General features: G+C 42.5%; 2 protein-coding genes and 1 long non-coding RNA gene across 5 annotated transcripts; 1 reads left to right on the top strand and 2 right to left on the bottom strand.

Annotated features, from left to right (window-relative positions):
* Positions 1-3,997: 3,997 nt before the first annotated feature.
* LOC132571513 (uncharacterized) lies at positions 3,998-15,189 on the bottom strand. Its single transcript, XR_009555397.1, has 4 exons — positions 15,001-15,189; positions 14,304-14,398; positions 10,376-10,438; positions 3,998-4,220 (listed from the first exon to the last, which is right to left on the bottom strand). It is a non-coding gene; the product is annotated as an uncharacterized LOC132571513 (long non-coding RNA).
* An 8,776-nt stretch (positions 15,190-23,965) lies between these two features.
* Positions 23,966-49,824, bottom strand: FAM114A2 (family with sequence similarity 114 member A2). Of its 2 annotated transcripts, none has more exons than XM_060240268.1 (14): positions 49,587-49,824; positions 45,459-45,667; positions 43,175-43,274; positions 42,485-42,580; positions 39,791-39,906; positions 35,322-35,456; positions 35,001-35,159; positions 34,427-34,550; positions 31,798-31,877; positions 29,358-29,486; positions 28,917-29,056; positions 28,660-28,732; positions 27,631-27,684; positions 23,966-25,888 (listed from the first exon to the last, which is right to left on the bottom strand). In XM_060240268.1, the coding sequence occupies exons 2-14, from the start codon at positions 45,651-45,653 to the stop codon at positions 25,787-25,789; spliced, it is 1,503 nt and encodes a 500-aa protein (XP_060096251.1). In that variant the 5' UTR covers positions 45,654-45,667; positions 49,587-49,824; the 3' UTR covers positions 23,966-25,786. The 2 variants fall into 2 exon arrangements, with proteins under 2 accessions (XP_060096251.1, XP_060096252.1); XM_060240269.1 differs by having other exon boundaries at positions 31,798-31,874; positions 49,587-49,751.
* MFAP3 (microfibril associated protein 3) lies at positions 49,728-71,293 on the top strand. Of its 2 annotated transcripts, XM_060240270.1 has the most exons (4): positions 49,728-49,859; positions 62,385-62,430; positions 63,087-63,533; positions 66,321-71,293. In XM_060240270.1, exons 3-4 carry the CDS (start codon positions 63,251-63,253, stop codon positions 67,076-67,078), a joined length of 1,041 nt encoding a protein of 346 aa, XP_060096253.1. In that variant the 5' UTR covers positions 49,728-49,859; positions 62,385-62,430; positions 63,087-63,250; the 3' UTR covers positions 67,079-71,293. The 2 variants fall into 2 exon arrangements, with proteins under 2 accessions (XP_060096253.1, XP_060096254.1); XM_060240271.1 differs by lacking the exon at positions 62,385-62,430 and having other exon boundaries at positions 49,783-49,859.
* The last annotated feature ends 49,881 nt before the right edge of the window (positions 71,294-121,174 follow it).

Genomic DNA, 121,174 nt, shown 5'->3' with positions numbered 1-121,174 from the left:
CACTTCTACATGATGTTGTCATGTTGGGGACATTGTGTGCAACAACATTGCCCCCCCTACACTTCCAGAAAGCCCACCACCACCAGCTCAAGGTAAAGACCTGGCAACCCTACTTGCTGCCACTCAACGGAGCAGCAGGAGCAAAAATGGTGGGGGAGGCAATCACATTGTATAACACTGTGATATTACTTCTGGTTACATACCTGAAAGTGATGTCACAGGAATGAGTGACACTCTAAGAATTTACCATAGAGGTTTTGGAAATTGGAAGAGTTGCGGAGGCTGTGCCCATGGTGCCCTAGGCCAACTCGCTGCCTGGCGCCCCATCCCCCAACTCCACAGCCCCCCTCCTCCCTCTCTTCCCCACAGCATGTTAATTTCAAAGGTGGAATGGACTCTAGTGCCGCATTCTGACTATCTAAATCCTCCCCGCCTCATCCTCCTTCCTCCCTTCCCCACTGGTGGGCCACCGCATGTTAATTTTAAGCCCACCCCCCCACCACCACCCCGCGATCAGAAAAACCGGGCCGCGGGGCTGCGCTCCCAGTCTGTCAGGAGCAGCGTCCTGAAAGGGTGGTCCCGCTGCTGCTGAGCTGACTTCTCTTGATCCAGGAAGTGGGAAGGGGAGGAGTCAACAATAGCGGGACCGCCCTTTCAGGACGCTGCTCCTGACAGGCTGGGAGTGCAGACCTGCGGCACGGTTTTTCCGATCAGGGGGGGGGGGCTTTGAAATTAACATGCAGTGGGGAAGGGAGAAAGAGGAGGTGCGGGGAGGCAAACTAGGTGGTTGTCTGGGAGGGAGGCCGATTTTGTTGCCCCTGCCCTGCCAGCACCCTAGGCAACCACCTAGTTTGCCTTGCGGGAGGGCCTGCCCTGCCTGTGCCACCATTTCCAGGCACACAACTGGAAATGGGGTCACACTATGCTAGTTTTCCACATTCTCTGCTTTCTGAATGCTTCAGGGGTTGCCAGCACAGGGTTGTTTAATGACAGAAGCTTCTAATTTGAAGCTCCCATACTGACCCATACTGACAATACTACCCTGGCTTGTTGTCTAAATGGACTGCTAATATGGAGTCTATGGGAAAATGAAAGGACAAAGGAACTCATTTGCTGCCTGTCCTAAAGAGAAAAGACTGATGAAAGTGGGTACTCCCATGTAAGTGTTCATTGGAATTTCTGATAGTTCAATAGTTTGATATCAAACTGGATATTTTATCCAGGCCTCTGGCAGTCAAGTCAAATCTTTCATGGAGATCAAATATACAGGTCCTTGAGGAGGTCAGCTGCATTCATAACACTGCTGGATCAGAGCTTGCCCAGTCCAGCATCCTTTTCCTATAGTGGTCTCTGAGGTGGCCCCAAGCCCAGCATAAAGGCAACACAAAGTCAAATGCTCCTTCCCAATATAGGGTGCACTCTGGAGGAGATTTCATTTCACTGTCATACCTAATAGTTCTTGTGTCTCAACGTGCAGATCATTCATCTCTCAAGAGAGATGTGGGGGAGAAATACACAGTTTATGAACTTTTAAACATTTTTTGAGAATGTTGTTTCCACACAGAGGTTCTGGAACTCTGTCCCACCATGTTCCCCAGGAAAAAAGAGAAAAAAGCCCTGATTGCAACATTTAAAAAACAACTTAGCCAATGCCAGAAGCTCACCTAGTAAGTGTTCATTTTCCATCAGGGAATTTGCAATCATGGTTTTCTGCTAAAAGCTTTACAAGCCAGCCATGAAATGTGCATTGGTTATAGAATAGTTAGATTAACTATTGTAGATTAGTGGTGCCAACAGATGGCACTGCTCCCTTATTTTTAAATAGCAGGTTTAGCTGTTTTGTAGTCATTATATGCTAAAAGTGTCCTTTGATTGGAGGAAGATTTCTCCTTCAGGCAACTCTGTATTTTATGTAAATCCTCCCAGGGCATTGTTTTCTGGATATGAATTAACAACTTTCCGAAAGGCTCCATGGCAACTTATCTACAGTCATTCTCACTATACCACTCTGAGGTAAGTCAATATAGTCTCTGCAATACAAGTGGGAAACCAAGACAGACATTGAGACAGGGGCTTGTCTCAGTCAATAGAACAGGTGGGAATGGAAAAGAGATTCAGCTCCAACACTTTACAAGCTCACAGTAAAAATATATAGGTATAGGTAAGTACAATAATTTTCTATAGGTGTGTCAAAGGGCCTAGTCACACAAAGATTAAGCTGGATGTAACAACTTGAAATGCTTGCATGTTTTACTTCCTGTTCACCATAGAGTTACAGGATTATTCTCACTACATATAACAGCAAAATAAAAAAGCAAAACAAAAATCATCTTAATTTTGCATATGCCCATGGGAGTAGTAGCAGATGTGGCCATCACAGGAAAATAAATTTGTACAAGGATGTCAAGTAGCTTCTGGATACCCAGTTTTTGTTCTTAACCATAGGCATACCACGCATGAAGATGCATATTCGACTGAAGACCTGCAAAAGACTGTGCCCCATTTCTCTACTCTTTGTTCCACCAAATAGTCCTGGCGCATGTTCTCTAATTAGACTGTGCCAAGACTTCAAGCTATGTTTGAACTGGGGATGCTGGTGAGAATGGCATCCTCTTGTCAGAGTCTCCCAAGTTTAGGAAAAATTAATACTGTGGTGTCATGTTACATCTTTCTGCACATACACACTGCATCATTGGCCAAGGCTGGAAGAGATAGGAAAATGCAGACTGGGAGTATGTCTTCTGCACATTAGAGAAGAGAAGAGCGGGAGTGAGCATGGGGATGTTCCTTGTTGAATATAATGTTTAGTTCTGTCCTTGGAGCCAATAAAATTTACCTACTTATGATTCTGTCCGCAGTGTAGAAGGAAGCCTGGTCTTTCCCCCTTGCTATTTGACCCCACTGTTGTTCAAAACAGGAGGTATAAGAGCCCAGAGTGAGTTAAGCATAGAGAAGCAGGTACAAAAACAGTCATATCTTCGCATGCCTTCTCTACATTGTCATGACAAGATGCCTACTGTTCTACACCAGTCAGTATCAACATAGATAGGACCCTAGAACCTGTCCTGGTTTAGTACACCCATGTGGTATAGTGGTTCGAGTGTCAGACTAGGATATGGGAGACCCAGCTTCAAATTGCCACTCTAACAAGGGCTCTTGCTAGATAACCTTGGGCCAGTCCCACATGCAGCCTAATCCACATCATAAGGTTGATGGAAGAAAAAAATGGAGGAGAGGAGAATATAAGCCATTTTGGGTCCCACATTGGAGAGAGAGAAGGGTAAAAATGAAGTCAACAAAGTAAATAAATTCAAGAATATGAGTATAAAATGGAATGAAAGTACATGGGAATCAAATTCATATTGCAATGGGAAATTCCTCTCATCCATTTAAAAATGAACCTTTAAAAACTAGATTAATAAAAAGGATATCTCCTGGACATTGTGGATGTATTGCACACAAATGAGAATGAACATTCTAAGTATTCCTGTTCCTCCTCCCCCACCAATATGGACCCTCTGTACCCCACCCCAAACTAAGCAAATGATGCAAGGCTAGTATGAATTGCACAACATCCATGAAGGACTCGAGACATATGAAACACATACACATCAAGCTGCCAAGTTAGATCATTGGAGATGCCAGGGATTAAATGTGGGACCTTTACATAAAGCAGTTGCTTTACTTCTAAACCATGAACTCTTTCCAACTGCTGAAAATCTTTGGGGTTGGTAATGGAGCAGAAATATATATAGGCAAAAAGAGAAGGGAATCTGTGTATTTTCATGTCCTTTCATTGGATAGGAGAAGATAGGAGACAGCATATACAGGCCATGGGCTCAAGATGCCAGATTGTCTACAACCAACTATGATTGAGAGTGCTGCCATTAAAACCTCAAATTCTTGTAATTGGGTAATACCTGGTCTGTTCATGAACTTCCACATGGAAAATAGATTAAGCTGAACACAAAATATTAGAAAATAAAATAAACAAGACTGATAGCCAATTTTTATGAAGGAAGTTAAATCACTAAAGAGAGCATGGATACTTTAATGTAAAATACAACAAAGTTACTTTATTTTGGATTAACAGCCAGATACATCTTGTTCTTCTTCCAGGTAGAATGTTATCAAATGCCCTGAAGCAAGCTCTGCTGATGTTGCTGAGTTAGTTATAGATAATCACAACATCAGTCTTTTTCTGTCTTTTTCTTGTGACCCTGTATGATGAGAGGACAGAAAATGTAATCCTTGAATCCAGTTTATTTTCTGATGCCCTCTTATCTGCTATATGGTAGCCATATTCCAAAATGAAAGGGTTACTGCCCTAGCATCCATCAGGTCCAGTTCCCACCCCATCCCCAATCAATGCATCATCTCTATTTTCATAGTTCTCAGAGGACCAACCTGTTTATAACCATGAATGGGAGGCTTTTGTACTCAGCAGCTGCACATCAAGAAAAGGTCTTGTGGACTCCTGTAACAAGGTAACTGTGTGAAGGACCAAATATCAATATATCCCTTCAAACTTCTCCACATCAAGGGCAGAAGTCTGCCAGGCAGGGCTAGCTTCTTTCTGATAAGGAGCACTCCAGTGACCCTTGCGAGGGAAGGTTGGAAGATTAACAAGTCGTCTGACTTCTATTAACCTGGATAAGACCAAGGCTGCTGTGGAGAATGGCCAGCAAAATGCTGCATAAGTCTGCCTAATATTATTTACTGTACTGCTCTGTATTGTCAACCGAACTTTACTTGCACAGTTAGTTTGAAACTCCAACTAATAACGCTAGATACAAACAACTGTGTTTACTTTTTCTATCTCTCTGGCAGCAGCATAGAACTGATGGAGAAAAAACTGCCAGCTCTCTTTCCTTGTTGCTTTTTTATTTGTTTAAGAATACGTCCTGGTGATATATCAATTTTTGATATCAGCTAATTGGCAAGATCATAATATAATGATCTGAGCCCTCCAGAACTTGTAACAAAATATTTTCAAATGTAAAGAACTACGTGTTGATTTATGTCTTAATCAGACTACAAAAGGGACTCAGATAAGCACCCATTTTCTTTTTTCCATTTGCTGGCTAATTGCTAATTAACAACTTTGAAGAAGAACTCAAAAAATGTGAGAAAATAGCAAGGCAGATTGCCAAACTATCCACCTGTTCTGACCTCTTTTAATTTCTTATCTTTTTGTTGTTGTTGTTGTAATTTTTAAAGCAAAGAAAGAGACAGTTATTTTTGCAGTGACCTTGGGTTTTTTCTCTGTTTTCTTTTCTTGTATATAATATCTCAGTGGATTATAATTATATTGGATTTTAAATATTATGTGAAACTGGGTTATAATTACATTGGACTGTAAATATTATATGAAACTGGAATACAAATATATCTTTTTGAATTATAAAATAAAAAATATAAAGAACCAAAGTGGAATATAAAAAAGTGTGCTATTCTATGAAGAATCCAAAACTGATGAAAGTTAACTCCATGAAAAAGATTTTGAAATCTCCTTGCATTTTTTCTTTTACTTTTATTGTGACCAAGGAAAAATAGATTTGTCATAGAAGCTTTGATTGCTTTTCAGATGTACAGGAAAGATACTTTCAAGAAGCCAAATGACTGGCAAAAGTAATCCTTTGCTGCCATCTACTGCTTTCTTTGGTTAATAAACTTTGAAAACTCCTCAAACTAGCCATAATACCTACTTACTCTTGCCTCTTTTTGTTATACATGCAGTTTTCCTACATTACTTGCCTTTGCTTCCTTTTCTTATACATGCAGTTTTCTAAGTGGACTATTTTGGAGATTTGATGGTTTAACAACAAAATATAGTAACAGTGAATATTAATTTTAGCACTTATAGTAAATATTAACAATCAACCATTAGTTGTGATTGCTTAGAAAATTAACTTTCAGACAGTTTAAATAAATTACCAATCTATATAGTTACAAGGTTATATTGTTTAAGACTCTATGTTTTTGATTATGTGGACATACAGAAAAGTGTTTCAACTCAGAAGAAAACTGGTGAAATTGAGAAAGATGACAGTGGGAACAAGATCAACCAAGAAAGATACCAGAAGAGCATATAGACTTGGTTATGGAGAAGTTAGAGAAATCTCTTTCTCAACAAATCAAAACTCTCACAACAGTTAAAACAAGAGAAACAGAGGTTTATTAACTCAGCCGCAACAAGATATCAAAGAAGACATACAAAAGCTAAAGACTGAGATATCATATGAACTGCAAGAAATAAGCTAAAAAATTCAATAGAACAAATAAGACATTCAAGAATTGACATAGCAAAAAGAATTTGAAGGTAAACAAGACAAAATTGAAATAAGCAAACTTCTTAAAAGAAGCACATCAAAGAATGGAATTTGAAAACAAAACTTAGAAGTAATAATCCGCGATTCTGCAGTATCCCAGAATCTTTTCATCACCTTGACTTAGAGAATGGATTTCAAAAAGTAATACAAGACTATCTGAATATGCAAGGTGATTTCCCAGAAATGAAACAAATATTTAGAATTAATTCAAAGTACACAAGTAAAAATAAACTACCACAAGATATATTGGTCCATTTTAACTATAAAAAAATCAAGAGAGACATTTCTATCACAATGTAGGAAAGAACTACTCATAATCAAAAGACAAGAAATACAAATATTTCAAAACCTTCTGCTAGACACAATCAAGAAAAAGAAAGAAATTGGAAATCTGAAACAAGTGCTACAACAGAAAAATATGATACCACTGGAAAATTCCGATTTTTTTTACAAAAGGCAAGAAAATAATAACAATAGTGGAACAAGCTAATGAACTTTTGCAAGAATTGATGAGTGACAGTGATTAAAACTCAGGATCAGTGCTGGACCTTCATCCAGAGATGATGGTACAATAGAGAAAAGAAACAAGAAAAAAAGAAAGAGAAGGGGGGGAAATCAATGAATTCAAAATAATTTCTGTGAGTTTGAATTGACTAAATTCAACCCTCCAAATGATCAAAAACTTTTAACCAATTGAAGAAATTCAAAGCTGACAGACTATGCATCCAAGAAACCAACATTTAAAAAGATCAAGAACATATATTAAATTGTAGAAGATGTGGTAGAGTATATATTGCTTCTGCACAGACTAAGAAAAAAGTCACCACCATATATATTAACAACCAAAGTTTGGAATTCCTTGAAGAATTAAAGGACCAGAATGGAAGATATCTGATTTTGAAGATCAAACTACCAGAAGGACAAATTTGGACACTGGCATGAATATATTCACCAAATGATAACATTAATTATTTGAAAATTTTTATCAAACACTATTAGATTTTCAAGAAGGTGAAATTCTAATCTTCAGAGACATGAATGGGGTCTTAGATCTTTAAAAAAAGATAGAAGTAAATACCCCAAAATGTATTTAAATATATGGCAATTTTAGAAATGGAAGATATTTGGCAAATACTTCATTCAGTTGAAAGAGACTTTACATACTTTTCTGACAGACATCAATCATAATCAAGAAGAGAGATGTGTTGGACATAAAAAACTTTAACTACAAAAGTAGGAAGAGCAGAGATTCTGCTCAGGTTTTAGCAGACCACAATCCAATAGAATTAACTTGGAAAAAGGGCAGTAAGAAAGAAGATGGCGATGAAAAGATACATTCTTATGACAAGATGAAGTAAAACAAAAATGTAAGAAAGATTCAAGACTTTTTTTAGCAGGAACGCAGTTCTGGCTGATTTGGCATGAGGGGTGTGGCCTAATATGCAAATGAGTCCTTCCTGAGCTTTTTCTACAAGAAAAGCCCTGGAAAGATTTGATAGAATACTTCAATATCAACAATACCAATGAAATCACTGTGTCAACAACACCAGTAGCACCTACATTAGAGGAACCCCTTTGGCAATGACTGCAAGAAAGAAAAAAGAAAAACAACACTCTATAAAGAAAATAGCAGACAAAGGTTACAAAAACATAAACCCACTGGTATAAGAGCAAGCTGAAGGAGATGAAAGAATTAAAGAATCAACTAGATTTACTGGAAGTAGAATAAATGCAGAAAAATGAAATATATAAAATAAAGACATTTTGAATTTGCAAACATACCAGGAAGATATCTAGCACAATGTCTAAGAAAAGAAAGAGAAAAAATGGATCCTGGGGATTAGGAAAGGAAATCTGTTCAGAAAAAGAAATGTTGGAACAAATAGTTTTTTTTCAAATCTATACAAAGAAGAATCTATTAATGAAGAATAAATGGAAAAAATAAACATTTTACCAAGTAATATTACAAACATACACAATGAATTATTTAAATATGTGGTAATAGTGGCAAGGGTTATATTAGCAACAAAATGGAAGGCAGGAAAATGTCCCGAACTGATGGAATGGAAGAATAAACTAATTGTGTATATGGTAATGGCAAAACTAACATCTCATTTACATAACAAACCGATTTCAGAATTCCAAGAAAAATGGAATGTATTAAGTTATATAGCTAAAAATTAGGACTGGAGAATGATTAAGAGACATAGTCAGACAAAATATGTTTTTAATAATGAAACTGTAAATCTTTTAACAAACTTTAAAGTGGCTTTTTAAATAGTAAAGGATTATATCATAATACCTTTTATTCTTTTTTTACTGTCATAACCCTTAAGTTACCAAATCTTAACATGCAGATTCTTTGTGGAACTTTTTATAAGGTACTTTTAAGGTTGCTCTAAAAGATTAAAATATTCTGGTCAATGACTAATAAACAACTAGGTAAAAATTAGGACTGGAGAATGATTAAGATACAAATGAAAAATATGTTTTTAATAATGAAATGCTAGATATGAAGTAATGAGGAAAAATGAATAAATAGAAGTAAAAGAGCACATATAAATGAGTCTTATGCAATCAAGTAAGCTCTGATTGACAATTGTAATAAATAGATTATTGTAGCACGGTAGTATTGTACAGTATTGCAGAGCATGTATGAATAAGATATGGTAGGTGAAGTGGGTGGTCATATAGGATTGTCGACATTCATGCAAGAAGACTGTGTTATATGTATAGTAGTGTATTGTAGTACTGTATATTTTTGTGTTTATAAAATAATAAAACTTCATTTTAAAAAATAAAATAAAGGGTTTTGTAGATTCAGCTTCTTATACAGCGGTATTGTGCATGGGAAGATCACCTGCCTCAAATTTATTTGCTAGGCAGCTATTTAAAAGACATGCTAAGCAGCTAATTATTCTTACTGGGCACTAAAGGCCACTTGTATCTTCTCTTTTTTGAGGCATTTGAAGTATGAAGTGTGGGAGGAGAGGGGATCAAGAAGATCTAAGCCAGCTGAAGTGTGGACTGAGTTTCTGCCTTGCTTGCATGTATTTGAAGTTTGGCTTTAGCCAAAGGCAGGAGCTAAAGGGCTCCTACCCTGAGGCCACCAGCCTGTGGTCTTTTAGCAGCTGTGTAAGCAAAACTAGCAGCAGCCAAGGATGACATGGCCTGCTTTAAGATTGGGTATACTGCTGGGCTGTATATTTACATTTAAATGTTACTTTGAGTCCCCATTGAACAAAGTTCAAGTCCAGTGGCATTTTTAAGACCAACAAAATTTAATTCGAGATACAAGCTTATGTGCACATGTGCAGTTTATGAGATACAACAGAATCCCATTGTGGGGAAAAAACTGGATCAAAATATTTAGGTCATTTTCGCACTCACCTTCCGCCGGCGCGACCCTCCTCTTCACCGCGCAGGATCTGCGCGGATTTCGCACTAAACGCTGCGGAGCAGCCAGAAAAGCCGGAAGCTCCCGTCGCAAAAGCCGCGCAAACGCCAAACTGCTTTTTGGCGGTTTCAGTTTGAGCGGCTTTTGCACCGGGAGCTTCCGGCTTTTCTGGCTGCTCCGCAGCGTTTAGTGCGAAATCCGCGCAGATCCTGCGCGGTGAAGAGGGGGGTCGCGCCAGCGGAAGGTGAGTGCAAAAACGACCTTAGTTAAATAAACAAAAACAAACAAACCTGATATCATGTTTGCAATAATCGGAATCATTAATCCAGGGACCCTCCAATAAACAAACATCCACAGCTACTCTTTGCATAGAATTTAATTTCTTCATATTCCAAATTTCTAACGTTTACCAAAACACAATAGGCAGGATCTGGTGCAGTGTTTCCATCCCCCACCCCCAGGAACAATATTTTGAGGGACGTTTCAAGCTCCCATTGGAGGTGCAAACCTGCAAAACTCATGCCATAGGCATAAATTGTTGTGCCTAAGAAAATGATGTAGTGGATCCAACCCAATACATTGTACAAGGTGCTTCCTTTTCCTCAAGGGAGACCACTGAGTCATGCCTGACCCATTAACTTATTACCTTCTCAGAATCACTGTCCAAGCTGCTGCTGCTGCTGCTGCTGTCATCATCATGTCCATCCTGCTAGAGAGCAAAAAGCAAAATATTATTCCACAGTGATGGCGCAGAATGGATCTCAATTAAGGGGCAATCCTCTCTCCTCTTTTTCAGGGCTAACTCTTGTCAGTGGTCTTCCAGTTGACCCTGTCAAAAGAAGGTTCAGGACAAGAGATCATCTCAGCAGGGCTAGAATGAATTATTGTCCCCAGCCCTAATCTATCTGAGCTTCATGTATCTTCCCCCCCCCCCTCCCAAAATTCTCTTTTATTCTGTCTTTGGCATCATGTATATATTTGATTGTGCAACACTCAGTTAAATGTTCAGTACACTAGTATGAAAATACTTATAAACATTATTTTTAATAATTCATAGCAGGAAGGGCCATGAGGCAAGCCCTTGTTTTTCTCATTGTTAGTTCTCAAACATATCCTGTTTCTAGATCCTGACTCCATACTCTTCTGAACAAGTAAGAATTACATATCATCTTCACATGTGGCAGATGGTGAGCGTTTGCTTATGCAATGGAGAGATGAAGGATAAGAACCATTAAAGACTTTAAATCCTCAGCATTTGCCATAGCTTACATAAATTAACTGACCATACCTTAAAGCAGAGAAAATAATAAAAGTGGCCAGCTGGGCCCAATTGCTTATCCTCTCTTCACACCTTCAATGGACACCAACACAATTTGTGTCGGTAACAGGGCTGCTATACTGTGATGTGGGAACATGAACATAAACTCCACATGCAGCTTGGAGGCTTTTTTATAAGATGCTAATCACAATGCTTTATTACCAGAAGGCAGTTCTGCATTTCTAAGAGAGGCTGCCTCTCAGTTACATGCCTAGTTTTTGTATCCCTTTTTCTTATTAATCTTTCCCTGTCAGCTAGCCAAATTGGGCCCAGGTTGATTCATACATGCAAAGCAAAGAAGCAGGGGACTGAACTCAGTAATTTGTAATATTCTTAAGAACACAAATGTTGAGTCACACTTAGCTAGTGGATGTGGCATGTGATATCTTTAAACCCATTAGGTGTATCCCTCAGTGTATAAAGAGGACTCATGATTAGGTAAACATATAGCACCTTTCCACCCAAACCATGGTGCAAACAAGTGCCTCTTTTCTGCCTCACCAAACTTCTGTTGAAATTAGAAGCTTTTATTGTTTTGATGTTTCCCGACATGTCTCTCCTATGAACATTTTCACCACATAATGGGACTTTGAAGGATTTTATTTTCCTGCAGGCTGTTGCTCCAAGGCATGTATTTTTAATGCAGGAGATAACAAGAGTCACAATCTCTATTTTGTATACCATCCTGCTGATCTGTACAGGTGTAATATCTGCCCCATGTGTAAGCAGGTTCAATCTGTATTGTTAGCACTGTCTGAGGATGGAAAATATGGGGAAAGGTCACCAGAGGCTAGTGGCTAGCTGCTGTATGTGACAAAGAGAACTTTGACTCTCAAAAGCTTATACCCTGGAAATCTTGCTGGTCTTTAACCAGGTTCTAAAGGGCTCAAATCTTGCTCTTCTACTGCAGGCCAACATGGCTACCCACCTGAAAGCAGAGGTTGGTAAACAATCCCCCCACCAGTGGCGTCACTGGGGTGGGTTGCACCCTGGGGCCAAGTGCGTGGGTTGCACCCTGGGGCCAAGTCGGTTGCACCCTGGGGCCAAGTGTGCCGGACTCGGAGGGAAGAGCAGCAGTCCTCGTGCGCTGCCCAGAGGTGCTAAATCCCTCGCGTTCGAACAAAGGAAGCCTCCGCCTGGAGAAGCCGAAAGATTTGGGGACGGTAACCGTCCCGAAACTTGAGGAGAGGCGCTGCTCGTCCTGCAAACTACTTCTTCCATCAGTCCGTCCCTCCCAAGGCGCTGGCGGCGGCGCGGGCTTGTGCAAGACCAGTTGCTAGCCGAGAGCGGCGGCTGGGGGAGCTCAGCGCACCTGGCGAGAACCAGCGAGAAAGAAGCCCGCTTCGGGTCCTCGTCGCCTGCCCCCTCCTCCCCCGCCGCCAGCAGCAGCGCCTGCGGTGCGGAGTCTTCAGCACTGGCGCTCATGCGCACTGCCGGCAATGCTCCTGCGCTACCCCTCACCCGCTCCTCCTCTTGCTGCTGCGAGCGCGGCCGATGCCGCCTGTTTTCCTCCTGCGTGAGGGACTCCCTCGCTCTCTGCCTGCCTGCCCCCTTCCCTTCCCTCCTGCGCCCCGCGCGTCTAAAGCCTCCTTTCCCTCGCTGGTTGGCTCGCAACGTCCTCCCTTCCCTGGTTTGCCTGCTCGCCCTCTGATGCCTGCCTGCGGAGAGCTGCGCTTTCCTCTTCCCTCCCGGCCTTCTCTCGCTTCGCCACTGCCTTGAAAGAGCCTCCCCGCGTCTCCCGCCAATAAAGACTGTGATTGCTTGCCGCCTGCTGCCTTCAAAGAGCCCTAGGGGGCCAATGAGAATGCTCTAGGGGGGGGGCCAATGGCCCCCTTGGCCCTGCCCTAGTGACGCCTCTGCCCCCCACCCAGGTCCCTGGCAATGCTTCCTCTTTGCAGGCAGAAAGGAGAAAGAGGAAATCCTCTCTTCCACAGTGGCAGAGGTTTGAAGTTGGGTCCTCTCTGTAAGTAATATTGGTAGGTTGATATTTTACTTGTAGGAATCTGCTTGAAAATGAAGATCAGAGGCCCCGCTGAATGTGCTTTCATTCAGAAGAGATCCAAGTAGCCACAAAAAACATGGGCATGACTTTCTCTGTGATGTCACATTTGCAGAATGCAGTCTCTGCCACCATACACTTGGACCTGCCTTTGTTAATGTTTCCAGGCAAAATTCTCTAAGGCTTTTAATACTTAGTTCTTACTTGGGACTTGTTTTTGATTCCTCATTTTAATGTCTCTTAATTGTTTTTAAACTTTGCTCATCGGATTTTTATCTGCCACGAAATTGAATTATATTTTAATTGCTATGCCATTTTTGTTCACTCATTTGATTGTTTTTGTTGCTTTTTCAGGAGTTCAGTTTGCATAAAGGAAACTAGGCAGTTTTTATGCATTATACTGGTTTATTTCATTAACATTGTTTTGTTTCTATATATTAAACTACCTTTTTAAAAAGTTGTTTTCTAATTCTGAAATCCACCTTGAGAAAAGGAGACTATATGTGAAGTAAATAAAAACGTACTATCATTAGGGTTTGTAGAATCTTTCGGGCTCAAGTGCCGTGTTCTACTGGAGAAAGTTTTTCTTCCAGACGTTTCGTTCTCGGCTGCGGAGAACATCCTCAGTGGCGTTGCATCCGGAGCAGGTGCTCTGACCTTCTTAGCTGCTGTGCATTGAGTGAGGCCAGGGCTTCTGGAGAGCTGCTATTTCTAGGCTGGAGGGGGTGTGGTGAAAGGGCAATAGGTTTGTGGATGTGCCCATTGTTTGGTGGGGCTTCCTGGAAGGGTAGTGATAAGGAAACTGGCTGTTGAATGTGACCATTGTTCTGTGTTAATTGCTGGGAGGGTTGGAAGGGGTGTGAAGATAAGGAAGATGGTTGTAGACTGTGCTGATTGTTCTGTGGAATGTACTGGTTGTTCTGTGAATTTCTGCAATTTACCCTACAGACTATAAATTTGCTCTTTTGCCTCTTGCAGAGATTGCAGCTATTAAAGGATATCTATCTAAAAGTCTCATAACCACCTCTCTGTTCCTCATGAAATTGTTGCTGTTCAGTCGCACAGTCGATTCTGACTCTTTGCGACCCCAAGGAACAAGTCACGCCAGGCCCTCCTGTCTTCCAACATCCTCTGACGTCTGCTCAAATTTGTGTTAGTTACATCAGTAATGCTGTCCACCCATCTCATCTTTTGCCGTCCCCTTCTTCTTTTGCCTTCTGTGAAAAGGCTAGCCCTAATTCTCCAGCCTTTCCTTACCTTTTTCTCTTTCTTCTTCTTTTTGTGTTTGTCTCCATTCTTCTTCTTCTCTTTTTCCTTTTCCTTCTCTTTCTCTTTGTCTTCTCTCCCAAATACTAACAAAGATAACAAGTTAAAAGACAAGTAGTACTACCTGTATGTTTACACAGCTGGGTCAGGGAAATGGATTGTCTTCGTCAACTATGAAACCTTTTGAACTTTATTATAAAATTGGTTAAACTTTAGGAGAAGTCACCAAAATATGAGTGCCATTCTAAAACACATGACATAATGTGCAACCTTCCCTTCATTTTCTTTCCATGACTTGTGGTTTTGCCCCTAATCTACTAACCCAAGACATGGGCAAGCTGCACAACATTGTAGAGAAATATGCCACAGCTGTTCCTCAGGTCCTTATCCCAGGCTAGGAGTGCTATAAACACTTACATTGACTACTCATGTTGTTGGCCATGTTGCCAATCTCCAGCTGGAGCCTGGAGAGCTCCTGAAATTAGAACTGATCTCCAGACAATAGAGATCCTTTCCACTGGATAAAATGGCTGCTTTGGAGAGTGGACTCTATGGTATTACATGCTGTTGATGTCTCTCTCCTCCTCTAACCCCATCCTCCCAAGGCACCACCTTCCCAAACTGTAGGAAGAGAACTTACATTAATAAAACCTAGGAACAGGTTTCAGTAAACATACTACGTTCTCACCTTTTAAGATTGAAGACATCCTTCAGTTGCCACACACCTCTTGCCACTTCTTGATATTTTAATATGTGATTCTTAGGATAATATAATCCAAGTTGCCTGTATGTGAGCAGAATGCAGGATACCAGGGGGTGAGGAGACAGAAGAACTCAAGAAAAGGAGGAAGAAGAGTTCCTTGTGGAAGAGTTAAAGATAGAAGATGCTTGATTTGAATCTTACCTGGTTTATTTGGAGCCATAAAACAACTGGAAAGATTAGGCATTACTAACAGATTTCCAAATTAACAGAGAAGGAACCAAGTTTTGCATGTTAATCTGGCTTCATCTGCAACCTCACCCATCCTCAATTTAACACTACAATAATTAACGCTGATAGTATACACAGCTTTGGGCAAGTGAATTATAACATACAGTTTGAGTTTGATTAATAGGCTTTACTAATTATCCTATTTTAACTGGAAGATTTGGGAAGGATTTTTTTCCTTTTCAGGCTGAATGATGTTATTCTACATATTTCCTTATCCAATTTGGCAACATTGAGACTTCCTGTAGGTTTGTCTCCGGCGATGTCTCAGTCCTTTGCTACCTTTGCCTCTTTTGCTGTCAAGAGCTTTATAGTAACAGAATATTTGGACTCAGAGGAAAGGCTAACCTACTAAAATCCAGGTTCAATAGGCAATACTCCAAAATGTAACTAAAGTACTTTCCTCTATAAGCAAAGACTATGTAGTATATTTTCTAAAAAGAGAGGATAATAAAAGAAAACTTACCTATGGGAAAGCAAAGAAGTCTTTCAAGTGCTGTATGGGCTAACAGAAACACAGTTTCTATCTTGTCAGTTGTTCTCTCCCTCTCCTCCCTTTTTATTTGCTTGGAAGACAAGAAAAACTGGTTCTAGCACCTTGTTTGGGCACAATGCACAACCAGGAAGACTATCCTTTCTATGTATGCAACTTTCACTCAAGCAAGCCCCATTCTTATACTGTGACTAATGTTAACAGAAATGTGATTCAAGCCATTTAGCCCAGGCCTGTATGTCTAGGGTCATCTCCCTTTGCTTTCATCCTAAAACTGGGTGCCAAAAGCCATTGGAGCACAGAAGCCAACTGAACAAACAGCAGTGTGTTACAGAGCTGTACTGCCTGACAGATGCTTCACACATTACATCAGGAAAATCTGAGGCATGAGGGCTACACTACAGGGTTCTTATGGCACCATGTTCAGGGGTTGTTTTGCAGAAAAAAGGTGAAGGAGCTCAGTAGCATAACTCATTTGCATATGCAACATATGTGACGTATGCAAATAAACTGTGCTAACAAGAGAATCAAAGAGAAAATTATAAATTATGATAATAAGAGGAGGGAGGGAGGAGCCCTGAAAGAGAAGCTGGGACCAAGATCTCCATGGAGCAGGGAGGTCTTCCCACTGCACACAGTCCCCAGCTGGAGGCTTCTCTTGCTAGGTGGCTGAAACTGCCTGGGAACAGAAACCAGCCCTGGGTTCTGTGTGCAGCAGGGAGGTCTCTCCCTGACCCCTGGCTGAGTGGGGAGGAGGTGGGGGGTGCGCTGAAGGTTCAGGAGCTGTGCTCCAGTGTGTAGAAGATGATGATGATATTGGATTTATACCCTGCCCTTCACTGAATCCCAGAGTCTCAGAGCAGTTTATAATCTCCTTTACCTTCCTCCCCCACAACAGACACGCTTGTGAGGTCGGTGGGGCTGAGAGAGCTCTCACAGAAGCTGCCCTTTCAATGACTCCTCTGCTGCAAGAGCTATGGCTGACCCAGCAGCTGCATGTGGAGAGTGGGGAATCAACCCAAGTTCTTCCAAGTAAGAGTCCACGAACTTAACCACTACACCAAACTGGTGTACAAAAGGGAGATCGTGATGTATGTTCTTCTGACATTTGAAGATGGTGGACTCTATGGCATTATACCCTGCTGAGGCTTCTCCCTTTCCAGGGTTGCCAGGTCCCAACTCCTCCCCAGCGAGGGGATTTGGGGGCTTTCCAGGAGGGAGAGGAGCTGTCCTCAATATGATGATGTCACACAGAGGACATAGCACCAAGCACACATGCCTCCTGCTTTTGCCGAACCATTTTAAGGGACCTTCCCTTAAAATGGCTGGAGAAGAAGGTGCCACATGCTCCTGCCCTTCAAACTGTGAGATCATGGTTTGCAAGGCAAGAGCAGGTGCCCCCCCCACTCAGAAAGAGGAAGCACCACAAGGTCCTATCCTCAAAGTGCTGAGATCACAGCTTGCAGGGCAAGAGTAGGCAACCTTTGCTCAGAAAGTGGGTGCCGTGCACACTTGCAGGGGGATAGGTGTACATGGCCCCATGGGGCCCCAGAGAACTGTTGGGATGGGACTTCCCCCCACCAGCCAACTGGCTGGCATCAGGGGAAGCTCCAAAAACTGGGGGATCCCCCCACTACCTGGGGACTGGTATCCCCCTCCCCAAATCCTGTCCTCAGACTATACCACAAAATCTCCAGGAATTTCCCAACTGGGAGTTGGCAGCCGTAGGACTCAGGCTTGGCCCCAGTGATTCCTTCTTCAAAGGCCAAAACAGGCCTGGAAAGTTGCATGCCCCCCCAAGACTTTTACTCACAGAAACGGAAGCATAGAATGCTATGGATGCCTAGCAACAGCCATTGAGGAAATCTGTTCTTTTTTTAAAAGTTGCAGACACTCCTTTTATCGTTTTTGGCTTTTTAAAACTCCCTTGTGTATTTTTTTTTTTGGCTTTCAGATTTTTCTGCAAACCTGGGGCCCTTTTCAGGTTTGTAGCAAGATCTATCTTGACCATTCACAGCTCCAGACACTGGACTGAAGTATCCAAAGATTTGGCCAGTTTGCTGCTAGTACGTAGACAAGAAGGAACTTGCACGGACTTGTGGGTGGCAGCACATTTCTCCCCTCCCCATTTTCTCTTTCCCTTTCTTGAAGGCCCTCATGTATTCTCCCCTTTTCCTGCTTCCAAGTGTTTTCTTTTCCATCAAAGAATCCACACAGGGAAGAGACTGTATAAAAGCTCAATGTGTGGAACAAGCCAGGGACAACCCTGCTGCTTGGCAAACTAGGTGATTGCCTAAGGCATCAGCCTTCTGAGGGCACCAAACTGAGTGCCCCCCCTGTGACTCAGTGATATTATCAATGCAGGGTGGGATGGCACCAGAAGTTAGCCTTGCCTAGGGTGCCAGACAGTCTAGAGCCAGCCCTGGAAAGAGCTTCAGCCAGTGCACCACCCATGCTTCCAGTGAAAGAATCCCCAGAGACCATATGGCCGCGGTCACACTCACTATTAAATCCATCCCTAACCCGTCGCTATTATACCCCGCAGCTTTTTTACAATGAATTTCCTGATCAGACATCCCTCCATCCTTCAGTTCTAAGCAGTGTTGTACTCAGAGCGGAAAGAGCTTCCCCAAAGCTGAACCTTTTCTTCTCATCGAAGAATTTGTGTGTGCGTGCGTGCGTGGGTGTTCTAAGTGTGGGGAAAACTTCAGGAGGAAAGATAGCCTTATTCAGCATCAATGAGTGTGCAGTGGTGAAAAACTACAGACATGCTCTGAGTGTGAAAAGAACTTAAGGCAAAACAGAAGCATTACTTCCCAACAAAAGATTTACAGAGGGCACAATTTGTATAAATAACTAGAGTGTGGAATAAGCTTTCCTTGGAAATCAAAACTTAATAGTCTTCCAACTAACCATACAGAAGAAAACGCAGTGTGAAGTGACATCAAAGAATCCACAAAGCAATTAAACACAATAGGAGTGATAATTGCAGTTGTCCCAAATAAGGGGTTTTAAGGTGTACTTCTGAACAGAGATCTTTGTTGTATGGCCCTGCTGGTTGCAACATCAGAGAAAAGCCTCAGCATCTGTGCCTTGTTGTTGGCCCTCCAGAGGAAGTGGTTGTCCACAATGTGAGACAGGATGCTGCACTAGATGGATCCTTTGTCTGATCCAGCAGGGCTCTTATATCAGATTGCTGGTGCCTCTTACTTGGCACTGTCTATTCTGTTTGGCAGCAGCTCCCCAGAGTGTCATGCAGAGGAAGAACTTCCCCTCCTCGCCTGAGCTCCTTTAAGGGGACATGCTGGCACTAAGCCTAAAACTTTCAGCATGCCAAGCATGTGCTCTAGCAGTGAGTCCCACCCCCTTTTATGAACATTATATGGTTTTGTATGGACTCTTCATTCTCAGTGGCAATTTCTGGTCCTAGATATCTATACTATGCAAATTTTGTCATTTGTTTTAGGAAACATTGGTAGAAGCTTGTGTAGTTCCAATCCAATTCAATAACATTTTTATTGGCATAACGAAAAGAGATATACAGACTTGTCAACCAAACAACAATCGGATATGTCTGTTCAAAGCAAAAAAGGCTAAACTAAGATTAAGATCACAATAAAACCTGCTCAGAATAATTTTTAACAATTTCAGCCAAGAATTTGGCAACAGCTTTTGTGATACCAATTATGTTGTCATTTAATAGGAAATGGCAATCAATCCTATTTTCTTGAATGTAGGACAGTAAGGAAAGACTATCTAATGGAACCTTCCGGAGATTAGTATACAGTTGGCAGTTCAATAAAATATACTGGATGGAATCCGGCGAGCTTGACCTGCATAGACTGTCTCTCGCTAAAGGGGACTTGAAGAAATCTCCCATAGAGAACATTGGAGGGAAATGCATTTATCCTAGTGTAGTTTGCTCCTTTTACTGCATCCCATGATGATTGATACTTTACTTAGCAATCGTACAAACCAAGTATGAACTTAACCATGCTATCATTTGTTATGAATAGCTTTTCCTTCCTCTGCACATTTCCAACTTTCATGGCACCTACGTTACAATCTCATAGATACCCTCCTCCACATTCTTCACACTTTAAAAGGGCTTAATACTAGCATTTTAATTAATGAAAAGGATTCAAGAGTTAATGACAAAATGGAATTGAGTTCTGTGTGTGCACAGGACAGAAGATTGGTCCATTTTGTCATTTATTGCATTCTGTACGTGAGAGGTTTTGTCTCATTTTACCCATTAGCTTACATATCAGAACCCTGAGATTTTTGCTGCATGGAAAACAAGAGGAGCTACACATAAGCTTGCCTCCTCGGTTGTAGCTGCAGCACAACAGGGAAATTTATTGAAGCCAATAGTGTTGCCGATTTGGTGGAGTCTTAGAGATAATTGCACTGCTATATTATCTCTACACTTTGTATGTAGTTATATAACTATGTGACTAAGCGTTACTGGCTGCTGCCGAGACAATATGGTATATATTAAGAACTCTAAATCTTGTAGGGTTTCTCTTGAACTGTACACAAACCTGATTGGTAATAGGCCAAATCCATTAAAACAGCTGTTGCACAAGAAAAGAAACACGGAATTTTCTATATTGAGGCTTTATCTAAACAGAATGTATATAGTTTTTTTTAAAGCCTCCCTTCTTTAAGGTTCTGTTCAGAATGCAAATCTGTCAGTTGGAAAGCCATGAGTTTGTAGTTACTCTTGCACTAGAATTTCAGCTTCAAATCCCTAACTCTTCCAGGAAATGGCCAAGAGACCAATCGATCCAACCTACCTTACAGGGTTGTTGTGAGGATAAGTTGGGAGAGAAGCAAATTGTGTAGAACACCCAGAGCTGCTTGGAAGGAGAATAGGATAAAATGTTTGGGGGGAGGGGAGAGAAAACAGTGCTGTTTCAGCTTGATTCCAGTCACCAATGATGGAAGCATGGATGAAAATATATAGCTCTAAGAAACAGTTTGCAGAAGTTGCAAATCAGAAATGTGACAGTTATGCTGAAAAATTTACTCCAGATCAACTAAAAGTCAAATTATTTTCATGCAGCTGGCATAAATACAACCTCTACATTCTTACATCATAATAGTTATGTGCTATTTGTAATCTCCAAGAATAATATTACAGGGCAGGAGTCAAAGGTAATATGGGTTTCTGTCTGCAAACCAAGCTTTCAAAACTTCACATGCTGCCCATCTGTTAGGAGGAAGGAACCTGTGGAGAAACCACCAGATGCAGCAACAGTAGGGAAGAGCTGGATGAGGAAACTAATCACAGCTCCTACAACAAACAATGCACTAGAAATACCCATAGGATCATGACCCTGGGGTTCACAGGCCAGCTTTTCTAACATTGTGCAAAATATTTCCTATCTATTGTTACTTTTCTAAAGACTGGAATTGAAATCCTAACAAATGACTGAGCAACATTTCTACTAATAACCAATTTTCCAAGTTGCCACTTCTTAAATCTTTGCACTGCTGGTCTGAAAATCACTCAGCTGTGCTCTTAATATGAACAAAACATGAGGTGTGCTGATGGCACCTATATGGAAGTTGACCTGTCAATCATCCTAGCAGCTTTACAGCCCATTATTATACATTATTTTCTAAAGTTAGAGCTTGTTTTCTGAAAAGTAGACTGAACTGATAATGCAACGCAAAAGTTCAGAATGTTTATTTCCAGGTTTTAAAACCCAGCATGTTACCTGGGATGTCATGAAATCTATTAAGCAACATTTCACAAAGACAATCCAGTTCACTTTTTATTGGTCAAGTCCTGTTATGTAAGATGCAAGCTTAAAAGTGCTTCTATACATCAGTTAACTACTTGTGTCCTCAAAAATCCACAGGCCGCAAACCAGCGTAGATTGAATGCACAGAAACACTGAATACAGTGGAGTTAAGTATGCTCAATTTAATGTTAAAATTATGACTGTAAAGTAAAAGCAGACATGGATAGCTTCTGTACTGTGGCTATGCTCAGATGGGAAACAGAAAAACTACTGGATTTCAGGGGAGAGGTTGCCAGACATAAGGTTAGCCTTTTCTGTATCAGGGTACAACTCAGCAGAAGCCACTCTTGACTAAACATCAGAACTGGTCTTTGTTAAATACTTTTCTGAGTGCCCTGTCAAGATGCTGATATGCAGTTACTTTGAGTATTTCCCTTACGAGAAAAAAATCTTCTGATCACTTCCCCCATTATCTTAACTTTTTTGGGGGGGGAGGGGTTCCATCAGAAAATGAGATAATCCATTGCTTCCCACTCCTACCTTTTCATCCACACCATTTTTCATCTACTGATTTGGCTAGCACACACATTTTCCAACGTACATTTCCCTCTTCCTGTCTTTTCATTGTCTCCTACAGCCAGCTGGAGACTGACCACTCTCCCTTGGGATGCAAAGTATTTTCTAGTGGGCTTTATCTTTGTTGAACCAGATTGAACAAGGGAAAGAGTTGGAAAAAAGCATACTATTATTCCATTTAAATAAATATCTATTTTCTCTCTTTAAAAGAGCACATCAGCAGGGGGGATTAAGCTTTCTAAGCCAATGCATAAAACAATTTCACACAGGGAAGGAAAATAATTTGATCCCACTCATTGTATATTCACCAGTGCTACTACCACCTTCATCTCAGCATCAATTCACAGCAGGTTCCCCCCCACACACATGGAAGAATAAATAGGACAAATATTATGCAGCAGTGAGGACTGAAAATGATTCTGCAGGAAATATTCAGTCTATATGGCTACTGCATGGTTGTTGAAATTGTTCTCTGCAAAATGCATGAGTATCTTAAAATGGATTTTAAAAAGGGATTTTACATGGAAGAATTAAAAAAATTGGCATTTATCTAGGTCAAAATATCTCTTGCTTCTATATAATAGGGGGATTCACCTTTGGGTGAAAAGGTAGCATAGAAAGCTTCTAAATAAGCAAAAAGCAGCCAATAGTTGGATCAGGAAAGTTTCATCTATTCAGATAGGAATCTTTCAACAAACATTAAACATTACTAAATTCAGACTCCTTGCCAAATAACTGAAAGTTTCCTAATATAGCATCAATTTAAAAGAAGGTCCAGGGTAGTAACAAGAACTTACAGAGTTGTCACTCTGATTTATGTAATAGTTTAATTGACGGAAACTAATAGGGCTACCTGAACAACTAGGAAGTTTAACAAGTTGAAGTATAAGACTGGTTTCTGTCATGGGGAGCCTTTTCTCATTGATTTTTAGAATTCTTTGACAGACTACAAACCAAGTGAAAACAGTGAATAACACTCTATAGTTCAATTCCCATACAAAAAGCTCCCAAGAAAATGGTAAATCATGTGATAATTCTCCTATAGAAGGGTAACAAATTAGAAACCAGGAAGTGGTAAGATTAAATGGGCAGTTTTCACAAGCAGTCTTGGGTGAGGGATGAAGCAGTCAAATTTGCAAAAGACATTATGTTACTCAGGACTGAAATCCCAAACAGGCCATAAAGAACTCTGAAGACATCACTCTAAACTGAATGACTGGTCAAAAGAAAGGCAGATGAGATTTAGTAAAAAAAGAAAAATTAGATAAAGAGGGACAAACATATACATTGAGGTTGTCCAAATTGGTTGTTATCCTCGAAAGATATTATAGCAGAAAACTTAACACAGATATCTACACAATAGATAAAAAGGCAAATTCAATACTAAGCATATTTGGGAAATGGATGGAAATAGAACAGTAAGTTAACAGATCTCCACTTTGAAACTGCATGGCATGACCAGAGTTATAGTAAGCTCTCATTTTAAAGTAAGCTTCTCATTTATAGTAAGCTTGTAGCATCTCATTTTAAATACTGAAATGGACTCAATCTTTGGTTCCCTTATCTCCATGATGAACTATCACTGCCTTCTCTGCTCCTTTAAATACAACAGAAGACATTTATATTAAACAACTGTTATTGAAACAAGCAGCCTTCCCTGCTTTTTCAAATACCATGTCAAACCTGAGAAATTTTGCAATTCTTCTGTCATTAGATGACTTTGGTCCATAGAAAGTAAGAATTCTAAGGAAAAGATGGGGGAATTCTAAGGATGAGATGGGGGCAATAAAGATGTCCCAGAGACAGTGGTTGGACAATTTAGCAGTTAACAGGAAACATCACCTTTATACCATCATAGAATAACATTTATTCTCATTTTAAAATACAGTGCAGATTTCACAAATATCATACATATTCAAAATATAATTTTTTAGAAACAGAATCTGCTTAAAATAATAAACTATCTAAAGATAGAGGAAGTTTTTTTTTTTGTCCTGATGTATAAAATTGAACACATTTCTTATACTATAGAATACCTCAGTAAAAAGATTTAGCAATGAAAGGCTTTAAATGAAGATTCTGGATTATGGAATAAATGCTAAAATCATGATAATGAACTCATCCTGAAGACAGTGGAACATTCTCTCCTGTTCTTGCAAGCTGCCATCTGACTCCATTTAAACTTTTCTCTCTGCTTTGGAAGAAGAACCTTCATTTTCCAGTTTAAAAATATGTCCCTCTACTCCACAAAAAATGAACACATTGGAAAGGATCACTATGACCCTAATAAATGCTTGGTCATAAATAAAATACTAATATTCCCTTCCAGAACAAAATAGGATATAAAGCACAAGCAAACACAACCTCTCACAGTGGTACAAGATAAAACAGTGCAAATGGTCAGCTCTGTTAAAAGGAAAGAATAAATCTATTAAAGGTCTTGGGCTTGTTATTATGAGGAAGTGAGTCTATATTGAGGGAGTCTAGATATTTAAGGAGTCCTAAACAGGTCTGCCAACAGCACACAACCACTTGTATAAAGAACAAAATAACGTATCAACTTTATGAATTTACCATTGTTGTTATTTTCCCTCTTGTATCAAATAGCCCTGAATTTGACTTGAATGAAACCATTTTGAGCTACTTTTTACTTATCACTAGAGAGCAAGGCATTTAAAATTTGTTGATCATCGTATCTTAGAGTCTGCCCTCCCCACATGAAGCATGCCTACAGAGATTTTGTTTCTTCTATCTGGAAATAGCATCATTCAAAAGAAACAGTTTTATCCTGCCCAATTAATCTCCAATCTTTTCTTTAAAAACAGACAAAGCTAGAACTGTACCAGGTCAGCTGCACTTGAAAGTGTTTGTGGCATAATCCTCAGTGTCTTTATCTCAAAGTGTCACATCAAGTTCCCTGAAATTTATTCTCATGTAACTCTGTATAGGGACTGCAATCTTAGCAATTTTGTTGCTGATTAATTTCATATGCTTTCCAAGTCAGAGAAGGGCAAATTATAAAATTGCTCCCAAGAGATTGGTGTGTATCTAATGATCCATGAATGCAAGGATCACAGAGCTTTCCCATGTTCCCCTCCTTCCCTCTCTGTATGCATTCTCCACAAACACCCCTGGGTTGCTATTAGCTCATGTAATTTCCATAGCTCATGGAATTGAGCTTCCCAGGTCAGTTGGGACCACAGGAAAGATCCATGACTATTAGTGACTTTCACTGATGGATCACTTGGTCCAACACTGTTTGTGTAATACCTTCACTTTGGATTGGTTAACATTTATCTTCGGAAATCTGTTCCAAATATATATGTAAAAGTTTGATATTTTACTTCAAGAATTCTTCTAGGGTCCTTCATCCATGTAGTTATACCACTCTGCCTTTCTCTAGATTTAACAATCTCATTAACAAGAATAACGGAAACTAAGAACAACAGACACCCAGATACAGCCGCCCATTCTTTGAACTTTGCTAAGTTGTTTCTCATACTTTTTCATTAACTTACATTCCCCAATCAGGGCCACATAGCACATTATCACTGGCTGGTGAAATACTAGATACCAAAGCTTTTGTCTTTTATTGCACATGCCTATCCCATTGCTGAATCAGGCAGGTAGATCGGGATTCTGCTCAAGTAGTGTCTGATTCATGTTACTGCTGTGTTAATTCTGCCTGGGCTTGGATGTGAGAGAGCTGCAGAACGGGCAAGAGCAGCTGGAAGGCATCTTGGATATATGAAGCGCTGTTGGAAGCCTGTAAACAAAAAGGACAATCATATTGAGCTTCCCTTTCTACACAGAAAACCTATTGTTAGAAAGGTTAGTATTTACTTTCCGTCCCATCACCTCTTTCCTAATTTGTCATTTGAGTGCACATTATGATTACTATTATTACTATTAGTTTATTTCTATTCTGCCCCTTCCACCTTTTGGGGGCTCAGAGTGAGTACAACAATTTAAATTAAAATCACAATAAAATCATAATAAAAAACAAATTCAACATTCAGTAAGTGCAGTAAGTTAGTTCAGCAAGGTGATATAAGCAAGATGGTATAGCTCCACAATATAGTGATGCAGTGGGCCGTAAAGGCGTAGGGGGAGGCCAACCAATCTAATAGATGGATGCCCGCTGCCTCATCCAAAGACCTAGCGGAACAGCTCCGTTTTACAGGCCCTATGAAAGGCCAGTAGGCCAGGTAGGGCCCGGATCTCTATTGGGAGCTGATTCCACCAGGTCGGGGCCAGGACCGAGAAAGTCCTGGCCCTGGTAGAGGCAAGACGGGCATCCCTTGGGCCGGGGACTATCAGAAGATCCTGGGAGGCTGAACGAAGCGACCTCCGGGGTGTATATGGAAGGAGACGGTCCCATAGGTATATTGGTCCCAAGCCGCGTAAGGCTTCAAAAGTCAAAACTAACACCTTGAAACGGATCCAGTACTCTATAAGCAGCCAGTGCAGGTCACGGAGTGCTGGCCGTATGCTCACCCGTATAGGTGATGCAGTCAGCCGGCGAGCTACCGCATTCTGCACCCGCTGCAGTTTCTGGATCAGTTTCAAGAGCAAGCCAGCGTAGAGTGAGTTACAATAATCCAGCCTGGAAGATCCATTGCATGGATCACTGTAGCCAAATCTTGGGAGGATAGGTATGGTGCTAGTTGCCTGATCTGCCATAGGTGGAAGAAGGCAGACCGCACAGCTGTTGTGATCTGCACCTCCATGGAAAGGGAGGCCACCAGAATCACTCCCAGACTCTTCACCAGGGCTGGGAGCTGGATGCACGAACTTACCTCCCCTCAATTCAGGTACATGACCTCCATCTTAGTTGGATTTAACTTCAGTCGACTCTGCTGTAGCCATCCAGCCATGGCTCATTATGCAGCAATTCATAGCATAGGAAAATTGAGAAACCACCACACAGCTTGCAGAAACTCCCATCCCCTGTCTATTGAAAGCTGCACCATTTCCCACTCCTGCTTCATTTAAAAAAAATTACTCAGATGCTCTTAACGTTCTTCTACAATCCACAAGAGCTATGATCTTGCTAACTTTAAGGGGGGTGAGGAGCTGAAAATATTAATGACTGTGCCAAGAACTCATGTTAAAGCTTTACAGCATAACCACAGTCTGTCTAAAACAAGCAGTTATAAAGAGTTCCTAACCTCCCACTCTTCACCATCCATCCTGCCAATAGACTCTGTTGTAATGAAATTTCATTAATAAGGTTTCAGGAGGAGGGTGCATGATGCATCAACTTTACTGAAGCTAGGAAATTCTGGTCATGCCTAGATAGAAGGCCTCCTAGGAATCCTGTGTAGGCTGCCTGGAGTTAGATGAAAGGCAGGATATTAAGAAACTCAATAAAATACCCAATCTCACTAGTCATGTCTACATAAAATTCTCTTACCACATGCACTCATCAACCAATCACTTCAGATAAATGCAAAACCAGCAACAGGCACAAAGATCCACATTACAACATTAATCTTTGAAACTGACCTCTAAAAACACTCCAGTGATTAAAGGGTTAAGGACATCTCCCTTCTCTTCCACCTGAAAAGATTGAATATATTACTGCATTTTAAAAATTAAGTACAGCCTCTTGAAAGTTCATTTGCACAACTGATTTAATAAGGCTTTATTGACTTCTTTTTTAAAAAAAATAAATTTAAACTTTTCTCAGTTAAGAATAATTCTGTTGAAATATGCAGTTACAAAAAGTTACTCTGTGGCAAAAGTATGCTTAGCTACAGGTAGAATCTTCGCTACAAATACTGGAATGGCAAGTTTCTTGAGAGAAAACAAAGAGGTCAGTAAGAATAAATACCACAGAAAGTATGTGTGTGAGAGAGAGGGAGGGAGCAAGCCAGACATTTTCCCCTAAGCCAATCTGAGCTTTCCAGAGAATAAAATAATGGGGAATCTTTAACAGACAAAATTCTTCATTAAGATGTCTGTAAGATGACAGTTCAGCCTGAAGAAGACATATCCTTCCTCATTCTTTCATATATGAAGAGTGATAAGAAAAGTCTGGCATTCTACTGATTTAGTTACAACTATCAGTGACAACAGCATGCCATTTACCAACATGCCAAGTAGCCCCTTCATTGTTGGCATTCTGAAGGTCAGATACAACACTTGCTTTCTTGGGGGGGTGGGGGACGGTGGAGCTAATTAAACTACTTCCCCCCCCAAAGTAGGTAATTTTTCTGCCAAGTTGTTTTTGAGATTTTTACATTCAGTTTATTGCTTATAAATTGTGGCTGTTCCTAAAATTATAAGTTAGATCTGGCAAATTAGATTTTAACTGCTGCTTTCTACTTAACTTCTTTGTGTTTCACATTTTTTAAAAAAGGTTATATTACTGTGCTACCTTCTATTTTTCTAAGATGCCTGAAGTGCTTTTTAAACAAAAGGGTGCGTGTAAATCTTACAAATAAAGAATGGGCAAGATACATTTTTAAGTTCACTGCATAACTGTGGCAGCACTGCTCATCTGTTTTCATACAGCCAGCCTTTCAAACTTACCCCTGCAGCTGTTAAGCATGCAGCAAAGCTTTTAGACAGGGATGAGAGTTCTTTACACAGCACAATGGTCATTCTAGGGAAAAAATGCACAGTAATTAAAGTGTAAAGAACACAGTGTGCTTTCATAGAGTTCTTTTCAATAGTTGCTTATATTTTCTCTTTTTAAAATTCCTTGTAGAAAAGTTCTTTCTTTGTAAAAAGAAATTAAGAGATGAGTCTTCAACAAAACTGAAAAAAAAAAGTCTGGCCATTCTTACTGTGAGAGAGCTTTGGCTCGGTCTGCAGCTAACACTTCTTGTTCCTGGTCGTGCAGAACCAGTGCAGCGGTTTTGTGGAATACTTCAACAGAGTAGGCTGTCAGTTCAGCCAGGCTTTTGATCGCAGATGCATGAATGTCCTGCAAAAGTGAGAAAAAGACATTAGTCTACGAATTTGTATATCTCTTCATCAAGAAAAAATTTAAGGAGCCTCTTGAGAGACCTGCTCCAAGGTAACAACCAAAGCAAAACCAATGCAATAATAAAACTATTCTTGAAAATATTTTAAAAATGCCACCCAAATATGCTAATGTCCATTCCAGCTCTTCCCCAATGCCATCCTGCAAAAATGATAACTAAGTTGGCTGTGAATTCCCAGTATAGACTACAGAAGCACATCCGCAGTCAGATTACTTTGAAACCTAATTTTGATTGCGTTACCTCTACTGATTTTTTCTCCTCTTGCTCAGCATTCCCCAAGCCCACACGCTGGTCTTCTTCCTTTGGTTTTTCTTCTTTTGCAATTTGCATGCTGAGGCCGTGGGCTAATTCACAAGCAGAGCTCCTTGCCTGCCCAGGAGGGAACAAATGCCCACATGCACATTATTTAACAAGAAAGAGGTCAATTCTACATATGTGCAGGTGGAAGAAGCAGCTCCACACACACACACACATCCAGTCTGGTGAAAAGAATCAGAATGAGGAAGTTGGAAACCTACTGAACTTTACCCCTAATAATGCTTTCCGAAAGAATATGAGAGGTGTCAGATTTTATCATGTTTCAAAAGTATGCTGAGACTATTATTCTAGCAAAATGTTTACCACGCTTGTGTGTGGGTGTGCACGTGTATGCATGAATGAATGCATGAAGGCAGAAGGATTCTTTGCTCCCAGCAGAATTCTTTGTCATGAGGGCAAGGCCGTAGGCTTTTATAGTAACTGTGGTTTTGCTTTTATAGTAACCGTGTCTTTCCATCAGAGTAATTGGCAATTTTAAATGGATACCACTGGGGTGGGTTAAACCTTCTCCTGCCCTTCATGATTCCAGCTACTAAGAATCAAGCCTGCTTCTATTTGTATGTCTCAGACATGGGATCTTCTTCCAAGTGTGCCATCTAGCAGGACCAGAACAGTTGGGAATAAAGCATTGCAACCTATCTGAAGGTTCTTTCTCTTCAATGGGACAAAGTAATCCAGATTGGTTAGATTACACTTCCACTAGCCCCAAAGCAGGCCTATGCAAATTTTCTTGTAAATCTCACCTGGTTGGATTGGCTGACCCACCAGTCTTAGAACAGCCCAACTCCACATTATCCTCAATCTGTTCAATATCTTCCATTTGTCTTCCTTTTCCTGGGCAGGACATGGATGACTTTGCCTCACTGAAGAGAAGAAACCTTCAGGTATGTTCCAATGCTTTATTCTTCTTCAAAGAGGAAAGTCATCTAGATTGCTTATATGCCCAAGATGTCATTCGTGGGGGAGGGATTCTTTCTACCTTCTTATTACTCCACAGCCTGTTGCAGCATCCACCTGCCGAAGGACACCTCTGAGTTTATCTGATCAATTCTATAATGCTTGACAAAGGTGGAGAAGGTTGACCACATGGCTGCCCTGTAGACCCTCGTGGTGACTTGATGCCACCTGACTGGCATGACTTAGCTAGGCCTGGCTGCTTGCTCTTGTTTAACAGCAGCCCCCCTATGATAGCCAATGTGACTTAGCAGTTGCCAATTCGAGGTTGGCAAATTCCTGAAGATTTGAGGGGTATAGTCTGGAGAGGGTAGGGTTTAAGGAGGGGTGGGACCTCAGATAGGTACACTCCACCCTCCAAACCAGTCATTCCCTCCTGGGGAATCACTGTTGCCAATCTCCAGATGAGGGCTGGAGATCACTCAGAACTACAACTGCTCTCCAGACAGAAGATCAGCTCCCTTTGAGGTGTGGGGGAGAGTGAAAGCCTTCACTTGGGTGAGTGGAAAGATAGCAAGGGTGGAGGTGCACTCACCCAGAGCCTCTTTCTAGAGCCCATTGTATTTTTCTTCAAAATGGGCCTTATTCCTAGTCTTTCATAAAGTTTATATCTCTGCTACCTTGCATTACATTTTATGACACACATGACCCGGTTCCACAAAGTCCCTATGTCAAATCTGGCCCTTGTAACAAATGAGTTCGACACCCTTGTAACAAATGAGTTCGACACCAATTATTTCCCCTTTACATCAAATGACAGGTTATGTTGCTCTAAAGTCAGACCTAGAAAATAGGTCTCTCTTCTGGAGTACAGTACCACTCAGTGGCTCTGCACAGTACTACAAGCTACTGTGAAAAGTGTGCTGCTAGTCTATGGCTAGTAGAAAGCAAAATAAACTGCCTCTAACTAGCAAGTGCATTAACTGTAGTTGAAGTAAAGACATACTTTTGAGGTTTCATAAAATTGTGAACATGAGAACAAAGTCTGAGTCCAGTGCAGCTCTAAGACCAACAAAGTTTTACCCAGAATAAAACTTTATTGGTCTTAAAGGTGCCACTGGACTCAAACTTTGTTCTGCTGCTTCAGACCAACACAGCTACCAATCTGAATCAATATCCCATGAGAACAACCTAAAATTCATGGACCCAACACCCTCAAAAAACAGTAACTAAACAGAGCTATAACACAAGAATAGCTTCAAAAAGATATGCCAATTATAATCTGCAAGGTTCACAATATCTGGTGTTCACCTTGCAAAATACCTCTTATTGCTTTAAAAAAACTCAAGTAGCCTGGGAAATGTCATTGCCCAGGCTATTGCCCTTAGGCTCCAAAGAATTTTCAGGCCCACAAAAAGCCCTAGATAGCCTTTGTATTGTCATCTTCTGGTTGTTGGAGTTAACTTACTTGGGTCAGTTTGTCTGGCTTTGTTGAAACATGGAGTTGTGAAAAAAGACCCCTTATCTCCTGTGTGAAGTCTTCACCTTCTGAAAAAGGAAACAGCAGCTGAATGTTACACCTCCGATAGGAAAGCTTGCTATGCATATACATCCTTGTTCTCCAGAAGGTGTGTACTCTCTAAAGGGCCCAGAATGGCTAAGAGAAAGCATTTCCAGAGCCTTCTCTGTTGTCACTGTCTTAATTGCAGCACTGCCAAAGCTACAATGCAGCAAAGGCCCTTGCTACACAGTGCTACCACCATTATCACAGAGCAAATGAAGGCTACCAAGGTCTTTTCTGACTCTTGAATGTTCTGCCAGAGGCAGCACTCACATTGGGAAGCACTCAACACAACAGTGAAGACTCAGTCCTCCACACTCTCCCCATGGACCAAAATGGTACTGGACAGAAGGTTTATTCAGTGGCACTGGGGGAGGTGGGGCAGGAGGAACATGACCCTAAAGCCCCCAGGGTTGTATGTGGAATGAGTTCTATAAATCTCACCCCATGTATTGTCATGTGGAACTGGCCAAACAGAAAAAAACACACAGCATTGAAAGAGCTACTCTCACAACTAGCTATAAACATCTGCCTGCAGTGAAGCCTCAGAGAATTTAAAATGATGTTAAGAGCCAACTGTTTGTTCATTATGCATGCAGCACCATATGTTCACACAACAGAAAAAGCTGCTACATGCTCATAAATTTCTACACTTGTACAACAAAGGCTAGAAGCCAGATTTAGTACAAGTGAAAAGCATTTGTACAAGCAGATACACCCCCTCCCCAAAAAATGTTTGATGTAAGGAAAGCTTTGGTAGAAGAGTGCTTTCCTACTAAGCTGATACATAAACACTTTACAATATGGACTGCTAAACTGGCAGCCTATAGGTTGGATTCTCTAGGAGAGGATGCCAACTGGCTATGGGGGATGAATCTTGAAAGAGAGAGTAGATCTCTTTCACCTTCCTGGCACTACTGCTGCTTTTAATTAATTAAAGGATGCAACAAATACATAATGCTTCCCAGCTGTACTTAGTTTGACTGGTCTGTATAAGGAGTATAAAACAGAGACTTCTACATATATATCATATGTATGGTTGCTGAGCAGTCAATCCTTACTAGCCCAGTAGAAAGGAGTTCAGTAGCATCTTAAAGACTAACATTTCTGATAGGGAATAAGCTCCCTATGAATACGCCTGAGGGCAAGGAAAGCATGTGGCTCATAGTTTAGTGTTTGGAACTTGACTGGTCAGCTGCTCATTCTACTTGCTGACCACTATGAAGTCCCTTCCAAGCACGGTAAGCACAGTCACCTTTCTTTCACATACATCCTTTGTTACATCTAACTAAGCTGTCTTTCAAAGAGAGATGGATCTCCTACAGGGTAAGTGTTTCAAAGGCAGGCATGCTGGATGACATTCCCCTGGGGCACTAACCAGTATTTCTAGCACTGGTCAACTAAGCCCCTAACAGTGGTCCTCAGACTCAGTGGTCCTCAGACTCAGATTGGGCAACACATATTTGAGGCTTAAGAATCAGATTCACAGGCACTCTCTGCCGAAGACTTGTGAAATTAGTGAACAAGCACAAGGCACTGTGTAAAGCAGCTTCTCAAGATGGAGAGCACAATAGCTGTTGGAAGATGGAGAGTTAAGCACTGGATGTAATCATTGGAAATGCGTTCTGAATGAAAAAGCTGTGCTTTAACAAAGCTTTGAGCTAAACAGGAAAATAGACCAGTTTTGCCTGTCGCTTTGTTGATTTTTTGCTGGTGCTGTTTTATATTGGAGTGCCTCCACAAACAGTTAACCTTAGTGAAACTGAAATGTGTTTAGTGAACTAATTTTTCCACACGTCCTGTCTTGAACAAGATTCATGCAGCAAATAAATTGAGACATTTACTAATTTGGAATTTTTATTGAACTATACACTTTTAAATACTGTAGCTGCTTGAGAAGCCACTTTAACATAGTGCCTTGTGCTTGTTCGCTAGTTCCATTTGCTGAGAGACTTGCGAAATGGCAGCTATATAAGAGAAAACCATGTAAGAGTTTATATGAAAACCAAGATGGTCATGGGAACCAGTGTGGCCACAATGTGTTGGACTTGGGATCAAGAGCACTCAAAATCAAAGCCACAAAATGCACTCAGTTTACCAGTCATTACTATTCAACATAACCTACTCACAGGTTTGCCTTCAGGAAAAAAAAATACAACCAATATTATCATCTTGAGGTCATCAGAGGAAACATGGGGTACAAATGTAACAACTAAATGAGTGATACAAACAGCAGTGACTAATGAGATTTTTCCAAGGGCATCCATAAAATGTCCTGCAAAAGGTGAGGTGCATGGAGTATATACTCAATTAATGCCCTGTGCTTTCTCTAAAATTCCAGACATGACCACTGTGAGAAATTGAATAATGGCACAATGGACCCTTAATCTGACTGACTCGGTCTTTTCCTCTGATGTTGTCTGAGCTGCTCATGTATTACTGCTGCACACTTACTAACCACTGAACAAATTATCTCACCATTCAATTAATTTGAAAGAGTGCTGTCAACTCTTACAGTCAGAATTCTCACAATTACCTTCCTTTTCTTCCTTTTCGTCATCATAAAATTCAGCTAATGAAAACGCTTCTTTGAGCTGTTCCAACTCTGTCTTTAACGCATCTAACTCTGCTCCAGACAGTGTGCCAATAACAGACTTCACCTGAGCAAGGAAAAGAAAGCCACAAAAAGAACTATAACTGCTTCAGCAGAAATGCTTCACACTGGGCATGAAAAGTAAGGCTGCCGTAGTGATTTCAGACTGACTGATAAAAGCAATTTCCACTTTGAGAAAGGGGGCACAACATTTGCATGCTCTCCCCTGTCCCCTTAGGTAATATGAGTATGAAACTTTTCATATATCACAACTCCACTGACTACGCAGGATCAATAGCTTTGCCAGCCAGTGCAACAAGGACAGAGCAACCTCTTATTTAAGCACACACTACACAAAAGGGATGGGAAGCAATTTTTCTGGCTTCTTCCTCATTATTATTTCCAGTGTGTGATGCTTTGTGCACCTGACATAAAGGTTCCATCCCTCAAGCATTTACAAAGGTATATATCTTTATTCCTCCTCAACTGTAAAAAATAAAATGCTCAGTGCTATTACCTTTGATTCACTTTCTCTGGAAAGCATCTCCAAAGCTTCCAAATGAGCAAGACCCTGAAACTCATCAAAGAGTAGACCATAATGGGCTTTCTTCTCTGTAGCCATGGAAACCTCAGTAGCTGTCCTCTGTTCTTCTTTCTCTTTTGCCTCTCTCAAGATCTGCAAATGGAAAAACTGGAGTGTTAACAAGTGCTGAATGAAAAGCGAATGGCCAAAAGAAAGGTTTATGCCTGGAGTATCTGGTGTTCTGAAACAACAGGGATCCTTCCCAAGAAAATGACATTCTCTGGTGTAATGTGGGAGCCTGGAGGAAGCTATTACCTGAGATAGTGTGGAATTCCTGTTCATCAAGCCTTTTGTCTTCTTAAATCCAGGGTCGCCTTCAGCTATCACATCCATAGTCTTCTTACCAATGAACTCTAATGCATCCAGACTCCCACTGATAACGGTCTTTCCCTAGAAAATGCAAGTTCACATTTGAGAAAGAATGTAACTCAGAATTAGCCTCTGAGGAAAACACAAACACATATCCCTAAATTTATGAGAAGTACCACACATATTGGAATCTAGTGACCAAGTGCTTCAACTTTAGGATGTCCTTTCTTCACTAACTCACAGATTATAATAAATAATGAGTATGGTATGCTATTACTTTATGTTATAAATTAAAAACCCAAAGCAAGAGAAAATATTTGTCGTGGTGAAACTCAGTCAGGACTCCACTAGAAGACCCCCTGTGAGCCACCCGAGAGCCCACGGAGCCTTGACAAGGCCCTGTGGAGAAACGCCATTTTAGGCAGTGGTTATCTGGGAGTTGGCAGGAAGAGGCCATCAAACTGGAGTCAGGCTTCGGCCTAGACTCTTCCTCCCCCCCACTCCCCTCCGATCTGGAAGCAGCAATTCTGAGGAGCCCTCTTAGAGAGGCAGGAAGTCTTTTAGGCTGGTCTCCCAGAAGGCTGCAGGAGGGAAAACCAGTTCCTGGGTGGGAACTGGGTTTTATATTAGAGGTTTTTGGAGGGAAATGGGCAGTTAAAAGTTGTCAGGGGAAGCTGACAGTCAGTTTGAGTTTTTATTTGAGTCTTGGAGGCTGGTGAGACGGTTCTGGATAGTATGGTCAGGGCCAGTTGTATATCAGGGAGAGAATGAGCGTTTTTTCCTACTTTAATTTATGTCTTCTGCTCACTATTTTATAATGCCTGTATATAGTTATAAATTTTAAATAAATATTTTGTCTGTTTAAAAAGGTAGTCCCTTTGTACCACATAGGTTCCCCAACCATCTTAGACCATGCTACTGAAAGAGGGGAGTCCAGGGAAGGCGGAAGACAGTTGGTAAAGTGCCAATCCTCCAAGGATCTCCCAAAGAAGGAATTTGGTCTCTTGAGTTAACTGGGTGCTGGGTTGGCAGAGGACCTTGAGGTCACAGAACTGGCAAGGGGGATTGGGAGTGCTGTTCCTCTCGATCAGGAAACCCTAAACTGAACAGGTGGTGGCAGCATGCCCTAGTGGTGGGAAGAGGATAAGCTCCCTTCAGGAGTTGGCAACTCAAAAGGGAGTTGACAGGACTGGGTCTGAAGGCAGAATTGGGCCGGTTCTGCCACAGGCCCCATGGCACAAACCCTGGCAGGCTTACCTGGGAGTCAGGGAGGGTATGCTGGGGACCACTGGGCTGAGTGACGGTCAAGCAGGGGCCCAGCAGATCATGGAGGATCTTGGCCGAGCTATCTGGCGCCCACAGGGGCACACCTAGGGGGCATGCAAGAAGGGAAGCCGGCTCTCACTGCTCAGCCGAGGGTGGCTCCGCTGGGGGAGTAGTGGAGGTAAGAGGGCAGAGCAGAGCCAGAGAGGAGGAGGGATGGGGGAGGAGATGACAACACCTGATGACTGGATGTCTCGGGTTATAAAGGGGGACAGAGTTTGAGCATGGGAGGAGGGCAGATGGATGGGAAGGGGATAAAAGGTGACAACTGGGAGGGGGTTGAGGAGGAAGAACGCTTGTGGATTGGGCCACCCAGAGAGAAGAGAGCCAGTCTCAGTGGGGATGTGGGGGTCAAAAGGGTGATATTAACCCCACCCAGTTCTGAGACCCCAGCCAAAGGACTAGGTTCTGGGATGGCAATGGCTACTAGGGGCAGCAACACGGGGCGCGACATTTAATTATAAAGGATACCACGTTTTTATCAAGCAAGTGGAAGGATTGAAGGTGAATAAAAATGACATATTAGTAATGCTTGATGTCAAAGCTTTGTACACTAATATACCACAGGGGGAGCTCAGATCAGTAACTGAGGATATGTTGGCAAGCAGAATAAATGAAGAACCCATCCACACATTTGAGCTCTTGGATATTCTCCTGGAACAAAATTACTTCAGGTTTGACAAAACTTTTCATATGCAAAGACATGGAATGGTGATGGGGAAATCGGCGGCCCCGAACCTTGCAAATTTGTTTATGCATCAATTTGAAAATAGGATTATCCTAAATGTATCAACAAATCCTTTTGCTAAACACATCAGGATCTTCAAAAGATTTTTGGACGACATCTTTATTTTATATAACAAAAAGGAAAAATCACAGGAATTTTTTGAATGGCTAAACAGTAGACACAACACCATCAAGTTTGAAATGACAGCCAATGAAAAAATGGTTATTTTTTTTAGACACAACTGTATTCATAGATGAAAGGGGGAACTTAGCAGTATAATCCTTTCACAAAGAGACAGACAAAAATTCATTTTTAGAATATACCTCATTCCATCCATGGCATCTGAAATATAACCTTCCCTATGAGCAGTTTCTGCGCTTAAAGTGAAATGTGACCTATGAATCAGACTATAAAAGGGAATCACAAGCTTTAGCTTGCCATCTCAAAGAAAGAGGTTGCACTTCTGCATTATAAAGGCAAAAAATAGGGCAGACATTCTAAACAGACAACAACTTTTGGAATATAAACAGAAGGAGAAAAAGAAAAAATTAACTTGTGCTTTTCAATACTCTCTTTTTTCTAACAAAATTAGTGGAATAATTAGAAAACATTGGCAAATTGTGGTACATTTGCCAGGATGCAATGAACCACCAGAGATAGGTTGGAGAAGGAAGAGAAACCTTAAAAATCAGCTGGTCAGGGCTGATATTCTTAGACCATTACAGCCAGCTAATAGACTAAAAGGTTTTTTTCAATGCAGAAATTGCATGGCCTGTAAATACATTCTGGAGGGGACAGCATTTTTGAATAAAATGAAGGAACTTCATATTCAATGTGATTTCTTTGCAGGATTTGAAACATGGAACATTATATATCAGGCTTTTTGCAAATGTGGGATGCAATACACAGGCATGTCCACACGTGCAGTAAATATACAGGTGCTGGAACATCGGGCCAGAATTTCCAGGGGTGTGGAAAATGCCCCAATGAAAGATCATTGCATCAGCATGCGACATAACCCAGAGGACATGGGATTCTGTGTAATTTATGTGTATAAAAACAAAGAATACAAAAAAGAGGATGTGAAAAAGATTTTATTACAGATGGAGGTAAAATTTATATTTAGACTTAAAACATATGAACCATATGGTCTTAACAAGGAGATGGAATACACAGCATTTATCTAAATTTCATTGGCTACACCTGGTAAGCAGCAGCAAATATCCCTTTAAAACTAAGGTAGGATAGGCTCCATAATGAAAGAGCCTGATGTTCACACAGAAATGAGAAGCTTAATGCTATGATCAGAGAATGCAGAACAGGGGTAAGCTTTTGCATATAATTACTGTTCTGATATGTTAAAGTATAATTTATATTTTTTTTGTTTAAGCCCTGGTTGGTAATTATTATTACCATTGTCGTTCCTAAATAATTAAGCCGTCAAACTGAAGAAAGAATTGAAACATCATCAAAATCTAGAGATACGTCTTTTTAAGAAAGCGGCTGCGTTGACGCTACACTCCTCAGGAGCACCCACCTTGTGAATTTCAGTTGGACTGTTTCCAAGTTTGCACTTCTATCTTTTCATTTGGAGATGGGGTTTTTTGGCCCCTTGGGGTTTTCTGTTACTTTAAAACACCCTAGTACCGCCAGTCTCTATCACTGTTGTATTGTCTATTATGTGTTGTAAAAATTGTAAAGGTAGTCTTCTGTGCAAGCACCAGTCATTTTCGACTCTGGGGTGACGTTGCTTTCACGACGTTTTTACGGTAGACTTTTATGGGGTGGTTTGCCATTTCCTTCCCCAGTCATCTACACTTTACCCCCAGCAAGCTGGGCACTCATTTTACCGACCTTGGAAGGATGGAAGGCTGAGTCAACCTGGAGCCGGCTACCTGAACCAGCTTCCGCTGGGATCGAACTCAGGTCTTGAGCAGAGGGTTCAGACTGCAGTACTGCAGCTTTTACCACTCTGCACCACAGGGCTCTTATTATGTGTTGTACACAATCCTTACATTTTTGCAAACTGAAAGACGCTGTAATACTTGGTGGCTTTGATGAGTTGACAGGCCCTAAACACAGCAGGAAAGCCACCTTCAGGAAAAAATGCCAAAAGCCATTTAAAAGCCACTCTGCAGTTGAGAGTTTCCACCATAACATATTAGGCTAAGAATCTTTTTTCTTAATATACATGCAGAATCACAGACTTAATGATCACAAATAAATCAGTAAATAAAAACATAAACAACACAAAAGGCCTGACTGATCACTCAATGGAACATAATATACCACCTTCAATTTGAAGACTGGAACAAAGGCTTAATGATAAAGTGCAAAAAAGAGTCAAAATGTATTCCTGTCTTACTGTGTTCTGAACAGCAGCAGAGATGGTAGAAAACATTCCAAAAGCACCACTAATGGATAGTGAAGGATTTTCTGGGTCTCCTTTGCAGTCACTGATTATTGCAGAATTGTGGCATTCTGAAATGAAAAATGTGATGAGATTTAAAGGGTTAGAAATGTTGGTATCCCAACAGAAAAGCATGCACTGCGAGCAGATACTGGCTGTCGTGTGGTTCAAAATATGCAGTTTAGTTTCAAAAGGAGAATGTGTAAAATGCCCATACTAAATCTCAGCTTTATGTTGTGCAAATAATGTCAAAGACCCTAATCATGTTTTCCATTCCTGGAATGCACTTCAACCACTTGAAGAGGAGAGCCATTTTTGCCAACTTCCCTCCTCCCACTGCAAATCCCCACTTTGCTACCACCCCAAGATTTTACCTAAGGGTCTGATCTCTTTGCATTGTTTAAAATTTATTTATGCCCCACTGTTTTTTTCCCCAGTGGTGAACCCAAATATTCTTATATCATTCTCCTCTGCTTCATTTAACACTATAAACTTGTGAGACAGTTTAAGCTAACAGTATATGACTAGCCTAAGTTCACTCAGACAGCTTCCATTGCACATTTAGTATCTGAAGCAGGATTTCCCAAGACCCTAGTCCTGACACTGGTCAACCAGGCTCCTTCTAACTATTGCATCAGCTGACTCTCAGTCTGTATTTGACTAGCTGGATTTAGCCTGAGAACTGTTAAGAGGAACATTTTAAGCTTCTAGATCTTCTGGGTCCACGTGCTTTTATGCTTTGGAGTTCTATTACCTGGGGTTTTTTAATAGTTTGATTTTATCTTGTTTTATTTTGTAAGGCATCTGAAGGATGGAAGGCTGAGTCAAATAAGTAAGAAAGCCGATCAATAAATTAACATTTTAAAAATAGAACTGGGAATTCATTTAAAAATTATTATCTAGCCTCCACCATCCCCATAGCAAGCTATCATACACCTCTTTATTGATTTTTTTTTTACGAAGATAGGACAATGTTTTCATTATTGTACAAAATTTAAGGCAATTTTTTTTCCTTTTAAAAATAATCTCATATTGCAGATAATAAAACAGCAAAGCATAAAAATAATACATAAAATAATCATTATGAGAACAAACCATAATTACTGTAAGACTTGTCTTTGGTTTTACTTTACCTTTGACTTTTAGATGAAAAAAGAAGTTCTTAATAAACTCTTTTGTTTCTCAACAGTTTTCTGCACTGCATCCACAAGTCTTTTTTTTTCTTGAACTCTTCTTCCATTGCTTCCTCTTCTTAGGGTTGCCAAACTCCTGGCTGAAGCAGGGGCTCTCCCGATTATAGGAGCTCCACTCCATCGCCAGCAAACTGGCTGGTGGGGGAAGCTCCACGCCCATACAGCCCCCTCCTGCATCACCTTTGGTAAGATGACATCAGCTGGCATTTGGGCTGAAACTCTATGGTTACCATAGAGCTTTTGAGCAAAATGCTACAACACTGATGTGCCCAGTGCACTAAGTCTTTTAAGACCTGGCAACCCTATCTCTACTCCTTCTAGCATGAGCTCTGTCAAGCTGAATCCCACCATATATTTTGTCTCTGCAGCTTCCCTTACACATTTGGTTGCATCACTTAGTAACATTTAAGCAATCATTCTCATCTCATTCTGTTCTTGTCTCAGCTTTTTCAGTTTGTTTCCTTCTCTTATATACTATTCTTTTCATGGTATCTTCTTAAACCTTTCTAACTCCTCTGTCTTTTCCCTTTCTTTTCTTTTTGCTCCTTCTCTTTAATGGCATGCTGTTCATCGCAATATTGCTTGTAATTAACATGAGCTGCTCTTGCTATCTGTAAAAGTTCCTGTGTGGTATTAATACAGTATACCTTGTTTTTATATACATTATATAAAGTTTCTTTGACCATCAATGGGCATTCAGAGTTCAGAAAGGACATGCTGGCCCTTTCATCAGTCAAAATATCTCCAGATTTCAAAAACCATAAAAAGCATCTGTCTTCATACTGGGAAATCATGTTTTCCCCAAGATGCAGTAACAAAAATTTTAAAACCCCACAAATTGCATTCACAAAAACAAGGAAACACTGATTTTACTGACCTATTTTAAAAAAAAAAAACCCTGACAAATTAATTACCAAGATGAAAAAAACTGATTTACTGATTTTACTGTCCATTTTCTACCCCTGTGATGGTAAAGATTTCTATCCAAGAACCATAATATTTGGGCATATAGAACTAGTTATGTGGTTCTTTGTATTCTAGACATCTTGTATCATTAGTACCAAATGCAACAATTTGATAAGACATCTAGATCAGGCACAAGATGCCATTTGCATTATAAAACACAGGCATAGTGTTCTACACCCTCATCTGCACTGTTTCCTCTTATTTGCCTATAATCCTTGCATGCAAAACCTTTAACCTCATTATTGGATCAGTTGAGAGTATTAATTGCAGCTGCCATCCCTCCCAGAGAATGTATACATATTAATCTCAGATAACAGAACGAGGAGGCAAAAGCAAGTGTTATGGAGAGCCCATAGGTAAACCACACACAATAGACTACTACATCATCTTTTCTAGCAAGACTGAACAGAATCCTTTGAATAAGAAATAACAGTGTTAAAATAACACCATCAATCACAGGGCCACAAGCAGAAAACTTTGAAAAACAGACCTTCTGTAACATCTTTGGCCTCAGATGACAATTCATTAGGGCTGGGGATCCCAAGGGACGTCTCTGCTTTTTCAATGACATTTGAGATTCCATGACCTAAAGAATGCAGAAATATTATTTTAGTCCTAGTTGAAAACAAAATACTTTGCCAAGTAAACTGAGAACAAGACAGGGAAGCATAGTTAAGTTGAAAAAGTAAAGAGAAACCTATAAAGGCATTGTCCAAGCTAGCCATCACTGCTACAGCTGAAAGCACTGGTGTTCTGGGATCTTCCCTGTGTTCTACTGAAGCCCTTTCTACAGACTTCTGTTCATGGCAGAGAAAGAAGGGAGTGATTTTGCCCCCTTCTCCCTCCATAATGTAGCTGCTTAACTCATTTGGCTACTAGTGCATATCCTTGACCCAAGAATAAAGTTTACAAGGGTCAGAAGAGCTCCAGTGGGAAGGGGGGAAAGTCTAGAATTCTTGCACTCACAGGATCAAACTCTTTATTTTTGAGTTGGTTCTTTAATTTATAACCTTATTGATCCCACTGTCCTGATTATTTTGCTTTTACATTTCCCATACAACAATTTGCATTTGCTACAGCTAACTTCTAAAAGCTGAAGGGAAAAAGAAACTTTAAATGAGAAAGAACATTTGACTTGGTTTTTAAGGTACATTGTTATCAAAATTTTAGCAGGATTTACCTACTGTAGCCGCTGTAGCAGAAGCAGTTGACAGTAAATTCTTTCCCCAGTTCCCCCAGGACCCCCATCCTGTCTGTGACTGATTGATAGAACTAGAGTCCTTTAAGAAAAAGAAAATGAGATGCTTGACCTATCAACAATATCTATGAAATTCAAAAAATATTTACAGTTAGGATAACATGCAAACAAAAATGTAAATTTGTATCTAACCCACTCCATCCACAAGACTTGGTGCAAATAGGAGTTTCATCTCAATAAATCAGCAGGAGAGAAGACCTAATAACAAATTTCTATAAACAGTTTTGTTTTGGTTTTAGATCACACTTAGCCTCCAACAAGGTCATTTACTTCTACTAGAAAATACTAACACTTTGATGAGTCTCAAGGGAGAATTGGAGAGGCCTTGCTATTTCAGCTTATTTACTCATTCACTGTACACGTAAGTAATTATTTCTGCTAGCAGTTGCTGAAAGTGGCATATCATTTGAAAACATAAAACTGATTGAAATATCAATTAACTCAGCACAGAGGTAACCAAGAGTGCCTGCCTAACTTGGCTATCATTTAAAGATCACAATGAATATACATGACTAGGTTGTAGGGTTGCCAAGTCCAATTCAAGAAATATCTGGGGACTTTGGGGTGGAGCCAGGAGACTTTGGGGGTGGAGCCAGGAACAAGGGTGTGACAAGCATAATTGAACTCCAAGGGAGATCTGGCCATCACATTTAAAGGGACAGCACACCTTTTAAAATGTCTTCCTTCCATAGGTAATAATGAAGGATAGGGGCACCTTCTTTTGGGGCTCATAGAATTGGACCCCCTGGTCCAATAGTTTTGAAACTTGGGGGGTACTTCGGGGAGAGGCACTAGATACTATACTGAAAATATGGTGCCTCTACCTCAAAAAACAGCTCCACCAGAGCCCCCGAAACCTCCAGATCAATTCCCCATTATACCCTTTGAGAATTGATCTCCATAGGGAATAATGAAGTGCTCAGTAGACGTTTCCTCCCCCTCCCCTTTTCTGGTGACTCTGAAGCGAGGGATTGGCCTCACTACTCACGAGTTGCTGCCAACTTCTTTAAAGTAACACAGACACACCATCCCAAGAGGAAGCCTTTCAATCGGAGACTGAAGCCTCCGGAGGTGGAAAGGCACATGGTCCTCTGGGGGTGGGGCTTCCCCCCGCCAGCCAGCTGACTGGGGGCAGGAAGGAGCCTGGGAAAGCGGAAGAAACCCTGCTGGGACCTGGGGATTGGCAAGCCTACTAGGTTGGCAAATTAGAGATTTACAATCTCAGGCATCTAAGCTGTACAAAGTTCAAGCTGTTCAAGGCCTTGTAGGACAAAACATGCATATTGAATTGTGTAAGGAAGGTAAGTAGTAAATCACTAATATTACACACTTTCAGAACTCAGTTTCCAACAGGGTCACATATATGCCATTTCATTCATCTGGTGGGTCATTAAGATAACCCCATACAGAGTATGTTATAGTAGTAACAGTCCTTTGTCCCATCCCCAAACTTCTACCTAAATACAGAAGCTAACGTCTGCCCAAAAGCAAGTGGACCACCACAGAAATTATGGTACTGGTTCCCATATACTTACCTGGAGATAATGACCACTCTTCGGTCTGGAGAGAAAAGTTCTTCCCCTCCAAAATGGTTCATCAGCCATTGCTATCTCATATATGAGCACAGAAAATCTCCCAGTGATGTGGGATTCAGAAACCTAGATACAGCCAAGCAGCCATTCCTCTACCACATCAGAAGTGGTTTATTTATTTAAAAAAACATATAGTCTGCCTTTCAAAATAAAGTCCTGAAAGAAGCAGGTGCAGTAGTGCCTGACATCATTCTTCAGCAGGTTTTTCTCTCAATACCTTTTCCAGAGCACTCCACTAGCATGTCACTGTTTAGAAACATGCATGGTTCTCCAAAAAGCAAAAAAAAAAAATAGATTTTTGTTTCCTACACAAGAATAACAGCAGCAGCCTGCAACAATGCCCTCCGCTGTGGTGTCAACATTAAACTATTTTAGAACAAACTCAACTGAAAATCTGACTCTTGCTTCCATTGTAACCAAAACTCAAAACTGTGAATATTAGCAATGCACTGTAAGGATGGATGGAATGAATGGAAAATTAAAAAGAAAGACTTAACAGATCCACAAAGATAATGTTGCAAAGCACCCCAAACGATTGCTATGAAGGGAATAAGATTCAAAATATGAACATTATAAGAGTCAGAATTTAGTAACAGCAGGTTAAACACAAATACCGGCACTTTCTGGGCTAATGACTCTTGCATAGTAGGAGGCTCAGATGTTTTGGATTCAGGCCTTTTCCGTGTCATAGCTGCTGGTTCTGCTTCCACACCATCAGTCTCAGTGGGTCCAACATCCTCCACCTTCTGATCATTTTTAGCAAGTGCATATGTATCTTCCTCCAATGACGTGTTATCCTTCTGAGACATGTTTATATCCCATGCTAGAGTTAAAAATGGTTATAATTTATAAGAGCATTTCAGTGTAGCATATAGTCTACCTTACTTATCCACACAATAACCATATGCAAAAAGGCTTCCTTTTTGAAATGGGGTGTCTGTGAAACCAATAATCATATATAGCTATGTAGTTAACGATTTCTAAATCAAATCAAACCGGTTCTGTCCCTAAAAGCCAAAATGACTAAACTGAGTCTATCACACTGGTCACATTAGGAGAAGACAATGGAAAAGACAATAATGCTAGGAAGATGCAACATGAGATGGACTGATTCAGTCAAAGAAGCCACAGCCTGCAGTTTGAAAGATCTGAGCAAGGCTGTTAATGATAGGACATTTTGGAGCGCTGCCATGAGTTGGGAGTGACTTGAAGGCACAACACAGAGAACCAATTATTTGAATAATAAAAGATTCACCTCTGTTTACCCTTTCATCTCTAGCGATGAATGAGCATGAAAAGATGTCTGAGAGAAAGGTGTAAGGAAGCCTGAAGAACATTAGATCAGGGGTATCGAACTTATTTGTTATGAGGGCCAGATTTGACATAAATAAGACTTTGTCGGGCCAGGCCATGTGTGTCATAAGATGTAATGTAAAGTAGCGTACATATAAACTGTATAAAGGGGGTGCAGACAAACAATATTTCTTTTACTTAAAACATGAGCACTCTTGCAATATTTTGTTTTAACAGTCTGATGTCATCTCTTGCTATGAATTATTGCATCAAAAACTGCAGACAATATCTGTGCTGTACCAATCTTGAATATGTTGTTCAAGTGCTGTTCAAGTGTGCACATCTATAAGTTGCAAACCAACTTTTGATTTATTGACATTCATTACAAAGATCTCATAGTCAATGCTTTGAGCCTGAGACCTAGAGAAAAACATGAAGCATCTGGGCATTGTGCACTTTTGTACATAAGTTGCTTCATGTGCTGGTCAAGACTACGTGAAGGCACCATGGCACAGACTGAGGGCTATGTGCTTGTCTGCAAAACTAGTCTTCTCCAGAAAAATAACTACAACCCCTGTGTGGCAGTACAAGAACAGAGACAGCCATGTACAATGATTAGTATCATCCTACTATCTGGGAAGTCTAAATTCAAGATCCCCAATCAAAGGAAAATGTGAAAGAAAAATCAATGGAAATTTCCTGGGTAAACCTGGGCTAGACCTGTGCAAAACATACACAGAGCCAAATGCTAGCTTGTTGTTATTTCTCTTCTAAATAGTTCACATACTTTCCTATTGAGAAAGACTGGAGGGCATGAATACAATGAAAAAGATGATGGGAACCCAGCTGCACCCATAACAAACCCAACAAATCTCCTCCCCCCCTCTGTGACAAGGCAGAAAGCTCATACCTTCAATAAAACCCCACTAGTCTTAAAAGTGCTCTTCGTATTTCTCCCGATGGTGAGAACTGGGCAAAGGAAGCTCTGTCTCTTTCCTTCCTTCCCTCAGGGCACAAGGAGAGGGAGGAGCCTCAGCCAGGAAGGAAGAGAGGCTGGGCTCAGTAGCTCTGCAGGGTGATTAATTGAGTCTGGCAAACTTAAATCACCTAGCAGAGCTATAGAGCTAGGCTCTTATTGGCTGAGGTTCCTCCTCTTTCCTCCTCCCTTTGGGGGAGAGGGAAGGAGCCAAGAAAGGCTGCTTTGCTGGCAGGCTGTTCGCTGGGGAGAAACACAAAATGGCAACCAAGCACAGCAGGCAAGGGAGAATGAAGCAGACAACAGCCTGATTGGAGCCCTCTGCGGGCCGGATCCAGCCCGTGGGCTGCATGTTTGACACCCCTGCATTAGATAGTCAGGTAAGGTACACTAACAAGTTACAGCTGTTGATGAAAAATAAGGAGGAGACTCTCTAAGACAAGGAAACCAAAAGTGAGGAAGAAAGAAAAAATAATGAAGCAAATTTTGGGCTGAAAAATGGGGAAATTCTGAACACATGTAAGAGGTTGTTCCAAGCAAGAACTAAAACCACAGAACTGTATAAAGATTCTAAGAAGGTACAGTTGGACTTCACCCACTGCATCCTGAGACTGTGCATGGCACCAACTCCGAAGTTGTCAATTCATATTTCATCCTCCTTTTTTGGCCTCCCAAAAAACATGAACATGTGAGTAAATGAGATATGAATGAGTGATACTCCCTTGCTTTAAAAAATCTGGTAATGTTCTGTGCAAAACTTTATAAGTACAGTCCTGCAGAAATCAATTAAAAGTTACATTCACAGTGAAAAAAAAATCAAATAACAAGTCTCCTTGTTCATTTATTTGCCTATTAGATCCCAACATTGTTATGGGGTTTTGGGGGGCAAAATGTGAAAGTGGGAATGAATAAAAAGATATATGTGGGTGATTAAAGGGCTGGAGCACTTTCCCTATGAAGAAAGGTTGAAACGCTTGGGACTCTTTAGCTTGGAGAAACGTCGACTGCGGGGTGACATGATAGAGGTTTACAAGATAATGCATGGAATGGAGAAAGTAGAGAAAGAAGTACTTTTCTCCCTTTCTCACAATACAAGAACTCGTGGGCATTCGATGAAATTGCTGAGTAGACAGGTTAAAACGGATAAAAGGAAGTACTTCTTCACCCAAAGGGTGATTAACATGTGGAATTCACTGCCACAGGAGGTGGTGGCGGCCACAAGTATAGCCACCTTCAAGAGGGGTTTAGATAAAAATATGGAGCACAGGTCCATCGGTGGCTATTAGCCACAGTGTATGTGTGTATATAACATTTTTTGCCACTGTGTGACACAGAGTGTTGGACTTGATGGGCCGTTGGCCTGATCCAACATGGCTTCTCTTATGTTCTTATGATTGTCTCTATGGGGTGAATTCCAGGACTAGGGTCTTGTTTTCTGCATGGCCAGTGCTCCTGTTGGATTGCACGAGCATGAAGCTTCTTTTGGGGTTCATAGAATTGGACCCCTGGTCCAATCATTTTGAACCTTGAGGAAGAGGGTTGAGGAGAAGCACCAGATGTTATGCTGAAAATTTGGTACCTCTACCTGAAAAAACAGCCCCCCCCCCAGCCCCGGATACATATGAATTGATTCTCCATTATACCCTATGAGAACCAGTCTCCATAGGGTATAATGGAGTGCACAGTGAACATTCAGCTCACACACTCTGCTTTCTGATAACGCTGAAAGGGGGGAGGGCCTCAGGGGATCCCCTACCCTCAACTGCGGATGGCAACCCTAAACCCAGGCTAGGTGTGACAAGGGCTATCAAAAGATGTTATTCCTCTCTCCACCCCATCCATTAATAAGTATCTACATTTACAGAATGAGATTAATTCCCTAGCACCTGATGCGTTACTATGTAACTCAAAGTCATGTCGGGGGAGGGGGAAACTCAGGTACAATACGCTTAAAAATCGCCGCACGTAGTGTACCACCCATAAACCAGCAAGCAGACTAGGGCATCATGGCGAATAACAGCATACACAGACACAAAATTTGAGTCCAGTGGCATCTTTAATTTTATTCAAGGTATAAGCTTCGGTGTACACGCACACTTTTTCGAATATCTGCATCTGAAGAAGTGTGCGTGCACATGAAAGCTTATACCCAGAATTGAACTTTATTGGTATTAAAGGTGCCACTCGACTCAAACTTTGTTCTGCTGCTTCAGAATCTACCCAAACACGGGGACTTGGCTGCTTGTACATGGAGCGAGGGTGGGATGAGGTACAATCTTCATTTGACATTATTTCAGCGTGGTGGGGAAACAGGTTGTATTCCCTCTCCCCACTCACCAAAAGGTAGCATGTTGAAGCTTTTGAGTCTCTGTTTATAACCCGAACATGAAAACTGCATATGCAAATAAGAAACATTTAACAGATGTTAACACGGACAACAAGCCTCCTCCCGCCCCGCTCTCTGTAGTCTTACCGGCGAGGCAAGTTCCAGACAGGCCCGCTTTCTCGCCAATGACAGCCTCGGCCACGTCTCAGCCGCACGCGCAAGCCTCTCGCGCATGCATACTCAGCTGTTCCTCCGCACCACAAAAGCAACCGGAAAGAGAGGAACCAAGCCGGAAGAACGCCATCATGGCATTACCCGCGTCGCCCTTCCGTTCCCTTCCCGAGAAGTAAATAGCGCATGCGCAGCGAATTGTAACGGAAGGGTAATCGAGGCGAGGTCGGCGAGGTAAACTAAGCGGCGGTAAGACCCCGGGGGGGGGGTGCATTGTTAAGTGAAGAGGCCAGAATAACCTATGTTATGTGCGCAACGACAAGTTGCCATAACGGAAGGGAAATCGAGGTGAGCTCGGCGATGAGTTCAGGGTTCAAAGCCGTGACGTTACGTTATGGGAGGGAGGACTTTTTTTTTAAATCATGTGGGTGCTTTTTGTATCTTCCCGGGTAAACAGAAAACTGTGTTAGATGTGATTAAGGGTTTAAACTTGCAAAGTTGTCTGTTTTGTAGTGACAGATGAGATGCAAGGCTGCTAGTTGTCTGATGCACGGCTTCTGATCCTTAAGAACATAAGAAAAGCCACGTTGGATCAGGCCAATGGGCCAACACTGTGTCACACAGAGGCCAAAAAACCAGGTGCTATCAGGAGGTCCATCAGTGGGGCCAGGACTAGAAGCCCTCCCACTGTTGCCCCCTCCCAAACACCAAGAATACAGAGCATCACTTGCCCCAGACAGAGACTTCCATCTACCCTGTGGCTAATAGCCACTGATAGACCTCTGCTCAGACCCATAGCCACGGGGGGGGGGCATGGCCCCTCCATTAAATCCCCCCTTCCCACTGTAGGGCAGGGAGAAAGCACGCCGCCCCCTCCACAGCCGGCGCTTGCGAAGCGCTGGGTTTGCGGAGGGGGGGGCGGTGCTTCCTCTGTGCCTGTCTGCCTGGCTTCAGCTGCTGCTTATAGCAAGGGCTGGGATCGGAGGCTTGGCTGCCTCCGATCCCAGCCCTTGCTATAAGCAGCAGCTGAAGCCAAGCACAGAGGAAGCACCCCCCCCCCTCCCGCAAACCCAGCGCTTCGTGAAGCACTGGGTTTGCGGAGGGGGCGGCATACTTTTTCCGTGTCTGCGTGCCTGGCTGGGAGACAAGCGGTGAGATCACTCCCTCCGCCCCCACCGCAAACCCAGCACTTCGCAGGGAGCGATCTCGCTGCTTGTCTCCCAGCCAGGCACGCAGGCGCGGGGGAAGCACGCCAGCGCCTGCATGCCTGGCTGGGAGACAAGCGGCGAGATCGCTCCCTGCGAAGTGCTGGGTTTGCGCTGGGGGCGGAGGGAGCGATCTTGCCCTTGTCACCTGTGTCTTATGGTCCGGAGCGTCCAATGGGCCGAAAAATACGGTACTTTTCTCCCTTTCTCACAATACAAGAACTCGTGGGCATTCGATGAAATTGCTGAGCAGACAGGTTAAAACGGATAAAAGGAAGTACTTCTTCACCCAAAGGGTGATTAACATGTGGAATTCACTGCCACAGGAGGTGGTGGCGGCCACAAGCATAGCCACCTTCAAGAGGGGGTTAGATAAAAATATGGAGCAGAGGTCCATCAGTGGCTATTAGCCACAGTGTGTGTGTGTGTGTGTGTATATATAATTTTTTTTTTGCCACTGTGTGCCATTGGGCTGATCTAACATGGCTTCTCTTATGTTCTTAACCATAAATATAAATCAGAGACCCAAAATGAAACTGCATTCATCAATAGAAAATCTACTCCTGACCAGCTATGCTTTGCAGACTTCATTCAACATGAGAAAGGATGATAAAGTTCCTACTCCACTGGGTAGCCAATTACACAAGAAAAGAGCTGCTCCAGGAAAGGCCCTTGTTTGGGCTGGTACAGACCTATCCATCCTCAGGGAAAGGAAGGAAGGCATATCCTGCTGGGAGGAACAAAGCAAGTGTGTAGGCTGTTACAAATCAAAGAGAGTCTAGATCAGGGGTGTCAAATATGCAGTTCGGGGGCCAAATCAGGCCAAAGCCCTCAAGCAACTGGATATCATCTGCTTCCTTCTTACATCTTGCTTCCTTCTGCATAACAGCTTGGTTTGCAAGGTTTGCTCAATTGCACAGAAGCTACAGAGCAAAACCTCTGTTTTCTCCTTTGGCTGCAGCTCCTCCCTTGGGGTGAAAGGGGAGGATGGAGATCTTGCTTTGCCAGGCTCTCTCAATTGCACAGCAAAGCTACTGAGCCAAGCCTCTCTTCCTTCTATTGGCTGAGGCTCCTCCCCCTCCTGGTCCCCTTGGGAATGAAGGAAAGAGCCACAGCTTCCTTTTCCCAGTTCTCTGGTTCCCATGGGAAACATACAAAGAAAGCACCTTTAAGACCAACAAGTGCTAAGGTTTTAAGTTTTTAAACATATGCTTTGCAGACTATATATGACACTTACAACTGAACTTACACACACACACATATATATATATATATATATATATATATATATATATGACACTTACAACTGGAATATTAGGATTCAGAGGTACAACTTATTTAAAAGGGGCAGGCAAATGAGAAAGGGTGGAGGCATAGCAGTATATGTGAAGGAGGTATATACTTGTGAGGAAATATGTGAGTCTGAGCATGGCGGCCCAGTTGAGAGTCTCTGGGTAAAAATAAAAGAAGTAAGAAATAACAGTGATATTATTGTGGGGGTCTGGTATAGACCACCAAGTCAGGCAGAGGACTTGGGATGAGATACTTCTACAGCAGACTGCAAAGTTCTCCAAGAGAAGGGATACAGTGATAATGGGAGATTTCAATTACCCAGACATCTGTTGGAAGTCCAACTCTGCTAAAATTGAAAAGTCAAATAGATTCCTGACTTGTCTTGGTGACAACTTCTTTTTCCAGAAAGTGAAGAAGGAAACAAGGGAATCTGCTATCTTGGATTTGATTCTCACCAACAAGGAAGAATTGATTGAAGAAGTGGAAATAGTGGGCACCCTGGGCAGTAGTGACCATGTGATTTTGGAATTTACAGTCTTAGGGAAGGAAAAAGCTATATGTAGTCAGACTTATAGGTTGGACTTCAGAAAGGCAAACTTCGATAGAACTATGCTGGGTATAATTGCATGGTCAGAAATACTTAGAAGGAAGGGGGTTCAGGAGGGGTGGGAGTTTCTTAAAAGCAAAATACTGAAAGCGCAATCACAGACAATTCCTATGAGAAGAAAAAATGGAAAAAGTCTAAAGAAGCCGAAGTGGCTCCATGGACAGCTCTCTAAAGACTTGAGAAATAAAAAAGACTCCTTTAGAAATTGGAAGCAGGGCCTTATAACCAAGGATGAATATAAACAAATCACCAGTGCTTATAGAGAAAAAGTTAGGAAAGCTAAAGCTCAAAATGAGCTTAGGGTGGCCAAAGATGCTCAAAACAACAAAAACGGGTTCTTCTCTTATGTTCAGAGTAAGAAAAAGAGCAAGGACATGGTAGGCCCATTGTGAGGGCAAGAAAGTGAAATTGTAACAGGTAATTAAGAGAGGGTGGAACTGCTCAATTCCTACTTTTCCTCAGTCTTCTCTTCTGAGGGAAACGGTGCTCAACATGGCAAAAACAGAACATATAAGGAGGGTATGAATTTCCAACCTAGGATCAGCATAGGGGTAGTACATAAACACCTGTTTTTTAAAAAATAATTAAGGCATCAGGGCCAGATGAATTGCATCCAAGGGTTCTAAAAGAGCTTGCAGATGTAATTTCTGAGCCTCTGTCTATTATTTTTAAGAATTCTTGGAGAACAGGAGAGGTGCCGGAAGATTGGAAGTGGGCGAATGTTGTCCCCATCTTCAAGAAGGGGAAAAAAGACGATCTGGATAACTACCGACCCATCACCTTGATGTCTATACCTGGAAAAGTTTTAGAACAAATCATCAGTCGGTCCTGGAACATTTAGAAAGAATGGATGTGATTACTAAGATCTAGCATGGTTTTTCTCAAGAACAAGTCATGTCAGACTAACCTGATCTCTTATTTTGAGAAAGTGACTACCTTGCTGGATCAGGGGAATGCTGTAGACATTGCTTATTTTGATTTCAGTAAGGCTTTTGATAAAGTGCCACATACTATCCTTGTTGACAAGTTGGTAAAATGTGGTTTGGATCCTGTTACCATTAGGTGGATCTGTAACTGGTTGACAGATCACACCCAAAGAGTGCATGTGAATGGTTCCCCATCCTCTTGGAGAGGAGTGACAAGTGGAGTGCCTCAAGGATCTGACCTGAGACCTGTTTTGTTCAACATCTTTATCAATGATTTGGATGAAGGAATAGAGGGAACGCTTATTAAATTTGCAGATGATACTTAATTGGGAGGGGTTGTAAACACAGAAGAAGACAGAAACAGGATACAGGATGACCTTGACAGGCTGGAAAACTGGGCTAAAATCAATTAAAATTAATTGTAACAGGGAGAAAAGTAAAGTTCTGCATTTAGATAGGAAAAATCCAATGCATGGTTATAGGATGGGGGAGACTTGTCTTAGCAGTAGCATGTGCAAAAAGGATCTAGGGGTCTTAGTGGATCATATGCTGAACATGAGTCAACAGTGTGATGCGGTGGCTAAAAAGGCAAATGCAAATTTTGGGCTGTATTGACAGAAGTATAGTGTCCAGATCACGTGATGTGATCGTATCGCTTTGCTCTGGTAAGACCTCACCTGGAGTATTGTGTTCAGTTTTGGGCACCACATTTTAAGAAGGATATAGATAAGCTGGAACGGGTCCAGAAGAGGGAGACGAACATGGTGAGGGGTCTGGAGACCAAGTCCTATGAGGAAAGGTTGAAGGAGCTGGGCATGTTTAGCCTGGAGAGGAGGCGGCTGAGAAGTGATATGATCACCATCTTCAAGTACTGGAAGGGCTGTCATATAGAGGATGGTGTGGAATTGTTTTATGTGGCCCCAGAAGGTAGGACCAGAACCAATGGGTTGAAATTAAAAGAGTTTATGGCTCAACATTAGGAAGAACTTCCTGACTGTTAGAGCGATTCCTCCGTGGAACAGGCTTCCTCGGGTGGGCTCTCCTTCCTTGGAGGTTTTTAAACAGAGGCTAGATGGCCATCTGATAGCAATGAAGATCCTGTGAATTTAGGGGGAAATGTTCCTAAGTTTCCTGCATTGTGCAGGCGGTTGGACTAGATGACCCTAAAGGTCTCTTCCAACTCTATGATTCTATGATATATGCCTCCGGGCTTAGTAACAAGTAGCTTATTACTCTTCCTTCCTGGAGGGAAGAAAGATCAGAAGGCAGTAGGGCATAAGCTGCACCAAATACTCAGTGGAAAATTCTGGAAGTTCTTTTAAGAACTGAGCTTTCTCTAACCAGATAGCAAAATTTAAGCTTCATGTGCTAAAATAGCATAGGGTGCATCAGCTTGTAATTTTCTCATAAGTATGGGTTGTAATTGCAGTTTTGCTTATAGCAAACTAGTGTAATTATAACTTGTAAAGTTCATAAATATGTGAATTGTCACAATTGCATATGCTTAGTAAGTTATAAATGATGCATATGATGTTGTTAAAGTAATAAAATTAGTTTAGGGTTGATAGGACTATAAGCATTGAATGTATTTTAGTTTCTCCAAAAAAAATTCCATCCTCCCCCCCCCCAAAAAAAAAAAAATTGAGGAAAAGCCCAATTTATGTGGCTTCAGAATTTCTGGAAATTTTACCATACTATATGGGATCAGCTGGGTTTTGGCTTTCTCATGATCTCTTTATGCAGCAAGATTGCAAATATGGCTAATATGCTGCTGAAGGGACAATCTTTGCTCCAAAAGTCCTGATGTTTTTGCACTACATAAAACTCAGCATAAATCACTGTAATGGAGGCAAGATTAAAAAAAAAGTCTCATGTCTGAATGTGTATGTCATGAATTGTTCTGTAAGTATAGTTGAGTAAAGATTTAAATATATTGTTGCTGTGCTGCTATTCAGTATAACAGCTTCTAAAAGCAGTGCATTATTTTATTGAATTTAGCACATGATGTTTTATTTTCTTTGTGTCTTATCAGCTGCTGCAGCTGTTTTTATGTAATGGTTTTGTAATAAAAATATACCATCTCCTCCACCACCACCAAAGAAAACAAACTCAGCAATGAGGGATCTTCATTTAACAGCAGTGGGTTTGAACAAAAGAAAACAGGATAAACAATTTCATAAATCAAACACTGAAGGATTTCACAGCAACATTCAATGACCCATCTCCACTCCCATTGTGCCACAGTATCTTAGGGAGCTCATGCAGTTACTGTAGATAATTAATTCAGAATTTGAAGGAAGTAACTGGATATTTCTGAAGTTACAAACAACAAATCTTGTCCCTTCAGAAATGTACCAGGTCAAGTTTGATGAATAAAATTCATTAATTAAAATAATATAAATTCAAGAGGGAAAGAGTAATACAAATGGAAGTGTAGGAATGTTATTTCTTGCTTAGCAGTTTAGCAGCAGGAACAGCCTTTTGTTACTTGTTAAATCTTCTAAAGTATACAGGCTAGGCGCTGTACACCAACAAGTTGGACTGATCCCTGCTAGGAGGCTTACAGTGTAAGGCTATGATCTTATGCATGCTTAACCAGAAGTCAATATCATTGAATTTTGTGGAGCTTCTGAATAAACATGCGTAGGACTGGTCTGTCAAAGATAAAGGGAACTTTGAGAGAGGAAGAGGATTGCTGAATGTGGTTTAAAGGAACCTTTTAAAATGAGATGGAGTTAAAAGCCTAACTGGAATTCAACATCATTAAGATGAGACTGCAAGAGAAAAAAGGTGCAGAATAGTTTCTTAAGATAGAGACCAGACTAAGTTAAATGTCTAACGAAAGAGAGTTCCACATGGGAAAAAGCTACAAGGGAGAAGAGAATTACAATAGTGTCTTCTGAAGGAAGGGGAAAGGAGGAGAACAGAAAGAAAGCAAAGACCATGAAGAAGAACGTTGGCAGAGATTTCAGGTTAAGAAATTCAGGATTGCCTAGAGCAGGGCTGGGGAACGTCAGACCCGAGAGCCATTTATAGATTTCTGGCCTGAGCCGAGCCACATGGTGGCCTCCTTTTGGCCTGGCTGACTGGCGAGGATTGTGGGGACCAGCTGTGCTGTGCAGTGGCTTCCCCAGGGTCTGGCCAGCCAGCAGGGATTGCAGGGCCCAGCCATGCTGCGCAGCAGCCTCCCTGGGGCATGACTGGCTGGCCAAGATCTCTGTGGGGCCTGGAAAAGTCACTGTCACAGTTCAGGTAAGTTTCCCTCTCATTTCTTTATTTCCCTTTCTTCCCCCCCCCCCCATTTCATTATTTCTCTTTATTCCCCCTTTCTTCCCCCATTTCTTTAGCTCCCTTTATTCCGCTTTCTTCCTCCCATTATTTCTCTTTCTACCCCCATTTCTTTATTTTTGTTTATTTCTCTTTCTTTCCATTTATTCTCCCTTTCTCCCCCCCCATTTGTTTATTTTTGTTTATTTCTCTTTCTTTCCATTTATTCTCCCTTTCTCCCCCCCCCCCATTTGTTTATTTCCCTTTCTTTCTCTTTCTCCCTCCCTCCCCCTCTCCCTGGAGTCTGAGTGGTGGGCACTGTGAAGGACTGCTGCTAGGGTATATGGGTGCCTTTAAAGGTCTGCTGGGAGCAGCTGCAGTTTCTGCGTGAAGGGAGGGAGGGATGGCAGGGGTGGGGGGTGGGAGCCAGCTACCACCACTTCAATTTGCACTTGATTATCCCAGATGGTGTGGCCTAATATTAGGGGATGTGGTCTAATATGCTAATGAATTCCTGCTGGGCTTTTTCTACAAAAAAGAAAGCCCTGGACCTAGGCATTTGCAGGGCAGCAGGTCGGGGGAGGAGTGCCAAATTAGACTCTCCCCACATGACTTCAAATAGAAAAACAATTATTTACATTAATTTTGCCAGCCTGAATCATTCTCCCTTGGCAGAGCCCTGTTTTTAAGTTGCTAATTTTGTATGGCCCACAAATGATGTTATAAATATCCAAATGGCTCTTAGCAGAAAAAAGGCTCACCACCCCTGGTCTAGAGTCTTGATTGTTACCAGAATGAATATTGTATACTAGGAATAAAGCCCATTGTGGAAAAAAAATACAGTGGGCTCTAGAAACAAGGTGTGGGCGAGTGCCCCCCTTGCTGTCTTCCCACCTACCCAAATGAAGGCACTCACTTCCACTCACTTCAAAGGGATTGATCTCTGCCATCTGGAGAGCAGTTGTAATTCTGAGTGATCTCCAGCCCTCACCTGGGAATTGGCAAAAGTGGCTCCCCAGGAGGAAATGGCTGGTTTGGAGGGTGGAGTCTATGGCATTGTACCTGTCTGAGGTCCCACCCTCCTCAAACCATACTCTCTCCAGGCTGCAGCCCTCAAATCTCCAGGAATTTCCCAACCTGGAATTGGCAACTGCTAAGCAATGGCAAACCACCCTGTAAAAAGTCTGCCATGAAAGCGTCATGATGCGACCTCACCTCAGAGTCAGAAACAACTGGTGCTTGCACAGGGGACTACCTTTACCTTTTAAGTCACACTGGTTGTCAGAGGGGGGCTGCTGCTGAACAGGAGCCAGGCCTATTTAAGTCATACCAATCATATGGCATCAAGTCACCCAGAGGGCACTGCAGGTCTAGGGTAGCCAACCTCAAAGAGGAGCCTGAAGATCTCCTGTGATCACAACTGAACTCTGAACAACAGATTGCTCTCCCCATCCTGGAGAAAGTAACTGTTTTGGAGGGTGGACTATATGCCATTCTATTCACCTGCGTTGGTTGTCTAGCAACAGCCTCTGGCTAGGGGCGAGGCTGAGGGGAGAGAGGGAGTGACAGGAAGGAGCCATGGCTTGTGAGGAAATGTTTCCAGTGGGGCCAGGCCTTGCTGTCTAGTTGTATTATGGCAGCAGCAGCTCCCTGTCTGTATCTGCAGCCTTCAGAGGCTGCCTGTGCTGGGAGGCCGTCTGTGTGGGCCATTGATGGGGTAGCAGAGGTCGGTTGCTGGTGATGCGTTTCGTGAGGCCAGTTGACAGAGAGGACACAGAGAAGAGATGCGTCTGTCTGAGGTAAGATTGCTTTGGTGGTTTGTTCAATATTTCTGGGTCTACAGTAGGCAGGGGCAGGGGAGTCAGCCAATGGGAGGCCAGAGATACTGAGTGAGCCATGATGGGTTAATTATTTGTCAAGTACATGGAATGCACCTATTAGCAAATGGGAGAGCTCCATCTGGCCACCACCTTAGAGGAAGTATATATAATGATTATAGATCTCTTAAGACTGTTAAGAAAATATGGAGTCTTAAGTATAGGTTACATGTTATGCAGCTGATATGTGTATTGAAGCAGCATAATAAGGTAGAACTAAAAGGAACTTTGGAGGTCATGGAATTCAAGCCCCAGCTTGGAGCAGCTTCTAGTCATTGACCAGACTTTTATCTGCTTAGCTTTTACCTGGGAAAAATATGAAGATGAATAATGCAACAAAAAGAAAAAAGACTGGAGAAGTGCATAAGTCCTCCAAGATTCTATTATTTCCATGGATGATATTTTCCTTTTATTCAAAAATATCAGTGAAACGTTAGTAGGCAATTTAGGAGCCTTCAAGCTGGGGTGGAACTCAGGTGGTTATTGTGTACCACTAACCATTAATGGACTATCATCCAGGGATAAGGAATCAGCCATTGTAACAGTGTTATTAGTAGCCAACCAAAGATTTTCAGAGTCTATCCTTCCCACACAGATATACTTATCTGCCAGCTCACTCAACACTTCATGGTCATAGAGAGAATCTCCATCACAGTCATCATTATTATCAGACCCAGTGTTAGAAATTTGATCAGGAGTTTCAGTTTTCAGTAATTAAGCAAAGGATCTGGGGCATCAAACTTTAACACTATCTATGATCTACTGCAAAATACCATCATTTTAGAAACAAGAAATCTGTGCTGTCCAATTACTTAGCTAATGGAATCTATGCTACTTAACAAGAGTAGGATAAATTCAACTTCGGCTTGTTTTAATGCTTTTACCATCTGCATTACTAAAAGGGAGATATCGTGCTGTCCCATGAGCGTCAATTTCCTTGTGCCTCTGATGAAATCGAAACAGTTGGTCATGCATTGCTCTTTGTATGATGACCTCAGAAGCATATTTATCCAAGGGATTCCAGGAAGATCATAGGAATAGTATATCTCCTTTCTGCTACCCAACCTTGAGCCTGGAATCTTGAATACAGTTGCAAGATTCTGTGCTGCTGCCAGAACCTACAAGGCCACAGTGCTGACATAATGGTTTAAAAAAAAATTGGGGAGGTAAATATTTTATTGTACCCTTTCACTTTATTTTGGCCAGTTATTTCAGAGCACTTTTCTAGGCACACATAACGATGGATTATATTAGATCAGGGGTGTCAAATGTCCATCCCGTAGGCCACAACCAGCCCACTCAGAGCTTTAATCAGGCCCACGGGGCTCTTTTCTTCCCCTTTCCCCTGCTGTCCTCACCCTTTGAAGCTCCAGGGCTGCCAAAGTTCCCAGCTCCTTCTGCCTTGTCTTTGTTGGCTATAGCAGGAAGCAATGCTGCAAGGAGAACATGAAATGGATTTTCTATTAAGGTATCTGTGCCCAGATAGATAGGGCCCAGAGACCTTAACAGGTGACTGCTCTCCACATATCAGCTGTTCCCTCCTTTTCATCTACAGTCCATTTAAACCAGGCTGCTTTAAAGGGACTACAGAAGAGATTATGAAACTGCTCCCTGCATATCAGCTGTCCTCCCCCCACCGTCTGCAGTCCATTTAAACCAAGCTGGTGTAAATGGACTGTAGAAGAGATTGAGAAAACTCTTTCCTGCCTATAAGCTGCCCCCCCCCCTTTCTTCTGCAGTCCATTTAAACCAGGCTGATTTAAAGGAACTACGGAAAAGATCAGGAAGCATTAGGGAGGTGAGAGCCCCAGCTCAGCTGTGTTTTGTGACTGCAGCTCCCAGGGTGGGTTCTTCTTTTTTTTCCATCTTAGGTCTATTGGACCTGGGGGGAAAATGGGATTTCTAAAAAATTTGAATGCTGATATTTGCATCCAGGATTTTCCAGAACTCCTAAATTTGGGGGGAGGGAGTCCAATAAACCTGAACCAGGAAAATAAATGGGAAATTGCACATCCCTAGTTTTTTATATTGCCAGCTATGGTATTCTTCTCAAGATGCAGGCTAGGTTAGGAGTAATGGGTACCACTTTAATGGTTCCAGTCTTACTTGCCTGGACAGTTCCCAGAAGTGGTGCTGGGGGACTTCTGCTTGTTCCCATGGTGTTTGTGTTCTGGGGCCTCACAAGGATCCCACTTGCTGTTAAATATTTACATGAAACCACTGGAAGAGATCATTAGATGACTTGGAGTAAGGTATCTCTGGTATGTAGATGATATTCAGTTTTGTTTCTCCTTAACAGCTGAGCCAGGTGGATCTGTGGAAATCATTAAGAGGTACCTGGAGATTGTAATAAGATGGATGACAGCCAATAAACTGAAGTGAGGTGGTGTTGGTTAATGACAAACGTCTTCAATGAGTCAGCCTGTCTGGAAGGGGGTTGTGCTTTCACTGAAGGAGCAATTTAGGGATGCTGCTGAATCCTGGCCAGTGACTGAAGGCTCAGGTCTCTTTCGTGGCACGTAGTGCTTTTTGCCAGCTTCAGTCAGTCCTCGAAAAGTGTTATCTGGCCATGTTGATCTATGTTCTAATTACATCTGGGTTAGATTATTGTAAGGCAATCTACATGAAACTTCCTTTGAAAACTGTCCAGAAACTTCAGCTGGTCCAAAATGCAGCAGCCATGTGACTGTCAGGGGCTGGATATAGGTGTATTACCATGTTCTGAAAGATATGTACTGGTTACCCAGTGCTGGTTCTTATCTTTAAATTTCTAAAGGACTTGGGGCCAGGATACTTGTAGGACTGGCCCTTCCCTTTGAAGCCTTGCATTGTGCTTAGTCTACTCTCTCTCTTTTTTTTTAATTTTGGCATCAATTGCACTATAGATCTGAGCCCTTTAGCTATTGTGCCCAATTCTTGACAGAATCTAATATTTCCCCATGGCTCGTCAATATTGAAAACAAACCAAGAACACTGAATATTTCCTTTGAATCTCTTCTCTCCCTTTCAGAGTTAGAGGCATGGGATCTTGCCCACTGTGGGCCTTCCTGCTAGCTACTTTTACCAACTTCAGATTCCAGCAATACGCAGAATCTTTTCTCTTGCTAGGTTCAATGCCCTCCCTTCAGCGATTTTAACTGAGAGATTTAATAGTACACCTTTTGCTAACAGACTACACCCTTGTGCAAGTGGGCCCATTGAGACTGTGTCTCATGTGTTATTAGAATGCTGTTACAGGATTTTATGTCTCATGTGTTATTAGAATTCAGTACAGGATTTTATCGTTAATTCTTGATAGTATCTTAGAGCTTCCGAATTTATATGAACTGCTGTATCAAACAACAAAGATGGGAACACAACTGATGCTGTGGCAAAGTTTTTGCAAGCTGCTCTTCTTATATGCAGTAATGTATTGTAATTTAAATTTGTATTAGACTGATTGACTTTTGACTTCTTTTTGTACAAATTTTAGACCCTCTTAGAATGTTCTGTTGGCATGTTTTATCTATTTGTATGCATATGTGTATACATCTGCCCCCCCTCTTTTATCTCTCCTATAATGCCAATAAAGGTAACTGAACTGAACTACTCTCTTTTAGGGGCCAAGCTGAAACCTTTCTGTCTAACCAGGCTTTTAATTAAAAGGTAGATATTTAACACAATTTTATAGTCTACTTTAACCCTGAAAACTGTAAAACTCACGTTAAGCTGCTTAATGTTTTATGGTTTTTTGCCATGGCGAGTTATTAATGCTGAATTTTAAGAACTTTTAAGGTTTGATGTTTTTATAAGATTTTTAAGGCAGTTCAGGCAGATTCTCTCGAAAAGTTGTGTAGAAATTTGTGGAATAAATAAATAATTAAACCTTTAAATAACCCCAATATCAGCTAGATTGGATTGCCTTTTTTTTGTGCCTGTGTATCTATTTAAGAAGCAGTTGCAAAGAAATGATTGCAAGATTAGCTGGAGAGAAGAACTGTGAGTGACACATACTGCTTCCCTGTCCTTTATGAGCCTGACATGGGAAGTAGGACTGGGAGACTTATTTGCTGGTGATACTGACGAGCTGTGTTTACCATTTTACAATAGAAGTCAGGGGAAAGAAGCGCAAGATGCTTGAGTTTCTTTTCCACTTACACATAGCCTTACTTTAAGTTGTTGATTGTACTTTATGCCTACTCACATCAAACTGCACTTTATTTAAGGCTACAGTCTGATTGCTAGGCATTTAAGGTTGAGAGCTGTAAAACTTTGCCTTGTTAATAATTTTTACTCATGGTTGTTGTTTTTTTAATTTTCAGTTGGATTTTCTTTTTTACTGGTTCACATTTAAAAAAATTGAAAATCTCTGCTAATGACTCGATCAACATTTTCACTGGTGACCAGCATAATGCAGATGACTTCACTTAAATAGCCTGTCTCAGCTGTAAAATTCAATGAGAGAAACACTTTCCTTTAAGCTTCCATGAAGCTCAGTTGCTACTTGTGGCTTCTGATTCTTGGGACTCAGGTTCTTGCTTTAGAAAATGTGGCCTCCAACCTGACAGTTACATCTGGATCAAAGACTCTGCCTCTCAATGCATCACTTCTTTTGGTCTCTAAAGCCTTGGCAAAATCAGCCGTACCTCAGGATATCATAGTCAAGGAGGGGAACTATGCTTCCATTGAATGTAAGCTGAACGTTAGTCAGTACGATTCCATCCATTGGTACAACTCAAAAGGATATCTGCTGAAACAAGATGGACAAGGTAAGAGATACCTGTGGGGAAAATTCCTTGGAGTTGGTCTGGTGGTCACCACACCTTGAAAGGAGGCATGAAAGGAATCACCTGTTCCCCAAACTCTAGCTGATAACAGTGCTGCTGTTTACTGCTTTTGTAACAGTGCAAGGTAATGGCTGCCTTTGCTTTCTTAACTGCATATCATCAGCACTGTTGCTTGGGAAATTGTGTGAGAGATTTTACAGCTATCCAAAGGTCAGTTTCCTTTTACATAACTATTTTTGTTTCTAGCAATTCAAGGCAAATAAAACTACCAAAAGTGGGGAACATTAGGAAACAGACTCCTTATGTCATGTATAAGTACATGAATAAATTTGTGTTGCTGCCAGCTCTTAAATTAAGCACTGCTAAACTAAAGAGGCTTCACGGTTATGTGCAAGAAAAATATTAAAAACTTTGGAACAGAGTCTGATGTACTGGAAAGAAAATCCAGTCCATTTCAGTAGAACTTGCTTCCGTGCAAGTGTGCTGCAGTGTTAGTTAACACTCAGTCAAAAAAGTTCATAATAAGAAACAGACATGTCAGAGCTTACCCATGCATCTCTGTAAAAGCGGATGATGGGAGTTTGTGTTAATTAAGAAGAAGGTGATACTGGATTTATATCCCACTCTCCACTCCGAATCTCAGGGTCTCAGAGTGGCTCACAATCTCCTTATCTTCCTCCCTCACAACAGACATCCTGTGAGGTGGGTAGGGCTGAGAGGGCTCTCACAGCAGCTGCCCTTTCAAGGACAACCTCTGCCACAGCTATGGCTGACCCAAGGCCATTCCAGCAGGTGCAAGTAGTGGAGTGGGGAATCAAACCCAGTTCTCCCAGATAAAGAGTCTGCACACTTAACCACTACACCAAACTGGCTCTCTGTTTTCGAATTTATGTTGCCATTAGGATCAGGAATAAGCTTAAACTTAAGCTGTAGTTGTGATCTGACATATTCCTTCATAATCAGAGGCATCAAGTTGTTGCTGTACACTGAATGCTATGTGCAGACCTCTGTATAGCAATATTTGTAGGGAAGTCTCCGTTTGTGTGTTGTTGTTGTTGTTTAACCCAATTACAGTTAGTACAGTTGTCTGAATGCTGGCCACTCCTCTAACTATTACTTGTATCTGTCAAACCATGGTGTTGGATCCAGTGATCCATCAGTGAAAGGAACAGATGGTCATGTGGGTCTTTCCCAGACTGCCCTTCCCATAATAGCCCTTTCCAACCAAAGAAGGTTTATTGCTGGGCTTGTGGGATGTGTGTGGAGTCACACAGGTTGGGAGGCTGCAGTGGGGAAGTGGAAGGAGAAAAGGTTTCTCTTTCTGTCTCTTCTGTCAGCATAGCTCTGCAGATGGAAAAGATATTTTTCCTCCTTTTCCCTCTGCAACCTTCAGACATGCATGGCTGTTAGTCCACATATTTCCCTCAAGCCCAGAAACAAATTTTTCCAGTTCTGAAGGGACTGCTGGGGGAGAGGAATGCCAGAAGGATTCACAGTCCTTGTGTCCATTGATCACAGGATCTCAAAACATGGTTGGAAGCTGGTTTATTAAGCATACCCAGTCTTAACAATGCTTTTGTGTGTTGTGTGTATGCAGACATCCTGGCTTCTTTCCGAATGACAGCCAGCCAGAGTGAAAGTGATGAAACCAGCATTTGTCACAACAAACCAGGATATGAGTGATTGTCTGCAAGCAGAATCCTGATTTCACAATAAGCACAGTTAATGATTTCCAGTTATGTCTGAACAGTCTTTAAAATAAGGGTTTTGTCTGAATGCTATTTTTGTACAATCCAACTTTTAAATAACACAGTTGCCTGCTTTTGCCACTGTGCAGTATTTAGCTACATTTGATGATGAAAATATTAGTTGTCTGTTGCTTTCATCCTTTTAATAAGTGTTGTTGGCTTAAGTGCTGTCTTCATTTTGAGATATTAGAGAAAGGGAAGTACCATGAGTTTCTAGAACAGGGGTGTCAAACATGCAGCCTATGGGCCTGATCTGTCCTGCCAAAGGGCTCCAATTAGGCTCACCAGCAAGAAGCTATCATCTGCTCCCTTCTCCCTTGCTTGCTTCTTTTGATCACCATTTTTTCTTGCTCTCCTGTGACGAAGCAGCCAAGCAAAGCAGCCTCTCACTCAGCCAGTGGAGGAGCTTGGCTCTGTAGCTCTGCTGTGTGATTAAGTTTGCCAGGCTCAATCAATCACACTGCAGAGCTACTGAGCCTCTCTTCCTTCTAGTGGCTTAGGCTCCTCCCCCTCCTCATCTCCTAGGGAAGGAGAAAAAGAGAGAGAACTTCTTTTGTCCAGTTCCCTTGATCCCACTGGAGAGATACAAAGCAAGCAGCTTTAAGACCAGCAACGTTTTAGTCAAGATACGAATTTTGGCCTTGCTACAGAGCAATAGAGAGAGAGTGTGTGTGTTTTGTTGGGCTTATTATGGGTGCAGCTGAGTTTGCCTCCCCCTTTATTCATGCTGTCATGATTTAGTGTCAGGATTAGACTGAGAGTGTGTGTCCAGGCCAAGTTTACCCAGCACATTTCCTTTTATTTTTCTTTCACACTTTCAGTCAGTTATCAGAGATTAAATAAAGATACTTGGCCCTGGCTAACTAATAAGCCATCAAATTTCCAAATACTGCTAACTGGCAATTTTTTTCAGTCCTTTGTGTTCTGCTTAAGGTGTTAATTGTAGGAATACCAATGTCTCTCTGTAAAGGAACTGCATAATTTGTAACTATAACATTACTATTTATTTTTGTGTCTTTAGGTGGAAGATGGGTGATCTCAGACAGTGTCCTTAATATCACAAGTGTAAGCTTTGGTGACCGGGGACGATACACTTGTGTTGCCATTCATGAAAATGGCACTTCATATTATTCAGTCACCCTCAGGGTGGTTTCCACATCTGGGGATATGGGGATCTATTACATGATCGTCTGCCTGGTTGCCTTTACTATCACCTTGATCTTAAATATAACACGTCTGTGCATGATGAGCAGCCACCTCCGCAAGACAGAGAAGGCCATCAATGAGTTCTTCAGGACAGAGGGAGCTGAGAAACTGCAGAAAGCCTTTGAAATTGCCAAACGCATTCCTATCATTACATCTGCCAAAACCCTAGAGCTAGCCAAAGTTACTCAATTTAAGACAATGGAATTTGCTCGATACATTGAAGAGCTTGCCAGAAGTATACCTCTTCCCCCATTAATCCTTAACTGTAGGGCCTTTATGGAAGAAATCTTTGAGGCGGTGCGAGTTGATGACCCCGATGAAGTAGGAGATGTGGTCAAACAGACCCAGGCCCTGAGTGCCCAAGAGGGGCTCTACCCCTTAAACCCAGAAATCAAGCGCAGCAATTCACCAGCAGGGGATTCAGATGATGGTTCTGTAAACGATCATGGCAAAGAAATAGCTGTTGAGGTGTCTGTCCATCTTCAGTCTGAAGCACAAAGCATTGACACTGTTTCTCGTGACAGTGTCCCTTCCATTCCTTCTGAAGATGATGCATGTGCTGAATCCAAGTAGAACAGCAAAAGGCAGATGTATGAAATCCACATTTGATTGCTTGAACACTTTGAGGATAAAGGGAAATCAGAAAGAAGCCACAGTCACAGATGCACAAAAATATTATTTTTAAACTTCCTAAGGGACTGTAAGGTGCCAAAACAGTTAGCAAACATGGCGGGGTTCATCCTGTACTGTATGTGTTCTCCTAATTTGAAAAACAGGTTATATGAGGCTGTTTAAAGATAATCTTTAGCAGGAATTGTATTATAGGTATTGCTAGGGTGATTTTATGCAGCCTTTGTCTTGATCTCTGAAAATCTTAAGTACCATCTCAGAAGAAACAAACAGACAAAAAGTTAATGTGAACTGTTTTTCTCATTGTCACAAAAAACTTAATAGCCTAAACATACCTACACATTGATAATTTCAAGTTATTGCTTGCCCATGGGAGACCTTAGCACAACTGAATTACATGATATGTGCTACAGGGAGAATATGAGGTTTTGAAACTATGCTAGACCTGTCAGTTTTCTGTGATTGTGTATGTTGCATTCAGCTGTAATGCAAGAACAAGAGAATGGAAGCCTGAATGCAGATTTTGGCTGCAAAACCTCATTGCAGCCAACAATTTAAATGCGGTGCTGATTGCCAAGCACTTTAACAAAAAAGTAGGTTTTTGTCGCATTGTTTTTTGGAGGCAGTTCAGCTTGTTTGCATTACAGACATTCTCTCTCCTCTGGAATTGCAGTGGGTGAGATGCCAAATTTGTCTTGAGTTATGTGAGGAAGGCAACAGCTTCTGAATTCAAGCATTCTGATCTTGTTGGTGGGTTTGCAATACTCCTAAATGTTGGGAGGAAAAATCAATCCTCTCTCAGCTTTCTGAAGAAGTGAATAAAAGAGGGAAATCTCTAGTGTTGTAGCCTCAGGGTCCACCTAGATATTATACAGCAGACATGTACTAGTCTCCTACCAGTCTAAAAAAAATTAAAGGCAGCCCTTGACTGCAAAAATTGGCCTTCAGCTGCATAGGAATGGTGATTTTAAGCAGAAAAATTGATGTAGAGGAAAAGGTTAAGCTGTGCCTTCCTCCCCACCACTACTTGCTGATACCTGAAGTATTTTACAGATAAACTTTCATTAACCAAAAACAACTCTATCCAAGACTGTTTTACATGTCTGCTTGTAACCTAGTTTGGTCCAAGCTAAATTCTTGAATGCCACAAAGAGCAAGAGGCTACCACACCACTCTGATGCTGATGCTTCGCTGAACCTGCCCGTTCTGCAGAATGAGATGATAAAGGAGGTGTACCACTTCAGATTATGTGAATGGGGAACAGAAGTTTTGAACACCTTCTGCACATTAACAAAAAAAAAATTCTAGGCACAAAACTAGCACACTGAAGAGAGATTCAAACTCAGCCCTTGGGATACAGTTCTTTTCAGACTGCAGAAGTTTCTGCCATAGGGGAAAATTCTCTTACTTGTAGCCAATGAGATTCAGTTGCTTTCTGTCACCTCATCCTACATTTGTAGTCCAAGACTCGGTCTTCCTGTTACTAACATGCAGAGCACAGGAGTTGTCTCCCATTGGCTTGGCCTGAAATGGGGATTCCTGAAATCAAAATGGGAAATAGAATATGAAGATGACACAGTGGACTCAAGTTTTGTATGGTTCCTTAATGAAAGAACTTTGATTATTAACCATCTACCTGATCATTGTCATGCTGGCTCATGTTTCATTTTGTATCCTGTATCAAAGGATTAGAATTGTTTAGGTCTACTTTTCTAGCTCTTAAATGCATACATCCTTGATAGCTGCTGTTTTTGCTCTCAGAGACATGGAAATCAATGCAAACTCCTGCTTTCACTATTTGGTGCTTTCTCATTCCCTTTACATTACAAAATGTATTACTAATACCATTTTGTATTCATTGTAGGTTTAGTTTATGTAAAAGTTTTCTGTGCTCCCCAAATTAATTTCTTTAAAGTGCTAGAAATATATTGCCATATATAATTTTAATAACTTGGCAACAGGAGTAGCATTTAATTTCCCACAACTCTTTCTGTGCCATTTTATTCTTGAAATACCATTTGAACTATCATTCAGCAAACGGGAATAAGATTTTGAAGAGGATTTAATGTTACACTTACAGCAATAGGTGACAAACATAACTTATAACGATATCTTAGAAACGGATCATTGGCGGCAATACATGTGGAACACATGTGAGTAAATAGTCACCTGGCAGTATTTATCTTGGATCTGTTTACGTAAACATTTCTTAAGCAGACATGGTGCAAGCATCAACTTGGCAGAGAGAGATTCTGTCATGCACTACAGATTGTAAGAAATAGAAGTTTGCCCTTCTGTAGGCTCTCTGCACAGCAGGGTTGCCAGCTCATGACCTAGCAGCCTTGCCTATTACTTTAACAGCTCCCACTGGAAAGAACGTAGTTAGCAGGGACTGGTGGCCACATGTCCCAATGGCCCATTCTCTTGCACACCAATGCTGCTTGGAGAATGGCAGGAGTCTTGCTCATGTTACTGTATTTTGTTGGTCCACCTATCTTGTTCCCTACACCTCTGAACTTCTCACAGCCTTCATGGCACTGCCTGCTTCTGCTCTTGACTATAGAGAATGCATAACTTCTTTCACATAAGCTGATCTGGTTACATAGGCTTCATGAATGGGAAACTGTTTTATAGAGGGGCTTGAGTGATCAGGTTCTTTTGTGAGAAGGAAACTGCTTCCGGCCTCTGAACAGGAGGCCAGGCACAGGGCATTCATTTGCTGGTCTGTGATAGTGCAGCGTTAGTCATGTAACCATGTATTGTGCCTAATGCTGTAATCTAGGTAGAGCACTGTGTACTTCCCTTACTAGTTGTACTGAGTTAATTGCTTGAATGTTTAATTATGTGCTTTGCTTAAGTATTAAGAGGAATTGTATTTAGTATGTTCTGCTCTAGAAGAGCAGGTTAAACATTTTGAATCCCACTAAAGTGCCCACAATTACCTTTGCAACTGTGAATTTCATAGACCATGCATTCCATTAAAAAAAAACACAGTTCTTTTGCACTGAATGTTTTGAGTACCTTTGTTCAGAGCCTGGTTCAGAATAATTCTATTCTGTCTCTTAACCTTGTAATGCTTGGCCTGGCAACAATGACAATGAATGGATGCCAAGTGGATTCCTAGGCCAAAAAATCAGACTAGAGTGTTATAATTGTTCCTTCTAGCATTAACATCTGTGAATCTAGGCCAATATTGAGTTCCATATATACTTTGGTGACATAATTAGCCACCAAGTTTTCTTGTATAGTATTCTTAATAGCAGGTCAGTGACATCAGAATGGTGTGTGAGATCTCTGCAAGACAGTGCTACAAGTTCTTTTTCATACTTGTAATGTCTATGTGATTTCTTTAATATAGAATTCCACTTTTTTGCCCTTCTGAAACATTTTGGCAAAGGGGAGTATAAAAGAGACAATATTAGCCAGAAATAAGCCCTAGAAATAGATGCAGCATTCTCCATTGTTTTTCAGTGAGGCCTTTCCCCCACCTCGGTTCCAGTCAGCCATCATACATTAATTTAATTCCAGGGTAAGAACTTTTTTTTTTTTTTTGGGGGGGGGGGGGGATTACAATTTTTCTGCAAATAATTTTCATTGATGATATGATAAGATACAGGACTCCACCCTGTCTTTGGGCAATGCATCAAAGGCAGGACTGATGTGTATAGTTTCAGATAGCTTTTTAAAGTAAAAATTATTAGAACCAGATGCATGAGGAATGTGTTGTGGAGTATGGACTTCCTAACGGAAACTACAAAATGATGATATACATAGAGATGATTGATGGTGTTTGAATTTATGTGATGCAGTTAACCGATGTAATATTATTCAGATGATCAACATGTTTTGTGAACAACAGGCATGAGTCCATCTATAGAGATTGCTGCTGCCCAGTAGCAGTAGTAATTTACCTGTATACTTTTCTTGCTTTAACTAATGTCTGTTGACAATCATGAGATTGTTGTGTTTCCTTGGTCTTCAGTTTTCACAGATCACATCAAAAGCTACTTAAACTGAAGTATTGTCTAAAATGACAAATAATTTGTATTCTGGAGACTGCAATGTCAATATTCTCTGTAACAGCATAGTATTTTGTACTTTCATATAAAAATAAGATGTGTGTTTTCCCCCCAGAATAAAACTAATTTAAAAAGCTTGGAGTGTTGTTCTGATCTGACATTTCTTCCTATCAGAAACTGGCACAAAAATGAGCTGTTCAGCAGCATGCTTATGAAAAGCTAGCTTTATTCATTGCCAGGAAACCCACCATGCAAGCATGGAGAGTCTATTATATTTGATTATCTGAGAGTCTGTCCATGTCGTAACATCTTTATTGTGTCATTTTAATCCCCAGTGCACCATGGCTATTGCTAATAATTCATGCCAAGTTCAGAGACAAGAGACTGTAGAACTGTTATGGCAAATATACCCCAACTATAAAATGCCATTTTACTTGCTTTGCCAAGCCTATCAATATGTAGAAAAGAACAAATTCTGAGATATATATACACACACACACACCATACATTTTTGAGAAACAAAGGTGTTTATTTAAAAAAAAAACCTCCAGTTAACCCTAAGTTTTCATAGTTATTAGAACAATATAAAAGCTAGGAGAACAATTTCAAAGATGGCCAGATCGCCAGAACTCCTGTGGAATGTGTTAGAGGGGCTGTGAATAGGCCAAATCATCGCTATCACTACTTTAATTACAAAAAAGGGGGCAGGGAGAATAACTCCTAAAAAATAGCAGTAGAAGAGTCCAGTGGCACCTTAAAGACTTATCAAAAATTGTGGTACGGTATGAGCTTTTGTGAATCACTGCTCACTTCTTTAGATGCTAAAAAATAAGTGAGTAGTGGCTCATGAAAACTCACATGTCACAAATTTTGTTAGTCTTTAAGGTGCTACCGAATTTTTACTCTCTTCTGCTGCTAAGAACAGATTAACATGCCTACTAATCTTGATCTATCTCCTGAAAAGTAGATGGGAGTTCTTTGGATTAAATAGAGCTCATAGTACTGGATGAGATATTCCATGTTAAATGGAATTCTTCCAGAAATTGGATATTGTTGGAGGAGGGGGGACTTAATGTTGTTTTTCAAATTAGTCAGTCATAGGAGTTTTAGATAATTATATTTGCCTTGACCTGGATGGCCCAGGTTAAATAACAGATCACAGAAGCTCAAGCAACTACCTCTTGTTGTCTTAGGAGTTTTCTCTGGGTGGCATGTATAAAAACATTGCACATCTCACCCTGTCCTGAATGACCTAGACTAGCCTGATCTTAGCAGATCTTGGATGGTAAGCAGGGTTGATCCTTGTTAGTATTTGGTTGGGACACCACCAAGGAAGCCATGAGTCACAACACATTGCCAAGAAATTGTAAATCACCTATGAATGTCTTGATTTCGAAACCCCAACTACAGGGTTTCTGTAAGTTGGCTGTGACTTGAGAACACTTTCCACCACCATCATATTTGAATAGAAGAACCATGGAATATTGCCACAAGTGGAGGGATATGCGCACACAGAATGCAATTTTTGTGCTTCCCTTCTGGAGCAACCTGATGTGTGCCCAGCTTCCCAATCGGCATTTCTGGCTGCTGGGGAGGTTTCTGTGAGCTATCCCTCTGTGGGAAAACTCCATTAGCCAAAGAAAAGCTGTATTAAAATAAATGCTGTTTTTAGATGATGTCCATATTTGTTGCAGCAGGCATCATTTCAGCCAACATGCAGGAAGGGACATCTCTTGTAAGGTGGTGTTCACCATGTATAATTTCATAAACTCTTGTATTAAAATAGATTTAAAAGTACAGTATCTGCTGCCTGCATAACCAGGGTACAATTAAAATAATTAAAGACCTTGGTTTATAGTCCTAGATGCTTTGGTGCCAGGAATACTGTTCTTGGCTTGCCCTCATTAGATAGACTTTCCTCCAGTTAGGATGTATGAAGGAAGAGGCTGATGTTTCATTACCTAGCCTCTTTGTAATATAATTCTTGAATAACATGAAGACGTTTCCCCAGACACATTAGTAAATTTGGAAACAGACAGCTATAAGATGATAAGTAAATCACTACACTTGTTTGGAATTAAATGTCATTGTTCCATAGTGACAAGTGAAAAGTAGCATCTCTATTATAGCAAATTGAAGCTTTAAAGCAAGATTTGACTGACCCAATTTGACTAAGCATTGTTACAAAAGATCAAATTTTAATCATATCCTATCAAACAACGAGGCAGGGAAAAATGCATCTGCATTTCTGGAACCCTTGATTTCCCTTGGTTACAGAATTGTGGTTTACCAGGATCTTCCATGACCCCCACATTCATTTCTGCAGTTTCTTTGTGGTTTTGCATTCAGAATCAGACCTGCAAGTACTTCTTTTCTTGCAAAATATAAATGCATTGATACTTATCTTTTCACTCTATTCTTAAACATAGAGGGAAATCCAAATCCCACTCCATGCATGACAAGAGGGGCAAAAAATTCCTGGCAGTTGTAGACCCTCATGCCGTGGAGCCCCTGAATTTGAACAGCTGAGGGCAAAGGTAAAGATTTAAACAGTTTGTTGTTTCTTTGAACACACTGGCAGGGAAGGGAATCAATATTTACATAGGATTTTGGTATGTGGACTAGGTAGACAGAAATTTAAATCTTAACTCAGAACGGCATCTGAGGTTGCTGACTTCACAAGAGACAAAGCACGAGTCAAGTATCACCTTTAAGACCAACAAAGTTTTATTCCGAATCTAAGCTTTTGTGTGCTCTAAGCACACTTCATCAGACAATTTATTTATTTATTTATTTTATTTGGTGACTTCTATCCCGCCCTTCCCACAAGTGGCTCAGGGCGGCTTACAACAACAATAAAACAGTAAAATCAGAGCAAGTTATTACCTCTAAAATCAGACAATTAAAACCTAAAAACCTTAAAATTAAACATTAAACTATACAGTATAAACACAAAAATCTGGTAGCTACATTATCTCATCAGGCATAGGCTAACCGGAAGAGGGCTGTCTTACAGGCCCTGCGGAACTGAGCAAGGTCCCGCAGGGCCCTCGCCTCTTCCGGTAGCTGGTTCCACCACATAGGGGCCATTGTGGAAAAGGCCCTGTCTCTAGTTGCCTTGAGACGCACTTCCTTGGGCCCGGGGATGATGAGCAGATTTTGAGTGCCAGACCTCAGTGCTCTCTGGGGAACGTGTGGGGAGAGACGGTCCCTCAGGTAGGCAGGTCCCAGGCCATATAGGGCTTTAAAGGTGATGACCAGCACCTTGTACCGGACTCGGTATATTATTGGAAGCCAGTGCAGAGCCCGAAGGCCCGGCCGGATGTGCCCCCACCTTGGGAGGCCCAGTAACAGCCGGGCCGCGGCATTCTGCACTAGCTGCAATTTCCGGGTCCGGCACAGGGGCAGCCCCATGTAGAGGGCATTGCAGTAATCCAACCTCGAGGTGACCGTGGCATGGATCACTGTTGCTAGGTCGTCGGGGGCCAGGAAGGGGGCCAACTGCCTTGCCCGTCTAAGATGAAAAAACGTGGACTTGGCAGTGGCCGCTATCTGAGCCTCCATCTTTAGGGACGGCTCCAATAGCACCCCCAGGCTCCTGACCCTGTCCGCTGGCCTCAGCGGTACACCGTCAAAAGCTGGCAGAGGGATTTCCCCTCCCGGTCCCCGACGGCCCAAACAAAGGACCTCTGTCTTCGCAGGATTCAATGTCAGTCCACTCAGTCTGAGCCACTCAGCCACGGCCTGTAGTGCCCGGTCCAGGTTTTCTGGGGCGCAGACCGGTCGGCCGTCCATAAGTAGATAGAGCTGGGTGTCATCAGCATACTGGTGACACTCCAGCCCATACCTTCGGGCAATCTGGGCAAGAGGTCGCATATAGATGTTAAACAACATCGGGGAGAGAACCGCTCCCTGGGGCACCCCACAGTTAAGTGAGCGCCTCTGGGACAGCTCCCCCCCAATCGCGACCCTTTGTCCCCGACCTTCAAGGAAGGAGGAAAGCCACTGCAAGGCCAACCCCTGAATCCCCGCGTCGGCAAGGCGGCAAGTCAGCAGCCGATGGTCGACCGTATCGAACGCCGCCGATAGGTCCAACAACATCAGTACTGCCGAGCCACCCCGATCCAGATGCCGTTGAAGATCATCCACCAGGGCAACCAACACCGTCTCCGTCCCGTGACCTGGGCGGAAGCCGGACTGAAGTGGGTCAAGGACGGAAGCGTCCTCCAGGAAAGTTGTAAGGAATGAAGGAAAATAGGAAATGTAAGGAATGAAGGAATGTAAGGAAAATAGTAAGGAATGTTGAGCATGGACACTGGTACCAGAGCTTGCAATAAACCCAAGTGCCAACTTTGCTGCCACATACACCCAGACAACACAATCACAGGACCCAACAGCATTGACTACACCATCTCAGACTCATTCACTTGTTCATCTTCCAACATTAGATATGCCAGTAAATGCCAACAATGCCCTTCAGTTCTCTACATTGGGCAAACAGGACAAACCCTACACCAAAGGATAAATGGACACAAATCTGACATCAGGAATCACAAAACTGAGAAACCCATAGGAGAACATTTTAACCTTCCAAAACATTCAACAAGTGACCTCCACGTCGCTGTTTTGCTGCCAAGGAACTTTGAGAACAGAATGGAGAGGGAAATTACTGAATTACAAATTATTATGAAACTTGGCATAAACACCTCCGCAGGACTGAACAGAGATGTTGGGTTTTTTTATCTCATTACGTATACTAAACCCACTTTCACAAAGTATAGCATGGTGAAAGTCCACAGTATTCAATGTATTTCTCTTTTAGAATAGTGCATCAGAATAATGTTTTTTTTAATTGACATACTCAAATAAGAGATATTGGCTGTTTATCTCATTACATATACTAACCCATCTTCCACTATATTCTAATGTATTCTGCTTTTTTTCTAATGGCAAACTAGAGTAATGTTTATATGAGGCCGTTTTCGCACTAGCGTTTACTCCGGCGTAGCACCCCATTTACCTCCGGATCTTTTCCTGGTTTTCCCACCTGTTGCTCTGGCGCTGCGGTTTGCTCCGGCGCTGCAGGGGTTTCACGCCGGAGTATCTAGATCCACCTCCTTCCGGAGTTTTTGAAAACCGCCGGATCCACTCCGGATCCACTCCGCGGAGTTTTCTGTGGGAAATCCATCCACGCCGGATCGACTGCTGTGTGGGCGGCACCCTCTCCCTTTCCGTCCTCCCACCCCATCCACCCCCTTGGCCAATCATCAGCCTTTCGCGGCGCTTCCCCAAAGTGCCGGCATGGCCATTTTTTTTTAAACTTCACAGTTTTGCGTAATAGCGATATTTCGAAATTAACAAATAGAAAAAAAAAACCCTCCTGGAATAGCCTCAATTGCCACTTCAATTGGTTTCGTTAGAATTTTTTATTATTATTATTGACTTTAGTTGCGTTATTTCGCTGTTGCGTTATCTCGATAATGCAAAAACGACCATTGTTGGGGGGGGGGGAATCTAGTGCCGGTGCGGGCCAAAGCGTTCATGTGTGTGTGTTTTAAAAAGGGAATGCCTCCCTCAGCTGTGCCACCAGGATTTCTGGACCTGCACAAAATCGCCATGTATAAAATGGGAAGTTGGAGTCCTGCATTCTTCTCCCTGGCTACATTCCGCTCGGTTAGAAAATAGACGCGAGCTCGCTCTTCACATGCGCCACAGAAGGGGAAGGAGAGAATGGAGCGGGGGGGGGGGAGCTCTGGCAGCAGGAATCAGTCAGGTCCCCGTTGCAAGCGCCAGCCGGGGAGGGGAAAGAGAGCGGAGGAAATTTGGGGGGGGGGGGGAATCTAGTGCTTCAGAATTTGGGGGGGGGGGAATCTAGTGCTAGGATTCTCCACTATGAATGCTTCCGTTAATACATAAAGGGCTGTGGAGGATTCTACAGCTGCAGCCAATCCATAAGCAGCAGCAGCACACGTGATGCGGTTTGTCCAAGAAAAGAAGGGGAGGGAACAGCTCGATGTTACGTTAGTACGTCATTACGCAACCAGACTTGCGCTTAAAAAAAGAATGATTGACAGGGCATTGAACTCAAGTCGATGCCAGTGGGAAAACGATTTGAGCCGGGGCTTCAGGGAAGGCGACTCCGCAAAGAGTCACTAGTGGGAAAACGAGAAAAATGATCCGGACATAATTGCTCCGCGGAATAAGGGGAGCAAACGCTAAGTGCGAAAACGACTTGTGTGTTACATTACTGAACAGGGATATTCGTTTTTTATCTCATTACATATACTAAACCCACTTTCACCAGATATAGCTATATATCCACAATATTTCAATATATTTCACTTTTAGAATAGTGTATCATTATAATGTTCCTTGTATTAACATACTCAAATAGGGATGTTTATCTCATTACATATAGTAACCCATCTTCCACTGTATTTTAATGTATTCTTTTTTCAAAGGGCAAACTAGAATTACATTTATATGTGTGTTACATGTTTAAATCAAACCTCTAAGTAACCCATGCCCTCATTTTAACCCAGAGACTGAACAACAACGTTACAACAGACTCTCTTTTATTGCACTTCACTTCAGGATAACTAATGGGTTTAGTACATAGACATCAATCTGCTTTATATCACCTTTTGTTGTTGTTTCAGCCCAGTTAACATAACTAACAAACAACTCATGATTCTTTTAATCTGCTAAAAAAACATTTCCATGACTCTGCATTCTAACTCACAGCCACTTTGTCTATATTTAGGACTGCTCGCCATTCCTTACTATTGTCTGATGAAGTGTGCTTAGAGCACACTACTACAGCTTACATTCTGAATAAAACTTTGTTAGACTTAAAGGTGATACTTGACTCCTGCTTTGTTCTACTGCTTCAGACCAACATGGCTGCCCACCTGGATCTATTCACAAGAGACAATTCTAGGTTTCAAGCTGTTTGGCTTTCACTAAAGTTAAAAGACTTATTCTTTGAGGATACTTGTTCTAGATTTCTTTTAACTTCACACTTTATAAATGCATAGTCTTGAGAATGTCTTCTGCTTTGTCCCTTTGTTACAGGCTAAGGTCTCTCCACTAGACTACTTTCCATGGTAAGATCGTCATTATCTCCTCTTTAAGATAAATAACCTGGACCTTTGGCTTGTTTAGGGCCTTTCACTTCCACCTCTAAACCATGTGCCAAATCCTTATCTCCTATACTGTCAGTCCCATTGGTGAGGGAACATCAAGAACGTATTTTGTTGAATGTCTAAATATGACATCAATCTTGACATGTCTAAGCTTACATTGGGTACTATTTCCCTTTCAAGATGTGTTTGTTTTTCATACAGAGAGACTGTTTAACTGATTTTGGAACAGTCTCCTGCAGAGCCTTTCTGTTCTTCAAGGCCACACCACACTGGCTCTGAAACAGACTCTGCTTTTTGGGACTCTTCTCATGTCAAAGAGTCTAAAGCAACCACTTTCTGCTTTCTGACTACTTAACTCTCCAACCCCTTCTCCAACTGCGTGTCACCCTCTTCTCCACAATTAGCTGCAATTCCCCAATCAGAGTGAGTTCCATTAGCTGTCAATCATGTCAGGTAACTCTCTCTTCCTAGCAGCACTGCCTTGAAGTATGCCTGCTGTCCATCACAGAGTATCAGTAGTTTGCATCCTATCAGCTGTGTGGAAGCCCTTTAAAACAGATCTTAAAGCACTTTAGACTGAACTAGTTTATGCAGATCTGAGGGGAGTTTACTATATACCATAGCAGTTGTGGTTGCTTTAGCACAGGGGTGGTCAAACTGGCTTGGAAGCCTCATGTGGCTCTTTCACACATATTGTGTGGCTCTTGAAGCCCCTACTGCCTTGTGGGAAGGCTTAGAGAAGGTATCTAAAGTTCAAGTTGCTTTCTTTCCATCTCTCCCTCCTCCATCTATTTGCCTGCCTGCCTGCCTTCCCTCAAATACCTGACATTCATATCTTGTGGCTCTCAAACAACTGATGTTTATTCTACATGGCTCTTATGTTAAACAAGTTTGGCCACCCCTGCTTTTGCATGTACCCAACTTTTTAAAAAATGCTTATGACCATTACTATATCTGCTGCGTAGCACTGATCTAGATTACTGGAATGTGCTGTCTGTGGGGCTGCCCTTGAGAAGTGTTTGGAAATTTCAATTGGTGCAAAATGCTGCAGCCAGTTTGTAGGACTGGAGTGAGTTGTAGGGATCAAATTTCTCCAGTCTTTGCTCATCTACAATCGCTCCAATTCAAGATTCCAGTGCTGATGTTTAAAGCCCTATATGGCTTGGAGCTAGCATACATGAAGAACCAGGGCTTTTTTGGTAGAAAAAGCCCAGCAGGAACTAATTTGCATATTATGCCACACCCGCTGACATCACCATTGTTTTGCACAGGGCCCAGCAAGAACTCATCTGCATATTAGATCACACCCCCTGACACCAAGCCAGCTGGAACTGCATTCCTGTGTTTTCCTGCGCAAAAAAAGAAAAAAAGCCCTGTGAAGGACTTTATGAACCTCCACAACCACTACAGTAATCTTTGAAGGAAGGCCTGGCTTCTGGTGACCCTGCTTCCTGATATTAGGTGGGTGGCAGCTTGAGAGACTGCCTTCTTGGTTGTGGCACCAAAATTCTCTCCCCATGGAGCTTTGCCTGTCCCCTTCTGTTGCCATCTTCAGCCAGAGAGAGAAGACTTTTTTGCTTTGTTTGGCATGCCCTCAATGATCCCTCCTTCCTGCCCTGGAATTGTTGTTTTTATGAATTTGAATGTATTTTAGCTCTGGTTCTAATTGTTTTAATGTGTTCTTACTGGTTTTAATGGTTTTTTAAGATGCGATTGTTACATTAGTTTTAATTCATTCACTGTCTCAGTGGCCCTTACAAGGCAGAAAGGTAGGGTATAAATTCTGTAATATAAAGAAAGCAAATACGTATTGCTCAGAAACAATGAAAAAATTCCCTATCTACATACCAAATCCATGTCATGGAAAGTATGTTTTTAAATATGTTCACTTTGACTCTTAATCCTGTGCCTAGTTAATGAATAAATAAGCGTGAATGAAAGGAATTGTGCATATGCAACTATGTAGGATCACAGCCTTTGGTTTTATGCTTTTCTAAAGAGCATATGATGAGAGAAAAGTAAGCTATGTGTGCCTTCTGAGGTTCAAGTAACCGTAGAAACTAATTGGATTGTTTGAAACTGCTTCATTTTCTTTGTTTAGAACATTATTTGTTTTTAGATTAGAATGTGTTTTACGGCCCTATCATATAGAACAAAACTTAGATCAACTCACTCAAACTGATTTTAAGGACATTTAAATTACCAAGATACAGATGAAGATTATACACATGCCCACCCATCTGCCTGCACACTTCATATGGTAGTCAAAGAGGTTCTTAAGTGTCAATTAATCCACAAGGAATAAGTTTACAAAAGGAAAGAACGAGTAGTCTGTCCAGTGTTTCAGCAAACATGAAATTTAAAGGAATGGACTACCCTTAAGAATATTGCTGTAGGATACTATTTTGACTCAGAGGTATGTCATAGCTATTTTGTATTCATAATTCATGCAGGACTGCTTACTAGAAGCAACATTAAAACATGTAACCAATATATTTGGATAATATTGGATAACGGATTAAAAATATTACTATTATTCAACATGCTGAGTATTACAAAATGTGCCAAAATACTGTATTTCAAAAATTTGATCACAGTAACATTAAACCAGGAAAGACACGAGCAATTAAGATCCTAGCAATCTTTGCTCAGCTTTCCAGGAGCCACACAGATTGATCTAGAGAACAATTCTGTATCTGGAATTGGCTCTCTTTTGCACATACATTTGAAGGTCAGCTGGAAGTAGTGGTTAAAATGTCAGCGTAGGGTCATGGAGACTTGGAGCAAAATGATGAGAAGACTACAATGCAGGGCATTTTTTGAGCAGGAACGCAGTTCCGGCTGGCTTGGTATCAGGGGGTGTGGCCTAATATGCAAATGAGTTCCTGTTGGGCTTTTTTTGTAGAATGTATACTTTATTATTTATACTGCTATAATGTATACTTTATTATTAACAAATAAGTGAAAAGCCCTATTGAAACAGAAGGGAAAGGATATCTTCTTTGTAATAATAATCGCTTGCACTGCTGTCATGTTTAACTTCTTTTGTAATTGTCATGATAGGTCGTTTCATGTATCATATTGAAATATGCAGCGGAATTTCAATGCTGTTGGCAGTTTCTTTATCACAAACACCAGTGAACCTATTTGAGTCTCAGTATAGCCTACAAATTGTAATTACACATATTGAACACTAGAGGCAGCTGTTGTTTTGAACATGAAGAGGACACAGCTTTCCTTCCTAGCTAGTTGATGTAGCACAGAGGATGGGGTATAGGTTCTTAAGGGTAAGTCTTGGTTCTCAGTGCTTTGCTGAGGGTGCTATTTTATATTTCTGGTAGTATTTCTCTGAGTGGGATCCATTGCTGTCCTTTTCTTAATAGAGGAATTTTCCATAAGCAAAAGAAGTCTTCCACTACCAGCAAATGTCTCCATAGGAAGAAAGGCACCTCAAAATCCAACCTCAGGTCTTTAACAAGCATTTGACAAGGCTAAGGTTCAAAAAGTGAAGCTTTTTTTCATCACTGCAGTGCTGTACAGGAAAAACTGCCAGCAGAATTTCTGGCTTTTTGAAAGGGCATAGGTGGAAACCAGTGTCCTTAGCAGATGAACAAAAAGTAGAAATTGGCAAGCAGGTGGCACCCTTAGCCTTGGGCAAGTTTCTTCAGTTATTACGCCTATATTGTAGATTTCTAGAGAATGTAGTTAATATATCCAGGATAATGGTCTAGGTTTAAGATCAAACTACAGATGATACAGAAGATCTGCGATCAGTGTCATCTATGGGCTTTTTTAAGGCAAAGTGTTGGTGGGAACTCAGTTTGGATTAGCTCACAGTGTGGAAGGCGGGGGGGGGGGGGGGCAATCCTCTATCTTCCCGGTGAAAGTAGTCACCCTTCCCAGAGCTCTGCTCTTATGGGGGAAATCCGAGGTTTCAGATGGGAACTGGTATGTTTTCCCACTCCACAAAACAAAGCACTACACGGAATGATTTGCATTGAGAAATCTGTGAGTGGAAACAGCTTAACCCTCTTCCCTCTGATACATGATCCCAGTCTGAACTGGGATTCACTGTGGCTATATTTGCCTTTAATTACTGGGACAGGGGGTAATGGTTTGCTTGTTTTTGCCCACAGGAGATCTTGATCATGGATCTCCCACATCAAATATATTTTGGCCTTTATAGAATTTGTTCTATTTGTTTTATTTATTTAATTAATCTATTATATTTTAGAATGGAAGTGTCATGATCCTAGGCCTAGTGAGGCCTACAGGCTCCAGGGAAGGTAGTATCAGAGTAGCTACATGGCCTACATCTCACAGATCCCTTCTGTGCTTCTGATTGAAAGCAGTTTTGGAGGGAAAACTTGCCCAGAGAGGTGGAACCTGGGAGAAAAGCATAAAAAGGCCAAGCTACATACAGGGTTGTTCTGAAAAGGCTGAGCTGGAAACAGGTTGCCGCTGGAGAGGGATCCCTCATCCAAGCAGAGTGAGTTGGTTTGAAATTCAAAGAAGGGAATGTCTAGTTTGTTACTTCAGGGGTTTTTTTCTTTGTACCAAACTATACTGTTTTTCTATATTCACTGTTGCACTAAAAACTTACTTCCAAAGCATTCAATGGGTGATCTCAAAGTAGCTGTTTTTCTGCAAAGGATCTTCAAAAACAGAATGGAGAGAGAAACTGCTGAATTACAAATTATTATGAAACTTGGAACAATGGGTACATAAGAATATAAGAGAAGCCATGTTGGATCAGGCCAATGGCCCATCCAGTCCAACACTCTGTGTCACAGTCACACAGTGGCCCAAAAAATTATATATAATTTATATAATTTATATATATAATTTTTTTGGCCACTGTGTGACTGTGACACAGAGTGTTGGACTGGATGGGCCATTGGCCTGATCCAACATGGCTTCTCTTATGTTCTTATGTACCCATTGTTCCAAGTTTCATAACTTGGAACACACACACACACACACACACTGTGGCTAATAGCCACTGATGGCCCTCTGCTCCATATTTTTATCTAACCCCCTCTTGAAGCTGGCTATGCTTGTAGCCACCACCACCTCCTGTGGCAGTGAATTCCATGTTAATCACCCTTTGGGTGAAGAAGTACTTCCTTTTATCCGTTTTAACCCAACTGCTCAGCAATTTCATCAAATGCCCACAAGTTCTTGTATTGTGAGAAAGGGAGAAAAGTACTTCTTTCTCTACTTTCTCCATCCCATGCATAATCTTGTAAACCTCTATCATGTCACCCCGCAGTCGACGTTTCTCCAAGCTAAAGAGCCCCAAGCGTTTTAGCCTTTCTTCATAGGGAAAGTGTTCCAACCCTTTAATCATTCTAGTTGCCCTTTTCTGCACTTTTTCCAATGCTATAATATCCTTTTTGAGGTGCGGTGACCAGAATTGTACACAATATTTCAAATGAGACCGCACATCGATTTATACAGGGGCATTATGATACTGGCTGATTTGTTTTCAATTCCCTTCCTAATAATTCCCAGCATGGTGTTGGCCTTTTTTAATGCAATTGCACACTGTCTTGACATTTTCAGTGAGTTATCTACCACGACCCCAAGATCTCTCTCTTGGTCAGTCTCTGCCAGTTCACACCCCATGCACTTGTATTTGTAGCTGGGATTTTTGGCCCCAATGTGCATTACTTTGCACTTGGCCATATTGAACCTCATCTGCCACGTTGACGCCCACTCACCCAGCCTCAACAGATCCCTTTGGAGTGCCTCACAATCTTCTCTGGTTCTCACCACCCTGAACAATTTAGTGTCATCTGCAAACTTGGCCACTTCACTGCTTACTCCCAACTCCAAATCATTTATGAACAAGTTACCTCAAAGTGGCTGTTTTACTGCAAAGGAACTTCAAGAACAGAATGGGGAGAGAAATTGCTGAATTAAAAATTATTATGAAACTTGGAACAAACACTTCCTCAGGACTGAACAGGGATGTTGTTTTTTTTATCTCATTACAGATGCTAAACCCACTCACACTGAGTAAGTTATACATCCACGGTATTCCAATGTATTTCTCTTTTAGAATAGTGTATCAGAATGATTTTTTGTATTGACATACTCAAAATAGGGCTGTTTATCTCATTGCATATATTTAACCCATTTTCACTATATTTTATTGTATTCTTTTTTTCCTATGGCAAACTAGAATGATGTTTACATCTTAAAAAGTAAATTAGGTGGACAAGAACATCACTATCCAATGTATTTCTCTTTTAGCTGTATTGACATACTCAAACAGGGATATTGGTTGCTTATCCCATTACATATACTGAACCCATCTCCCACTAATTTTAATGTATTTTTCTCCTAATGGCAAACTATATGTGTATTACAAGTTAAAAGGTAAATTAGTTGAATGGGAAATCTTCTGAGATATAAATACTTTCCTTTTGACCCAGGCTTAATACAACATAATCATTAACAGACATTCTTACATTTTGACATATTACTGTTTTATTGCTTTTGCATGCTCATGCTACTCAGATCAAAGTTTTGCTCAATTTGTTAATTTTACTATTCTGTCATTGAATCTTAAGTTTGCATTCTAAACTACTCCCTACTAGATAATTTTACTATACCATGATTGGATCTTAAATTTGTACCAGTTTTCATTCTTAGCCACTGATTACCAGTTATTTGTGGCTTTGCTCACTGTACCGGATTCCTCGTCTGATGAAGTGTGCTTAGAGAGCACACGAAAGCTTACATTCTGAATAAAACTAAGTTGGTCTTAAAGGTGCAGCTTGACTCCTATTTCGTTCTACTACTTTAGACCAACACAGCTGACTACTTGGATCTAATGAACCATTTTGTAATGAACCTATCTGGGCCCTCATGTCTGTTCAGTCACAGATAGGAGTTTGCTAATAAGGAAGACAGGTGGGGATGGGTGCTCTGGGTCCTCCCATACAGACCCTTACCAGAGTGGTAGCCAGTAGAAGGTCCTTCCTGGTCCCCTGCTGTGTGACAGGGAGTTTGGAGAAAATTGCTTGGTAACGGTTGCCCACTTTTCTTTGGAAAGGCTCCCGTGGTTTCAGCAGATGCAACCAGCAGAAATTCGGAAACTGATTTCCTTTTCCTGTAATAAGATTAGTTTTGCAGGTCCTACAATTGTTAAAAATCATAGGAACTTTGCCAGTAAAAGCTGACAACACGAGTAGAAGCCTTTGATCAGCTGAGTTTTGTGCAGTAAGCTAACAGTGGAAATTAGCATCTTGTTATGTAAACATCACCTTATACCACTGCCTGCTACATCATTATCTATATCCTTCCAGCTACAGCCTAGCACATATAATCTACCATCTGCAACCAATATTTATTACTGTTCCTTGAATGGGGACTCATGACACATGTGAGACATTCCTAAAACTGTAATATCCATTGAAGTGAGGAATCCAATTGACATGGGAAAATGGATCCCCAGGAGTGACCCAACAGAAAAAGAGATAGATCACTGCTTGTTGCCCTAACTGCTCACAGCTAAAACCACACCAGTGTATCATCCATATCAACATGAATGATAGTATTTTTCTCACACAAAGCCCTGGGTGAGGGGAGGGGAGCAGAGGGGCCTCAGCATGGTACCATGACATAGAGTCCACCCTTTAAAGCAGTCATTTTCTCCAGGGGACCTGATCTCTGCCAGCTGGAGATCAGTTGTAAAAGTGTGAGATCTACAGGCCCCGCCTGGAGACTAGCAACCCTACAATCCACCAGCAATAACAGACTATCCAATGGAAACCAAGGTACTAGGGCCTGTAATGAATGTCATAAACAAGACTCAAACAGAAGCTATTAATATGAATAATACCATCAAGGACTCATTCACCTGTACATCCTCCAGTGAGATGTATGCCATCACTGGGCAAGAATAGCCTTCTGTTGTTTTTATAGCACAAATCTTTCTTTCTCTTTTTTTAGGCAAGAGAAGAAATGGAAATAAATCTGCAATAAAAATGGCAACATTCAGAGCTCAAGAAGAGAATGTTTGAGTGACTAATGGAAACCTCAAAGTCACCAATAAGACATCAAATGTGCTCCAGCAAGAAAGTGCTAAACTAGAATTTATCAGTATATTTTATTCCATACACAATTATTTCTATTCTAAGTTTAATTGTGTTGGCAGAGTTCAGGAAATAATCCAATTCACACTTTGGGGTTTGCTTTCAATTAATTTACTGCAGCAGGATTTTGCAAAAAACAAAAACAATAACTGACTGCAGGCCACTGATACAACAGAGAGGTTCTCAGCAAAAGCACTAGTGCATACTAAAACGCCAGAAAGCAAAACAACAAGAGGTAGGCTAAATTCCAAGAGAAAACATTCAATAAATCCTAGACACTAGAGTGTCCCACAGTCCCCCTAGGGTACAAGTGGACTAAACCACTCTTTCAACAGTATCCAGAGAGAGAGAGGAAAGAAAGAAACCCTTCCATCAACTGGCTGAGGAAGGGAGGAGGAGAGAAATAGGTGAAGAAAGCCTTCTCTTGATTGGCTGAGAGCTCCTCCCTTTCCTCCTCTGGAAGGGAAACAGCCAGAGATGGGGGGAAATGGTTTCCCCTGGCAGCAGACCAGATACAGAGAGACAGGGAGGGGAAGCAAGACAGAGAGAGAGAGAGAGATTGAAGTCTTGTGCTTAAGACCAACATCATCAGAGAGAGACTGTTGGTCCAAAAGGTATCACTAAAGATTCCTGAGAGAGAACTTATTGGGGCCAGTCCTGACTAGGGATCCCAGTTCCAGTTGGTGGGAAATATTTGAAGATTTTATGGTGGAGTTTGAGGAGGGCATAGGAGTTAGGGCTTCAGAGCGGGGTCTGTCAGACCCAGGTTCTTGCTGTGAAAGCTGACTGGATGATTTCAGACAAGTCACAGACTTTCAACCTAACCTACCTCACAGAGTTGTTGTGCAGATCACAGGGGGGAGAGGAGAATGATGTAAGCTGCTTTGGCCCCTCCCACTGTGGAGAAAGACTGTCCTTTTTCTGCAGGGAGGGGAGAGGCAGTGGAAAGCTGAAGTCAGAGGGGCAGATAAAGGGAAGGAGATAGAGTTGCCAACTCCAGGTTAGTAAATTCCTGGAGATTTAAGGGGTGGAGTCTAGAGAGGGTGGGTTTGATGAGGGGTGGGACCTCATACAGGTACAATGCCATACACTCCACCTCCAAAGCAGCCATTTCCTCCTGGGGAACCACTGTTGCCAATCTCCAGGTGACAGCTGGGATCACTCAGAATTACAGCTGTTCTTCAGATGGCAGAGATCAGCTCCCCTTGAGGTGTGTGGAGGGGGAGAGAATGCCTTCACTTGGGTGGGTGGGAAGACAGCAAGGGTGGGGGGGTCATTCCTTCAGAGCCTCTTTCTAGAGTCTTATTCCTGATTTACAATAACTAGACTTTTAGTAGACTGTTGCCTCTGGGACTGTGAATTTCTGTTGCACTACAATGATAACATTCTCACAAACATCTGTTGTGAGTATTCCATTCACTGTTTGTCTTGTAGACACTTGGGCTTTGTATTGAAATTTCATAACTTATTGTTAACCTTTGCATGTTATGGCCTTTTGTTCTCCCCTTCTAACGTCTTTTTCTCTGTCCCTTGCATGAGTATGTGTGCCTGCAGACAACTCTTCAGATATCTGGCAATATGGCCTCTAGTCTCGAGGCAAGCAACTGCTAGCAATGTGGCAAACAGTGGAATGCCAGGCTGTTTTGCTCATCTTCTGTAACTGGTTCTCTGCCCCAGGACTGAGGTAAGATCTGGCAGCACTGCTGTGCCAGCAGAATGGAAGAAGACAACAGGAATGGTTTTGGGAGGGACTATGGCTCAGTAGTAGAACCTCTGCTTTGTATGCAGAAGGTCCCAGGTTCAAGCGTTGGCATTTCCAGGTTATGGGAAAGACCATCAACCCTGGAGAGCTGCTGCCAGTCTGAGAAGTCAATACTGACCTTGATGACCAATGGTCTGATTCATTTATGAGTTCATGTGAGCTAGCAAACTCTGAACCATATGCTGTACTTGACACCAGGGTTCCCTCTAAGCTGAGTTAGCATGAGCTAGCTCACAGTTTTTAACCTCTGGCTCACACATTTTTGTCTTACTTCAGGAAGGACGGCCCCAGAGCAAACTAATTTATACAGTAGCCAAATCACACACTCACAACTTTAATGCCAATAGCTCACAAAGTAGAATTTTTGCTCACAAGACTCCACAGCTTAGAGGGAGCATCCCTTGACATCTGGACCTACGCTGCCCCTAGGTGCAAGTGAAACCCCTCAATCACTGGCAGCTCTATGGAGGCTCAGCTTCCTTTGTGAATCCAATTACCATCTCATTTACCCTTCCCTTTTTTTGTTTGCCAGCACACCAACATCTTTACAGAAGTAGGCTTACAATTTGCTCTCCAACAGTGGCTAAAGGCTCACTCTGTTCCCCAGCCCCTGACCCTCAAGAGACTGAAAAGCAGGAGGAGAAAAAAAAAAGACTTCCTAGTAAATCTGTACAAATTTCCCCATATATCTATGGTCCTTTTCATAAAGATTAGGGGAAATTCCTATAGCATCACTTGAATGTGATGCCAGTCCTCCCCAAACTCTGCACTGCCAAAGCATGGCCCTCAAAAACTCCCCGCATTTGATGAAGCAGTGCTGGCAACCCTATAGGCATTTTCTTCTTCAACATTTTCTTCAAAGCTCAGGCCAAAAAAGTTGCCTATCCCTGCTCTCCCATCCTTAAAACTGTATGGGACAATAAATCTGTTTGAAGTTAGTTTACACAGGGATCAGCTAGTTGTAAAGAAGACATTCTGGTTTGAATTGCCCTCGGACAATGTTCATTTTCTAAAAGCAGTATAGAGTTACTTTCTGGTTTTTCTGGCAGTACTTCTTTCTTTAGTAGCTGCCTAAGAAGCAGAAATTCACTGAGACACTGAATCCTAAGGTTGAAATCTATGCAACCTCTCTTAGGAGGCCAACTATTTGCTTAGGTAAAGGGCTATGCAGGAGCTGAGATAGTGGAATGGCTGTGAGAAGGAAATCATAGGTGCATACAGACACAGAGAGGAAAGAGGAATTCAAAGGATTTATTACAAAGTGTGACACACCATTCCGCTCCCCTATATATACATTTCTTTGTCAGGCTTATTTTGAGAAAAAAGTTAAATAAAATATAACTTGTTCTTCTACATCTAGGGCTGTTCATTTCATTAATCTAGCAACATTCAGGACAAAAGTAGTCTCTGTCAGGGTGCATTAGATTATAGTGCATTTGCCTTTGACCAGAAATAAATGGCTTCTTACAGCAATTTCAACATCTCAGAATAATGCACAGAAGGAAAAACCCCCTGGAATTATACATGACTCCCAGAGAGTTTGTTTCAAGTTAGACAAAATCTTCTATACAGTGGAGACGAGAAGAAATGGATGGGAGCCATTTTATTAGAAAACATTGGATTTAATTAGGTGAGGCATTGCATTTAACTTGTCCGATCAAATTTACTTGTGGTGGAAGGGACATGGGGCACAGCTCTGACCATCTCTTACAGTTGTGCATTGATTAGTTTGCTCTCTTCTTGTGTATGTTTTTCTACTGCCTTGGCTTCTTCTGATTCCTTTACTACTCATTTCACCCATAAGAACATAAGAGAAGCCATGTTGGATCAGGCCAACGGCCCATCAAGTCCAACCCTCTGTGTCACACAGTGGCAAAAAATGTTATATACACACATACACTGTGGCTAATAGCCACTGATGGACCTGTGCTCCATATTTTTATCTAAACCCCACTTGAAGGTGGCTATACTTGTGGCCGCCACCATCTCCTGTGGCAGTGAATTCCACATGTTAATCACCCTTTGGGTGAAGAAGTACTTCCTTTTATCCATTTTAACCTGTCTGCTCAGCAATTTCATCGAATGCCCACGAGTTCTTGTATTGTGAGAAAGGGAGAAAAATACTTCTTTCTCTACTTTCTCCATTCCATGCATTATCTTGTAAACCTCTATCATGTCACCCCGCAGTCGACGTTTCTCCAAGCTAAAGAGTCCCAAGCGTTTCAACCTTTCTTCATAGGGAAAGTGCTCCAGCCCTTTAATCATTCTAGTTGCCCTTCTCTGCACCTTCTCTAATGCTATAATATCCTTTTTGAGGTGCGGCGACCAGAACTGCACACAGTACTCCAAATGAGACCGCACCATCGATTTATACAGGGGCATTATGATACGGGCTGATTTGTTTTCAATTCCCTTCCTAATAATTCCCAGCATGGCGTTGGCCTTTTTTATTGCAAACGCACACTGTCTTGACACTTTCAGTGAGTTATCTATCATGACCCCAAGATCTCTCTCTTGGTCAGTCTCTGCCAGTTCACACCCCATCAACTTGTATTTGTAGCTGGGATTCTTAGCCCCAATGTGCATTACTTTGCACTTGGCCACATTGAACCGCATCTGCCATGTTGACGCCCACTCACCCAGCCTCAACAGATCCCTTTGGAGTTCCTCACAATCCTCTCTGGTCATCCGCAAACTTGGCCACTTCACTGCTCACTCCCAACTCTAAATCATTTATGAACAAGTTAAAGAGCATGGGACCCAGTACCGAGCCCTGCGGCACCCCACTGCTTACCGTCCTCCACTGCGAAGACTGCCCATTTATACTCACTCTCTGCTTCCTATTACTCAGCCAGTTTTTGATCCACAAGAGGACCTGTCCTTTTACTCCATGATTCTCAAGCTTTCTAAGGAGCCTTTGATGAGGAACTTTATCAAAAGCTTTCTGGAAGTCAAGGTAAACAACATCTATCGGGTCTCCTTTGTCCACATGTTTGTTCACCCCCTCAAAGAAATGCAACAGGTTAGTGAGGCAAGATCTTCCCTTGCAGAACCCATGCTGAGTCTTCCTCAATAACCCGTGTTCATCAATGTGCCTACTCATTCTGTCCTTGATAATGGTTTCTACCAACTTTCCCGGTATTGAAGTCAGACTGACTGGCCTGTAATTTCCCGGATCTCCTCTGGAACCCTTTTTAAAGATGGGGGTGACATTTGCTACCTTCCAGTCCTCAGGAACAGAGGCAGATTTCAATGAAAAATTACAGATTTTTGTTAGAAGATCCACAAGTTCAACTTTGAGTTCTTTCAGAACTCTCGGATGTATGCCATCCGGACCCGGTGACTTATTAGTTTTTAATTTGTCTATCAGTTGTAGGACCTCCTCATTTGTCACCTCAATCTGACTCAGGTCTTTCAACACCCCTTCCAAAATTAGTGGTTCTGGGGCGGGCAAAAAGTTCTCGTCTTCCACAGTGAAGACGGAGGCAAAAAATTCATTTAGCTTCTCAGCCATTTCCCTATCCTCCTTCAATAATCCTTTTACCCCATGGTCATCCAAGGGCCCCACTGCCTCCCTGGCTGGTTTCCTACTTCTAATATATTTGAAGAAAGTTTTATTGTTGGTCTTTATGTTTTTTGCAATATGCTCCTCATAGTCCCTTTTTGCCTGCCTGATCACAGTCTTGCATTTGATTTGCCACAGCCTGTGTTCCCTTTTACTAATCTCACTTGGACTGGTTTTCCACCGCTTAAAGGAGTCCTTCTTACCTTTTACAGCTTCCATTACTTTGTTTGTTAACCACGCAGGCCTTTTCTTATGCCTGTTTGTGCCTTTCCTAACTTGTGGTATGTATTTTATCTGAGCTTCTAGGATTATAGTTTTAAATAGCGTCCAAGCTTCCCCAAGGGTTTTGACCGTATGTACCTTTCCTTTCAGTTTCCTCCTCACATGCCTCCTCATCTCAGTGTATTTACCCCTTTTAAAGTTAAATGTGGTTGTGGCGGTCTTTTTGGACAACTCCCTATTTATACAAACGGTGAAATCAATAACATTATGGTCACTGCTCCCAAGCGGCGCAATCACTTTTACATCTCTCACCAAGTCTTGGGCATTACTTAGGACCAAATCCAGGATCGCCCCACCTCTGGTAGGTTCTGAGACCATCTGCTCCATAGCACAGTCATTGAGAGCATCAAGAAACTCAATCTCTTTCTCTCGACCAGAACACATATTGACCCAATCAATCTGCGGGTAGTTAAAATCACCTATTACGACACAGTTTTTACGTTTAGCCGCTATCTTTAAGCCTTCCATCATATTATAATCGTCCTCTCTCTTTTGATTTGGTGGGCGATAACAAACTCCCATAGTTAAATTTCCTTTTGGGCCCTCTATTTCAACCCAAAGCATTTCTAAAAGTGAATCTAATTCTCTGATCTCAGTCTTACTGGACCGTATATCCTCTCTGACATACAGAGCCACCCCACCTCCAACCCTTCCCTCCCTATCCTTCCGATATAGCTTATATCCAGGAATCACCGTGTCCCACTGATTCTCCTCATTCCACCAAGTTTCTGAAATTCCCACAATGTCTATGTTTTCTCCCAACACTAAACATTCCAATTCACCAATTTTACTTTGAACACTTCTAGCATTTGCATACAAACATCTATAATTTCCCAGGCGAGCTAGGCCCGCCACCTTCCTCATGCCGCCTCGAGACTCTGGCAGACAGTCCATATTGTTTGTCACCTTCACAGTGGACAACTCCGGTCCATTACCCGGTAGAAAAATAGCAGCTAACCCTTCATCTCTTTGAGACGAGTCCTCCCGAACCAGAGACATTTCATCTCCTGTCGGCTTTCCCCCAAGATTTAGTTTAAAAACTGCTCTGCCACCTTTTTGATTTTAAGCGCCAGCAGCCTGGTTCCATCCGGGGACAAGTGGAGACCGTCTCTTTTGTACAGCTCCCGCTTGTTCCAGAAAGCATCCCAGTGCCTAACAAACTTAAACCCTTCCTCCTTACACCATCGTCTCATCCACACATTGAGACTTCTAATTTGTGCCTGTCTCTCCTGCCCTGCACGTGGAACAGGTAGCACTTCCGAGAAGGCTACCTTGGAGGTCCTGGCCTTAAGTCTCCCGCCTAGCAGCCTAAATTTTTCCTCCAGGACCTCACGACTGCATTTCCCCACATCGTTGGTGCCAACATGCACCACGACCACAGGCTCCTCCCCAGCACTGTCTATCAGTCTATCTACTACACGCGTAATGTCCGCTACCTTCGCACCAGGCAGGCAAGTCACCATACGGTCAGTACGCGGTTTCGCCACCCGGCTGTCTACTTGCCTAATGATCGAATCACCAACTACCAATACCCCCCCTCTCCCCCTGCTCAGGGATGGTTCCTTGGCGCGAAAGGATTCCCGCTCACCAACCGAAGAAGAGGTCCCTTCTGAGGGCGCATTCCCCTTATCCTCAGCACGGTGCCCTGTTCCCTCTCGACCCTCACGCTCTCTGGCAGCAACGGGGCTGCTACGTTCAGAGCGGGGCTCATCTAATACGCCCCCGAGAGTCTTCCCCAAGTGCCTAACTGACCGTCTCTGCTTCTCCAGGGCAGTCACCTCGGCCTCAAGGGTACGAACTCGTTCCCTGAGGACCAGGAGCTCCTTGCATCGAGCACACACCCAAGACTTCTGTCCTTTGGGCAGATAGTCATACATGTGACACTCAGTGCAAAACACTGGAAAGCCCCCAACCCCCTGCTGGCATTCTATCTTCATTGTATATATATATATATATATATATATATATATATATATTAAAATATACAGTCCTCTTTAAATGCTGTTTAAGTGGCTCCCCTTCTGGCGGGTCAACTTACCTTACCTAAACTTACCTTATTGGGAACTTACCTTATTTGGAGAACAAGGAAGCCAGGGATCTGGGTTCCTGCTCCGTAGGGAGCCCCTAGGCGAAGAGCCACAGGCCAAGAGCCCTTTAGCTCTCGCCCTTCGGCTCGCGCCTTTGGCAAGGCGCAGCTTAAAATGCAAAGAGGTGCTCATGCTCCTTTTCATACCTCATGAATTCATACCTGCTCAGGCAATGAATACTGCCCAGTTCTTCTCTTTCTCCATCTTCATCCAACAGCTTCCTTAAATTCTGATCTCTTGAGGGTTATTTTCTCTCTTGACTTCCGGCAAGAAATAAGCTGGGAGGAAAGCATGCATGCTGAGAAGTAGAAGGCCAGCTCAGAAAACCTGGCGATGGCCAGGTATCACTAAATTATTGGATTCAGGGGAGGTTTTTTCCCTCATGAGAGTTTTGTGTATTGAATGTCATTCACTTTGGCTTGATTTAAACAAGAATCTGGGTGAGGGCAATAATTCTAGTGGGAAGCCATTTTAGCTTTTGCTGCAAAAATAAACAAGAGTTTTGTGTCTTGTGGCACCTTAAAAGACTAACAACATAGTCTACTGACAGTCAATAAAATCTTATGTCAGCACAAAAATGTACTAGTCTTTAAAATGATATGTAACACTTGTTTATATGTTTTCCTTCACTGAGGGAGCAATCCTAGGCTATGTCTATGCTGAAGGAAGTCCCACTTTATGTAATTAATAACAATAATAATACTTTTTATTTATATCCCGCCCTCCCCGCACAAGCAGGCTCAGGGCGGCTCACAACATATAAATGCAATACAATAAAATCATACATAGCAATAAAATCATCATAAATCAGTTTACAGATTATATTAAAATTAACATTATGGTGCCATAATAGGTCTTTCATAAGTTCAGTGGCAAAAAACATATCCAGCGGCACTATCTTAACTCGGTACAGGTGAAGGCTATTTTGAAGAGGTAGGTCTTACAGGCCCTGCGGAATTGGTCTAAACATCGCAGGGCCCGTACCTCCTCCGGGAGTTGATTCCACAGCAGTGGAGCCGCAATGGAGAAGGCCTGATCCCGAGTGGTCTTCAATCTGGCCTCCCTTGGCCCAGGGATATTCAGCTGGTTCTTTCCAGCTGACCTCAGCGCTCTCTGGGGCTCATATGGGGAGAGACGGTCCCTCAGGTAGGCGGGCCCTCGGCCATATAGGGCTTTAAAGGTAATGACCAGCACCTTGTAACGGACTCGGTACACCACTGGCAGCCAGTGCAGTCCGCGCAGCCCTGGCTGCATGTGCTCCCATCTTGGGAGCCCCAATAGCAACCTAGCCGCCGCGTTCTGCACCAGCTGCAACCGCCGAGTTTAGCACAAGGGCAGCCCCATGTAGAGGGTGTTGCAGTAATCCAGTCTCGAGGTGACCGTAGCATGGATCACCGTTGCCAGGTCCCGGCGCTCCAGGAAGGGGGCCAGCTGCTTTGCCCGCCGGAGATGAAAAAATGCGGACTTGGCAGTGGCCGCTATCTGTGCCTCCATAATGAAGGCTCCAGAAGAAACCCCAAGCTCTTGACCCTGTGGGCCGCTTTCAGCAGCAAACCGTCAAGAGCTGACAAGGGGATTTCCCTTCCCGGGGCACCGCAACCCATGCAAAGGACCTCCGTCTTCGTTGAGATTACTCTGGGAAAAAGTGTTCTTTGGATTATAGCCAGAATGTGGTTGTTTTTCAGCATTGCTCTTTCCTTCTGTTGAAATAGAAATGCAGAACATTTGTTTTTAAAATGATGCATTAGAGAATTAATAACAAATGAAAACCTCAGCTGGGATCACCTTGAATGGGAACTGGTGTATTCAATCACATAATTTGGGGTGCTGAATAGTGTCTTTTGTGAGAAATAGCAATCTTGCCCCAATTGCAAAGAGGGATATCACAGTATGTAGCTTGTCTGTTTCCCATGAAAAATTCATATATAATACTGCTTACAGAGTGATGGAATGATAGTATAATTTACTTCCCATGAAACATTAATTCTCACAGCACTGTATTTAGAGAGGGGGGAAATTGGGGGAACAACTGCATTTGAACTGCCTTGCTCAGGTTTGGTCTAAACCAATTCAAATGGGATTTTAAATCTGTCACATGAGCTGTTACAGAAGGATCTCTTTCAAATTTTTGTCCTTCTTTCAACAAGCGCATTACCATTCAAAATACATGGTTCTGTCTGCCTTCATTTTCTCCTCACAACAACCTTATGAGGTAGGTAAGTTCAGTAAATGTGACTAATTCAAGGTTATCCAGCAAGCTTCACGGTCAAGTGAGGATCTGAATCTACATCTCTTCAACCCTGCCATCACTACACAGCGCTGTCACTACTTACAGGATCTGTTGATATTGTTATTATTCTGTTCACATATTTTCCTGGTATCAACCAACCACTCCTTCTGGACTATACAAATGGAAATAATCTGGACACTTATTAATCTAATTAGCTTGTATAGCCTTTATCATCTGTAACCAAGAAAGCATGGATTGGACAGCACAATTTTACTGGAAACAAATATGTTGCCTTTTTTTGACAGAAAAAGGAAAGTAAGTATGGCTTAATTCAATTAACTAGTATATGGAACTGCGAGACATTTTTATTTGATTATATTTCAGGGAAATGGCATAAGAGGAAATGTTTCAACTTCCAGTCTCATGCCATAATTTTAATCAGAATGAGCCCCCTGATTAGGCGGGGAGGGGGATGTTGGAATCTCCATTCATGGAACTGTCAGTGTCTCATGTAGCTAATTCCTGTTAAACTTATCTCATGGGGAACCATGTGAGGAAAAATGGTGGCGGGGGGGAGAAGAACCATATATACTGTCCTGAGCTTCTTTGAGGAAAGAGTCTATATAAATACAATTAATATTTCCAACAGCTTCAGATGGCCCATTACCATCCACAATTTGGATTCAAGATCCCTAAGTCTATCAAACGCAATGGGTTGCCCAAACTCTCCTCCATCAATTAGGCCTAGCAATTTGCTTAGTTCAGCCTCCATTAACTGCAGGTGTCCTGTCACTATCGCCTCATTATAAATTACTAAATCAAGTCAGTGGGGTTCTCTTTTATAGCCTTCCACCTTCAACAAGCAAAATTCCCGTACAGATGAGTCACTTGCATATTGAGTCACTGAGCAGGTTTTGATGTCTTGCTGCTTTTGTTGTGCATGATACCCTTTTTACATGCCACAGGGAGGCTTTGTCTGGGTGCTACTCCTCATTAATTTGATCACAGAGCACGGAGGGGAGATGTGATTCAGCTCACTAAAGTGATCTGAAGAAGTATTCTGGTTGGCTCTTCCTCTGGTAATCTTTAGTTCATGCCTTTGAATTCATTAGATGTGAATACACACACATGCATGCATGCTGGCAAGGACCAGGAGGCACGGAAAGAGACTGCAGAATGAAGCTCTGGAAAATGTTAGGCAGAGATAGTATTTATTTATTTACATTATATTTATATCCCGCCCATTCCATACAGACTCAAGGCGGCTAACAGCATAAAATAGTAAACAAAACAATATTAAAACAATGAAACGATCAGATAAATAACAATGGTGCTACTTCAGGCAGATCATATAATATTTTCTTTCTCATGCACACCGATCCTGGGCAGTCAGTAATAAAAGCACTATGGATCCAGACGGGGTGGAAGCCCTCTCCCATTAGATGTTATATGCCAGGGGTGGCCAACGGTAGCTCTCCAGATGTTTTTTGCCTACAACTCCCATCAGTCCCAGTGGTCTTGACTGCCACCTCATAGGTCCACATAAATGACCTATAAAATGTTCTCATAGCTCGTCCTGAGTACGTCGCCACCATCTCTCTAGTTGTCTAAGCTGCTACTTCATCGACCGCAATTCCAGAGTATACCACAGTGCAAGTCATGAGTGGGGGCGAAGAGGACGCCTAGGTGCAATCTCATCGATGGCTGCAGTGAGCTGGCTATTCCAGGACTGCACAAGCTCATCTAATGAGCTGCCAGGGGGGCAGGGATCCCTCAAGGCCACCTGACGCCACATTGGGTCCATCAGGTTTTGAGGGCGAGCCAAAACACATTCGTCGCCTAAACAGGGGTGTAGTGACACATCCATACGGGCCTTCAGGGCATAGTGGTCTGACCATGGCACTGGCTCAGCAGTAATCTGGTCCACTACCACTCCCGCCGCGAAGATCAAATCCAGCGTGTGCCCGGCCTGGTGGGTAGGTGATGTCACATATTGAGAGAGTCCTAGTGTTGCCATGGATGACACCATGATAAAGACTACATTTTTGTGTTTGTTGGTGGTGGTCTAATAGTTTGGAAGACGTCCTATGGCATTTTCAGGACAATATGCTCATATAATAGTTTGTATGTAGTTTTCTTCATTACATTTTCTGCATCCTTTGGCATATCATGCCTGATAACTTTTTACACTGTTTCTAATTTTTCTATTCCTAGGTTGCCAGCCTTCAGGTGGGGCCTGGAGATTTCCCACTTTTGCAAATGATCTCCAGCTGGCAGAGATCAGCTGCCCTGGAGAAAATGGCTGCTTTGAAGGTGGACTGACTCTATGGCATTGTACCCTGCTGAGGCCCCTCCACTCCCCAAACCCCACACTCTCCTGGATTCACCCCCAAAGTCTCCAGGTATTTTCCAACATCGACCTGGCAACCCTAGTCCTGTTGCATTGCTTGTTAGATCTCTTGTGCTATTTGATAGCATTGATTTACAACATGTAATCTGCCCAGAGTCTCAGAGAAATGCGGACTATAAACAATGTAAATTAATAGGAGGCGGCCTGCCTGTGATACTTAAGGTAGGGGAAATATTATCTTCTACGCATTTTCCCCAGGCTGTCTGGCAGCTGCCAGACTCACTAATTTTTGAAAGAAAGAGAAAGAAAGAAATGGAAAGAAAGGTGGGGGAAGCAAATGAATGGGGAGAGAGGAAAGACCTCCTGAATCATTTCCTTCCCACCAAGCCCAACCATTGGTGCTCTGTTGCGTGCTCTGCTGCGCAGTGAGTGCAGTGACTGAAGACGTAGAGATTAAGTCTACCACACAGTAGCTGTTAAACTAGCTATATACATTTATTTACAGAATATATCTCAGACTGACAAAATGCTCCGCACACCTTCACCATCCAAACTCCCAACAACTATCAAGGTACTTCTGTACATTTATACAATTTACATGGATGTCTGACCAATCAGGCCAGTGCTGAGTCATGCTGACTCTACCTTGGCTGATGCAACCTGGCACTCTGCCGCGTTGCCCCCTCCAGCCAGATGAGCTACTGTCACATCAGCTGTCAGCTGTAATCTGGATACTGCCACATATATCAACACCATCAGCCCCCTTCCCCCACGCTGCTCCTGCACACCGCCTTGGCAACCCCCTCCCTGGCCCCGCCACTGCTGCTAGCTGCCCCAGACCTCCCTGATTCTTCTATTCCCGCCCAGGCCAGCCAGCCGCCTCCCCCCCTCCCCACAGCTCCTGCACATGGCCTTGGAAAACATCCAGCCTGGCCACTGCACCTACCCACCATGGACCTCTCCAATCTTCCCTTCCCACCTGGGCCAGCCAGTTACCTCCTCCTCCACCACCAATGGACCCTGCAAGCAGCCTGGGCAACCCCCTGCCCTGTTGCAGTTGCTACCAACCCCAGGCCTCCTTCATCTTCCCTTCTCACCCAGGCCAGCTCAAAGCCCTTCATGTTGATGATGGCAGCCATGGTGCCCCCCTCCCCCCGCGCAGACCCCACTGAGCGGTACTGCCAGGACTGTCCATTAGGCAAGAAGGAAGGACAGCCAAGCTCTGTCCTCCTGCTGGTGGGCAAGGAGAGGCAGCCAAGGTAAGTCTGAGCAATGTGCATGTGAAGAGCAAGCAGTTTTAGCTTTGGGGAGACTGAAGCATCGCCTCTATAACTTTTTAAACATGTAAGATTTTTCTGCACATCTGGGGAGCATCCCAAGTGTGCAGATCTGTGGAAATAAGTATCTGAACCTAGGGGGCATGTTGAGAATTAGATATATAGGTAAGTACAACACCAGAGCATGGTGTGGGGAAATAGCCAGTTCCTCATCTCGACCACCACCACACACACATTCCACAGCGGTCCAGACCACACACAAACAGTCTTTGAGATCACTTGCATTTCTGCCCCTCACTGATTCTACATACTGAGTTAGTGATGGGGGGATAGGGTAGCCAGCTCTGGGTTGGGAAATACTTGGAGATTTTGGGGGTGGAACCTGGACGGAGTGAGGTTTGGGGAGGGAGCAGGGTATAATGCCATAGAGTCCACCCGCCAAAGCATTTTTCCAGAGGAACTGATTTCAGGTCCCATGGAGATTGTGTTTGATGCATATAATTGAAGCCATGACCCTCAGTTTACAAACCTGAGCAAGGCTGTTAACAATAGGACATTTTGGAGGTCATTAATTCATAGACTCACCATAAGTCGGAAGTGACTGGACAGGCACTTAACACAGTGACACACACACAAACAAACAAATAACCCTAGGACGACAAATATTTTAAGTTAATATTTGTTTTCTGTGGAGTGGTAGGCAAGGGAAGGGAACTGTGGTTAAATCCATGTGTGGATGTGCACATGCCACAAAACTGCAAAATAACGGAAAACTGGCTTGCTAGTGCATACCACTGCATTGCACTGTCCTCTTCCTGCTGCCAAGCTAGCCCTGCTACTTCCCTTGCTAGAGGTGGAAAACAGAGGCTGCACAGCAGTGACTGTTGCAAATTTTACATGCACAGACTAACACTGTGCAAGCATGCACAAACCTCCAAATCTCTCCATCTGCTCAGCCTAGCAGCTCCGTCAAACACTCCAAGCACTAAGGGGCTGAATGGGTTCCTAACAGCCAGTGCTGTGAGTACCAGGGCGTGAAGATAGCCATGGTTAAAACCAGAAATAGGTGAGTAGAACAATCTCCATTAATTTATCATTAGATTTTGATTCTGCCCACCACTAATTTATCCAGGTTGCATTGGCTCTTTTCATTTCTCTTTTTGAGAAAGGAGACAAGCCAGTATATTTTCTGATTCAGTTCACATTAATCGGTGACAGAAGTTGCTATGGTTCTGCTTCAAATCAATAACAGTGCAATAACCAGATTCCCCAGTTGTATACCAAAGGCACAAGGCTGCCTTGCCTCTACTAAGGATATAGCAGCACTGAAGATAATAGCAGGCACAGAGTAGGGCTCCTGTGTGGAAGGCTGCCATTTTCCAGCAGCATGATACAGGCCTGGGACTGTGTAAAGCAGCTTTCAAGGTTTCCTTGAGAGGAAAGCATCACTGTCTAATGCTTGTGCTGAGGTTCAAAAATGACACCTAGAAAAACATTGCTGCTGCCCACAGTAACACCCATTATACTTTCTCTTGCTCATCATGTTTTTAAATTCTGTTTGTGCTGCAGAATGCCTGAGGCTTTCTGGTATGAATGAAAAGCATGTGCAGGCTAAATTGAGATCCTTCTCAGTGGATTCCTTTAAGGCATAAACAAGAGAAAAATATAGTTCTATAACATATTCCATTCTCACCCTTTAGATCCATAACAAATGGCTCTTTGATCTTTTGAATATTGTGGTCTCCCCCTTTTTTTTGCCCCTGTGAGCTAGATTTCAACTTAATACTGTTTATAACTAAATGGTGACAGTGGGATCATATGGAGACATTCATATTTGCATTTTCTATGTATGCCTCTTTGTTACCCATAGATTGGTTGGTAATTCTTTGCAGGGCTTTCTTTGTAGGAAAAGCTCAGCAGGAACTCATTTGCATATTAGGCCACACCCCCTGGCATCACCATTGTTTCACATAGGGCTTTTTGTAGAAAAAGCTCAGCAGGACCTCATTTGCATATTAGGCCACATCTCCTGGCACCAAGCCAGCCGGAACTGCATTCCTGTGTGTTCCTGCTCAAAAAGAGCCCTGATTCTCTGTAATAAAGCCTCATATATTCCCAAACAGCCTCTGACATTCCCCCATATTGGTCATTTAGGGGATATTATGTAATAAAACATTAGGATGGCCCTGCTCATTTGTCCCTCAGCTAGCCATTTTGACGGTTTTGAGAGCCTCCACCAAAAATGTTTAGTTCTCCTCCACAGGTGCAAAGGTTGCAATCCTAAGAACACTCTCCTGGGAATAAGCCCCACTGAATAAAATAGGACAAGCTTCCAAGCAGACCTGCTTAGCTGAATAGAGGACGGAGTGGCAGATGCAAAGTGAGCCTCATCTGGAAGGACTGGGGTTGGAGAATGCAAAGAAGTAGTTTTGAAGAGTAACCTTACTTTTCACACATTCAAAAAATACAGTACAGTGTACTCAGCAGTGTTTCACACATGCAGGTTCTCACCCAACCCAATTAGACTTCTAACTTCCCTGTACTTCTAGACCTGTTGATAGATCCAGGTAGGCAGCCAAGTAGGAGTCAAGTATCACCTTTAAACTAAAACTTTGCTGGTCTTAAAGGTACACTTGACTCCTACTTTGTTCTAGGCCTGTTGTTATTGCACACTGATTGGGCAGCTTATTGTATACATAAATAATGAGCAAATCAGTCAGCCAATGATTATAAACAAACACTAAGGGGCTTTTTTTCAGTCTTCCATTTGATGTCTGTTTAAGTCTGCTTATCAAGGTAATTTCACCTGTGCACATTTTCTTTTACACCCTTATGGTAGGTGTAATTAAAATGTCATTTAATTGCCTGTCCCAATGATCCATGACCTGGGGACAGAATTCATTTCACTTACTGTGCAGATGCAAAGCACTACTACAATAAATGAAAATGAAACTCTACTACCACAGCTACTGTGCAGCCACAAAGCTTTTTTGATAGCAGTTCAGCTCAACTGGCAGTGAACTGAAAAGTTCCAAGGCTCACTCAGAAGTGATCACAAATGATTTGTGTGAAGTTCATGTTATCTCTTGGTGAAATAGGATGAACAGTGTGACATAGCTGTTGGATGAAGACTAGGGAGACCAGGTTTCAAAACCCTGCACTGCCATGACAACCACTGGATGACTTTCTGCCTGTCTCTCACACACTCTGTGTAACCTGCCTTGCAGAGCTGTTTTGAGGATACAGTGGAGAAAGAGGAGACCCATGCATGCTGCCTTGAGTGCCTAGAGCAGAATAAAAATGTGGCTAGAAACACAGCAGTGACGAAGTATAGTAGTGCCAAAAATAAGAACATAAGAGCCATGCTGGATCAGACCAAAAGCCCATCTTTACATAGTGGCTAAACAATGTCAATCCCACCCACCCCCACCCCCAAATACAAGAACATACATTCAGATTAACATGGAAAATCAACTTGCATGTTTGTGTAGAGCACCCAAAATCAGGATCTTTTACCTAGAGAGATGGCTGTGAGTAGCACATTTTAGCAGGAAAAAGATGAGTGACCTGATTGAAATTATTTTAAAGGAATACGGAGTTCATTGAGGGAGCTGGTACAATAGTGTGTGTGGGGATTTATCTTAAGTAAATATCAGTTTCTCGATTTTAATATCAACCATGGCTTCTCTTCCACAATCTGACAGCATATGGCCCATGAAGTCATTAAGGTGACCCAAAAACATGGCTCCTGACTCATGACTGCTTTCAGGGCTACACCAACAACTGATTTAAAGAGGCATACTACCTCTGGTACTGGAGGAACTAGATAACCATTATGATTAGTAGCCACTGATAGCCCAGTCCTCCATGGTTTTGTCCACTCCCATTTTAAAGCCTTCCAAGTTGACAGCCATGACATCCTGCGCCAGCAAGTTCCACAGCTTAGCTGTGCATTGTATGAAGAAATACTTCCTTTTGTCTGTCAAATTTCCCAACCTTCAGCTTCATTGGATGACCCTGGGCTCTAGAATACAGGAGAGGGATAAAAGTTGTTCCCTGTCCACTCTTTCCACACTTGGCATAATTTTATAAACCTCTACTATGTCTCGCCTTACTCGCCTTTTTTCTAGGCTAAGCAGCGCTAAATATTTTAACCAATACCTGCAGATGAGAAAAATGCATATAGCTTCTCAAAAACTGTCTTATTCCTCTTCAGTACTCTTTTAATTCCATTGTAATTCAGTAGTCCAGCTGCTTCCCCAGCCAGTTTCCTGCTCCTAATGTATTTAAAGAATTCTTTATTGTTGGTCTTTATGTTTTTAGAAATCCATTCCTCAAAATCCTGACTTTTAGTTTCCTACCTAGCAGCCTAAATTTGGCTTCCAGAACCATCCGACTACACTTCCCCACATCATTGGTGCTGACATACACAAGCATTGACTCCTCCCCAGCACTATCTACCAAGCTATTTAGACAAGGGGTGATGTCCACAACCTTTGCACCAGGCAGGCAATTTATCATGCGGTCCACACACCATCACGAACCCAATAACGTTAGGCAGCCACATATGGGTGGAAATGTTTACCGTATGACAAGAATAACCTTGTGATTTGACTGTTGGACAAGATAGGGAAGGGGTTGCTGAGTGCCAGGATTGGGGGGGAGTAATTATAGTTCCACATTGTGGTAGTTTCTTTAGCCACCCATGACCCACCCTCTGTTCTCAGTTCCTATTTATATATATATAATGCTTAAAAAAAAAGTGAACAGCAGTGGACCTTGGTAGTCCCTCACCTCCTCTTTTCATTCTAGGGACCCAATACTGCAGATATACACAAAAGCACTTGGAGACTGGAAAAGTTAAAAATGAGAAATATATACTTTAGGAACAAAATCTGAAATCAAGAAAAAATGGGCATGGGATATTATGAATATATGCTATATGGCCATCAATTATGAAAAAGGAATCAAAGCTCACAGTTCTTCACAGCATTAAAAACCACTCTAAATTTCATCAGCCATCGATACATGTTGCCACCCAGAAATTGCACTGCAACTAATTTATCACTGGTAGTATCAGAACAGACCAAGGAGATAACTGCACAAGGATCACATTCCTAACTGTGTCATTTCTCTGCAAGCAATTGGGTTTTTTGTTTTTGGCTGAAATTATATTGACTTTGGTTTGCTCCCTTCCCCCAGCATCCCCCTTGATTTCTACTAGAATCTTGGCTTGGAGTTCTAGAAAATGTCAGGTTAGTTCTCTGGGGTCATTCTTTCGCCAAACTGTCTTTTTGCAAAGAGAGGGATGTGCAATTTTTTAGGATTAGCATATTCATTTTGGCTGCAGTCCTGTGCCCAGTCATGCATTCTTAAACTCCTCTATTTCAGACAAATTTATGCATACCTGTGGACAGTAGGATTAGGAATTAATACTGCTATTTCATACATTATGCAGAGGCAAACCCAGGGTTTGCTACTGAGGGCAGAACTTCACATTATATGTAGCTCTGTGATTCTTTCCCCCAGTAACTTTAATAAAATGCAGCCTCTGGGGGGACCTGAGTGGGAAAGGGGGAGAGTTACTTCTGTCTCTTCACACCATTTTCTAACTGAATATTGTTGCCCTCACCATCACACTTTTACTTCTGCAGTGCTAAGGAAAATTTGTAGATGCTCATATAGTTTCTTCAATGATGAAACAGCTCAAAAGAGTTGGATTTTGGTAAGAAAACTAAGATGGATTATGAGGTGCTGCAGGAGGACCTCTCTAAATTGAGTGGGCAGATAGTAATATGGCAAATGTAGGTCAATTTAGATAAGCATGTGGTGATGTTTGCCCAGACCTGGATGACCTAGGCTAGCCTAATTTCAGGAGATCACTGAATGCTAGTACTCAGATATGAGAGAGAGAGACCCCCAAGGAAGTCCAGGATAGCTATGCAGAGGCAAGCAATGGCAAACCACCTCTGAATGTGTCTTGACAATACTTTCCAACACTGAGGTATGTTTAATATACTAAAACTGGTCAATAAAAGGGGAAGCATGCATAAGATCTCCTAAAATTTTTTAAAACATGTATTGTTCTGGCACTGCAGTATCTCCTTTTTCACAGCTGCACGAACTGAGAGAAGGGCCACCATATCCTACATGTGAGGATTCTGGGAAATGACGAAGCACTCTCTAACACAATAGTTCATGCGTTCTTGTGATAATGTACATAGCAGCTTTCATTACTTATAAAACACTTTCTCTTGCATTTCTGCCTGAAATTTCGTAGGGTGGATCCCTTGAGTGAAGAGTACATTTCCTGATCATTTCATCCCAGTGGGCTGGAAAAGGTTACAGTCAGAAATGTGTTTCCTATTAAAATAAATTCTTATTGTGCCATGCGTTTTGGGCTTTTAGGTTGAACTGCCTGGACCACTACCCAATAAAGTGTGAACAACTACAGGTGATATGAAATTATTTAGCACAGGCTAAGGCAAATGATGAAAACGTATTAAAGGCCAGGACCACAGACAGTGGAGACTGTTAGGAAAGGATAAATATGCTTTTAGTATAACACAGGCTTATCTGTTAGAAGAGGGGGAAATAGAATCCCCAAGCTATACACAAGGAAAAGGGTGACACTTCATGGAGATAGACGAGGTGGGAAAAGGAAGGGGGGGGGAGTTAGCAGGGCTAGAGGACACTGACTGCTTTCTCTCTCACACACACACACACGCACACACACACATACCCAACCAAGTTGGACCAGAGACCATTTCTTCCAGTGTCATACTGGGAAAATCCAGAACAAAAATTTGAGTCCAGTGGCACCTTTAAGACCAACAAAGTTTTATGCTGGGTATAAGCTTTCTTGTGCACACACACTTCAGATACAGATTGAAACAAGACATCCTCAACCATCACATACAGGTAGAGATGGGACAGGGTTAGTTGCTGGTGACTGGATCTTCATTGTCAATGGCACTTTGCTAGGGGTATACTAAAAAAAAGTTATGATTTTGGATTCGGGGAGGACACCCTTATCATTTATTCCAGAGTTTCAAGTAGAACAGTACCTGTTCAGGATTCAAATCCATGATTTGGGGAGGGGCACCAGAATTTCAGCACCATTATTTTCAGATGACAGCTTTGTTTCAAATTTCTGCAATCCTAGTCTTCTTACATTGCTTATTAGATGCATTCTCCTATTGACTGCATTGATTTACATTGTGTAATCCACCTTGAGTCTCAACGAGGAAGGGGGGCTATAATTGATGTAAATAAACAAAATGATAGCTGCACGTGCAACGCTTACTAATTTTGAAAAATCAGGGAAAATCTGTTTATGCTATTGCGTAACACTGGAGCTCATGCTTAGACACTGTTTCTGCAAGCTAACATTCAAGGCATTCAACAATGTAGTTGTTTGCTCCCAGAGTGAAAACAGGAGCTGCCAACAGAACCATCTGCCTTGATTTCACATTGAGGGTGGGAAAAATATGTGGGAGGCTTACTGTGATACTTTCAGATCATTCCTGTCTTCAAAAATCTGTAGCTAGCTGACCTTCATTAACTTGAGGTGAAACAAATATTTTAAAGTTGTCAAAAGTAAGAAATTCAAAGATTAACTGTACAATACTTCCTCAAAATGTGACTACTTTAGGTTTATTGACATCTGTTGATAGTTTGGATTTTAGCAGGCATGAAATATAAAATCTCAACAGCTGTCAGCTGTCAAATACTGAATGCCAAGTCATGGCATCTATCAGTTGCCATAAGATACTAAATCTATCTAGTACATTTTTATCCCACCCTTCTTCCAAAGAGCTCAGGGCAGTGCACATGATTCTCCCCTCCCCATTTTATTCTCACAACAACCCTATGACATAGATTGGGCTGAGAAAGAGAGAGAGAAACTGGCCTGGGGTGAGCCAGTAAGCTTCCCACCAGAGTGGGGTTCTGAAGCTGAGATCTCCCAGGATGACCTTCTAATCATGGCACCACTGCTACTCTCTAATACTGTCAGTCTCCTCAATTGCTTTACAGGTTATAAGCATTTGCACTGCTTAGTTAGGAAAGTTTTCCTTGCAATTCCTCTGGTATTAATAAGCACTTGTCCAGCAATAAGGGGAGAGATGAAATCCAATTTTAGAGCCACTCTTGGGATCTGAGTTGGGAGAGAGCTAAAGCATAAGCAGATGCATAATCACGAAGTTCTGCAAGACATATTAGAGTAGGAAAATAAATGCCATACAATTGGCTTCTTATTACCTTCCTACATGTAAAATGTGAATCAGGGATCAAACATGCTTTTTTTTTAATATGAGCAAGCATAAATGGCATTTAAGAAAGAAAAAAAAGTGCAGACTCCTTCAATTTGTTTGCTTTTACTACAGCTTGGAAATTGGCATGCAGCTACTGCAGATCAACATGAATCTTTCACCACTTCTTCCTCCTTCTGCCGCAGTCCCATGGAGACGTCTGTGGTATATGGCTATAAGTCTGGAGCTTACCTTTTTCTACTATAAAGACCATCTAATCATAGGAACAAGCCAGTAGAAAGCTCCTTCATGGCTGGGTCCACATCACTGGCTCATGGCAGCAGCAAGCTGACCAGAAGTGAGCCGGCAGAAATCAGAGCACCTGGGAGTGTTCAATCGGCACGTGGCCTGCCCCCAGAACAGGGACGGGCTGCGTATGCCCTTAAGGGACATCCAGAGTACTCATGCACCTGTCTGCTGCTCCCAGGGTGCTTCCCGGACTTCCAGACAGCTGGGGAGGTGCCTTGGAGCCACTTCAGAAATTAGGTACCACTTTGGAAATGGTACCTTTCTGAGGTGGCTTTCCTTTGGGTCAGGATGGGGTGAGTATGGAACAGGGACAGCAGGCAGATGTGCATGTTTGGATGTGGTTTTTAGACCCACTTGCCTGCTGTCCCCAGGGCAGCTTAAACCGCCCATCTGGACCCAGCTCATGTGCCACATTTTAAAGCAAACATAATGTGATTGAGTTGCAACAATGCCTTCCATGCACAGATTAACATATAACAAATGGTTTTTACAAAGAATTATTTGAGGGTAACTTGCACTTAAATTTTCACTTGTGTCTTTATTTTAAAAGGTTGTCCATTACTCCAGGACATCACAGCTTTAAGGAAGAATACAATGGTTGTCCCTGCTTTCTTCATATGGCACCAGCAACCTGTCTCTGAAGGGTCTTTTATTTCTGTAGCCTTAATTTGTTGTTGAAATGATGCTTGAAGTTCTTCTCCAGCCATGCTCAAAGCCCTTGTACAACAAAGTAAACCAGCCCTTTGGCAGGAGAAAGATTGATTACAGTACAACACCTGTGAACGGCAGATAATCCACAGATTATCTGCAAAGTCTACTCCGAAGGGGAATTGGGAAGACAAATGTGGAATGGATGCATTGATGACAGCATGACAAATGTTCATGGAAGCACACAGATGCAAAAAAAAAAAATGTTTTACACACTGAGTAGCTCCAAGCCTTTTGTTGACAGAGGATGATTCTCTCCTTTATTGCAACTCTGCATGATCTTTGCTACAATAAAATATTCAGCCTGAAGAAACTTGTATGTACTTTCTATCAGTTCAATGTACAGGAATAGCCAACAATCAAAAATTCTAGAGATGCAACACAGAAGTGGAGATATTAGGACCACGTCTTCTAAAATTAAGAATGAAAAACAAGGAGCAGGAACAGCCTGCTAAGTTTATTTGTGAGCAGGCCTTGAATTCAGCAGGAGCTCACAGCGGTGCAGCTCCTGAACTTTTCTGAGGATTCCCTTCTTCCTCCCCACCTACCTTGTCCATTGAATAGGAGGTGCAGCTGCATAACAATCCCTGGATTAGGAGAGCAGCCACCCAGTCAGTCACTAGGAGCTTTGCCACACCCCCAGCAGCCCTCATTAACCCCTGGAGAAGCCCACAGCACTCTTTCTCCACTTCTTATGTGATTTTGGGTGGCAGGTGGCTTGTTGGCCTTTTGACTTGTGGGGGGGGGGGTGGCCAAGGAGAGCCCCAGGTGAGTGAGGCCTGCTTGGCCTGGCTGGATCTCTAGCCAGCCCAAGCAGACCTCGCTCACCTGGGGCTCTCCTTTCTTGTGTTGGATTGCTTTTGGCTAGTGGGGGGCAGCATATGCTAATGAGTTGTGCTAATGAGCACCACCACCTATTTTTCTACAAAGTTAAAAGGTTCAGGTTAAATGTAAAAATAAAATAATTTAACTTGGAAGCACAGAAGCTTTACACAGTATCCTTGATTCTCCACATTTCCCAGTTAAGGGGAAAATGCCATTCAAACAACTTTCAAAGATTATCTGACTCCAATGGTAAAAAGATAATAAATTTTACTTACAAAAATAGCACAACTTACATGACATATTCATGTTAGGGCTGCCAAATTCCCGGGCTGGGTGAGGATTCCCCTGCCCCAGAGGTTCCCAACTTGCCAGCTTACATTGGGCTGGCAGGGAGAATCTTCCCAATATTGCCGGCATGATGACATCACTCACAGTGACATGATCATGCCAGCAACATCACACACCAGCCACTCTAGAAGCTTCCGGGAAAACTTTATGGTTTCCCCAGATGCTCTAGCAATTTGGGAGGGGAAACTCTATTGTATTGTACCAAATCGCTAGTGCATCTGGGAAAACCATAGAGTTTCCCAGGAAGCTCCTAGAGTGGCTGACACATGACGTCACAGGCGCAATGACGTCACTTGCAAGTGAAGTTATCGCACCATGCGCACTTTGCGCATGTAAAAACAGTCTCCGCCAGTGGCTGCAGGGGACTTGTTAACCCTAATTCATGTAGGTACATTTAACTTACTGTGAACAGATTAACTTCAAAAAAGTTAACTCACTACAGCTCCAAGACCATATTAGAAAAAGAAAAGTGGTCCTTTATAAGATGAAAAGATAGAAGGCAGGCAGCGGCCACAGAGGTTTGACATCTAACCAGTGAGAGGATGGAGCAAACTGCCAAGTGTATCTGAGTAACAGAATCCTCCCAGATCCTCTTGCATTCAGTTACAATATCCAATAGTTAGGACCAGGTCTTCTAAAATTAGGAATAAAAAACAAAGAAGCAGGAATAACATACTAAGTTTACTTGTAAACCAATAAGAAACTGGTAGAAGTAAAAAGGTTCAGCAAGGACAACATGCTTTTGAATGCATACAAAGATGAATTGTGAACTTTATTAATAAAGCAATAGGTTATATGTGGAGTAACATGTGGAGACTTCTAAGCTGCAGATTCACAGCAGATTCCTCTCTAGAGCATTTTAGATGTTGCAAGCAAATAGAGTTCTACTACTGATAGCCTTCAAGCTACATCACAAATTAAACTGAGAATTTTTCATGAATCCTAAACCATACTTGCCACTTTTTCTATTTCACATTTGCCCATTTCATTTTGTTCTAGGGTTGCCAATCCCCAGTTGGGAGCCAAGAAAAATGTGTTCTTTGAAAATTAATCACAACACTTACAGAAGACTTTCAAATTCACTAATCTTATTTATGAAATGAAAATTACTTAGAGAACTAAACCACTCTTTCAATAGAGCACTTAAAGTCATTCACAAAACAAATATATTTATATAAACAAAACAATAAAGAATTCAGTATGAGGTAGAAAAGTCCATCAGATAAAAGTCCATAAGGATGCACTACTCAAAAGTAATTTTTTGTTGACATGCAGACTTCTCTTTGCAAAACCAGATAGGATATTCAATGATGTTATGAATGTTCTGTAGAAAAGATTCAGATATTGAAGAGAAGTACTATTGATAACATGATTCCCAGGTAAAATTTTGTGTTTCAATTAATAACTTCTTCTGATCAATATACTTCGATAATCTGGAACTACAACATATTTATGCAAACATAATGCATTGCTGAAAAGAATCAAGAAACAAAAATAAAAGCAAAACTAAATTTATATCAACAAATACACTCACCCAATGCTCAGAGGTAAATTACATGCAGTAAGTCAATTTCATACAGTGGCATTAGCAGTTCTCAAAGGGAAAGACACATAGCCTCAACCTTATATATAGTCAGGTGATAATCTGAATTGCACTTAAGGGCACCAATATAGAACTTAACACTGGTAAGATATCAAAACATACTGAAGTATCATAGAAAAGGAGTGAAATCAAGAGCCGCATTTAGTCCAAAGGGAATAACCGTGTTGAACTTCTGAATAAAGTATGTTTCCTTTTGCAACAATAATTTGTGCACATCTTTTACATTGTGTGAATCATTCTGCTGTATTTTATATACAATGCTACCCCTAAATAACTTAGGATCATGACCAGACTCAACCATGTGACTCACTGTTGGAGCCTCCATGACCTTCATCAGGTGTTCAAGGAAACAGACCTTATGTAACATAACAAACAGCTACAACGTAAATAATAAATTATTCTGGAAGATTCACAATTGGAGTAATGTGTCAAGTACCATGTAAAATTATGCATATCTCATTAGATTGTACAGTATATTGACAAAGAGTACAGTTCTTTCCACACTTGAAATGCCCAGAAGGTAAATGAGATGCAGGCTCAGTTTTGGAAATCAAATCAGAGTGAACAAGCACATCTTGTAAATTACCTCTGAGCATTGGGTGAGTGTATTTGTTGATATAAATTTAGCTTTGTTTTTATTTTTGTTTCTTGATTCTTTTCAGCAGTGCATTATCTTTGCGTAAATATGTTTTAGTTCCAGATTAACGAAATATATTGATCAGAAGAAGTTATTAATCAAAACACGAAATTTTACCTGGGAATCATGTTATCAATAGTACTTCTCTTCAATATCTGAATCCTTTCTACAGAACATTCATAGCATCATTGAATATCCTATCTATTTTTGCAAGGAGAAGTCTGTGTGTCAACAAAAAACTACTTTCGAGTAGTGCATCCTTATGGACTCTTATGTGATGGACTTTGCTACCTCATACTGAATTCTTTATTGTTGTTTTGTTTATATAAATATATTTGTTTTGTGAATGACTTTAAGTGCTCTATTGAAAGAGTGGTTTAGTTCTCTACGTAATTTTCATTTCATAAATAAGATTAGTGAATTTGAAAGTCTTCTGTAAGTGTTGTGATTAATTTTCAAAGAATACATTTTTCTTGGTTTGCAGCTTCCTGTGTTCTTCCCTTGTGGTTTACAAATCCCCAGTTGGGGGCAGGGGATACCCCAGTTTGGAGCCTTTCCCCCACTTCAGAGTCATCAGAAAGTAGGGGCGGGAGAGGAAAATGTCTACTGGGCACTCCATTATTCCCTATAAAGACTGATTCCCATAGGGTATAATAAAGAATTTATCCATGGGCATCTGGGGGGGCTGTTTTTTTAGGCAGAAGCACCAAATTTTCAGCATAGCATTTGGTGCCTCTTCTCAAAACACCCTCCAAGTTTCAAAAGGATTGGACCAGAGAGTCCAATTCTATGAGCCCCAAAAGAAGGTGCCCCTATCCTTCATTATTTCCAGTGGAGGGAAGACATTTGAAAGGTGTGTAGTCCCTTTAAATGTGATGGCCAGAACTCCCTTTGGAGTTCAATTATGCTTTTCACAACCTTGCTCCTGGCTCCACCCCCAAAGTCCCCAGATATTTCTTGAACTTGAATTGGCAACCCTATTTTGTTCTCTGAAAAGTCTTTGCAACTGCTATCTTGTGCTAAATCTCACTGAAGAAAAACACTACAGAAAGTCTTTATACCAGCGGCTAAGAATCCATTCAGCCTAAATAGACATTAACCTTGAACACCTGATAATCACGAAATTGCTCCATCACAAAGATAGATATCTTATATCCCATGGATATAAGTCTGTAGGATCCATTAGTGCTCATCAGACTTACATATATCAGAAATGAGCCCTTCAGTGCCATGGTTGCAAAACAGAACATTGATGCTGGAAGACAAGAGTCCTACAAGGAGAAGCTTCTACTTACCACAACACAGCACTAAGCTGGAAGAAGAGAGAATGGTTGCCAGAGCAACTGCAATGCGTTCTGATGCTAGCTGTAGGCTGCAACATCCAGTAAAGGGTTGCCCTGTTGCCATGACAAAATGGGGGATCAGTAGTCTTAAGGTGTGATTAAGAAGGGACAGGGTGTTGAGGAATTGCTCTAAGTATTTGCTGCATTCAGGCTAAATTTAGACTGAAAAAATGGCTGATGATAATTCTTGGCAGAAGTTTGGAGGGTCCAAGCCCGGGGAAGCCCAAGGCATGAAGGAAAATATTTGCTCCGCCACTACTCTTTATCTTAGGCCATAGTTGCTATCCATCTTCTGGACTGGATTTTATACCTTCCTTTCAGAACAAAATGAAAACTTTTAAAAAATATATATGTAAGCAAATATGGTAAAAGTCAATTGAACACACAGGTGGCTTAAATCCCCTTGATTTTCTCCTGGAGTGGAGAAGTGAGGAAAAGGGCCTGGTAGCTAGAGCCTTCTTTTTGTTCTCAGCTAGAGGTTGGATCTGGGCCTCCAGGTTCCTCAGACCTGAGATGTAGAGGGGTAGGGTTATGCTCACCTGGGTGGTAATCATCACCATGATCCCCCTTTCCCCTGGGTGTTCCCTGGGTGCCCTGTTTGGGTCTCTCTCTGTGTCAGTTTAGGAGCTGCCCCAATCAGCTCCTCCCTGGCCTGAGAGTTTAAGTAGGTCTTCATATGCTCCACCCCCTATTGCTTGGGCCTGTCAGCTTTTAAAGGCTTCCTCCACTTCCCTCCAGCTGAGACTCTACTTCATCCTATTCAAGTCAATCAGATCCCTGGCTAGGTCTTCACCATTTGTCTGGATTGGGATCTTACTGTACCTTGCCTGTGCATTCCTGTTGATCATCTGGGTCGCAAATCATCTGTGATTCACACAGCCATACTTACCAACCAAAGCCCCACTGACCAGATGAACTATGGGAATAGTGCCAGCCTCTGGCTGTTGTTGGCCTGTGTTCCTGTTGCTCTGAGGTGGCCAACTGGACTTCCTGGGACAGCCTACTGTGGGGGTCTTGCCATGGTAAAAAGGGGGGTTGACTTGGTGGGACACCCTGCTCACTTCCACACAAGCCACACTTCTCATCCTAAAATGGTGAATTCAAATGAACTGTTGTCATCTTTCTCACTTTGTGATGTGATCAGATGTTTATACACAATATTTGCTAAACTCAATGAACAATGGAATATATCGGCAGGAAGGAAGGATTTATGTTGTGTGATTTGATTTTGCTGTCATTCCCATACTGAAATCTGTTGTCTGCTGTTTTGCATTGTGAATTGTTTATCAGAGATTGACTCAGCATAAATATAGGGAGTTTGATACTTTAATTAGCATCTATTTATTATTCGCCAGAGATTTCTTACAAATAAGAAAAGAAACTATATTGACTGATGGTCTGCAGTACAAAGAAGGATGGAATACACAGAAGGTGAAATAAATGATGAGTAAACCATTAACAGATTTGCCACGACTGATAATATACTTCTGCATAAGAGGGTGATTTTAGATCGCTTGATGAGTGGTTTCTAACAGAAGTATTACATAAAGAATAATTTCTGGGGGCTTCTCAATAGAATGCTGCAACTTGCATTTCCAAATGCTAAGTAAAACCAAGACCTCTGTTAGAAGATCAAAGCCAGCTGAGGCAATCCCCCCCCCCCACTTTCTCTGTCTTGTTTATTTTTGACAAGATAATGAATCCAACCTGTTAGAATCCCTGCAATACAATTTGTGCCTGGGAATCTGGTTGCATTGACATCCAATCCAGTTCTCATAACTCAGCTACCAGAGGGAGATAAAGTGACAGAAATAACAACAGTTTTGTGCTCCAGTCGTTTTTACCCTCTGTTTTTGCTTTCTTGAAGTGCTAGTGCATGGAGGTTTCTGTGCTTCACAAAATTGCCATGAAATTATTTAATACTATCTTCACCTGTGGACAAGTGGCTACTGTAATTCTGTTGGCTCCAGTAATACCAACAAGTACTTTCAAGGCACCATTCTTCAATTTAGATTTGATCTCCATGCCTGTTTTCAAGGGACCCAAGAAAGTGATACGACAAATGCTAATATAATGTGATAACTCTGTTGGGTGATCAAAAGGATATTTCTTTTGGGAGACTGCTGAAACTTGCTACATATGTTTTCGGGGGGGAGGGTATCTCCATTTGAAGTTTAAAACCCTATTTAACTCCAGAACCATGCTTCACCAGCATTGCTCATCTGTGAAAAACCTTCTAAAGGTGCCATCCTGCAAATAGGTATGATTGGCTGTTGCCCATTCACATGCATTCTTAGTGATGGATTCCACCCTTGTGGAATGGCTTGTCTGAGGAGGTCTAGAAATCTCCCATACTTCTATCAGTTTTCACCATGCTCAAAACATGGTGCATGAAGGCATTTTTAGAAATGTAGCAGAATGAAAAAGCCAAAGAGAGAATGATGTAATGGAATAAGATGGTAGTCTACTGTAGGTATCACCTGCTTTTACTGCATCGTCTTTATACCTTGTAATCCACTTTCTGTATTGTTCATAGTATACCATGCCTTATGCAGTTTGTTGTCTACATTGTTCTCTAATTATTTAATCCTAGTCATATTGCACTTCTAACTGGTTGTCTTTTGTTGTCTTATTTTACTGTTTCTATGCTCTAATCCTCTTGAATCTCATTGGGAAAGGCGGACTATAAATGAATAAATGAAAATAAAAACTTTTTCAAGGGGGTCTGTGAAAGAAGTTGTTGTGTCCTAGGCTCAAATGGGAGAACTGTTACTTTTGGAGGGAACTGTTACTTTTGGAGGGAAGCTGAACAAGCCAAAGCTTGTACTCCACACCAGGGTTCCAGAGAAGGCCTAAGCGTGCCCAATCAGGGGAAGGATTGAAACATAAGTAGCCAATCAACATCTAGGCTCATACTGTACCCTGATAGGCCCTTAGGCCCCTGTAAATAGCCAATCCATGTACATCGTTAAGGACCAATCAGAAGGGGGCAAGAATTGTATAAAGGAGCGGGAGGTTTGAATAGAGCTCAGTCTGTGTTGGTGTTCCTGAAGTAAAGCTTGCTGAAATCACTCTCCGACTCTGGTCTCTTACTGCGCCAACCCCAGTACTTTACACTGGCGACGAGGATGGGATGCCAGTAAGAACCAGCAACAGAACCAGGAACACGGAAAGGTGGCTAAATCCAAGCCATCTGGGTCCGCACCTCCGCTCTGCGCACACCCCAGCTCGCAAGCCGCCCAGACACGCTGCCAAGAATGGAGGCTCCAGCCAACCTCCTACAGCCCTTTAGCATCAATCGCCCCGAGCTGTGGGACTCGTGGGTCGAAGGCTTCCAGTCATACCTGACCTTCCAGAAGATTACAGAGACTACCATGCAGAGAGCTCTGCTTATTAGTACGTGTGGCACGGAGACCGTGGACTTAGCCAGGGCTCTTCTCCAACCCAGGAAGCTCTCAGAGACGCCGGTGGACGACATCATCAGCGCTCTGGAGAAGTATTTCCAGCCCCAGCCAACCAAGCTCACCCGGCACTGGGACTTCCGAGAAAGGACACAGAAGGCAGGCGAAACCACGATGGCGTTCTTGGCAAGCCTGCGCCGGGTGGCAAGCCGATGCAGTTTCGCAGACCTCAACGAAGCCCTTCTCGACCAGTTTGTATGGGGCTTGAGGGACGAAAAACTAGTACAGAAACTCCTGTCCCTCTCCGAGTGCGACCTAACAAAGGCAATCGATGTGGCCACCAGCTGGGAGAAGGGCAGATCAGCAGAGCCACGGCTGACAAGACAGGCTGCGGCACACCAGATCAACCCTGAACCATCTACAGAGGACTCAGACGAGGACAAAGCTCTACAAACCGGCTATCGTTCAGCAGGAAGGAAGACCACCCACGTCCCACAGGACATGAGACACAAGACACTACCTGCATGTGCAAGTTGCGGGGGCCAGCACGAGCGGAAGACCTGCCGATTCTGGAATGCCACCTGTCGACGCTGCAACAAGGAAGGCCACATCGCCTGTGCCTGCAGATCCAAATCCTGAGCACGCATCCCGCAAAGATCTGCGCACTCCGAAGGCCAGCCAGACTTCGAGACCGACGCTCTCCACGCCCACCCATACCCGGTACAGTACCTACCCTCGCCAGTCAGGCCCTCCAAAATCCGGGTCAATGTAGGGATTGGGGGGGTGCCCTGCCAAATGGAGGTGGACTCTGGGTCAGCATCATCTATTATAGCGGCAGAGACATTTTTTAAAATTCCCACCAGGCTGAGGCCTCGTCTCAGGGACCCGGGGTTTACCTTAGTGGACTTCCAGAAGAATAAGGTGCCTATCTTGGGAGTGGGCCCGGTCCCAGTCCAATACAAGGGGTTCAAGGGCCAGCTACAAGTGCTAGTGGTCAAGAACCACCTTACAAACCTTTTGGGTCTCGACTGGTTCAAGCCCCTGGGAATAGAGATCAGGGGGGTCAATAAGACTGTCGGAGTGGACTTTAACAAGGTTTGCGAAGAGTTCCCGGCCGTTTTCGATGGCACCTTGGGCTGCTACACGGGTCCCCCGGTTACACTACACCTCGACCCCACAGTGCGGCCTATTAGGCTTAAAGCGCGGTGAGTTCCATTCGCGCTCAAGCCTAAAATTGAGGAGGAACTGGATAAACTGATTGCACAGGGAATACTAGAGCCTGTCACCCACGCAACCTGGGAAACTCCCATCGTGACTCCAGTCAAACCCAGTGGGGAGGTGCGGATTTGTGCAGACTATAAGTGCACCCTCAACAAGGCTCTTCAGGCCCACGCATACCCTGTGCCCATCGTCAGCCACGTTTTAGCCACCCTAGCCGGCGCAAAAATTTTTGGCAAGTTGGACTTGGCCCAAGCTTACCAACAGCTGCCGGTGGATGAGGCCACGGCCAACGCCCAAACAATTGTGACCCACCGGGGGGCCTTTAGAGTAAAGCGGTTGCAATTTGGCGTGAGTGTGGCTCCGGGGTTGTTCCAGGAACTCATGGACTCTCTTTTAAAAGGACTTCCCGGAGTCACTCCATTCTTCGATGATGTGCTGATCGCTGCAGCCTCGCCTGAAGAATTCGCCTCCCGCCTTAGAGGAGTCCTACAACGTTTTGAAACAGCCGGCCTCAAGGTCAAATGGGAGAAGTGCCTCCTGGGCGTGGATCGGGTGGAATTCCTGGGGTTCTCCATCAATGCCCAGGGGGTCCACCCCTCCGACGCCAAGCTGCGTGCCATCAGAGATGCTCCAGTGCCCACCAACAAGCAAGAACTCCAGGCCTTCCTCGGCCTCCTAAACTTTTATCATGCTTTTCTCCCCCACAAGGCAGCGGTGGCCGAACCCCTGCACCGGCTTCTAGGCAAGAACCAACCCTGGGCGTGGGGCCGCCAGCACGCTAAAGCCTTCCAGGATATCAAGGGCCTCCTGATGTCCAACTCCGTCCTTATCCCATTTCAACGAGACCCTGCCCTTGGTCCTTGCATGCGATGCATCCCCTTATGGCGTGGGGGCAGTTCTGGGCCACCGACTCCCTGATGGGACCAAAGTCCCTATCGCGTACTACTCGCGGACCCTCTCGTCGGCGGAGCAGAACTACGCCCAAATCGACAAAGAAGGGTTGGCAGTTGTGGCCGGCGTCAAAAAATTTCATGATTACATCTACGGCCGGCCCTTTACCCTCTATACGGACCACAAACCCCTCTTGGGCCTCTTTGCATCAGACCGGCAGACCCCTCAGGTGTTGTCCCCACGGGTCCTCCGTTGGTCCATTTTTCTAGCCGGCTACACTTACACCCTAGTGCATCGCCCGGGCAAGGCAATGGGCCATGCTGACGCCCTGAGCCGCTTGCCCTTGCCTGACGTGGATCCCGATCCAGCCCCGGCTCATCAGATCCTACTGATGGACATGCTTCCGGACAGGCCATTGCTCGCCCGCGACGTTGCTGCCCGCTCCGCTCGTGATCCAGTCCTCTCCCGTGTCTTGGACTGGGTGGGGAGGGGGTGGCCCAAGGGCTTGACTGGGCCGGAATTTACTCCGTTTGCAGCTCGGAAAGACGAACTATCCACCCACAAAGGCTGCCTACTATGGGGCAACAGAGTCGTCATCCCCAAACCCTTGCAAGACCAAGTGCTTAGAGCCCTGCACGAGGCACACCTGGGCATAGTCCGCATGAAGGCTCTCGCACGGAGCTATGTCTGGTGGCCCGGCCTCGATGCAGAAATTGAGGCTTGGGTTAAAAGGTGCCCGACATGCCAGGTGTCAAGGCCTGACCCCCCACGTGGCCCAGTGCAACCATGGGAATCCACCAAAACCCCCTGGTCAAGACTGCATATGGACTTTGCTGGCCCCTTCCATGGGCGGACTCTACTCATACTAGTGGATTCATACTCCAAGTGGTTGGAGGTGGTCCAGGTGCCCTTGCCATCATTGCAGGCGACCATCACGGCTCTGAGGGCCATCTTTGCAACCCACGGGTTGCCGGAGACCATCGTCACCGACAACGGCACAGCATTCACGTCCGCAGTGTTCCAGGACTTCTTAGCCAGGAACCTCATCAGGCACATTCGCTCTGCCCTGTTTCATCCAGCCACCAACGGCCAGGCAGAGCGGATGGTGCGCACGGCAAAGGAGGCCTTGAACCGTCTGGGCCCCTCAGACTGGCCAAAAGACTTGGCGTGTTTCCTAATGGCCTACCGGACCACACCCACCGCCTCCACAGGTCGCAGTCCAGCCGAACTCCTCATGGGCCGCCGCATCACCACCCTGCTGGACAAGCTGCACCCTGACCGAGCCCCAGACAGGCGACCGGCGCCGGAACACCTTAAAGCCCCCAGAGGGTTCTACCCAGGTGAGACAGTGTGGGCACGGAACTATGCCACCACTGGCCCCGCCTGGCTCCCTGGAAAGGTGGACCACGTCACCGGACCGGTCTCCTATGCAGTGACCTTGGAGGGTGGACATCTCCTGAGGCGACACATCGACCAACTCCGTGGTCGCCTGCCTGCCGGGGAGCCAAGGTCAGAGGCTCCAGATCCGGACAACGTAAGTCCCCGTGAGCCTGACACAGAACAGGGTTCCGTGAAGCCCGCTTCGGCCCAGCAAGAGGAGACCCCCGACCGCGCAGCTGAACCCAGGTCTCCCGGGGCCGCCATCCCAGATGTCTCCAGCTCTGCAGCCGCGGAACCAT

This window comes from Heteronotia binoei, chromosome 5 (assembly GCF_032191835.1).
Source record: "Heteronotia binoei isolate CCM8104 ecotype False Entrance Well chromosome 5, APGP_CSIRO_Hbin_v1, whole genome shotgun sequence".
NCBI lineage: Eukaryota > Metazoa > Chordata > Lepidosauria > Squamata > Gekkonidae > Heteronotia > Heteronotia binoei.
This window is presented reverse-complemented; position numbering and strand designations above follow the sequence as displayed.

Excerpts from the sequence above, each read along its gene's own strand:
- MFAP3 (XM_060240270.1), top strand. The coding sequence starts at position 63,251 with ATGAAGCTCAGTTGCTACTTGTGGCTTCTGATTCTTGGGACTCAGGTT. Across the intron at positions 63,534-66,320 it reads GCTGAAACAAGATGGACAAG|GTGGAAGATGGGTGATCTCA; the intron begins GTAAGAGATACC and ends TTGTGTCTTTAG.
- FAM114A2 (XM_060240268.1), bottom strand. The coding sequence starts at position 45,653 with ATGTCTCAGAAGGATAACACGTCATTGGAGGAAGATACATATGCACTT. Across the intron at positions 31,878-34,426 it reads CGAAAAGGAAGAAAAGGAAG|AAGGTGAAGACTTCACACAG; the intron begins GTAATTGTGAGA and ends TTCCTTTTTCAG. Across the intron at positions 28,733-28,916 it reads CGAGCCAAAGCTCTCTCACA|AATGACCATTGTGCTGTGTA; the intron begins GTAAGAATGGCC and ends TTTTTTCCCTAG.